General features: G+C 40.7%; 2 protein-coding genes across 2 annotated transcripts in view; both read left to right on the top strand.

The window, feature by feature from the left end:
- Positions 1 to 61,675: 61,675 nt before the first annotated feature.
- cacna1ha (calcium channel, voltage-dependent, T type, alpha 1H subunit a) lies at positions 61,676 to 114,963 on the top strand. The gene is given in 40 exon segments (XM_030736770.1): positions 61,676 to 61,785; positions 62,363 to 62,496; positions 64,024 to 64,121; positions 67,142 to 67,301; positions 69,694 to 70,006; positions 73,875 to 73,967; positions 75,036 to 75,274; positions 76,491 to 77,026; positions 80,091 to 80,257; positions 80,465 to 80,659; positions 87,902 to 88,053; positions 88,532 to 88,717; positions 88,858 to 88,975; positions 90,081 to 90,236; positions 90,856 to 90,943; positions 91,099 to 91,373; positions 92,159 to 92,530; positions 94,445 to 94,548; positions 94,960 to 95,083; positions 95,505 to 95,573; positions 95,701 to 95,885; positions 96,234 to 96,360; positions 96,723 to 96,848; positions 97,166 to 97,255; positions 98,044 to 98,236; positions 101,025 to 101,176; positions 101,573 to 101,682; positions 102,192 to 102,325; positions 102,530 to 102,600; positions 103,793 to 103,871; positions 106,484 to 106,605; positions 107,430 to 107,588; positions 107,799 to 107,939; positions 108,149 to 108,314; positions 111,985 to 112,142; positions 112,261 to 112,507; positions 112,510 to 113,433; positions 113,436 to 113,557; positions 113,560 to 113,589; positions 113,591 to 114,963. Coding segments are annotated over 40 exon segments (7,143 nt in total). The 5' UTR covers positions 61,676 to 61,692; the 3' UTR covers positions 113,726 to 114,963.
- A 16,894-nt stretch (positions 114,964 to 131,857) lies between these two features.
- grin2aa (glutamate receptor, ionotropic, N-methyl D-aspartate 2A, a) overlaps positions 131,858 to 144,179 on the top strand; it is a 163,646-nt gene continuing 151,324 nt past the window's right edge. Inside the window, exons 1-2 of the mRNA XM_030735713.1 lie at positions 131,858 to 131,963; positions 143,598 to 144,098. Coding sequence (XP_030591573.1) covers positions 143,601 to 144,098 — 498 coding nt within the window. The 5' untranslated portion in view covers positions 131,858 to 131,963; positions 143,598 to 143,600. The remainder of the gene's footprint in view (positions 131,964 to 143,597; positions 144,099 to 144,179) is intronic.

Here is a 144,179-nt window from a genome sequence, read left to right as displayed (position 1 = left end):
CATGTTTTCATCTAGTCCTGTGGTAGTGGAAGCTTGAAGGTGTAGTGAATTAAAGGAGGATGGAGTTGGAGAAAGGTAGATAAGCAGCTAGATAAAGGGGCAACCTTATGCCCACACATTTCCTCTCTTTGTCTACTGTGCATTTTGAAGCCAAAAAACTCACTTTGGAACCGCTACATATAAACAGTTTTTTTTCTTAGGTGCCAAGCTGCATGTAAAGATTCATTAATTTGCCATTGTCATTAAAGATTACAGCACTAGAAAGTGGATTTGATGAATCATACCCTATTCAGACTGACACAGTGACGTGGGTCAAACCCACGTTGATGATCTGCTGAATAGGTCAGTGTGCGTCAGCCAGTTGTTCCTCACGACCCTCCTCTTGAGAAGATCTGAGCGTGGCTTTCCAGTGCTCGAAACAGGTTACCTAAAGAAAGCTCAAAATCAGCGCAGGACAGGATCTGGACTTTTATTCCTTAATGTGAGCGAAACTTCAAAAGAGAAAAATCAAAAAAAACTATAGCCAGATATACAATATATACAGATATGCAGGTTTAAGTGAAAACTGTGACCAAAGTAGTGACCAATTGTGACATTTGTAACATTTAAAACTTGTGGGCTTTGTGGACAAATTAAGATATGCTACTGTTTTGGTCTACTTGCTGGTACATTTCTATTTCTCAGACTAAAGATGGGGGTTTTTGAGAAACATAACACTTTCTTGACGCAAAATATTGCGTTGTCCTGTTAAATTAATTGTCTATTAATGTTAAAGATGGATGAGACGGATAACTTTTGCATCCGAGTTCCGCTGTGCTACTGTTCATGTGTTCAGCTGCTGGTGAGGGGAGGGGCCGGGTGCTGTGTGAAGCTGTGTGTCAGTGGGAGGAGCCAAAGACGGCACTGCTGGTATCAGTACTGTTGCACATGAGTATCTAATCTGATTGTCTTTGGTTATTTTTTGACAACCCTGCTCAGTACATATGCTTACAGTACCTACAGTAATGAAAGAAAAAAAAAGTCACATTTTCAGAATTTTGGTATCTAAAGGTACCATAAGTATCAGCGCTGAAGACATCCCTATCTATCACCAGTGTAAGGCACTGTAGGAAATTGCCTTTCTGCAGCATTTCTGCCACATATTTGAAAACTGAAGCTTTGCTTACAACCTAGATCACATAATCAGAAAATCTTTGTCCCTCATGAGCTGACCTTTAAGTGAAAAACTGGTGGCCCATGACTCTACACTACAGTAGATTAAGTCCCTTGTTGATCTTGCTTCAGCTAGGATGATAAGAGGACTTCTGTACAATTGTCCTTGAGAAGAAAACCTAGTAGTCCCTTGAGGGGTAAACTGCCAGTCAGCCACCATCTAATTGATCACGTATCTCTAAGCACCATAAAGCATCTCTTCCAGCTTCCTCATTTCATTTTTGTGGCTTGCACCAAACTCACAGGGAATTTCCCTTGGGAATTAAAATCCCATTTTTATATCATTTCTGCAGGCACTCAAGAATCCAGCCATGAAAAAGTAAGGCACGTGATATTCTCTTACAGAACATGGTAAAGGCTCATAGAAATATTAAAATGGGACTGTCCTACAGCGGGGAAAGCTGCATCTAAAATTTGCTGTTAAATAATTTAAAGGGGATTGAATAGGCCAGACGTGTGTAGGCCATTTTAAAATGGATCTACTGTTGGCCTTTTTTAAGGATAAATTAGAAAAGCTTAGGAGTTCTGGTTGTGTCTTAATCATCTGATGCAAAAAAAAAACAAAGTTTCTATTTGGATATTTTACATTTTGGACATATTTTCACATTTCTTTTGCTACTTTCGTGTATTTTTTAGGTGTCCTGGTTGTACAATACAAGCATGTGCATGAAAATCTTTCACTAAGATGAACAAATGAGGATTTTATTTGAAATCAGAGCCAACTGGAGCAAGTAGACGAGGAACAAAGAAAGTCTCCAAGGATTAAAGCATGTCCGGTTAAACATGTAGACACTTTATGGTTTGGTAGCCTGCTGTCTGACAGATGTTAATGTTGCATTACATTATGTCAGTTGTGTTCACTGCACTGTAGCAGGGATAATACTGCAGTGGCTGCTGAGGCAGACTACTACTACGAAGCAGATGCTCCTATGGTCACCACATGTGCGCTTCACCGCTTGTGTGCTGATCACATGTCCGATTTCTATCTGAGTGCAGATTTTATTTTCAAGATATGTTGTTCAAAGTTGACAGGATGGGCTGTTTGTACCAAGACAGCGAGGCTAATGAATGAGGCACGCACTGTCACATGCTCAGCATTGCATTATAACTGCTCATTTAAGACTGGAATCAGGTTATGCCATGAGAGCTGATCTCACCGGACATCTCTCTGTGTTGTATTCCTGTGTGTCTGCGAGTGTGTGGGTGTGCGCGCAGAACCCACTGTTAGCCGTGCAGAGTTGGTGGTCCACAGTAGGTTATGTAAATATTTTGCGGAGCATAAATGCTCTGCCACTCAGCAGCACAGAGGAATGAACACATTGGGAAAAGTGTGAGTCTGTAAGCAAGGAAAGAAAAGGAGGTTAAAAAAAAAAGTTACATAAATGCATACAAATTTGTAAAAAATCTATTGTTTTTCTACTTCCTTAAAACTACAATCCATAACTTTCAAACGAACCAGCTCTGAATAAAAGTGGATTATATCACATCGCGATTCCTGCACTGTGGCGTAAAATACTGAATCTGTATTGGGATGGTCATTAATCACCTGTGACAGTAAAAACAGGTCAACAATTGCTCACAGTTACCAGAATAGCACTTCAACACAACAGCATTTGTCATTCATGATGTTCATCATATTTGCTCATCACTAGTGATGAACTAGCCTGCTCATGTCCAGAAAAATGCACGCTTAATTGAGCAATTGATTGATTAACTTGACTCGTTTACCGTGGAGTACACTGGAAAGATAAAACTGGCATATTTTTATTGATTTTCTTTTAACTTGACAAAAGATGAAAGTCCAACAGAAGATGAAAATCATCCTAAAATATTTTGGTTTAGGTGTTCATTCTCATGTGCAGCTTCATTGGGTGAAATCTAGGATGTACGTGGTTACAGTGCATGTGTCCAAACTTCCGAGGAGCAACAATAGCCTAAAGAAACCTGGTTAAAATGAATGGAGATAGTTAATTATGCTGTTTATGCTGCTTATCTCAAGGAGGTTTCAAGACTGTTTAACCTCAATGACACTGGCAGAGAAATATTGGCAACAATTTTTGATAATGATACATGCACCATGCAAAAATGGGAAAAAAATCCTATACATCAATTGAAAAGGTTTCTTTCTTTTTTTTTTAATACAAGTGCATTCTTTCCAATCAATAATCAATTATTTAAGTGATAATTAACTGATTAGTTAACCAGCAGTGCGTGTTCCCACTGAGTAGAGACCATCCTAAAAGAAGTCCATCCAGGAGATAATGAAGTATAAACAGTTAAACCTGAAAAACGATCTCAAAGCAAATGAAGGTGCACAGGAATGAAGATTTTGGAGTTGCTGATTAGACAGTGTGAAAGAACAACCTGATTCAGGCTGATTAGATCAAGTTCAAGAGCCCAGGCAAGGTTAATCCATTACAGATGAGTTGATTCATCGTGCTATCAGTCATCCTATACTCTAAAACATATTAAAGGGACCACTTGCACTTCCTTTGTGATATATAATTCTGCACAGAGAGAGACACACACACAGATCAGCTGACTTGTTTGAAGTTTCAGATTGATTTGAGGACTTTAGGTAGGGCGTTAAAAAAAAGAAATGCAGTTAGTGCTCAAGTGGAGATGGTCTCTCTCTTCATTTTAAGTTTTGATGGATGAGACCAGATTTATAAAACTAGACAGGCTTAAAGCTGCTTGAGATTAAATCTGCAGAATGACTTTTAATCAGCTGTCTTCAGGGCAAGAAAGTTGATTTGACTACTTCCGTTTACTCCTGCAGCCCCCCCCCCCCCCCCCCTTCATTATATACATATGTCTATTTATGTCTTTAAGTGACTTCATCTCTGCAGTGTGCAGGATAAAGAGACTTAGCCTCCAAATTAGCAGGCAGTCCTTCTCCCGCTGCCGCTCATACAGGCATCCTGAAGTTTAAGTGTGTGTATGTGAGACGGGCTTCTGTGCATCGCTCTCTCTCTGCCAGTCTCAGAGCTCAACTCGCTGTATTTATATTGAGGAGTGCAATCAGTGTGTGTGCGACTGTGTGTTTGGTGACTCATTATATTTGGCCTGTGCTCATCATAACAGCAGATTGGGGGTCGTGAGGTGCTCATTGCTGCAGAGACAGAGGGATCCTGTCTCTCTGACGTATGAAGTCCTGGCACACCCTGCGCAGTCCTCAAAATGTGCGTGGTTGAGCATCGCTTGTGTTGTGTAGTGGACAAGGCCCACGCATCCAAACGTGTTCAGTGCATGCCAGACATGGCGATAACAAAAGATTGCCACAAAATGTAGTAAAACAAGGCTTTTAAATTATCTTCTGCTATATGTATGTCAAAAAAAGTGTCCATGTACATCACTTTTTTGCAATTGTGTGGGACTATAGTGCAACCTATACACATAAGATCTGCTATACAACATTCCCCTACAAATTTGTTCTCTAATTAGTAGGTTTAAGTATAAAACTTCTATAAACTGTCTTTATAGAGCTAACATAGTGTGGCACATGTATTTTGCTAAAAAAACAGATCTGTAGTCAAAAAAAAAAAGAAAGGAGAGATTAAGCTTTACATGCAGCTTGTTCTCAGTGGAGCTGCTCCTACTGGCACACAGTGGAGCTTGTGAAGCTGTGGCTGGCTGCTGTGATAAAGTTATTATTGGATATGCCAAATCTGATATGTTAACACCTGGGATGCCACAACACCACAAATTTAATAGTCAGTATTTGATTTGATATCACGGTCAAAAAAAAAAAAGAGATTGTCCCATGCATTTTACGAAAACTCCTTTATTAAAAATGAATTTTAAATCACCAACATGGTGACGGCAGACCGTTTATTTAAAATGTAAACACTACATCTTGTTGACAGGCTGAAAAAGGATGGTTGCTGAGTAGCCTACTAACTTTACTAGGAGATATGGTGGCACTTACATTACGTTAGCTTAAGCATTTGCATAACATTAGCCAGTGCTGACATTTAGCCTGTGGAATATGGTTGATTTTCACAACAGCAATGCCAAATGATCCAAATAATATGGTAATGTGTATTTCAGGATAATAATGCAAAGTACTTCCATACCTGACTTTTATAGATGGTATAAAACATGGACATAGCTTCCAGGCCAGAAAAATGAAGTGTCTTTCAAGTGTCTAAAAACCTGCATTCTATTGGAAGGCCACCAGATGGCGATAACTGTGGTTACAAAATGACTTCCGGTCCTATAGGAAGTCTATAGGAAAACGGTTTTCTGTCTTGACCTCTGTACACACTTTCCCGTTGAGTTCATGAGCCTATAAACTCAACAGGAACTTTTGGGGTAAAATTGAATAAAAAAAAGATTTACTTCTGTTTTGTAAATCTTGGTCTTACCATGTTTCGGATTAGAGGATTATTTGTGGTATGAAACCCACACGCTCAGTGACTAACAGGTTGTCAATCACAAGTAATTAGCCAGTGAGCGTGCAGTTTCTCAGTCAGACCCGCCCTTCCTCATCACATTTTGCAACCATGTTGCAACGCTCAACTCAAGACTTCGTAAACCAATGGGTGACGTCACAGTGGATTTGTACAGTCTGTGGTTCCTTATCAGTGAGTCAGGCCAGAGCTATCATGGCAGCTGTTGCCATTTTCCATGTGTAGTTTATCCTGTGCGTGCTTCCTCTTCTTCTTCTTCAGCATGTAAGGATGGACAAGAATACTTGTAGTCATATGCTGCCCCTGTCCATTTCAGAGGAATTGCAGCTCGGTACTTGTGTTTCCTACAGTACTTACAGTAGTGAGAAAACAAACAAAAAAACAAGTACCATCATGTTTTCAGAAGTTTGCTATCAAAAGGTATTGTCAGTATTCTAGTTCACACTCAAAGCCTAACACATCAAACTTGAAAGCTGGTGGAACGTGCTAACACAGACCAGTAAATCTTCCTTTTATTTATGAATTGCTGCAAAGTCTACACTCTACTTATTGACCATCAGTTGCAACAAGACAACACACAACACACTAGTGATTTCATTGATGTGATTTCAATTATTGTATCAATGATACGATGACAGAGCCTACCCTGAATAAAAGTTAAGTAGATGTAAACATTAATTAAGCTAGCAGTCACTGTTTGGTTTGGGAAGTCTGCAGCTGTGAGAATGCAGGGGTGCTTTTCACAGGCAGTCTGTTCTTTCTGCTGCCAAAAATAATAGATCAGCCCCGAAAGGCTGTTGGTGTAGTGCTTTGTTATGAAATTATTACCGGCGATTGAAGACCAGTGAAAATTGTTTGGATGAGAGCATATTGACTAAACAATCAACCAGTTGACCCTGAGACTACAGCCATATAAACAACAAAAAAAAAAGATGGGGAAGGGGAAGTGGAAAATATGACATATTACAAGTTGTACACAGTAGTGTACATATTTACAACTCCATTATTTAAAGGAAATGTATTCATATACATAGGAAGCTCATTGACAGCAAGCTCAAGTAGAGGAAGCTGTTTTTTACTGTCTTTTTTAATCAGTTTTTCCAATTTTCATTTAAATGTAACATTTTAGAGAGTTGTTTTGAGTGAACAGAAGGGTTTGTATAGAACGTCTCAACTATATGAGAGGGCTTTTTAAAAAGTAGTTTCAGTACTACATCCCAGATTTCACATCACTACTCAGTACAGTAAAATGATGTTAAGCCCCACTTGGAGGATAATTTTTGTTTACCAATGCATTACGTAGCCAAATACGGTAAGTAAACAAATGTGAAAGTGTTTGCAGCCCTCCAGGTGTTTATTACTGTGCAAAAACTGCTGCTTTAGCCAAGTTGTAGAGCAGTTTGTTTAGTTATGATAGGGTTGCCTTGCCCTGCACATGCACATATATCCTTTGGTTTTTGTTTTTTTTAGCCTAATGAACTATGCAAGAGTTTCCCAACTGTGATTATTTAGATTGTTTTATGACTACTTGTCATATTTTTCCTCCGTTTTTTCAGACAATTCCTAAAAAAATGGGAATTTTTTTGTGCATATATGAGGCTAATTTTGTCATTAACAGTTCAGGGCCACACTCAAGACAATTTTTAGCTCCAAGGAAAAGGACCTGCTCCAGCTGCTAATTTATCTCACTTAGGATTTGTAAAGACTTGTTATTATTCTAAATACCAGTGCTGTGTTAACATCAACACAATTTACAACCAGTAACAAATTAACGCTGCCGGCAGTGAGTCCAAAATTATTTGCATTAGAATCAACATAGGCCTTTCACTGGTGTGCTTGTTACCAATGAGAATAAGCCTGTTTACAGTGACTGCATGTTTGCCACCATCTTTGCTGATTATGGTTCACAAGTGACTCACAGACATGTTCAAATGGCCAGTGTTTGAACAAACAGTGCTTTGGCTCAAATCTCATGTGCATATTGTAATTGGGGTGGGTGTGGCTCAGGTGGTAGAGCGGGCTGTTCACATATGGTTCCCCGGCCCTCCGCATGGACTCGGGTCCTTTGGTCTGCTGCTTCTCTGCCATGGTGTGTGTTTGTGCGCTGTGCATGTGCATGAGCATGCTTCTAGTGTGTGTTGTCTCAAATAGTAATTATTTTTGGATAGTTAATTTTTGTAGTATATGTGACTTTTTATTGTGTCAATGTGAGTGTGTGTGAGAGCAAATGTGTACTCTGGGTGTTAAGGTGTGTGTGTGTGTGTGTGTGTGTGTTGTGGGCTAACTTCCACTGCAGTAGGATCTTTGTTTATCCTCAGGCTCACTGTTTACAGGCTGCTTCGTAAAATGATCTGGAACTAATAGCGCTGATTTTTATGTGTGTACTGGCTGACTGTGCATGTCCATGTGCATTTGTGTATGTGAGTGCACTGTAAGAATGTGTTGGTTGGCAGTCACACACCATGTGTTTAGGCAGTGACCCTCACCTGCCCCAGGCACAAATCGTCTGTGGAATCAGACGATCTGCACTCCGCTGCACTGCACCATTGTTGTTGTAGCGTTACATTACATCACACTCATTTACCAAGCACTTTTCCAGAATTACTTCTGAAAATAGTTTTAAAAACAAAATCCACTTAGGGTCAGTCTAAGTGGATTTGGTAACTGTCAGAAGGTAAAAAGGTAAAGGAGGGTAATGAACTTCACTGGGATACTCCTAATACTTTGAGACAATCATAGATCAGTTGGTGAATGAACATTTAATATCTTACTCAAAGTCTTGAGCCAGCCCTCGTTTCTTTATATCTTGCTTCCAAGAAACCAGACTGTTGCATAAACACATGATTTGTTCTCGTTTGACAGGCACAAAATAGTATTTTTGCAGCAACATGAAGAGATATTTGCCCCAAATTTGGCGTATCTCAGCATGGTGTGCAGTGTGTTCTCGAAATATTTGAGGAAACCAGACAAGTAGAAGACAAAAGAACATGTCAGTATCTTTAAGAAATAGGAAAAAAATTAAGCCAAGACCTAACTGAGAGATGCATCTGGTCCTTCAGTTGATCCATCTACTGTTCACTAAAGCCTCATCAGAAATGGTCTCAGTGGAAGGGTGGCGTTTCTTAAGGAAATGCGTCTGATTGCAGATGCTCACTTAAATTATAAATCTAAAAAATAGAAAATGTATAACTGTAAAATAAGTAAAGCTAAGCGCACTGTTAGCAGATTATTGAATTAAAATGAAAAGTACCAAAGTTAAAAGAACACTACGTGTCATAAGGAGGAGTTATAATGTTCGATGGCCACAGCTAGGAATGATTTCCTCTGGCGTTTTTGTGATGCATCGTGGTTAAATGAGTTTTTTGCTGAATGTGCTCCTGAGATGGAGAGGCTGTGAAAGATTGTCCAATATTGACTGTAACTTGAAGAGCAAGTTATTCCTGAAACCTCTGTCAGCGTCAAGCTCCACAATCACAATGTTGCTGGCCTTGTGGATCAGATTATTGAGTCTGTTGTTATCTTCTACTCTCAGTCTGCTGCAGCAGCACACCATAGCATAGCAAAATGCAAAGAAATGTGGGCTTACTCAAGATGTGTGTGCATTAGTGTATAATTTTAATACAAAAATCAGCGTAAAACATGTGCAGGGAGATATGAACTGATTAGATGCAAGTGAATAGATTGCTCTTACTTTAGGAGATATAGAGGAGAGGGTACACTGGCCTGCAGTATTCTTTTCTGCTCAGTGTGGTGTTTCACTCAGAGAGCTGTCAGTCAAAGCCCCTGTAGTGGCAATGCCACACTGATTGGGCCTCTGATACCGTGGGTGGGTTTTTTTTTTCAGCAGCTGTTGCCATGGCTGCGCATCATGTTGATGAGTGTACTCAGATCAACTCACTATCCAGAACCTTTCCCGTTACCCTCACCAGGGAAATCCATGCTGAAAATGTGATGCAGTTTCTACTGATCAAAGCTCGCTTTGGATACAAAAGAATGACGGGAAATGACCGTGTGCTTTTGAATGATGCTGAAACAAGGTGGAAAAGAGGGACAAACGAGACAAACAATTTGGGAGATGAGAAAGAGGGACAAGAACGGATGGAAGTTACCAAGCAAGAAGAAAGTCAAGACATGGGAAAAAGAAAACCAAGTGATATAAAACAGACGAGGGAGGTCAGAGACAGAGGACAGGAAGTTAACAACTGAGGCGAGAACAAAGCAGAGAAGGGAAGGATTAAACAGTATAAAGAGAAGAATCAGAACAGCAGGAGGGGTGATGGAAGAGCAGAGCTGAACAATATGAACAGCAACACGACGACAAGTGAAAAGTACAGAAAACTGGTCTTTTAAGTCAATTATATGTGAATGGATTATGTGTGTTAACAAGGTGGGCAGCTCATTAAGCCAATCACAAGTGTGAGCGATGAACATGTGGCCCTCTGCTCCCCGCCTCCGCCCCTCCACTGCCTTGGGCTTTGTATTGTCTTTTTTTCCTGCTCGTTGATGGTTGCTGCAGTGAAGATGCAGTGGAGCTCTCAACCTCAAGACACAACCCCCCACCCCCCACCCCCACCCCCCAACCTCGTGCTGTCTCCCTTCCAAAAAAAAAAAAGAAAAAAGAAGCTGCAGCTGAAAAATAATGCATGCTCCTTCTTTGTTCCTCTTCCATCTCCTCTCATTCTTTTGTTTTCTCTAAAATGTGTGCGAATCCTGACTGCAAATGCATCAAAGCACTTGTAGATTTTTTTTTTTTTTTTTTTGTCACTCTGTTGGAGGCAGGGATCAGTTATGGGTGTTATTTTTAGTGTACTGCAGTCTGAAATATGCATTTTTATGCACACACAATCTGTTTTAGTGCAGAGGGATTATTGTTTATTTATTTATTGTGGAAATTAATTATCTGTCATCATTTCTCTCACAGTGTCAGCATTTGACGTGAACTGACACCCGGGTTGAATTGATCTAAAGGCATGAGTCGTGTGTGTGTGTGTGCGCGTGTGTTTGTGCTGGTGTGTGATATCCTGCTGGCCAAAAGGTTGAAGTGGAGGGGAATAGAGTTCAGTGGATGTGGATTGATCCTGGCTATAAAATAGAAGGTTGAAGGACAGAGAGTCAGCAGGTGTAATCGAAAAACTGAGAGATTCAGAGGGGACACTGGACCTAACACACACCTCGTGTACACACTGTGGGATCCTCTAGAACTGGTTAGATGAGGTTTGCACAGGGATCCCTGGGGTCCTTGGATTGCATTAGGGCTGGGATCATCAGGGACCCTCATAGTCAACCTAAACTCTTTTTCTTCATTCCATCCTCAACTTGGTGCTTAGTATTCAGTTATGTTTTTAGGTCATATTGCCTTGTTGTGCTTGCTATTTAGTAGCTCCACTGCTGTTCCTAATGAGCCTTTTTTCTTTTTTTTTTGTGTGTGTGTGTTTGCATACACGTGTGTGTGTGTGTGTGTGTGTGTGTGTGTGTGTGTGTGTGTGTGTGTGTGTGTGTGTGTGTGTGTGTGTGTGTGTGTGTGTGTGTGTGTGTGTGTGTTCATGCTGCTCTGAGCGGTCTCGCCACAGTCAGTCTCCACATGAATAACACAGCAGCCCTCGTCTTGCTGCTGAACACATTACTGCCTGAAAGATGGTTAGAATGACAGAAACACGCACACGCAGGAAGAAAAGAGCGACGCAGACGCATCATTTGACACTAATGACCTACTTTGCAGGGACAGCTTTTTAATTTCAGACAGCATTGTTGGGAGGCAGCAAAAATTGCCTACACTCATCTCGCACACAGACACGCATTCTCTTTGTGCAGGACACCGATGGTTCGATGTAAAGGGTGAACTCGCGTGCGCATTGGGAAAACGCAGGAGTGCGTGCACAGACGTGTGAGGATGCACATCTGTGCGTACGCGTATGAAAGAGTAATGTGGGGATGGATGAATAAATAAAAGATCTGGGAAACCCATCAGCAACTAGCACTAGGTTGTCATGGCAATGTGGATAGCACAGCACATAGTGCGTGTGTGTGACTGAGTGAGACAGATAGAGATCATATCAGTGTAATGTTTTAGCAAGTACTGTATGTGTAACTTTGTTTCAGCCCAGACCTCCTTGAAATCTAACAAAGAGCAGCTTTGCAGCACTTGATTCTGAGTCTGAAGACACTTTGAAGCAAACAAAAAGAGTAGAAAATAACACTTTTGCATTCAAGCACAATGGCTGAGTGGGGCGGTTTTGCTTCACGTAGAAAAGTTTAATATTTGCCTCTTTTTGCCTCTGTAATACAACTATTATGATGGAGTCTGCACTTCTTGTACTATGTTTTTGCAATTCCTTATAAAGAGCAATAACGATTTCATGCCAAATTTATAGCTACATGCGTCTCACCCATCTTTGCGCGTGTCAGATAAGTGACGCTTTTACAGCAGCAGCACGTTATGGATATAGTCTGACACTCAGTGCATCTCCTTAGAGATCTGAAAACTGCAGCCGCTTCCTTCTGCTCCTCTTCCTCTCTCTGCTCTGCAGTATTTGTGCCCACTTTTGTCTACAAAATGGGCCTTTGTGCATATCTGTGTGCGTGTGTGTGTCTGTGCGTGTATAGATCGACACAGTGTACGCATAGGCGTGTAGATAAGTGTGGTGTGCAAAGCAACCTAGTTTTGCGGCACGATGGTGATTGAAGTTTGATGGTGAAGAAAAGTGCCGGGTGAATTCAAAGTGCATGTGCGGAGTTTAATGAAAGCAACTTCAAACGGCGCAAATGTGTGTGTGTGTGTGGGTAAAAGAGAGCGAGAGAGTGGGAAAGAGAGAGTGGGCGAGAGAGGAAGAGGAAGAAGTCTAGGACAGTGGGATTTTCTCGGCAAAGAGGCTCTCGCTAGAAACTCTACCTGGTTACTAGGCAACAGCATAGCACTGCTGCACATTAGAGCACTGGGGAGGGGAGGTGTCTGTCTACAACATGTGTGTGCGTGTGTGAGTGCTGAGTCAATAGCTGTATTATTTATGAGTATTTTATAGGAAGAGTGTGTGAGTGTGTGTGTGTGTGTGTGTGTGGTGTGAGATAGAAGGAGGGGGAGGGGAAATAAGGGGTAAATTAAGGTTGTGCGTGCATGAGGCTCACATGTGCCATACATCCTATAATTGCAGGAGTTTGCTGTCATCCTCTGTGGCCGATGATAAACTATTACAGCTTGAAAAGCATCTGACTATGCTGTTGTGAGGGGGTGAGGCCGCCTCTCTTTGAAGTATTGGAGATAAGGTGGAGTGATGCAGCACGCAGATGGCTGCATAAAACAAAGGGAGGGAAAAAAGAAAAAAATGGCTTGCTAAGCTGACCCAGCATTCATTCTCAGCCGCCAATAGCTGCTCGTATCTGATTTTCTTTTGGGTGACTTCGTATCCATTCGAGGATGTAACCCACACCGATCTGAACTGACAGTGAACTCGCAAAGAGAGGTGCAGAGCAGGACAAGTTATCACATCTGGTGTGTGTGTGTGTGTGTGTGTGTGTGTGTGTGGGGGGGGGGGGGTCTTTTACCAGTTGTTCATTTTGCTGCATGGTTGATTTGAGGTATCTGACCAAAAATGAGTCATACTAGCATTAATTTTTTTTGTTTGTTTGTTTGTTTTGGCTGAAGCTTTTCCTCTCTGTTTAAAACATTTACTTCAGTTAGGCAGCTGCAGCTCACTGGAGCTCTGCGTTGATATGAACAGTAACTACTCAAACCAAATGCTTTGCAGTCTATTTAATGTTAATCTCTGCTGTCAGTCTCACCCTGAAGCACTGAGCGTAAGGAGGTGGGACTACCTTAGGGAGGTGGGATGTGTTGTAAACCAGGAACTAGACTTCTCAGTGCGTGATTGGTGTATGATTGAAATTAAATCCAATGAACTTTGCTCGCTGTAAGTGATCAATTGTTCTCTGGAGCAAAGTTGGCATTGTTTGGCTTAAATCAAAGAGGGTGCGCACAAGCAGGCACTGGGTCAATGTGGATGAATTAATCTTCCTCTGACAGTTCTAATGATCATTAATTGTGTCATAAAGAAGAGGAAGCCCTATCAAAAGCATTTCTTATTTGCTGTTGTGTGTGTGTGTGTGTGTGTGTGCATATGGGTGCCGTTTAATGTCCATTAGGCTGTAATGATGGAACAGTACTCTCTGTAGCTACATGTAAGCTTGCTAATAGCCCTCTATTATCACAGTTCAAACACAAACACCGAAACTGCACCGCACACACAGAGACGCATGCAGACGCGCGCACGCCTGCTGCCTTTGTTCCAGTTGAAAGGGCATTGTGAAGCAGCTGAACCAGCTGAAGTGCAGGAGGCCTGGTATGTGTTGAACAGCCTGTTTTTAGCTGAAGTGTCTCTATCATGGTGCTGTTATATACTTGTCTGGAGAGGACTCAGCCACACGTCTCAGAACAAAACACAGAACACTGTTACACCGAATATAAATGCAGCAATTAGCAGGAGCCTCATAATGCTACTTCACTGCAAACATGAAAACACAAGGACACTTAGATACAAAAGTAATGGAAGTTGCTCCAAATAATCTGACTGAGCAGCACATTGTTTATGTGAAGATATAACGATAATACCACTTCCGGGAAATGTATTTTTGTTTGTTAAGCCACTCAACACTGACCTATGAATTATTCAATCATAAAAAAACGGCACCTGACTCTAGGGATGAACCAATGTTCACATAACACATAACACACACATAACACACAATCACCAAGGAACTATTAGCTGAAAACTGAGCATGGTGTGCTGCTTGTTCTTCAAGTGGACAAGTGGAGGAGAAAAGAGGAAGTGGCTGACCTAAAAAAAAACTATCTACAGCAGATGAATAATATCTGAAGTAGAGAACTAATTCTGAACTATTCCTGAAGGCTCCGTTTAAGAATAAAGCTGGTCACACTAAATAACTGTGCAGACTCTGTTTTTGCCTTACACCGTATTCTGTATTTCCATTCATACTTGTGCATGTTTCAATAAATCACTGCAGCTATTTCCCATTTTCCCAGTAAAATATATATATAAAAAAAAAACTTTTGCAAAGTACTCTATGCATTCACATGCTCATAAATGTCAACACAGTCTCACTGTAGAATACCTGTTAATGAATTTGTTACACTTCCTGACAGATACTGTTGTGTAGTGGAAAATGAAATAAAGGAAGGAGCTCTATTAATAGAATGTTATTCAGGATTCTATGCAAAACGTCACTTAAGTGAAACCTTGGAACACCTGGTTAGATTTCATTTACATGGTTTTAAAAATGTTGGTCTGCATTTGTACATCTCTAGATGTACTTCAGCTAGAATCACCTTTGCATGTCTCTTTGTCCTTTGCTGTATGTGCAGACCAGAGGTTACTGACACAAATCTAGGGTATGTCTTTGACTATGAAAATATGACTGGAAGCCTAATGGAAATGAAGCCGTTTACAGAAAGTATGGCCATGCTGTGAGACACACCTGTAATGCCTGCATAAAACTTTATACAGCAGCAATCGGCCGCTTCCCTAAGCTTGGTGTACCATTTTATGGAAATTTTATTGACATGCAGACATGACTAAAACCAGGCAGACAATAACACACTGACTTTAAATTAATACGGTGGAAAGAGAGTGGCAGAGCACATCACTTTGAAAGTGACTCACTCATATACGATTTATTCATTCATCCCTTTGCTCATTCACTTTAACCACTTACAGTTAGTGGCCATTAGGATGGAGGTTACAAGCATTTTCTATTAAATATTGTTTCCTGAACTGTTCAGTGATGTGTGCTCAGTGATTTATGCGCGCTAATAGAACATGTGCGACTGACTTTCTGCATCTGTGCTGTTTTCCCGAGTTAAAACTTTCTCGCAGTGTGAGGCAGTGCGTAGAGACACAAGAACAAAATATCTGTAGCTTGCAGACAGCTGATTGGGGAAAAGCAGCATCTGTTTCTCACCCACCATTTAGAGGCGCACTGGACAGACTTGAACTGACAAACTCTCTGAAACAACAATGTTGTCAGTTTAACCTGCAATTAACCCAGCGAGGAGAACCATTCAGTGTTTTACTGTGGAAACTCAACAAATACAGATCCAGTAAAAAAGGCATCAGTTGTTCCTTTATGGTATGACAGTGTGTGTAGTGAATGTCAACGTTTAGAGCACCTCTGTGGGTTTTTGTGAATAACGCGGCCGTCGTAAGCTTAGTCATCATTTATTGTTCTGTGTGTGTCATTGTCCGTCTTTCTGTTAGGATGCCCAATGGTGTTTACGTGTGTATGGCATAGAGCATTGCAGGCAAAGGAGTGCTAACATGAGTCTCTGTGACGGCCCTCCCACGCACTGAGCTCTGATCTGGTTTGATCCGGTTGGCGGCTCTGTGACGGCATGGCTACGGAGTCTGAGCAGACCCTCCTTTGGCTAGCTGAGCACCAGGAGCAGAGATTTGCACTAATGAACATATCAGCGATGAACTGAGGAGTGTTTGTACTGAGGAGTGTTTGTGTGGGTATGTGTGAGAGAGAGGGAGGAAGAATGTGTGCCCGACATAGCGCTGTCTCTCAGGCCAACTCAGGATAGCAATCCTGAAATCTGTACTGGTCTGTTATTCTAAACTACATATTAGTCAGGACCACTGCAGCCAAATGGAATAATTGAATCAGTAGTAACAAGAATTAAGCACAGAACCTTGCAGGCATCATTGACTGCAGACATGACACTGATTAAGTCAGGCATGAAAGAAGGAGCTGGGGTGGAGTTGGGTTGTAAAGCAGCTTGCAGATTCACAGTCATTGTAGGTTGATGAAAATGGCTTCAGTGGCCCACACTATATTTTATTTGCCACAGGGATGCAGAAGGAAGGTAGAAGGGTTGAGCTCGTCTTCATGGCCTGCCTATTAGCCTGAGAGCATAAAGCGCCATCTTAAACTGAAAAGCAAGACAAATGTAGACCCTACCCTCAAAAAGTCTTATCTTCATTGCCCCGAAAGACTGAAGAGAAGCACAGATGCAGACACATCTCTGTGAAAAGAGTTGATGCCAACCACACCAGTGAAAAAAACTAAAGGCAGTGAAATCAGAAAAATCGAGGAAAACCATGTCAGAAATAAAAAAAGATACAATTTGTCATACGATATCAATAGCTCAAAGAGAGTTTTGTCTTTTTGCTCTGATCTACAGATCACCACCCCATCAGCTAATGGAGATTCACGGTGGGTTTTACAGTTTCTGTTAATGAGCGCAGTAGTTACACAAAGAGGGGCGCTATGGGTAACTGTCGGTCACCGAGACTCATAAAGGTGCTGTCATTTGGAAAGCCTGAAATAGCAATGAAACAAATGTAAAGCTGCTATATATACATAAACAAATAGCACACAAGTATCCTGCTACCCCTCCTGCAAAAGCAAACAGCCAAATCTATACAAACTTAGCTGTTTAGCTGTTGTTAGTTTTATGCTAAATACTTCTAATACCTTGGAAGTCCCAGCCTCCTGTGTGTGTGTGTGTGAGAGAGAGTGTGTGTGTGTCTATATCTGTGAATTTTTCCCTAACTGAGTTGAACATGTTTGTGCGACGTTGCATATTATTTCCTAATTTGGTAACTCGCATGGTGAGCTTTGCTGTGTGTCTTTGTGCATAGTGTGTGTGTGTGTGTGTGTGTGTGTGTGTGTGTGTGTGTGTGTGAGAGAAAAGGAGAGTGTGTGCATGTCTCACAAGCGCCTCGTGTTTTTTCTGAATGATTGCTATCAGGTGTAGTGGATTCTGTGAATGCGTATTTGTCAATGCTTTTGAGGGTGTTATTGTTAAGAGGCAGTCGTGCTTCCTATGTTATGGCCGAGAGAGTGAGAGAGAGAGAGAGAGAGAGAGAGAGAAAGGTGAGCAGTAAGAAAGCATGAAGCCATCTGAGCACGAGAAAAATTCAGCCTGTGAGATATCAGCAGGTAGGAGATAAAACACAATATGGTGTTATTTTTAAAACTGAGCCAAGTTGGATTGTGTGTGTGTGTGTGTGTGTGTGTGTGTATATATATATATATTTTTTTTTTTTTTTGAGAGTAGAAGTTGACCCCTACCTTAAGAATACTTCTGCCTTTGTTCAAGTGCGTGAGACTAACCCACTGAGATGGGTAAAAATGGTGTTAACCATGTGAGTAGGGATGTGGCATTAAACAGCTCAGCATAGATAGCTGCTAATTTTACACTTATCCTTGCCTACCTATATTTGTGTCTATACTCATTTGAATTATGAAGAGGAGACTATCATTCAGGGTTTAAACCAGGAGAAAGCAAAGATGAGCAGATGTGTACCCATACAGATGCTACATAGGCCAAAATCATGGGGGGATTGTGGTCAGTGTATTTGGTAACAAGCTATCTTTAGAGCACAATCACTTTTTGCAACACATCATTCACACTGATGTATTGCTCACATGAGGAAAGTGTGAGTGGAGGTAAATGAATTGCTGGAGTTTAGATGTTAGTTTCCATCAGACAAAAGCTGATGATTGAAAATAATCCATACCCACATACATTAAATAATGAATGCTTTCAACTCAGAAGACTGTGCTTTTCCTTAAGGATTAACCAGCCTCAGCTTGAACATCCCCATTCAAAGTTAAACTCTTCATGCTGTTCAAAGGGTGATGAGTGAGCAATGTTGTCAGCTTATCTGACAGCTCAAAATTGTTTTGCTGCTTTGATTTAAAATTGTGTGGACGAAATTGGTCCCCATTTGATGAGTTCTAATAATTTTAGTGATCCTCTGACTTTTTTTCTGCCATATCTTTTCGATGCTCAGGAGGTCACCACCTGGATTTAACTAAGGGGTGAAATCACATGGTTAAAAAAAATAAATAAATAAAAAATCAACCATAGAGCTCACGTTTAATAGAGAAATTAAGAGCATTTTGACACAGTGTAAAGAGAGCTCAAAGACTGGGACTAAACAGCTTTGCAGCCTTAAGAAAACCACTTATCAGTGAGGCTAATCAAAAAAGAGAGGCTTCAATTTGCTATGAAGCAGAAAGATTGGACTCTGAAGGGGGGTGGGAGGGGGCTGGGTGGAAAAAGGTCATGTGGTTTGAGTCCAGCTTTACTTGTGTACAAGCCTGTGGGGGCAGCGATATGATGTGGGGTTGTTTCAGTCGCTCAGCGTAATGTGTCCAAAAAAAATCTTGGATTTACTGGGTAAGACGTTACACAGTAATCTGAGTCTTCCACCATCAATATCGGAGACATTTAATGCAACTCTGCATGGAAGCAAATCAGCTTGTCGAAGCGACGCCACAGTGAATGCATGCTTTTTATCCATCCACAAACTGTCCTATACTTTGGTGAACAGTATTGCCACTGAAATTCAGTGTGTTGTCAGTATAATCATGTTATCAGGCTGATAATGGGATTTAGCTCAAATGTTTATGCTTGATGCTTTCATGCTTAGTGTTGTTGTCTGTTGATTCTATTTTTCCTTATTTGATAGAAATCCATGCATTTCCAGTTCCTTGTGACCATTTTCTGCCTGAATAACTGAAACCCTAATAAACAAAAGCAGCTTAAATAATAATTTTATTATAATGCTGGTAGTTTTTTCTTGGCTCTGGCTAAAACCTCTTGAATCTGTGCTGGCAGTCTTGAGGCTGAAGAACATTTGCAAAAAAAATTACAGACCTGTGGTGAGTGCTCTGATTGATCACTTTAAAGCTGCAATTTCTACTAATAGAACAGTCTGCCACTCAGCAGGAAACGTGGAGAAACTTTCAGTAACCTGCGAACCTGGAAATTAGTTAAAATCCCCAAATCAAAGGCAGTTCTTCTGGAAGAAGAAAAAGAAGCTACTTTCAGCTGCTGCCTTATTCACAAGGGGTCACCACATCAGGTAGCTGCGCATGTTTGATTTGGCAAATTTGTGTGTCCTCCCAGGATCAAACTGGTGATCATTCACTAGGTGTTAGGTGTGTAAACCGCTTCACTGTCTGGAAAGACTTTGAAAAAGGCAGTCAGTGTAAGAGTGGGGGACAGTCATGTGTCTTTCCAAGGGAAACTCTGTTACTTAGTTTCTGCAGAAAGATGTTCCGAAAATAGAAAGTAATGGGAACAAGGGTTACATAACAACACTCTTATCAAACTGCTATAAAAAGTTCATGAAAATTAATTTATATCTCCCAATGGGTGATTTACTTTGATGGGTGGTTAAATGAGGTGGTTACATTCTAATTGGGCCATAATGAAGGTTGTCAGGGTAAACATGGCTAATAGGAGCAGCCTAAAGAAAAAAAGATATCACTGTTGAGAGGAGACTGAAAAAGGAGTTTCAAACAGATAATGGATAAAGGAATGGTGATAACAAAAGGGGGGGAAGTGGAATAGGAAAACTTTATATTGGCCATTGTTAATAAATGGGAAACTTCATATTAACAACTTTTAATATTTAAATTTTATTAACCGTGAAATGATAATCGATAATGTTTACTAACTGGATAATAATTGAACATTATTAGAACATTATCTGGGTTGTTCTAGTAAAGTTCCAACTGAAGTTTATAAATGTTTGTAAATAGTTCATAAATAATGCACAGTCCATCTATTCGGGCTGCACAATTAATCAAATTTTAATCTGGATCGTCATTTTGGCATCCCGCAATTAAATGAACGTGATTAAGCAATATTGAAAATGCATGCTCCACCAACAGAACGCAAAGCAAAAGCAAATCAAGCGCTCCTCAAATCAGCGCCTGCCCACGTGCCTGCATGCGCCAGTCACAGCTGTTCCCTGCACCGCGCGGCTTCAAGTTTCCTCGACGGGTCTGGATGAGTAACCCTGAGTTAAAAGACAGATATACAACAAAAGCAATTGTCTGGCACAGCAGGAGATGAGGAGCTTGTCCTTCGAAGCGGATCGTTGGAGCTAAGAAAAAATGCCGGTTTAGATGAAGTGAGACTGGTCTCACCTTTGCTCCTGTGTTAGTGCTGTGGGACCAGTGCTAAAGGACAGCCTGTGTCTCACTCTGAGTCACTAGTGGCTTTGATATATTGGGGATGAGAACAGGCAGTGATAAACCTTTATTAATAAAACAGCCCTTATCAGCTATTATACAGTACTACATATTCATCGCTCCACTTACTTAACTGCTTATTCAATTCAGGGTCATGTGAGGAGTCAGTCCCAGCTGGCATCAGGTGAGGCGAGGTGTTGCCAGTCTATCACAGGGCTTAATGCTGTATATAATTCCTATATTGTACTTTTTATTTCACAAATAAATAAACAAAAATTGTAACTACCAATCATTTTTGATTATGCTCCCTGGTAACAGTTAAAGATGTATTTACTAAAGTGTTACCAAGAGAATAATAGAAGGTGGTGACTAAGACACAAAAACAGAAGAAAAAAACAAAATGATAAAAAAATAAATGACAGAAGAGGAGAAGGGAGAAGACAGGTGAAAAATGTAGTGAGAAGTAATAGAAGAAGAAAAGGGGGCTGACAAGGAAGCAACAACACAAGGGAAAATGAAGGGAAATGAGATGAAAAAACAAGAGGGCGAGGAGGAAGTGAGGAAAGAAGAGTTGTGTTTCCTGCAGCAGAGGCAGACTGCAATAGAGCAAAAAAGCCAAGAGATGTTTCACTCTGTGGCTTCATCCGCATACAGCTATGAGAAATGCAGGATTTTAAAATAGCTGTTTCTCTTTCTGACTCTGTGTCTCAGCTGTGATGCAAGAACACACACTGCAACTCATATGTTTCTTTTTTTTTTTTTTTTTTTTTTTCATTAGGTGTGGGAACAGCAGGGGGTCTGTGTGTGTCTTTGCTGTCAGTGAATTAGAATAGCTCTCTTTTATTTTTTTTTGCATGTGTGAGTGAGCGAGCCCCCCCCAAAGGCAAAGCTCCAGATGGCCTTAAAACAATGAACAATCTCTCTGACCCTCTTGCTACTCTCTCCAATTCAATTAACAGCTGATCAAGCCAAGTGGGTGAAAATGGTTTAATTCTGGAGGCTTTCAAAATCACCTCAGTAACCGCGTACACATGCTCACACATACATGCACAGACATTTTCATTTGAGTGACGTGCTCACAGACACTCCCAGGCAAACATAAATATAAAAGTGCCAAAAGCTAATGCAACACAGACATATGAAACACACTCAGTGAAGCAGATGGGAGATCAGGGGATAAATACAAAGAAAGCAGATAAAGAAAAGGGCTGAGCAAGAACTGACAGGGACAGGTAGCAGAGTTACCGCTTCCACATGTGTAAGTTAAGTGGATGACCTCGGTAATAATAAAACTAAAAGTAGACTTTTTTTAATCAACACTGGCAAAAATTGATAATGTAGAAGCTTCGTAAAAGCAAGAATGTCTTAAAGACATAAAGCCCTGGATGACCTCTAATTTCCTGCTTCTAAATTCAGATAAAACTGAGGTTATTGTACTCTGCCCTAAAAGTCTTAGAAACATGGTGTCTAACCAAACTTACTCTGGATGGCATTACCCTGGCCTCCAGACCTTCCTGTGAGGAATATTGGAGTCATTTTTGAGCAGGATACTGTATGTCCTTCAATGCACATATTAAACAAATTTGTTGGACTGCTTCCTTGCATTTGTGCAATATTTCTAAAATTAGAAACATTCTGTCTCAGAGTGATGCTGAAAAGCTAATTCATGCATTTATTACTTCTAGGCTGGACTATTGTAATTCATTATTATCAGGCTTCAGCTGATCCAAAATGCTGCAGCTAGAGTACTGACAGGGACTAGAAAGAGTGAGCAGATTTCTCCCATATTGGCTTCTCTTCAGTGGCTCCCTGTTAGATCCAGAATAGAATTTAAAAATCCTTCTTCTTACATACAAGGTCTTGAATAATCAGGCCCCATCTTATCTTAAAGACCTCATAGTACTATATCACCCCAATAGAGCACTTCACTCTCAGACTGCTGGCTTACTTGTGGTTCCTAGGATACTTAAGAGTAGAATGGGAGGCAGAGCCTTCAGCTTTCAGGCCCCTCTTCTGTGGAACCAGCTCCCAGCTTGGATTTGGGAGACAGACACCCTCTCTATTTTTAAAATTAGGCTTAAAACTTTCCTTTTTGATAAAGCTTATAGTTAAGGCTGGATCAGATGATCCTGAACCCTCCCTTAGCTCTGCTGCAGTAGTCCTTGACTGCTGTGGGCGTCCCATGATGCACTGAGTATTTCTTCTTCATTCACCTCTTTTTACTCTGCTTATACCCCACTCTGCATTTAATCGTTTGTTATTAATAATCTCTGGCTCTCTTCCACAGCATGTCTTTTGCCCTGTCTCTCTCCCCTCACACCCAACTGGTCACGGCAGATGACTGCCCCTCCCTGAACCTGATTCTGCCGAAGGTTTCTTCCTGCTAAAAGGGAGTTTTTCCTTCCCACTGTCGCCAAGTGCTTGCTCATAGGGGGTTGGGATTTTCCATGTGTTATTGTAGGGTTACAATATAAAGCACCTTGAGGTGACTGTTTGTTGTGATTTAATGCTACATAAATAAAATTGAATTGAATTGCATTGAATTAAAATTACACTGCCCCAAATAAAGGGAAGGAAACACTAGATCATCACAGTGTAGCACACAGTCAGTTAAACTTCAGGATAAACAGTCTGTCCCTTTAGGAAGCATTGTGAATCCATTTCACTTGTTTTGGTGCAAATGAAAGTGGCAACAGTTGCACTGGAGAGGCAACAACAACACAAACATTTTGGTTGTACAGGTAGTGCTGCTCCTCCAGGATGGCACATCCACATGTTCTGTAACAACACAGTTTGCTGTGTCTCTGAACATACCATCAAGAGTGTGGAGGAGATACCAGGAGAAGGGAGCAGGTTCACACCGAGCACATGTGACAGACGTGAAGGAGTCTGGAGAAGCTGTGGCGAATGTTATACTGCCTGCAACGTCATCTGTGAGGAGAATAGTGCGCCAGTGTTCTCTGACAAAAGACAATCAAGCTGCACAGCACTGGTCTGTGAGAACAGGTCCCACCAAATGATGTCAGGCCCTGATGGCATGCTCATGGAGTCTGTTTGTAACAGTTTGATTAGAAACATGCACATGGGTAGCCTGCTGGAGGTCATTTTGTAGGGCTCAGACTCTCTTGAGACTGTGCTGGGAGACACAGCAAACCATACTGTGTCATCACATATGGATGTGCCATCCTGGAGGAGCTGGTCTACCTGTGCAACCTGAAAGGGCTGCAGGTACCATCTCATGCTGCCAGCAGTGACATGGAGACTAAAAAAGCTAAACTAGAAAGAATCAGTCACGAGGGATAAGGAGTGAGCAGTAGTCTGTGGCCACCACCAGGAAAACTTCCCTTTTTTGGGGGGGGGGGGTTGTCTTATTGTTGCCTCTCCAGTGCACCTGTTGTCACTTTCATATGCACCAAGCAGGTGAAATGGATTCACAGTGGTTTATGCCTCTAACTGAAAAGACTGATATACCTGAAGTTTAACTGACTCTGTATTACGCTGTGATGGTTGAGTGTTCCTTTAATCTTTTGAGCAGTGTAGAATTTATGCCAGCGGTATTGGGCCGGATTGCATTAGAGTTCACAGGTGTACCTAATAAAGTGGCTAGTAACTGCACATGTGAGCATTAGGCCTGTGCATTGTATGTGTGTGTGTGTGTGTGTGTGTGTGTATTCGAGTGAGGGAAGATGCTGATGAGGTTAATGGAATGATAGCCCTCTTACAAGCCCTCTCATTACGAGTAATGGGGGGCCTCTGTAAATTGCTTCTGCCACACACACACACATACACATGCATGCACAGAGACACACACACGTGCGCGCACACACACACAAAGATACAGGAAATGGGCATGGCAGAAAGTTGGATGTGGTGACATTTGGTTTAAGGGAGACGAGCATGATGTAAAGTATAGGCAGAAATGGAGAGAAACACTGTGCGAGAGAAAGACTGGAAAGACAGAGAGTATTAGGGAAAGGCTAGAATAAGCCAATATTTGTAGACTCATTTAAGAGTCTCCCGGCTGGCCTTTAAATCTGTCAGTTCGAGCTGAAATACTGTCAGTGTAGGTTGTGAAATTGGCTCTCTGTGCAGCAATCTCTGCACACCTAATGGTATATTACCTTGGCTTATAAGTGGCCTTTTAATAAAAAAATAAGTTTTGTCCAGTCAGCGTGGCTCACCTCAGATATAATGGCCATGATACACTGTATGATTGCACTTTTATTGTAGTATTCAACAATTCACACTGCTTTGTTTATGGAGTCTTTCAATTTGAGTGCATTTACATTAATTTGCAGTTAAATTCAATGAAGAAATGTATTTCCTTATCTTGTGTTATATATATATATATATATTTTTTTTTTTTTTCAGTTTTTCAAAAGGAGAATTAAAGCTGGTGTTAAGTCTTTTGGAAGCCCAGTATTCATCTCACAAGCACATTTGGAAATGACTCCAGCTATTCTGTCATAACTGAGGACTTTCTGAATTTGATCTCAACATAATAAGAACACAAAATTTAGAACATTATAAAAGACATGACATGAGCAGCATTGGTGTTCACTCAATGGCCGCTTCATTAGTTACACTTGTTCAACTGCTCGTTAACGCAAAATAATGGGGGGAAAAAAATCAGCATAGTATCACAGTATTTTGGATGGTGATATTGTATCGATACAGGGACACAGAATATCAATATTTTATTAAATAAATTAAAATACTCTGGGAATGCTATGAACAAGAGGGCTCATCTCATGGACCACCATCCTGAGATAATGTTAGCCAAGCAAACTTCAATCGGCTCAACCGAAATGGAGTGAAAGGAAGATGAATTCAGAAGGAAAGAAGCAGTGCAGTCATAAATACAGATGAGGGAGCAAAGTCAGGTTAATTACATTAGGAATGAGTTGAGGTTGGGAGAGACATTGGCGAGTGAACATGAGAGAGAGAGGTAATGTGTTTTGAACGAGTGCCGTCATGAGAGACTACCAGTCCGTGCCTCTGTCACACACATGCAGTCATTAATTTAGCACAGGAGCAGCAGGCCATATCTGGTTCTTTTAGTGCCTCAGTAACTCAGAGAGGAGAACATGCTACCCTCCATTATTCAATCAAACCACATTCAATTTCTCCATGTGCACCTCTGTCTACATTTATCTTCCTCTTACGCTACACCCCTCTCCACCCCCTTTCTTTAACCTCTTTTAATGTATTCCGCCTATTGGAGAAGCAGTTATAAACGCTACCAGCTGCGACGATGCCAAGTGTGTTTACATTCTAACTTTTTAAGCAACGGGCACAACAGTAATCTTTGGCACCATAAACACAGTGTGTCCTTTATTCACTCTGCAGGGAGAAAGTGATGCACGTACAGAGAGAGTAGTAAGAGAGGACAGAAAGTGAAAAAGCAATTCACTTTATAAGTGTCCGTGACAGGGACAAAATAAATGTGACATTAAAATTCTTTGTACCACTTCAGCTTTTACACAACCAGGTCTGTGTGCATATCTGCCTATGAGCACGTGAACCAGGGGACTGTGGAAAATGACTCCCTTAATCATGTTCAGCAAAATGTTTTTTCTGTTTTTTATGCAACTCTGCAATGAATGCCACTCCTGTTGGGGAGGTGGTCTGAGGATTCATATGTGTGTTCTGGTTTAGCATAAAGATGTACACACAGTGATGTGATGGGAGTTGATTTATCTCCAAGCCGGAGACAGGTCTGACCTTTAACCTTCACTAGGGGGAGAAAAGGCTGGAGCAAAAAGCATGGCGAGAGGAAAAGGGGAGAAGAAAGGAGGCTGGAGGGTGGCAGAGGAGCTCGGAGGAAAAAAAAATCAGTTGTTTGTGATCGCCTTTTTATATTAAACACCCATGCCGGTGCTTATCTTTACAAATATGCAATCACTTTTATAAAATGTCAGATTATTACTTTAGTTTCTGTAGCTGACTGTATGAATGCCAGTTTTGTGAATCAAGACGCAGGTATGTGCCTACTTAGTGCACAGGCCTGGAGCTGGTGGAGCATGATTTAGTCAGGAAATCACAGCTTGATCATACTTTGACATGCACACAATTTGAACTGGAGATTGCACATAAATCTGACAATAAGATATTCACAACAGCACATATTCTTTTTGAACAGCAAGAGTACCGTTTTAACCATAAACTGTATATAAAAGATGGATGTAGCCCCCTTGGATTATGGACTCCTTAAAGCCTCTGTATTAGCATCATGCTGTTGCCATTGTGTTTTGTTTTGGAATCAGAAATGACTATATTTGGATGATTGAGTGAAGTGGTAAGTTTGGCTTGAGCAAAGTTGGTTTGTACACTATATTGTATGGCTGATTGCACAAACAAAATAGAAATAAGATAGAAATAGAACCACTAGACTTCTTGCCCAGGCTTTTAGCACAAGCTTTAACTGGCATTTATAAATGGCTCAACCACAATCACAGCCCAGAAGCCCACTTCAGTGTCTCAGATAGCTGAGGTGATGCCTAGCAAAGCCAGCAAGATTGCTCTTCCTGCACCCACTGTATAGCTGAAGCAAATGATCCCCAAACCTTTTTTAGACACTGGCGTCTGACTTGTTTTTGGAATTCAGGCTCGAGTGGTCATATGAGGAAACTGCAGTTTTTTAAGCATTTCCACATTTGATGTTTCAGCTCTGGAAGATGCCTCTGGTTGGGAACACTGACTCATGAAGAGGCAGCTGCATCAAGGGTTGTTCTAATGATGTTGAGTTAGGGAGTTTCTTTAAAAGTTTTCATTCATTAGAAGATTTCATCCGTCAAAGTTAAAGCATGCCCAGTTCTGGTTTGTGTTATGCATTTGCCAAGGAGCCCAAGGAGCAAATGACTTGCCAACCTCCAAAAACCCCAAAAAACAAATAACTAAAAATTACTACAGAAACTGAGCAAAAAGTCACAACAAAAGAAAACCCCTAAATAGGAAAAAAAAACAAAAAGCAGTGGAAATATTTTTGATATGTCAGTTAGGAGGTATTGAATGTGTTCCAAGTGAGAACTGGTTGCAAAATGTCAGATCCATCAAATTTGCGTTCCTCTAAGCTTAACCAATGCCGTACTAGATTCAAACTCAGACTTAAAAAATTTGCGTGTCACATTATTTGACCTGTGTTGGCCTTAATTTTTTTCCACACAGACAGTTGAATAAGGATTTCTGTCAGTGTCCATCCCTGCAACAACAAAAAAAAACCCAGACTGTGGAAAAATAAAAATTTAGGAGGAAATGTTTCTCTTCTACAATAAAGAAGGCTCAAAGAGCAGAAGCGATCTTATCCGGTACAGTAGAAGGTTTTGTGACCTTGAAGACCTCTTTTTCTCATGCGCCCTCCCCAGTTGAAACACTTGGTGTCAGGTGTGGTGCACTTTTGTTGCCAAAATAATGAAAAAGCAAAGAGAAGCTGCACCCCAGGAAAAGCTGCTCTTGCTTAAAAACACAAGCGGAGAATTTTCTGTTCACTGAGCTGTCTGATTTAACAGAGGTTAAATAAAAGAGAGTAATTACGTGGATGATGAGTGTTTTTTCGGCTCTGTGTATGTGTGTGTGTGTGTGTGAGTGAGCGAGCATGCATGAGGTGCAAAGTGAGTATTTATATGTATGAAGGCTTTAGGCTAATCCTGTTGTATTCAGCTGGATCAAAGTTGCTTTTAAGCTCTATTTGTTGAAAGCGTGATCCTCCTAATGGAGTAATGTCTTCACCACACACTATGGACACAACTGGAAGCTCATATACGTAAACACACACACACACACACACACACACACACCACACACACACACAACACCACACACACAACACACACACACACACACTAAATGTTTGTAATTTACATGTTTACACAGTTCAGGTGCGTATTTCTGTGCATGTAGCCTCCATACGACCAAAAAGTGAGAAAGAAATTATCTAGCCTTTTGGCTGGAGTGAGATGGTTGTGTTGTGACATGCTTCATTGTATCCACTGCCAATAATCTCTTCTAAACACACACACTTATGCACATACACACATGTACAGCAGGTGGCTGTCAAGTAGGGCCGTAGTGTTCTGTTCAGTCTCCTCAAGCATGTGACAGCTTCTAGACAGCAGGAGAGACATAACGATGGATAAGAGGAGGGAGAACGTGGAGAGCTAAGAAGAAGCGAGCTGCCTGGGAACAGAATAAAAGAAATGAGATGCACAAAAAGGCAGAAGGGAAAAATAGAGAGTCAGAGGATGGTGAGATTCATTGTGTGTTGTCTTGCCTCTGTACGCCATTGCGAGCTTTCACATCCACTTTTGGTGTAGGATTTTTATTCCTCGTCCAGTGCCCCAAATTGTGACAAAACAGCAATATATGTGTGGCAGCACGGAGGAAGAGGCAGATGACACACATAAGGGTGACGGTGTAAGGCTTGAGAGCTCGAAAGCCTTACAACTACCTCAAAAAAAGCCAGACAATGCCACCCTGAGTATAGCACCCAGGGAATCTGTAGTTCAAAAATTGTACCAATTTCAGATGAAGATGTAGTTCAGGTCATAAAATAATTTGTTTATTGACAATCATTAAAAAAAAAAAAAAGAGCTGTGGCTTACTAGTGGGCGAACGGGATGCCTGAGAAAAAAAAGGTTGAAAGAATCACCAACTCACGTGCATCTCGTCTCCTGCACACATGCACACATGTACACAGACATTAAAGTACAACGCAAACCAAAAATACATAAATGACCACCGCACACAGAAGCAGGTCCCACCACAGAAGGCACCCAGCCACCTCCACTTTAGGCTTTCAGCTCCTGAATAAAACAAAACACAACATTATTACTATATCCAAAACATAATACCCATCAACTCCACTGAGTGGTTGACCCCGCTGCAGAACACACTGGTGATCTGCAGCTAGAAAAAGGACCTCCATCCAGTGGGGTTACACACACCAAAAGATACCAAAAAAAAAAAAACTTCAAATAACTAACTCAAACAAACAAAACAGAATAAAAACAATAAAAACAAATCTTTAAAAAATATCTGGAAATTTCTTTTTGTTTTAACTTCTGGAGGAGTTGTTATACTGCTTTTAATAGGCAGCAGTTGCACTCTAATTTGATATTCAAATAGAGTAGGCTACTACTGGACTATACTTATCATAGAGATTTGAGGAGAAAGCTCAGGGTCTTCCTCATTGTGAGAAGTTCAATGTTTTGGGGCCAGAAAGGAGTCTAACTCCTCACAACCACAGGGTGTTTTCTTTAGTAAAGTCTACCTTGTAATTTTTTAGCAGATTCATTTAGAGTCCAGCTGCCAAGACTTAAGCAAACTGGGGTTTTTCACAAGAAGTCATCTCACAGGTCATCTGCTGGAGTTTTGCCTAGCTGACATCCTGACTTTTAAAAGCATGAAAGAATGCTTTTATGGGCCTTGGGACTAAAATCCTTGTTACATCCAAACAAGTCTGATCAAAAAAAAAAATACGTGAATAAAACAAGACAGTCTAACGGTTTGCGCTGGCTTTTTGCTATGACTGTAAACTTGAGGAATTGCTGGCTGTTTGCAGAAGTCACATTATGTGCTCTCATACTGATCCAACTTTCTATTTGGGGGATTTATGTTCAGCTTGGATTGCATTATTTCACTTACCTGCTTCTGAGGTTGTAGGGAGCATGCAAAGACTTAATTTACTAGTTAAAATGGCATGAGGTAGTTTGAAAACAAAAAAAAACCTCTGAAAATGTTTATAAATAATTAATAACCACTTAAGAAGCCTCTTGGGTCATTGGGCATATGGATTCTCAGTGACTGATTACTCTTCTTTTATTAAACTTTTAATTTCCATTTGTGCTTCTCGAACTATTTAATTGGGAAATTAGAAAGTGATTATGCTGTGTATCTGGCACCGTCTCGGACTGTGACGGGAAATTACATCAAGCAGCAGACATATGGGAAGCCTTGAAAGCTCCTGACCCACAGTTAGAGTTCATTACTGAGCCACAGACACGAACATTTAATCTAAGTTAAATAGCAGGTCAGATTATTTTTACAATATATTATTGCTGTCAATTAACCCCAGCATTAACACAATTACTATTGTCTTCCTGTTTGAGTACTATGTGATGCTTTGCTTGTGTCTTTTTCAACTTTCCAAAATGTCGCACTTCTCTGTTCTTTCTCGACCCTTTACCATGAATAGGAAGCACACATAAATGTGTAATATTGAGAAAGCCTATTCTTAGAAAATGAAAAAAAAAGAATATATTTGCTGTACTCTTATTTTTTTCTATTTTGATGTTGTACCAAATAAAAAAAGATAGAGCTTTGGAAAAAAGGTGTTTCTAGCTGCTAAAAAACTGCAACATGCAGGCCGAGCTCTGCGCTACACTGTGAAAAGACTCCTGCAATTGGTGCCTGTCCACCCACACCAGTTAGAGCATTATGGTATGGCTCATTCACACAGATAGAGAGGGTTCAGTATGTATTTTATCTGTTTCTATGGAAACCGTAACTTGAGATGCAGTTAGCTATGAAATCAATGACATTTACCTGGCTCTTAGTCAAGATAATACGGCATGTTTGCATGTGAGCGATCCCCACAGATCATGCCCAGATATGATGCAGTTGATCTGAAGCACACATACACACACTTAACACGCTGTCAGCGTACTTTAGTTAGTGCTAGACAGATTTGGTGCAACAGTGCGGTCTAATGTCTCAGAGCCGGAGCGTTCAACACTGTTTCAGCAGCATACTTTACATTTCAGACATTATTAGGGCCCGAGCACGAACTGTGCGAAGGCCCTATTGTAATTGCTTCGTTTATTATTATTTTTTTTTTTTTTTTTTTTTTTTATTATTATTATTCAGGCAAATGAATTGGCTTTTTGGGGCTTTATCATATTCAAAAACTCATGAAACTTTGCACATGCGTCACACCTGGTGAAAATTTAAGTATTTTAATGGGCTCGGGCAAGGGCGCGCCCAAATGGCTCGCTAGCGCCCCCTAAACTGGAGCCCCACCGCTGTGTTTCACGTACATGAATGAAACTTCATAAACATGTATATCATGTCCAGGCGCACAAAAAATCCTCTTGGAGCCATGCCCTAAACCCAACAGGAAGTCCGCCATTTTGAATTAATTATGCAAATTTGGCGATTTGCAGCCCTCACACTTTTTCTAATAACTCAGAGGTTTTAGACGTTATCATCTTCATATTGGTTTTCTAACCTACACCCCCAGGGGAATCTAAATCTTGAAAATGGTGAGTTTTTGCCAAGGGGGAGGAGTCCTTATGCCCCTTTGAACTTTGATCATTCGCCATGAAATTTTGATTGCCTCTCATTCATACCTACATGATCCAATGTGCATCAAACTTCTCCAGTAGGATGAGGGTGCCCCCTGAACACATACATATGACAATATTTAATATCAGTCGCAGCGCCACCTAGTGGGAACAGGAAATGTCATATTTTACACTTGGAGGTCCAGCTCCAAGGTGGTTTAGCAGAACCATCTCAAATTTCACCTGGAAAGCCTTAAGAAGTTCGACTTACTGTGTTTTCAAAACTGTGACTTTTTGACAAAAGGGCGTGACCCTTATGGGACGGCAAAGTTCGATGATTCGCCATGAACAAAAAATGGCTGTAACTCCAAGCCAACTTGCCCAATCTGGCTCAAACTTCTGTGGTGTGATAAGCATGCTGCCCTGAACACACTCATATGCATAAAGTCCATAAACGGTAGAGCGCCGCCTAGTGGCAGCTCCGAATATCTTAAAATAGCATGTTTTTGATTAGCCCCGAGCTACGTTTTATCTACATGTATGAAAAATGTACAGCTCATGTAACATCCTAAGACGTACAAAAAAGTCTCTTGGACCATACCCCAAACCCTACAGGAAGGCGGCCATCTTCAATTGAAGGTGTCAATTTTTGCGATTTCCACGCCTGCTATTTGAACGAACTTGTCCTAGGGCATTTGACCCAGTGAGACCAAATTTGCTCCACATCATCTAGACAAGGAGCCCATCAAATATTGTGGAAATCTTTACAAAATATTAAATGGCCTTATCACACCAGGCCATTGAAGTTGGCCTTCGTTTTTCTCCTCCCTCACCACCAAAATTGTTTGTGCACTTGTTCGCACATGCTTGTCTGATCAGGCTGAAAATTTAATCACTCATGTACACACCCAGGCTGAATCCATAACTACAGATTCAAGACTGTAGGCGCAATAGCGCCCCCTACAGAAGCAAATGAAAATTTGTATGACCGTCCACAGAATTAGTTTTGCTCTGAAATACATGAAATATCTTTCACCATTCCTTACAAATCCTCATCTAGTTGATAGCCTCCTGCCCTGAACACATTGATATGCATAAAGTCCATAAACGTTAGAGCGCCCCCTACTGGCAGCTTTAAATATCATAATATACCATGTTTTTTAGCTAGCCCCTGAGTTACATTTTATCTACAGCTCTGAAATTTTGCACACTCATGTAAAATCCTAAGACATACAAAAAAGTCTCTTGGAGCCATACTCCAACCCTACAGGAATCCAGCATCTTCAATTGAACGTGTCAATTTTTGCCATTTTCCAGGCCTGCTATTTGAATGAACTCCTCCTAGGGCATTTCACCCAGTGAGACCAAATTGGCTCCACATCATCTAGACAAACAGCCCATCAAAAAAGTCAATCAGACCCATGCCCTATTTGCATGCTGGAGCCGTGACCCACACCCCCAAATATTCCATTGCGTCTATGCCGAGAGCAAAAGATACCTTTTCCTATAAAAGAATTCAACTTCTAGAGACCCATCACGATCACAAAACCTCCGAGTGCGGCACGGGTCGACGAAGCGCCACAGGTCGACGCGCGCGAGTGCGAGGGCCCGATATCACCCGCTTGCGGTTTTAATTTTGTTTGTATTGGTACTGAGGCAGAAATTGCCTTAAATTGAAATTCATGGCAGCTTCCTCCTAGTTTGTATAGTAGAACATTACAAACAAGCAGCAAGAGAAAACTTGTCTCCTCTCACTGCGAGCTGAAATGAGAGAAAAGGCATTTCTTCGACATCTGATTTGTTTTTTTGGGGGGGGGTTGATTTTACGTAAAAATACATTTGCATTCTCTTGTTGTGCAAGTAGGTCGTACACTCAAAAACACGTTGGCAGAGGAATGATCAGAGGTTGCATACCAAGGAGTGAATAAGAAGTACTTTTAATCAATGAGAACGGCCAATCTGGGGAGCTAAAGGTTGCAGGGTGTTGTGAAAATTAAGGCCCATGTGGGGCTTAAAGTGAGCTTGCTAATAACTGAAAGTTAATGGATTAGTTTAAATGTTACTTTAAGTGCAGTGAAGCTGTAGAAGCTTTGAGGAAACTGCACAATTAAATCATCTATGCAAATACTGTGATTGCATAACAAGTGTACTGTATGTTTTGAGTGCAGATGCCCATTTTAAAATCTGAATAGCTGTCAACATATTTGTATGAACTGATCTGGATGCTGTGATTTGGTTTAGGTATGCATTTGCTGCAACTGGTTGCAGGGTGGAGGAGGTGCTCGTTTAGTGTGTCTCAGGAAGATTGAATACATAGCTGCTAATTTGTTTTTGAGGATTGGTTCTAAACCTGAGAATAATAGCTGACATTTTCCAGATGACGTCGATCAGAGCGCTTGTTCACATTATGTACCCTTCAGGGGGATGAGAGGTGGACTGTGTGTGCTTATCGCTTGTGCTGTACAGATGTACATTTGGTTACACAATAACATTGTAGGGACCAACCTACTTTTGGGTCAAAAAAGCAAGTCTGCAGTGCTGTGCAAAAGTGTTGAGCTAGCCCTAATTTCTCTGCATGCTGCTTCAAATGAGCCAGACTTCCCTGTTTTTCAAAGTGATCTTGAAGAGCAGTTCTCCGGCCTTTCTGATGATCTTTCAAAGTTTTTCTTTGTTCATTTGCTTCTTTTTCACTCCTTTATTGGTCCAGTTCCCATACCCGAGCATTTTCACGGGAAATCTTTTTTTTTTAAGCTACTTAACACTGACTTATGAATCATTCAAGCATAAAATGGCATCTAATTCAAAGGATGAAACATAGTCTACACACTTAAAAAAAAAAAATCTGCAGCAGATGGACATTATCTGAAAATATGACTCTTTAGGTTGATCATTCACCAAAGCCTCGTCAAAAATGGTCTCAGTGGAAGGGTGCCTGTCAAGAAGCCATTCTTAAAGAAGGGAAACAGGGAGGAAAGGCTATTTATACCATACCAGGATAGAAAAACATACAATGGAGCACTATTAGTCATGGATCGGCCTCCCTGAGCCCGGACCTCAACATTATTGAAGCAGTGTGGGATCATCTTGACAGAAAACAGAACAAAAGGCAGAAACATCCAAAGAAGAGCTTTGAATGTCCTTCAAGAAGCCTGGAGAACTATTCCTGAAGACTAAATGACAAGAAAGCTGCCTCAGAGAGTTCAGGCTGTGGTGAAGAATAAAGGTGGTCACACACCAAACTTGCTATAATTGTACAAACTCTTTGGTTTTTTTTTTTTGTTTTTTGTCTTATTTCAAGCTATTACCCATTTTCCTAGCAAAATATAAAGAAATGAGGGTTGGGACAAGACTTTTGCACAGAACAATACGTCCCTGTAAACTATTCTTTTTTAAAGGCTTGGTTATAAGTTAGTAGGGGGCAAGACAAGTTTGGGTCAGTGTTAGTATATTAGCAATAGCAGGTAGGGGTGTAATGTCCTCTGAAGTGATGGAAACAGGTCTGTGCGTACGTGTGTTTAGGACAGGAGTGAGAGGAAGGAGAGTGTGGGCATAAGTAATGAATGTAATTGTCACTTTCTATTGCTATACTATGGCCTCACTGCACTCTTCTCCCACGAGAGGAAGCACTACCTACCTCGTTTAGCTCTAAGGTTGGAATGGACGGACCGAGGGAAGGAGGGAGTGAAGTTTGACATTCTGGGAAAAAAAAAGTGTAATGAAGAGAGAAAAAGATGGGTTGAAAAGCAAAGACATTCGGTAGAAATAGAGATGGACAGAGACATGAAAAAGGGAGGAGAGTAAAAAAAAAAACTAAACAGAAACATTGGGATATTAGATTCAGTTAGACTGCACAGGTGTACCTAATAAAGTGGATATTAAGTCTAGGTTTGCTCTGGGAAGTATAGGGCCTTTCTAATACACAGATATAACAGTATTAAGATAGATAATAATCTTCTGCCTGCTCACAGGAAGTGTTTCTGCTCCGGTGATGTAAATATTAAGCACATCTTTCTTACATGGCCTTAAAAAGGCCAAAACTACATTTCAACAGAAATCAGTAATAACCCTTCCATGACTTCTGACTGCAGGTGTGTCACAGATCAGGAGATTCACATGTTACATACAAAGCTGGGAGACTCGGTTATTTCATTTCTTGAGATGTTGAATATAAACAACTCTGTTTATCCAATTTCCAAAGCAGGGATGAGCATTTATCCCAATTTAGAAAAACCAAAACAGGACACATTTTATCCTCTGATGTATTATTATTTTTTTTTAACTTGTCTTCATTGCAGTCCATGTGAGCTCTGTTTCCATGGTAATTTTCAGTAGGCTTATAGTCTGTTTGTTAATGTACAAGATATTAGAGAGTGTGGTGTGCATGTAAGGATGCATGTAAAGCGGGTGCCTCACTGAAAAGCACACAGATTGTCTTTTAGTGCTGTCTGCATTATATTGACACTAGTTAATATTAACCCTTTAACGTTCCGCGGGGCCCGATCAAGGGCCGTCGCGCAGAATTCTTAAATATACAGTCAAATTTCTCCGTCCCTATGTTGTCAAAACACACATACGAAACATTAAAAGAAAGCCACGGTTCTCCTCTTTCTAACCATGTATGCCATTGCCATGTACAAAAAATCACAGCATATACAGCGCAGGGTATTGTAAGCTGATAGCCGAAACTAGTAATTTGACTTTCCTACCTTCGACCCGCTCGTCTGGACTCCAAATCTTCATAATTCTCCACAAATTTGGCATCATTCTGTCCGTAACAGTCCAGTGAATATAATCCAATACATCCATGAGGTCAAAAACACGAGTCGTATCCACAAGGGCACCAAAAACAGAGCCTAAACTTTTCTTGAAAAAACGTAAACACTGTTTGTTGCCTCCTGTTAGCTGTATAGCTGCCGATAGAGCCTCCATTTTGCTCCAAATCGGAAGTTCCCGGGTCTTAGGCTTTGATTGACACCTAACTTGACCAACTGGGACACTGTGACGGCTGTCTGTAGCAAGGAATAGCCAATGAGTGTCACAGACTAGCACAAGCTCCTGCCCACATTCTGATGACAACAGATCCAACCTATCAGCTCACAGAATAAAAATAACGCTACAGACGCTTAGCCAATGAAATTCTGAACACGTGGATGTATAGTTTGAGGGGTCTATGTTCTTTCTGTAAAACAGAGCATCCTTCGAATGACAGATTTGTGGTTTCAGGATTTCTGTGCGCTCATGTAGAAAAGATGTTTTATGTGTGCTATTGCTGTTTGATGGGTTTTTTTTGTTCAAAACATTGCCAAAACACAAAGAAAAGATTATAAAAGGCTATAGTGGCCATGAAAAAACTCCAGTCAAGTGTGTACCATGCCTTTGTAAACCGTGATGACTGACACAGAGAAAAGAACATGTAAAATAATAATGTGCCATGAGTATGTAAATAGTTTTATTTAATATTTTTATTTTAAATATAGTATGTATATAGTATATATAGTAATATTTGTGTGTTTATTAAAATGTTTGTTGACTATAGCACTGGTTTGGACTACTGTTTATAATGCACACGTTTAGTGTACTCTTTATTGCTTTTTATGATAAAATATGATTTAAAACAGGGAGAGTGGCTTTGGCTCTATATTCTAATTCCTCTAAGTGTAAGCTTTCATTAGAGCCCTCATTGATGTCTGTAGGATGAAGGCATTCAGAAGTTATTGCATATTCAGGGTTGTCCAAGTGTCTCCAAAAATGGTCACTCTGAAAAACGCACAACCCATACCTATGGAATAATGCTGTAAAATGCTCAATTTTACAGCTATTGCTTTCAAATTTGAAATGGAATAGCCAAGACCTTATTCTTTGCAATCATGATGTGTTTTAAGTCCATAAGTACCAATTCAAACTGTCTAATCTCTTGTTTTTTTTTGTTTGTTAATCTAGGCGAGAAAAAAAAAATCTTCAAATTTGTCTGTTCAAAAGAGAATAACTTTCCTGATAGTTACACTTAGAGGAAATCTTACTTTTGTATTAAAAAATATAGAATGTTACCTTTCCAAATGCCCAATCTTTTTCACAGTAGTCCCAAGGGTTTAGGAACGCTTTAACTTAAAAAATTTGAGTAAATTCTTAGGCGTTTTTGACACAAAACCCCCGGAATGTTAAAGGGTTAACCCTTACTTCCTGTGAGAACAACCCCCACTCCCCCCCTAAACCCCTGGCCTTTTGCTGAACTGAAGCAGTTGCTGTGATAATCTGCAGTACCTGCCGCAGGTGCATCCCATGTGTCAGCTGTTGCTATGGCTACAGTAAATATGGTTTTCTATTATTGTTTACTGAATCACTCTTGGCCAGCGAAGGCATGAACTGCCCTGAAATCTCAAATCATGTATTTTCCCCAACTGTGTCATTATTCAGAATAAAATGTAGAGATGATGGACGTCAGCGGGAGCTCGTAGTTTAGAGTAGCACATTTGTAGCAGATTGTAATTGAGGTATTAGACGTAACTTTGTGAAGATTTAGCACACACATGATGCAGTGGGGGTCATGTGAGGGTACTGTCAAAAAAAAAAAAAAATAATAATCTGCTAATGTGGTAGACTGGAGGAGAGGCAGATTAAGATACTCATTTCCTTCTGTGTTACATTTACTGTTGTTTTCAGGCTGTGAGAGGAGTTTAGATGTCTATATAAACCTTCCTTTTTTCTTTGGATCAAATCCACCACCAAAGCAGTCTGCTGTCTCTCTCGCTGTCTCTGCTAATAATAAAAAACACATTGAAATATATCCTGCCCACTCTCTCGTGGCTGAGCTGTAAAAACGATGAGGACCTCTGGTCCGGTGTGTAGACACCCTTCCATGGCTCTGTGTCTCCATCTCTGTAGACAGGGTAAAATGTTGAAGGTTATTTAGACAAGTCAGAGTGGAGGGTACATAGTGAATAAGTGAACTATATCATAGGTTACTACTATTGTCAACTACTGGACACTTGTGCTACTTTCTGCTGTCATAAATTTAAAGTGATACAAACATCTATTGTCTGTTTCTGTATGAATGTAAGCCAACAAAACCTCATATCAAGTTACACACCCCTTAATATCTCATTGTTGGCTCTTAGACATGGAACAGCAAACAGTGCATACATCATATAAGCAATTTTAGCAACGAAATAAGCACATAATCTGCTATACTACTTTTTGTAGGCTAACACGTTTTCTGGATCCAGTGGGGGAAATAATGATTTGATCCCCTGCTGAATTTATAAGTTTGCTCACTTCCAAAGAAATGAAACAGTCTCTTATTTTTATGTTAGTTTCATTTTAATGGAGACAGAACATCAACCAAAAATCCAGAAAAAATACACTACATAAAAGTTATAATTGATTTGCATGTCATTGAGTCAAATTAAAAATGAAACTACCATAAAAAATACAGACTGTTCATTTCTACAAATTCTTGCTTTTTAATTGATTTATTAATGAAAACCTGTGGTTGGATATAGCCTGACCTTTTGGATACTGGCCATTGCCATCATGATTTTCTGGAAGCAGATGTGAGCATATTTAGACAATACAATGGAATGCAAACTTTTAGGCTAAGACTAGTTAGTCTGTTCAGTAAAACACTTTCATTAACATATTACAGACCAGATAATTAAAATCTTCCAAAAGGTCCTAATACCACAAACTCAGTCGGGGGGTCTATTTCAGTGACAGTTGAGGATGCCTAATGCGCAGTTCATGGTACCGCAAATGTGTCCATTTGCATACAGATTTCCATATGGACAGCGTGCAGAGAGGGGTTTTCACCTACTGCAAATGTGCTCCCACACAGTCCTCCAAAGCCCCAACTGCATGTTGCTGGACGTAGATGATCTATGCATCAGTCGAATGCTGATTGGTTGAGCGTTCACTACCACATCCAGTGGCTGCAGTGACCACTTGGTTTTCCCCTCAGCTCTTTCTATGTTATAGCTTTCCTCTTCTCAGCAGCTGGATGATGGACCAACAACAATATTAACAAGACTGGCCCACAAAACCGTTCACTGCCTCCATCAACAACAGGTGCTCTCGGGAGGTAGACGGACAGACTGCCCACGGACTGCCTTCTCAGCACCCCATAAACAATAACACAGAAGTGCCTTAAACCTGCATACTGCATATAAACCTGTGGATGCAAAAAGACTTCCAGTCCTATAGAAGTCTATGTGCACATGGCTTTCCAACTCCACCTCTGGAAACACTTATCTGCTGAGTTTGTGGGCTCGGTCACTCATTAGGGGTCTTATTAAATAAAAAAAATAAAGACCATTTTGTAAATCTTGGGATAATGAAATGCATTGAAGACAGCCTCAAATGACCCATTGAGCAAATGCACTTTCTGTCTTTATTTTTGAACTACAGAGGTTGATGCTTGGCCTAAATGTGTGCTATCTTTAAATTATTTTAAAAATATTTTCTGGTTTCATCAAGAGAAAAAAATAGTACCAAGATCAAAGCAGCATTGTACAGTAAGTAAATGAAAGCACAGCAGTCGGAGAGAGCTTCAATCTTACACTTCAGTGCAAACAGTGCTCTCCTGAAGACAGGTCACTGTAGGTCAAAACCAGTGAGTAGTGGAGCCTGGGGGAGAAACTGGAGCGCACTGTTTAACTGCATTAATTGCAAGTAATAAATAACAATTACACACACGACCAGCCATGTGCTCAAGTTTCCTCCTGGGCTCCACTGCCCATGGTCTAAGATTAACATTGGACTGTAATCCAACACCCCTTGGATTGAGGAGCAAACCTTGAACTCTTCAGAAAAAAAAAAAAAAAAAAAGTGTGAGTCTGTGTGCTGAAGGATGAGCTGAAGGAAATGTGGTTCCTATGGTAACACATCCTAAAAATATGGAAACAAATTCATTACTCTTTCACTCGATTTCTGCCCTATGCTACCTCTGAACTCCATTTTGTGCCTCTCCGTCTCCTGGTCCTCCCGCTCTCTGTCTGGCACTCAGTAATCGAGGTGATTTGGTGCAGACTCTTAGGAAGGAAGTAGTTCCCTCTAAGTGCCACAGATTTAGGTTTTTAATGAAAGAGAGCAGAAAAAAAAAAAAAACACATTCACCAATCTGTCGGATTTTGGCGGCCTGTGCGGTGTGTAGGTGTGTGTGTTTGTTTGTTTATATTCATGCATGGTTGGCTGTTCTGGGGATGAGTGCAGTGAGGAGGAGTTATTTTACAGATATGAGGCAATAAGCAGAAAATTTTGCAGCGTGCTTCAACCGTGGTCAGTGTGTATGTGTGTGAGACGTCACTGTGTCAGCAAAGGAGATGTTAAAAGCGCTCTGCCCTGTTCTTTGTTCCCTTCTTTGCAGTTTTCCTGTTCTTTGCAGTGCCTCTTGTTTTCCTCTCAGTCTTTCTGTTAATCCACCTTTTATTCTCTTGTCTTTTCCTCCCCTCTTGGGTCCTTCAGTTCTACTGCAGGGGCGAGGCTCACTGTTCCCCGAATGAAAAACGAGGAGCCAGATAGAAAACTTTTATGGAGGGAAGACAAATGTCATCTTTTAACAGCTCAGGGCTTTTCTTCTACTGGAATAATCCTTTCAGTGTGTGTGCGATAAAAGGAACTTCATTATGCCCGAGGAGCTGTAACTTCTTCATTTTACAGGAGAGTTGAAGCTGGATTGGGGAACACACACACACACACACACACATCAGACTGATTGCTGAGGTATTTTCAATTATGACTCAACTTTAGTACACAGAAAATGTGAGAACAGTTATTCCCACATCGATACATAGCTTGTACTTTTAATGCAGACTAGAGGCCTGGTTGTTGTTGGGCTCAGCGTCTTCGTTAAAATGGCTGTTGAGTGCCTGCCAGAACTCCGTATTGCACCGTCAGACTGAAACTTTGAAGAGCGCTTCTAGTACTTTGTACTTAATTTGTTTAGCTAAATTGTATTAATTGATTTTAGCCAAAACTTGTCACGGAATTAGATTTGCTCTTTATAGCCTCAGCTTATTAAATCGATAGTGTATTGTTATGCAATTTTATGCACTTGTGGCCAATTAACTGTTTCTAAATGTACAAGTCGGTTTGCTACGTTTTAGCTGTTGCAAAATCCTGTTGTATACCACAGAAATCAGAGTGGAATTGCTGCATTGTCTGTTTTAAAAGCTACATAAAATGTTAGTACTCTAAACCTTAATCCCTTATTTCTCTGTTGCTGAAAAAAACAAGAGCTTAGATGAAGAAGATGCTAAACCCTCTAAACCTTAATCCCTTAATTAATGCTTGTGCACCAAAAGTGCACAAGGATTAATAAATAAGATGGAGACACAAAATTACACTACAGTAATAAATGTGCAAAAATTCTCAAAATCTTTGCACCTGCTTCCTTTTAGTGCCTTGAACACTGTATCCTCATCCAGCAGTTTTTTTTTCTGTTTTTTTTTTACTGAAGTAGACTACATACATTACCTCAGCAGGTGCAATTTTTGTGGTGAGTTTTTCAAGCATCTCATTATAACCTTTCATGAGTAGCCACGCTCAGTACTAATTAGGAACATTAGTACTGAGTAATAAACTAGCGGCTTCACACTGTTCTTTACTCACTCTTTTCGCGCTCTGTGCTCATACCCCTTTTACTGGTTATTATTAATCTCTGGCTCTGTTCCCCAGTGTGTCTTTTGTCCCGTTTCCCTCCCACAGCCTTAGCCGGTTGCAGCAGATAGCTGCCCCTCCTTGATCCTGGTTCTCCTTGGTGGTTTCTTCCTGTTGAAAGGGAGTTTTTCCTTCCCACTATTGCTAAGTAGTTGCTCATAGGGGGTTGTTTGATTGTGGTTTCCTCTGTATTGTAGGATCTTTACCTTACATATAAAGTGTTTTTGTGATTTTGGCACTATATAAATAAAACTGAATTGAAATAGTGTAGCGGTCTACACGTTTGCCTAACAAGCAAAGTTCCTGGGTTTGTTTCCAGGAGGAGACACAAATCCCTTTGGGGTTGCCTCAGGAAGGCCAGCCAGTGTAAAAAAAAAAAAAGCCAAATCAAACATGCTGAGCGAAACTGCTATGATGACCCCTTGTGAATAAGGGAGCAGCTGAAAGTAGCTTAAGTACTGAGTAATAAACTAAGCATTTGCGCAGACAGCAAAGTATTTTAATGATTATACTTCATAGATGGAAATTACATAGTTCAGTTACAGCCATTCTGAACTATGGATGCCTGTTTGAGACTCTTACACTAGTATCACTTATAACTATCACACTGATAAAAGGTGCAGATCAACTTTGTCTGTCCTTAAAAGTTGCAACAGTCTGATTTAAGAATAAAATGCAGTAGCATATATTAGCAAAATCTCAGGGTTGATTTCCTGGTTTATGCTTGCTGCATTGGTCTTGTTTCGTGCCTTTATAAGTATCTTCTCTGCCATATGCTCAATCAGACCTCTGTGAATATGTAATTTATATATCATTTTTAGTTCACAGAGTGGTTCCTTTTTTCAACCCTTTTAAGCTTATCAGTATTTCTCAGTTTTTTAAAGCTGTCTCCTTGCCTGCCCCCCACGGTGTCTTCATTTGGCTCCATAACTGAACTTTGGAAACCTGACACTATTGGACTGCAAGATATACATGGATCTGCAGTCCAGCAATTGGGCTGATGTCAGTGATAAATATATTCTTCAAGAAAATAAAAAAATTTTAATGCTCAGCATGAGCTCAGGCTCTCCATGCCATTTCATTTCAAGTCATCCTACATAAAAATTGCTAGTTCGATGGCAAATATGTACCCAATACTAATTTGGTTTTGCTGTGTAATGTTCAGCTGTGATCATCCTCAGCACTAATGCAGCATAGGAACCTGAAGGCAGTCTTATATAACAGTTACCCGACAATGTGCCCGGTCATTTGGGGATGCAGCCAGCTTGTGGATCAGGTGAGCTCACAGAGAAAGCTGCCAAGTTCGCAGCTTCACACATGGCCACACAAGCTCATATAGAGGGTTTGTATGCACATACATATATGCACATACATAGGGATTACTCTGGAAGTCCTCTAAGGAGTGTATGTGGTGTGGCTTTGGACACCTGGTATATTTTTTCTTTGTTAATGGCTCCACATGATGATGTTTCTGCAAAAGATTCATAATAAGGCATATTGTGGTTTTGCCTGTTTTTCTCAGATAGTAGATAGATAGATAGATAGATAGATAGATAGATAGATAGATAGATAGATAGATAGATAGATAGATAGATAGATAGATAGATAGATAGATAGATAGATAGATAGATAGATAGAGATAGATAGATAGATACACCCACATAGAATATTCATATATGAATATTTATCATGTTTGGTTATGAGAGTGGGTGTGTGTACCAAGTGCTCATGACTTGGTTTGTGTCCAGACGCACATATGCTACCAGGCAGGGCAGGGCATATGGCCATCTGTTGGAAGATAGAAATACACCAATAGACTTTGACCTTTTGAGCTGTTTCTGTATAATAGATTGTATGTATAATGGTCATTTGATGCCTAGTGCACATCATTGCAGAAGCTGCTTTTTGTTTGTCTGTTTCTGAGGAGAAACTAAAAGATACACTTGCACACAACCCTGTTTCCAAAAAGGAATTTAAAACCCCACAAAGGAATGACTGAATTTAGAATATCCCGCAGACTATCGAAACAATCTCCTGTCATTTGCAGAGACCCCGTGCTGTCTTTGCCACTGATTGCTGCCTATGCAGGAGGGCATTTCCTTTTTATGTTCTTACAGAACACTAAAACAGAACACAACTTGTGCTATCCCTGAAATTTTAATAGGAAAAAACTACACATTTTGTATATTCATAGTAACCACTGCTGGATTTACTTCTCTTTGCTGGTTCGCATCATTTATATCTGTGATTTAGTTGATGAAAACTAGTTAGTTAGGTTAAAAAAAAAAAAAAGATTGGAGGGGTCGGACCACCTCGTGTGATTCACAGGTGAGAGAAGGTTTACTGATCAGTAGGGTCTTGCTTATCAGCTGTGAAATTGAAAATGTAATTGTAATTCACACCTGCGGTATACCTTATAACTTTTATATTTTTTCTTTATCGCCACTTCCTGTGTGCTGCTCCTTTCTCCCTTTCCCTCGCTGCCAAACAGTAGAGCAGTCAGCATGACTGATCTACAGAAACACACTGAAACAGTGAAAGCAATACTGTGGGCTCAGCACTATAGTCGTCAGAGAGCCAATAGGCTCCCAAACACACACTGTTGTATCTAAAGTAGACAACAGCAGGAGTGTGTTTTCAGTAAATGATGTACTGCCTCCCATATGTAAATATTAATGTGAGAAAGGTTTAGTCAAAGTGTGTTGGTGCCATTATGATAGCAATCATCTTGAAGTTTGACGTAATGGTTAATGATGCATACGTTAGGAGGAGGTTCACTGCATTTGCATTTGTGCTTGTAGAGAGATTAAGGAGAAAATGTAAAGGATTATTGCTGCATTATTTTACATGGACTGGTGATGCAGTTGGCATGCAGAGGCGGGGAGAAAAAAGGGGGAAAAAAGGAGAAGGGAAATGAGCGGGAGGTGTTTTTTTTTTTTTTTTTAACCCTGTTCCCTTGACAGTTTGGAGCGTGAGAGTAGTTTGTGGAGGAGGCGGAGGACAAGGACAGCGAGCGGGAGGGTAGGGATGAGGAAAGGCTGTGAAAGGAGGAGAAAATACAGAGGAACAATTATAGGAAAAAAAATGTAAACATGGAGGCCAAAATGCCAACAAAGGACACAAACACTCCACCTTCCCGTCCTTAACTCTCCTCTTGTGCTTTCTCTCTGCGGACACTTCTCTGGAATCCTCGGACTGCAGTTGGTACTAAGCAACCGGAATCCTGTTGAAACTGTGTCAGAGAGACAGAAAGAGAAAGGCACACACGAAAAAAAAAAGTGTCCCTCCTAATCGCTGTAATCAGTCAGGATGTTTATGTTTGGCAGTTATTTTGCATGTTATAACCATTAAAATACAGCAGATACATCATTTCCATAGGCCTAGGGAAACATGATCCTATTACACAATAAGCAAGGCGTTAATACGTATTCATATCCAAACCTAAAATGTTGTACATTGTAATTTGCAATGTCCATCCCGAGCAGCGCTGCTCATCCCATGAAAACAGTTGCATAATGTCTTCTGAGCTTTGTCAAGTCTCTGAAAGTAACCCTGCCTGACAGCATCGGAGTTCGAATAACAGAGGCAACAGACTCCAGTTTGGGGTTGAGACTCTAAAGTTAGGACGGAGCCCCTGTTTCAGTGCGTGGTCATAGTACAGGCAGGGAGCGTCCTAATAAAGGGAGCTTTGAGTTTAAGGTTAAGGTGCAAAGTAGTTATAGTTGCGGCGTAAGTAGACTCATGGAGAAAGGATGTGAGTCAGTGTAACGTCTTTTGAAGTCATGGATAAACGATACGTGTGTGTGAGCTTGTGGCTCTGCAGGTTTAAGGTCAGCCCCTCTAGATGCATCTGCTCTATTTAGGGCTCTCTCTTTTTTGCCCTCCCTTTTTCCTCTTTGCTATACTGTGACATACACAATACACACACACATGCACACATGCACATGATGGGCCAGATGACATAGAAAAGAGACTCTCACCTTGGGATGTCTTTTGTTCAGGTATGTCAGGATTGTTTCAGTTCAGCAAGTGTGCACACTGCAGCACAGCAGAGGACAAACACTTGTGTTATGTTTCTGTTAGATCGCAGTGGAACTGCGAAGCTCTGTATCTGTCTTTTGTCACAGCACAGACAGCTCTGATTGCTTTAACTGCTTCGGTGTGGACCACAGAGATGTAAAGTTCATCGGGAAAGATTTCACTGTTCAAAAAAAGTGTCACCATCACCATCATCATCATAGAAGATTAAAGCGGCTGTGGAGATTTGTGGGAGATGAAAGCGCACGCAGCCGAGAGACGGAGGGAATCCTGGTGTAACTGCGTCACTGCTGCCTCATCCTCCTCTCAGGGGTGTTAGAGGAGGAGGGACGGAGAAAAGCAGGGATGGTGAGATGAAAGCGAGAACGAGGAGACGAGGAATAGAGGAGTGAGTTCAGGGACAGGCTGATTTATGAGTTTCTGTTTCTGAGTCGTGCCATCTTCAGGGACTCAACTGAGATGAGCCTGTGTGCGGCGTTCACGCCTGCCCGCACGCACACACACACACACACACACACACACACACAGAAAACACGCTCACGCTGTAGACACACGAGACACATGCGGCTCTGCAACTAGTCATTCTGTTGGCAAAATCCTTAAAGTAGTGATCACAGCAGGGGGAGTCTTTTTATGTTGAGGTAATGGTTATGTGTGCGTGTGCGTGTGTGTGTGTTGCGTGAGCAAGCGTGTGTTCTAGGTGGCAATGGTGAAATAAATGAACAATCATCCCAATCAAACAGGGCTTGGGAATCTGGATTGGAAACACTCCACTGCCACGTTGACAGAGGGAGACGGATAACTAGATGCAAAGAGGAGGGAAAGAAGGAGTTAGGGAAGAGTGAAAGTAAAGTGGGTGGAAAAGGGGAAAAATGGCTGATTTTGGTTTGAGCAGGGCTCCACAGCTGAGTTTGAGATGAGCAATAGAGGGTGAAAAAGGAAGAAAGGACAGCAGAGGGGAAGCAGAGCTCATTAACAGTGAACAGAGTGATAAGGAAGGAGGACAAACAGCTTGTGATGGTCAGTCGGTGCGTTGCCAGCAGTTGGAGAAGCTCTGAATCCTGCAGAGCTCTTCAAAGCTGCTAGTTGGTTGAAGTAGTAATAAGTTCCTCTGAGATTTGTTCGCCACTGAATCAGTAAAAGGTAAAAGGTCTAAAAGGGACACTGTGCAAAATCGTTAAATATTGGGTGAGAGTGATGCTTTATTTATATAGTGATGATATTACAAATAGTCTCCGGCAATAAAATGTATTTGAAAGATAAAAGAAACAAATATTTAAGAACATAGTTCCTCACTATTGCTCTTCCTAAACTTTCTTCAGTTTGGAGGTTTTGGGGAGCTCGTTACTAAACTAAGTCTTTAAGGACAAATTTGTGATCAAGGTGGGGAAAGTGGCACACCAGGCATGCCTGGGCTAAATAACCTCTCTCCCTATAAGGGGGGAGAAAAGAACCTGGAAGTGAAAACAGGACAGAGCGCAGAAGGCTGGAAAGCCACAAAGAGTTGGTGCTGCAGAGCACTGGCTCACACATAAGCTGCGTTTTTTTTACTCAACAATAAAGTATTGTGACTGTGCATCTGAGGTGTGACTCGCATTACTGAGGAGAACCCACAGTGGCAGCTGTGCCACAATCAGCAGTTTCTACAATACTCAGAGCAGCGCCAGCAACCATGTCACGTTCAGAGCCACTTAAACCACCTTTCCTTCCCCATTCCCATGCTGAATTTGACTTCAGTAATCCATGTCTACCATGTCTACAAGGCTAAATGCATTGAGATGCTGCCGTGTAATTGGCTGATTAAATATGTGCATTACTGCGCAGTTAAACACGTGTAACTAATGAAGTGGCGAGTGAGTGTATATAAAAAATGGTTTAATGCGGTCTTATAAAGTTGGATAATTGTACACTGAATGCTTTGTTTCATTTTCCACCATATTGAGTAATGTTTTGTCAGAATCCCGTCACCTTATGTTGATCACCTTTATTTAAATGTTTTTTAACAGGGAACAGGGTTAGCAGCAGTTAATCCCAGTGTCACGTGATCGTGTGTAAAAACAAACTAATAAAAAGCTACTGAGGGCTAAATGACCTTACTACCTTTGTAAGTTACAGACTGAGAATTCCAGTGTCTGGGTGTGTAATTACTCTTCAGGTTTCCCTGATTTTCACGCCATGCTTGTGTCCATATCTCAACATGATAAGCGAGTAGTAGTACATGAGACCCGACCCTGTGTTTCCTTCACCCAATTTTTCACCAAACTCCACCCCAGTTTATGAGGATACTCCGATTATGGGTGCATGCTTCTGACTTCTATGTACAGATAATCTTTTCTTTTTCTGTGCCATGCATACTCAATAATCACTTTGGGAAATTATTAACTAATTATTTTAAATAATATAGACATACGTGATTCCATGCTGATACCAAAACCAGTTTTTAAAACAACAATTTGGCAGATACCATTTTTTGTTGTTTGTTATTTAATCTCCACATTTACCTTTGAAGCTCCATCTACTTAGTAAATGTCATGTTGTCTGCCAACTGGTCTATAACAACCAGCAGGGCTGATATCGATCAGTAACAATGTTAGTCCAAAACAATGGTGCATCCAAGCAGCCGTTAAATACAGAGCAGTTATTGAAAGGATGGAGGACGCTCCAACTTGACCTGTTATCCTTTGGAAACACAAATATATACTGACATGCACTTTTTTATACTGACTGCACACATACACGGACACATTGCACACACATTGGCTGCCCTGCTGATCGACCTCAGCCAGTAGTGTGATTAGCCTATTACATGTGATGGAATTGAGTTTGCTTTTCTGTAATGAAAGAGGGATGGGCCAAGGCAGGAAAATGAGGATGAGTGTGTGCAGGAGAATGGATAGCAAAGGTAACGCACATGGAGGAGGACGCTCAGATCACACGAGGAAGGCGAAAGGTTAAGAGGACCGATAGAGGGTGGATAATGTAGTGCGGTAAAGGTGGCAGCTGGAGAAGAGAAGAGAGAAGGGGTGAAGGTTAAAGTCAAGGCAAGGAAGGAGGGAGAAGGGAGGAATGGATATCAGGTTTTTGGGGAGGGGACGAGATGAAGAGAAAAAAGGGGGGAGGGTTAACCTTGTTTTCAGCAGGGAGTGGGGTCAATAGTCCTGGACTCCTACGATATTAAATTTTCTGTAACATCAGCACAAATTTATGTCATGTCAGAAAATTAAATAAACTATGTACATTAGATAAATTAAATGCATAAGGCATAAAAGAGAAAGAGGGAGAGGACAGAGGTTTATGAAGTCAGGTTCAGCCGCACTGATTAAAGAGAAGACAGAAAAGGTATGAGAAGAGCAAATAAAGAAAGATTTGGTCATTTTTTTTTGTCCTTTGTCCTAAACTCCCTGGAACAGCTACTTAAATTGTGATGTTCACCTTTTTGTGGGAGACCAAAAATTTCTGGTTGATTTGTGTTGTCGACTTATGATGTTGAGGTTTACGGTAGTTTCAGATGTGTTGTGGCAGCGCAGTGCTGCGGTGGGCTGAACCAGAGGTGTTGTCTTTGGTGTCAGCTCTCTGGGTTCCACATGTGTAGTAGAAGTGTAACTACTGGGGGAAAAAAAAATGCTTTTAAGCCTAATTTTGTGGCCAAGTCACAACATACTTCAAGTGATTCTACAGTATAAATGCACTTTTGATGTCCTTATTACTGTTGAAATGAAAGTTATGGCTCTCATTTAGATAGGGGCTTCAGATAAATGGCCAATAACTGCCCTGACATATTACCAAGATGGGGCCAAGTGGTGAGACTTGCTTTCTAAAAGTACTTTGCTAAAGACTTGAATACAGCTTCAGAATACAAATCATCCCTGAATTTTTCCTCTTTTCACTGCTTTTCCTTCCAATTTTCAACAGAGTTGAGCTCCATTAGCCCTCAAAGCACTTATGGACTACTTCAGTGTTGCAGACACGACTGTGTTTTTCTCCATCTCGCTCTGTGCGTATAGATGCATAGATTTGCCTTTGTAATCATCCGTCTCTGTGGCGGAGCTAGTGCTATGACTGGTCACTGATCTGACCCTTTTGCATTTATACTAATTACGTCTCATTAAGCTCCCAATTCAGTGGAATGAGGCAAATGAAGCAAAGCAGACAGGTTGAAGTTTATCCATTTGACTGAGAAATTCCACTTGACATGAGAAAACAACAGCCACCGAGCCAAGATGGGAGCCGTAAGGCTCTGTAAATTGTGAACCACCAAACTGTGACCAATGGCGCCTTCACAGACATATTTTAAAATCTGTATTCCCTCAGCCTGCCCGGCTGCAGAAGTAGTAAAAATGCCGAGTAATGGCAGCAAATGTCATTCCATGCCATAGCATTTTATTTCACTGCTTATTGTTCAAATCAAACTTATTTTTCTCATGTGAATGTATTGTTGGACAAAGAAATCTGTGCCTCACTGTGTAGGAAAGGGAATTTTAAGAGCTGTAACCAGAGGGGACAGCCTAAATTTGTAGCTTATCAGAGAACAAAGAGCACTAAGCCACGGAGCAGTGAGGGATAAGTTCTGCTTGTGAGCCGAGAGCTATGGTTCTCTTTAACTCATATGGACAAACAGAGAGCCGAGGGAGGATGGAGGAGAGAAATAGGGTAAGGGGGATGAAATAAAGGAAGCCATAACAGGGAAAAAGAAGACAAAAACATGCCAAATATGGTCTTAATCTTTATGCAGATGAATTTCTGCTCAGATGGGAGACAACTGGGCATCTCTCTGTCTGTACTGCTTCAGCGCTTCTTTACTGAAGTGCAACCTCCTTCCTCCCCTCTGTGCTCTCTGTGGCTTCCTCTTGTATACACTGGCTCCAGCCTGACAGCTCAACTGGAGTGGGCTTGACGTGATGTGTGTGTGTGTGTGTGTGTGTGCGTGTGTGTGTGTGTGTGTGTGTGTGCTGCGGGATCTCTCCTGTGTATTCACACTTGTGTGTATATCCATGTATGCCTAAGAGGTTGTGTAAGAGTATTGTTGTCTTGCAACAGCAGTGGCTCGTGTCCAAATATGTATAGCGTGTCAAAGCTCTATTGAACATGTATGTTGCACTGTGAGCGCTTTCATGTCCACTACAAAAAAAGTAGGAAAAAAAAAAGAGAAAAAAAAAAATGCAGCTTACAAATCATGAACCAAGCTGTGAGTGTAAATGTGTATACAAATACTATGCACTGGTATGTGTGTAAATGTTAACTTGTGAATGTGTGTAAGTGTTATCACAGTCGCTGTAGGTGTGAGACTTTGCTATGACAGAATGTGGTACAAATTTAACAGGCTCTTACAAATGTGTAATGCTGCATTGTGATATCTGTGTCTTGTGTACCTTGGATGGGTTTAATTGTTACATATTTGTAGAACAGATGCTTAAAAATGAGCAGTGAGCCGTACAGGTCGTAAATGGTGTTGATGTGTCATATAGTTTGTAGGGGTGGGGATCGATACAGTATAGTACTGCAATATTTTTTGTGTGGTGATATTGTATCAACACCTAATATCAACATTTTACTAAAGAAATTATAATACTCTTGTAAGACCATGAACAAGAGGGGTCATCCCATTTATCACCATCCTTAGATAACATTAGCCAATCAAAGTTACTTTAAATCAACTCAAGTGAAAAAAAAAATCCAACTCTGGATGCACTCAACTTGGCAAAGCTACCTGCTAATTCAGAGCAAGCTAACAGGACAGGTTGCCTGATATGAGGCAACCATTCTGCAAACGGTTGTAGTCTGACTTGGACTGACTGCAGTCACTCTCAGAGAGATTGCAGAAGGTTTATAAATAATTGCTGTCTAATTTTTAAATGATGACAGACTCCAACATGTTGCCATCAGTCGTAATGAGTCTTTGTCAGTGAGCACAACTCCACTGGCTGCCAGCTGGTTCTATTCTGGGTATATTCCTTTAGAACAGGAAGGTAATAGTTAAATGTGAATTTCTGTCTGTGTAGACGGCAACAGACAAAATTTTATTTTAAGACATAGAAAATTATATATTATCATATCTTATAGTATGTTATTATTATATATTACTGCAACTTATAATATTATTATTATTGCAATACTCAAATGTTAAAAATTGCAATAATAATCTATATCACAATAAATATATCATGATTGAAGTATTATTATAATATCATATCATGGATTGTCTGGTTCTTCCCACCTCTAATACTTTGTTTCTCTTTTTTTAAAATTGCTTTATTTAATATGTGTCCATACATTTAGCTTGATATTGATTTTAGTTTTTAGAAATACAGTATATGAATTCTCTCTCTCCATTTGGAAATAAGCTTTAGTGGCTCAGTAGACCTATAACCCATCATATGGTGCCCACTCGATAATGTGGTTATACTTGAGATACTTGAGGGTGGATAATGTAGAGACATAATGGCGGCTGCTGTGGTGGGGGGAGAACTGGTGAGGATCAGAGAAAGAAAAAGAATGGAAGAAAGCAAAAAAAGGTTTTGAAGAGGAGGCTAGATTTAGAAAAAAATGGGGAGTTGACCTGTTTTCTTATAGTGGATTGAGGTTATATTCCTGCACTGCTGTGGATAAATTCTTAACACTACAACAAAGGTGATTTAAGTGATTTTTTTTTTTTTTTTTTTATATGGCGCAGTTGTTGGTGGCAGACAGTCTGCTGAGTATTTCAGAAACTGCTGATCTGCTGGGATTTTTCCACGCAGCCATCTCTATGGTCTACAGAGAACGGTCCGAAAAAAGAGAACATATCCAATGAGCAGCAGATCTCTGTGTTGGACAATAGAAGATTGGAGAAATGTTGCCTGGTGTGATCGTAATTTCTGCTGTAACATTCAGATGGCAGGGTCAGAATTTGACATAAACAGCATGAAAGCATGGATCCACCCTGATGATGCTAGGATGGAAATATGAACCAAAATCTCTGAGGAATGTTTCCTGCACCTGGTTGACTCTATGCCATGAAAAATCATAATATATAATTTACATTCACCCAAAGTGGTGAGTGAGTGTGGGTCATGGATCCCCGTTATTGCATATATATGGTACTGTAGGTGCTAAACCTCAATAAGCTAATTCTTAGTGGCAGACTTATGAATACACACAATCCTCTGCTTCCAGTGTGACATGACATAGCTCTAATGGGATTTGCCCAAAGTGCCTCACCGTGAATTGACCTTAACAAGTGAGACCAAGAGCATTGTGTGCTCGGTCTGGATCGGAACAGCGAGGGGGAAAAAGCCAACTGCTGAACAACATATTTAACCTTGCTTGTTGCACTGTACAACTTTTGCATTTACTCACGTGTGTGTGTGTGTGTGTGTGTATGTGTGTGTGAAGAAGAAGTCAAACAAAATTTGAAAAGCACCGGTAAGTTTGTTGTTTTCTGTTCACTGCAGTTCAGTGTGTATGCCGAGTTTGCTTTGCGGCAAGAGCCTGGCTTAGCTTTGAAGACTTCCACCTTAATACCTGTGTGTGTCTATGCCTACATATGTACATGCACGGGCGTGCGTGCGTGTGTGTGTGTGCGTGTGTGTGGTGGTGTTGGGGGGGGGCAGAAGAGGGCTCTGGAGGTGTTGACTGTGGAGATTAAAGAGGAATTAGAGAAAGCAGAGCACAAGGAGGCACAGAGGGGCACAAGGGAGAGAGCGAGAGAAAGAAGAAGAGAGAGGAGAGAGCTTTTCTGAATATTCAAATCTTTCCTTTTAATTGTGCTGCAGATTACTGAATCTTTCATCTGTCAAGGAAGGATCGACCTTACACTGCTCGACTTAGTGTGTGTGTGTGTGTGTGTGGGTGTGTGTGCGGGTGGGTGTGAGTTTGAGCCACGCATTGCAACAGACTGACTCGAGGCATTTTCCAGTGTGATTAAAGATGTGTTTTTTAGTTTGTAGTGATACCTGCAACAGCACATTGCAGGTTAACACAATGCTGTTAACATTTTTTTTAACTATTCCCCCAAGGGAGCCACATTATGTTTTACACTGATGTAATTCCTAAGAATCCAATACATTTGTAGACCGGGTGTACAACACAAACAAACAACAGCTATAATGCCACTGCCTGACACTGTTCCCCTTTTTTAGATCCTCTGTACTCCCTCACATTTTAAAAAAAAATGCATCTTCAGAGATTAAGCTGCAGGGTTTATATTCTTTCTGCCTCCCACAGTTGTAATGTTTCCGTTAACTTGAATTTCTAGCTGTTGCGTATCATGGGAATGAGAGCTTAGTACATTGGCATAAACCATATATTTTTTTAGAAATATAGCAGTGCAATTTGACAGTATAATCACGAAATCCAGAGTATATATTCTGAACTCTGCACTGTATTTTCCCTCGACCCCGAACCGGTCGCGGCAGATGCCCCCCCCGAGCCTGGTTCTGCTGGAGGTTTCTTCCTGTTAAAAGGGAGCTTTTTTTTACCCCACTGTCGCCAAGTTCATGCTCATAGAGGGCCATCTGATTGTTGGGTTTTTCTCTCTAATATTGTACGGTCTTCATCTGACTATATAAAGCACCTTAAGGTGACTGCTTTTGTGAGTTGGCACTATATAAATGAAATTGAATTGAAATGAACTTACCCACTATAGGGTGCCATTTCACATTGTGAAGCTAAAAGGCAGTTGCAGCTATTGCATTAAAATATATATTTTTTATTTTTTTAATCCTTGCCCCAAGTTAATGTAGTTAACACGTCAGTCAATTTAACAAATAATTTAAAAGAAAGATGAATTATGGGTATTCAACTGGGCCTGGCCTCCTATTATTTAAGCCCCCTGGGTAAAGCAATTTAAGCATACCTGTGTCCCTACAAGCATGCTACAGTCACACTGCAAAGAGAGTGTCACAGACGAGCTGGTGCAGACTGACTCAGATGATTGCAACGCCTTGGCAAATTTGTCTGTGTGTAGAAATTAGACAGCAGTTCCTTGCAGATTTTCACCATTTTTTTCTGAGAGCGATTGCAGTCAGTCAAAATCACACTGTGATTGTTTGGAGACAGGTTCCCCTCCCAGCAGGTGACCTGTTGCAATCACCTCAGGGTCGAAACTCGTGTAACACCCTCAATCTCTCAGCGACCAGCTACTTGCAGTTGGACTCAGAATGTGAAAAAATTCAGTGCAATTATAACGCAAACATAATTTTTTTTTTTTTCAGTCACAAGGAGGTTGCCATCCTATTTTTACTCTAGTGTGAGTCTTCTATTGAGATGGATATTACAGTCCTGGATACTAATAATTTGAGAAATCTCTATCCCTTCACCCACCTCTTTTTCAGAATATGTATCAGAGCTGCTTCAAACTTGGCAAGTGTATTTCTGGGGAGCAGAGTAGTGCAGGACAGAGTCTGACGTCATGAAATAATTCAATGAGGATGTTTGCGTGGAATTATGCATTCATTATTTCACTGAACTCATTCCCAAACCAAGTTAAACCATCATACCTTAGAGACTAACCCTTACTCAAACCTCAATCAGAACCTAGTGCTGATCTCATTTCCCTTTTTTTTGGTTTCTGGTGACAAATCATGAGCAACTTGTTCATGTTGTTTAGGTCAGAGGTTCTAGAGAAAGCTGAAACCTGTTATACTGGTTTAGCTCAGCTACATTTTGAACAAGCATAATCCCACACTGTATCCTTATCCAGCAACTCGATAAATGCCTGCTGCAAAAACATTGGCTGCACTTTCCCCAATAAATGCAAACAACATTTTAACATTTATGCTTTAATTGATCTGCATAATTAAGCAGACTCATTTAACTTTCCTCATAGTGAGTACTCACTGTCACTAGGGAAAATAAATATGTTGAGCATTTGGCAGAGCTCACCGTGCGTTTGTCAGGTTTCAGCGTAGGTGAGTATTGGTATTGGTAAGACAGGAAATCCTGATGGGTACAGCATAGTCTTGATGATGTGTTGGAGGAAGCAAAGCATAGTCTATTAATGCATGTAACAGTACCACAGATGGCTAATTGTAATGATTTTGCTGTCATAGGAAATTTTAGCTCCCTGTCCAAAAATGTCATATGTAATTGCATAAATAACTGAAGTTGCCTCTTCTATGATACACTCCATTTACAGCTCAGTTGCTTAAAGAAAATTCTTCTTAAACTGATAAGATGCAGGAATTTCCATGTAAATAACATTCATTAATATTTTGCTATGCCTTCTTCTTGGTAGACTGCAGTTACTTAGTATCTTGCAGTGGAAAGTTTAATTTATAGAAAAAATGACCACAAAATAATGAATATGGAGGATGTATTTGAGAAAAGTGTTTTTGCCTATGTGTGTGTGTGTGTGTGTGTGTGTGTGTGTGTGTGTGTCCATCCAAATGGGAAATGTATGGATAGAGAACCAAAATTGTACAATGTATACAAATATATGCAGTGTCAAAGCTATCTGACATAAATATAAAATACTGAGGAAATTATAATGTCTGATATTATTAAATTACAAGTATATAAAAAAAAAAGTTTTGTGTGCATTTTTGCTAGATATTTGCTATTTGCTAATATATTTGTATCACATTACAGTATAACGGCCGATAAATGAAATTTAAAAGGTAAAGAAGAGAAGGGAGAAACACCCTTTAGCTGTGATGTGAGGGTTGAGGTTGCATAGTTTGTCCACCAGAGGGCATTCTGCAACTTCCTATTGGCAATGTGTTCGGAAACTACAAACAACCAGCTGATCTGAGCAGAGTCAGGCAGAATGTAGACAAGTTCAGCGATAAAGTCATGACTTGTCAAGTTGTGAATTACATATATCATAAGTAAGGACTCATAAATATCTACACATAATAATTTTAGTTAAGGAAATCTGTTTATCTATTGTGTGTCTGAAAGAAAAATATATATCACCCGATTTATCAGATTTTTAAGTTACCAAATTTGGTATTTAAAATCTAATGAATAAGCTGATATTGGTATCGGTCTTAAAAAAATCCTGTATCAGTCGGGCTCTCATTTTTGCAGATATTTGGAAACAGAAAAATGGTGATGTGGTTAGCAATGTTGCCTCACAGCAGGACGATTCCTGGTTCTAACCCACTGGCCTGTCAGGGTCTTTCTGTGTGGAGTTTGCATATTCTTCCCATACCTATGCAGGTTCTCTCCAGGTACTCCGGCTACCTCCTACAGCCCAAAGACATGCATTAGAGTTGCGCCGATTGCAAGTTTCCTGGCCAAATCCAATTTCAGACTTTTTTTTCCTAAGTGACCTGCCAATTCATGCCGAATGCAGTTTTCTTTATGAGAATTAGAACCAACACGAACAAAAATAAACTTCTCTTCATTGCAAAATATTATTTTTATAATGAAATAAATTTTCCCCAGCAGTAAATTCTCACTTAAACCAATGAAAACAAAGTGTTCTCCTACTGGAGAGAGGTACAGATAATTAACTGAAAATAAGTTGCTGGACCTTTAACTGACATATTTTTACTTACCAAACAAAAGCCGGTATGGCAGATCTATATAACAAAACAAATGTCAGGTATTTAGATCATTTTTATGTTTAATTGAACCTTTTCTATTTTCCCCATAATTTTACTGCTTCTCTTTTGACTGCTCATACTGAGGCTGCTCGCTTATGGTTGGTTATGAGCTCTGGACAGCTTTAGCCACTTTGCATTTGTTAGCTTCTCTGAAATGGCCATGTTCAGCTGGGTGAAGGTAAATTAAGTGATTTAGGTTTTTTTTGTAATGAATGTTTTGTGATGGTAGTTTACATGGTAGCAAACTGTCTTCACTCACAATGAGGAGCTTGCATGCTAACGACGTTCGAGCGTTGCTGTTATTGTGCACGTGAGAGTTTGCCTGCGCTAGTGTGTGGGTTGCAAGAAAATAGATGGATGAAAAAGGAAAATGAATTAAGCAACCTAGGATGTATGTTTGCACAAACACACAAAATTAGGACATGAGAATGGAAAAAACAAAAGACAAACTTAAATGTACACCAGCACAAATTAAATCCAGGGTATTTTCCTATGATGGTAATAGGTACAGTCGCTTCTATCTCAAAACAACCACAGGACAAAAATAAATAGTTAGAGGTCGAACTTTTTTGCTGATACAAACTTCTGTCTTGGCCTCCGATCACAGCAGTAAGTCCCAAGTGGATCTGTGTTTGTGCATTTGTGTATGCAAAACATAAACATAATGGAATTAGCATATAATATCTGTATCCCTACATTTGTGCGCGCTTTATGGATCTGTCTGTGAGTAATGTAGGAGACAGTGGTCACCATTTGTTTTCTGCTTTAACTCCTTTTCTAATTAGAACAGTACTTCACCTTGGGAATACATCAGCACTGCAGTTCAGTGCGTACACCAGATCACTGAGTGGATGTGTGCCTGAGAAAGTGTGTGGGATGTGTGTTTTGGGGTACAAGCCAACAAAAGTAGAAAAACAGCAGCATCTCTGATGCTCCTCCATCGGGTGTAGTTGTTTTTTTTTCTTTATGATGATGAGACATCTTCTATAAAGAACAGCCCCACTGTGATGTAGTGTTCATATATATATATATATATATATATATATATATATATATATATATGACTTTGCTTGTGTTTTGATAAACTGGTTTGATTTATGATATAAAATCATACTTCCACATGTTGTCAGTGCTAATCAGACAGACTATGAATATGTTCAACTGATGCTGACGCATTATGTGCTCACCAATGTTTGCTCTTACAGTGATAATTCCTTTGCTGTGCACAGATGTAAAATTCACATCCTTTAGACTGAACTGAATGAGAGAAATGATTGGGTTTTGCATCTGACGGACGCCTTCAGATTTAACGTCAATTTTTTTCAGAGATGCAGATCCAGTTTTAATTGCCATCCGTGCCGATGCACTCGAAGCACATCAAAGGCAGAAACTCCATTTTATTTCTGTTTTTGAATAATAGCTCAATATGGAATTATGTGTTAATCATTTATTCCTCACCACACAGACAGAAATTCAAGGGGAAAAAAAATAAACCCATTAGGTGCAACCGTATCCACTTGTTGGTCTATGTTTCCAGCTTTTGCTGGATCATATAATATCAGATATATGTCACTGTGTTTTATGTAGGGATGTCATGTAACCAGAAATTTTGTAGTCAGTACCAGTACCTGTAGAATTACATAATTATTCATATCTATTCTCCTATTCAATGCTAAAAGAAAATGCTTACACCATGTACTTAACCATGAAATCATTTCAAAAGGTTCTGTAAGTATTGGTTCTGGTGACATCCCTTTTTTTATTGGTGGTCAGACTGAAGAATATCATCAGAGGTGGGAAGTAACGAAGTACAAATACTTCGTTACTGTACTTAAGTAGATTTTTCAGGTATCTGTACTTTACTTAAGTATTTATTTTTCTGACTACTTTTTACTTTTACTCCCTACATTTTTATGCAAGTATCTGTACTTTCTACTTCTTACATTTTCAAACAGACTCGTTACTTTTTAACGTCAGAGAGAAGTTTGCATTTCCGGTCAGTGCGCCTTCAAACATCAAACGATCTGAGCCTAAACGGAGGAATAATAACATATAAGAGACAATCGTACTGCGTATCCTTCATCACCGGGGCTTATCTCGTACAAAGGGATTAAATACGCAAACCCATATAATTAATGTATCATTTATAGCGCTATAATCGGGCCGGACCGAGTCCGTAAGTTGCGCTGCGGCACATAAACAGCTTAGCTAGCGCTACTGAAGAGGAGCGAGCATGAAGGGAGTAACGTGTGGCAGGTAAATGCAACGTTTCTAAATGCTCAACAAATATCAGCAAACACACAAAGTGTGTGCAGTTTGTCACACAGTGTGTCTGCTAGCTAAAAGAAGAGCTGCTGTATTTCAGGGAGAGTAAAGAGAGAGAAATTCACTCAGAGATGGAGAAAGAGGACAGGAGAGGAAGAAGAGGTTAGAATTAAAGGTAAGGACTGGAAAATAAACTGAAGTATGCTGACTTTGTGTAATTCAAAGATTGTATGAAAATACTGCAGTTTAGTGTGTAATAAATAGGTTAGTTTGTTGTACTGTATTTACAGTAAAGCTCTGTGTTGGTGCACAGTGTTTGTGTTCATGGTCAGAGTTACAGGTTACATCAGTGCAGCAGAGATAAGTTTGAATCAAAGCTGCTGATGCTGAGATTCATTCACTGAATCCAACATTTCTACAGCCTGTATGCTGTCAGTGTAGGGGATGGAGATCAGCAGAGAGCTGTGAAATACTGGGTTACATCTTTGTGAGTTCAGTTCATCCACACAGAGCAGTAAACCTCAGAGCAGCAGCAGCAGGTCAGCTGATCACAGCCTGCACACCAACATCATTTACTGCAGCTCACAATAGAAAGCTGTGATTCTTCTCCCCATGCAGAGCTGCTACAGCTGATCTTAGGGTTCCTCCACTTTCTGAATCCCACTGTAACGCCTGAGAATCCTCATGTTGGTGTTTAGGTGGAGGCACACTCACCCACTACTATGGAGGACACAGAGAACAGAGCAAATTCCCTTTCACAGTTTGTGTCCTACATAACAGATTCAAGCTGATTGCATTCATTAGAATTAAAATTTAGATTGGAATAACATTTGTATTCTCATGTACTATTTTATATTATTACAATAATATATAATGAGGTTCGGTTAGTTTTACACAAAAATAGCAGGTAGAAACGTCCTCCAAAGAACTACTTTACTTTCTTACTTGAGTACATTTCAGAGCCTGTACTTTTTTACTTTTACTTAAGTAGAGAAGTTGAACCAGTACTTCGACTTTTACTAAAGTATTTTTTAACATAAGTACTTGTACTTCTACTTAAGTACAGAATGTCAGTACTTTTGCCACCTCTGAATATCATACAGTAATACTTCAAATTAGAAATTTAGGAGAGTATTTATTTATGTCATAGATTAAGGGAACTGTATGGTCATTATCAGGAATGTGGGTTTAAGGTACTTCAGCTGCTTTGGCTGTATACAGTCTGTTTTTTTTTTTGCACGATTTGAATTCTCACTGTACGTTTTGACCTTAACTGGCTCTTGCACGTGGTTTGAGCACGTGTCCATGCTGGTGATCCTGCTCAACTGTGTGACTCTGGGGATGTTTCAGCCCTGTGAGGACGTTACCTGCCAGTCAGACTGGTGTCGCATCTTACAGGTCAGTGCTGCACTCTGGGCCTGCTATTGCATGCTAAGCTGGCTGACCTTCACCTCAGACATTCACAGTGTGTACTGATTTATTATTGATTACCTTACTGACACCTTTTTTCAAAATAAGCAGGTGTCACTACAACGTCAAGCAACATTTTTTTTTTAATAAACCACCTCAATCAGCATTTAAGTAATTACACTTATGCAAGTACAGTTCATAAATACATGCTCACAGAAAACGTTATTTTTCACTCCCGTATATTTCTATATAGCTTCACTTTAATGCAGTGCTGATTCCTGGCACCTTGAGGTGTTCTCATTATAGTCAAAGAGGCATTCATTTTTGCTGTAATAAATGTCTAATTAATTGAGACATAACCATAAACATGCCAAGCCCGAGTTGTTCCCTGCTGGGATGAAACTAACTACCTGATAAAAGGATTCTTTTGTCAGAAACCTCCTCTAGCATTTCCACATTTTTTTTTTTCAAAATGCGACTGTTTTGATAAAGACTGAAAAAAGGACACAATCACGTTCCTCTGTTCTTTATTGTTGTCAAACCATGTTTTATCTCTTGCCGCCAGGTGCTGGATGACTGCATCTTTGCTTTCTTTGCGGTGGAAATGGTTATCAAGATGGTGGCTCTGGGAATTTTTGGGTCCAAGTGTTACTTTGACGATAAGTGGAATCAGCTTGACTTTGTCATTGTCATGGCAGGGTTGGTATCCCACTGTGCCTTTTGCTCATCTCCACTAATTGCTCAATTATCTCTATCATCAACAGATTAAATATTAACAATCTGCTTAAAAAAAACAAAACAAACAAAAACAACAAAAACCCACATTTTATTTCTTCCTCCTATACTTTACAAATAAGGCAATCTACATGTGTTGTCCTGGTGAATCTAAGTATGTCTGTGTGTTTATTTACATATCTGTTTGTGTACTTGTCTTCTCAATGTTCTTCCATTGGCCAAATAAATGTGTTCTTTATGTCTGTGCATTTGTATCTGTCTGTTACTGTTTTGCTATCGTCTCCTACACATATCTACTTTCAGTTAAAGCCGACATTGTAAGTAAAATTCTTAATTAGCAACTTACCTTGATTGGCATCTGCTTAAATTGGTTCTTATCTTGAACCTGTAGAAGAGTACATGTTACCCTAGTTTTACTGTCTCCTCATTGGCTACAGTCAGTTTTACAATTTGTATTAAAGTCTCAGTGCCAACTTTTACTTCTCCAAATGGATGAGCACTTGTTAAAGTCCTGTTCTTCCACACAGAGCTGTAGTTCATCTGGTGGTGCCCCACACTCGGTTTGAAATCTAAGGAGACTGATCCCATTAAGCGGTGGCACCAGTCTATGGCATGCACGCCCCTTGTGTTTGTCTTGCATTGATTGTGTAGACTCTTTTAAAAAGCAGCTGACAGCATTTTTATTCCAAGAAGCTTTTAGTAATGTTTATGCTTTACCGTATCTTTCTGTGTCTTTTGTTTTTTATGGGAAGGACTAATCTTGGAAAGGTATTACATAAATAAACTTTACTTTTGTAGTGCCTATATTCAGGGAAGTTTTATTTCACATTAATGAAGGATAGAAACAAATAGGGATACAAAAAAAAATATTGCATTGAATATATATAAAGTAATCTCAAGCAATATAATACAATACAATAATGCAATATCCATCCATTCTCTGCCGCTTATCCAATTTGGGGACACTCTGGATAGGTCGTTAGCCTGTCGCAAGGCTAATAATACAATATATGCAATTAAATGTGTACCTATGTAAGTTGTGAGCTTGTCTATCAATTGGAGACTGCTGACCTTTACCCTGAGCACCAGTCTGTGATGACGGGACACAATCTCCAGAGAAAAACATAAACATGTTTATTACCATCATTATTTCCCTCTGTCTACTTGTTGTCACATTCATTATGTTTGTATTCTGCATCATGGACCATACAATAGAAAAAGTGCTTCTATGCAATTAAATGCCAAATGGACAGTAATTAAATGGGTTGCTTCCATTACAACCTCTATTAGATTATTGGTGCTTTTCTTTTTCTGTTTTTGCTATTTTGTGCTATTTTCTGTGTGTGTGTGTGTGTGTGTGTGTGTGTGTGTGTGTGTGTGTGTGTGTGTGTGTGTGTGTGTGTGTGTGTGTGTGTGGTTACCATTTTGTTTTTATAATGCCTGTGAAGTAACCCCCCCTCATCCCTCTTTCTCTGTGAACCATGTCTTCAGGATGTTGGAGTATTCTCTAGATGGCCACAATGCCAGTCTGTCAGCTATCCGTACCGTCCGAGTACTCAGGCCACTGCGGGCTATCAACAGAGTACCGAGTAAGCCGATTTCTTACATACTGCTTAGGCCATAATTTCAAATATATATTTTTTAAAGCTTTTATGGAATTTTAACAATGATTAATGTGAAGCTGTATATTTCTATCTGCCTGATATTTTTCACTTTGAACTCAGCAAGACAGAGCCGTGTTTTGCTGGGTGTATTCTCAGTACTGCATGGTAAATTGACCTATGATCAAGGTTTTGGCTTCCATCTCAATCTGTGCCAGCCAGTGAGAACTTGAACATAGTTTGTCAATTTCCTAAAAGCTCTGTGAAAGAAATACTGTAACCATGACTTGACAGCTAAAGAGAAACACTAGACAATGGTGTCATAACGAGATTATTAACAGCATACATTAGGCAAGCAGCTAAGACCTGGGCTGCCAGGCACACACACACACACACACACACACACACACACACACACACACACACACACACACACACACACACACACACACACACACACACACACACACACACACAGATATATATATATATATGAAGTTCAGATAAAAGAACATTTTTCCTATGTTCTGTAGTCATTACACATAAAGTGCAATATCCAGTATTTCAAATTATGGGAATATTTCAGTTTGAGTTTCAGTAAATTACTATTCAGACAGTATAAATACTGTTTATCGCTCAGTCTAGTTCAGTACACCCACAGTCATGGGGAGGACTGCTAATTGGACAGCTGTCCAATGATAATGACAATCATCAACACCCTGAACAAGCAGGCTAAACCACAGAAGGTCATTCCTGAAAAGTCTAGCTTTCCACCAAGTGCTGTATTCAAGCAAATTTGTGGCAAGTTAACTAGAATGAAAATCTGTGGTAGGAAGAAATGCTCAAACTTCACAGATGTCAAGAAAATATTTCAAGAACTTAGGAGAGCGTCACAAGGAGTGGACTGGGGCTGGAGTACCAAGAGCCACGCAGACATCTTTAGGAAAGGAGCTACACCTGTCCCATTCCTAATATCAAGCCACTCCTGAACCAGAGACCACGTCTGGCTGTTACTTAGTGATCCAAAGTCTTCTTTTCCAAGCTGTGTGAAGTCCAAGTTTCTAGAGTCTGATGATTATGGGGGGGCATGTCATCTGCTGGTGTTGGTGGTGGTTTCTCCACTGTTTTTACTCCAGTCCAAATTCCACACAGCTGTCTGCTGATTTTAAAACAATTTGTGATTCCATTTGCTATAACAAGCTTTCCTTTTCCACCTAGCACCTGCCCATAGTGCCAAAACTACTACCACATGGTTTGCTGACAGGTTATTACTGTGGCTGATTGGCCAGCTGGCTCAGCTGACCTCAAACCCGGAGCAAATCTGTAGGGATTTTCAAGAGGAAGATTCACCCTTTAGCTAAAAGATGTATGTGAGTTTGAATTTGAATTGATGAATTAACAACCTCACATTAATGAGTGAGTTGCTAGCGTGTGACAAAGGTTCTCCCATGTGGCACACTGTGGCTAGCCCATACACCATCATACAGCGTTGAAGAGTGTGTTTTTCTCTTTGTCACCACACTCTCAGACACTGGGTCAACACATTAACCTTAACCTTATCAGTAAGCTAACAGTAGCTCAGGGAAAAACTTGTTGGAGCTGTGCACAAGGTGAAGTAAAACTTATTATTATTATTGCAACAAGATTTCAGTTGCTCCCTAAAGGTGTGCTGGGAGATGGAGGTAGAGAGAAAGAAGACGGAGGCAGAGAATGTCAGTGATGATGCAATGGGTGATATTACTTAGGGCTCAAAACTCAAGGTCAGTGATCTTGAATTTTCTTGCCCAAAGATATAAACATACCTGAAAGGCCATGCTCATAAGCTTACAGGTCCACACAACTAGATACCCCTGAAGGATGTTGAGCATCAATCCATTTCTTTCATTTATTTTTTTGTCCCTTTCTTTTGGCACTCCACCTCTTCTTTTTGACTTTTTCCCCTCATCACTGCACTTACTGTATTTCCCCAAAAATATAAGCAAGTCAAAACTGTGTGATGATATTTTTACATTTTTGCATTTTAAACATCTAACTTCATTGCCAGAGACATAAAAAAAATACAAAAGAAAGAAGATTACTGAGTGAGTGAACTGGGTCCCAACGAGGTATAAGGGAGCCTTATTTTACAGAGTTACCTGGATGAATGACTACAGTTAGTAATGGAATCACAACCTCTATCTAAATGTGGCTGATTTATATATGAATTTGTTATGTATACTTAATTTTGAGAAGATTAAAAGCAAGAATAATCATATTTTGCTTCTGCTTTTACGCATTTCAATAATAAGTTCATGGACAATTGAGCATGAATGGCTATAAAGTGCTTTGATAATCTTTAGCTCCTGGCACAGATTTAATAGGAACAATGCTATCTTAGTTTCGGCCCATTCTGATAACTGTAAAACTCCCAAACAGAGCATTTGTTTTTTGTTTTCCACTGATGATGACGATAATGGCTTCAGGTACCGTCTTTTTTCACGTTGTTGCACAGCACAAACAGTTTGGTCTTAGGTAAAGGATTTAATTTTAATTATCACTGCAGCTGTAAAAATTGGTGCCACAGAAAGAATAATAATATCATACCACTGCGTATGTGATCAATGTGACAAAGCTGTGATATATGGAGGAGGAGACAGGGGACATTGTGAGGACCTCAGGGACTGGATCCCTGATGCTGCTGACGCTAAGCACATCTGACATGGGAGATGGATGCTGAATGCATGTGGTTAGATAATAGTAGCCACAAGGAAGCTGTGAGTTCAAATCCCAGAGGATGAAATTATGTCAATCTGTCACTTTCAGTATTGTCATCTGTTGTAATTATACCGAGTGCGAGGATGAAGTCGTTGGATCCAAAAACACAAGATTAATAGAGCTTGTCAAGGTGTACTGTAACTACAGGGGCAGTAAAGGCTGGCTCGGGTGGGTTATATATTAAGTCTGTTATGTATGTCGGATGATGTTGGTCAATAATTTGTCATCTTTGCTGTTTGTGTCCCACTCTGTAGGTATGAGGATCTTGGTGACACTGCTGTTGGACACCCTGCCGATGCTGGGAAACGTTCTGCTCCTTTGCTTCTTTGTCTTCTTCATCTTTGGCATTGTGGGAGTCCAGTTGTGGGAGGGACTACTGCGCAATCGCTGCTTCCTAGGAGAGGACATCGGAGCGTAAGGAATTCAGTCTTGTGATACAGGAATATTGGAATCTTTTGGTCATAGTTTGTGTCGCATCCACACTGCATAGTGATGTGAGGATATATCCACACTGTGGCCTTTCAGAGAGAAGCAGAAAGAGAAGTAGAGCAATAAGAATGCAGTATCATTAAGAACAGGTCAATGCTCTAGCTCCTGTACTCCGAAACAAATAAATAAAATGCTCCATCTTTCTAAATGTGGCTAAAAATACAGAATAATCCTGTGTCTCTTGAAAGAAAGGATTAAAATTAGCACATGGGATAACTGAATATAACCAACTCTAAAAAAAAAAAAAGAAACAGAACTTATCAGCACAAGAGAAAATTAAATCAGGAGAGGTTTTTAACTTTGTGGGATGTAGTGATAAAACTACTTTCGACCGCTCCCTTATTCACAAAGGATCGCAACAGCGGGTAACTCCACATATCTGATTTGGCAGACTTTTATGCCGGATGCCTTTCCTTGCATAAACTCTAAAGGGTTTGTGCCTCCTTCTGGGATCAAACCAGGGATCTTTCACTTGTAAGGCAAATGTGTAAACCACCGCACCATAAAATTCCAGAATAAGTGTAAAACTTATCTTGCCCAGTCCAGATCGTAGAAAATGGCAGCCCATAGATACAGAGCTGAAACTAAGAAAAGATGCAGCTTCTGTCGATGTGAGACAGAAAACAGCTCAGCACTGACAGACCCACAGCCAAGAGAGAACACAGTGTTCACTTTGTTATCAAAGACAGGAGGGGGGAAAGGCTGCATTCCCTTCTATACTGCATGTATTATGGGAATACTGGATAAACCTATTCTTTCACGTTTAGCTTTTCTTGTCTTGTGATGTAACGAGATCTGATACAAAAACAGTAGACAAGCTCGCCTCCCTCCAAAATCAAGCGCACATACGCACAAACAGCCAAAATAATGCTCAGTCACCATTTTAGCCGTGGGGAGAGACTTTATGCAAGAGGAAAAATAATAAAAGTTGCTTCATTTTCCGCATCCTCAGAACGCCAAAAGATGCATGAACTAATTGTGCTTTTGATATAATGGCACAAATTGTCCCAGAGTTTACGTTGCTTTGAGTGGATGAGAAAGACACAGCTTAATGTTTTATAGCCAAAGATGCTGTGTGTCCTTTCAGAGAACAATTCTGTCTGAGTTCCAGGACAAAATGAAACACTGCCGTCTGAAATAACACACATGAAACTCACACATTAGATGTCTCCTGTTTTTTTGGGGGGTTTTTTTGTAGCGTCACTTTGTGATTTGTTTTTTCTTTCATTTACTATTTTAAGGCATTTCTTATTATATTATGTGAAAATGTATTTGCTCCCTTCCTGAAGAAATCGTGAAGGGGCAAATACTTTTTTTTCACTGTAGCTTTTGGCCGTTTAAAGTCTGGATATATTTAGAAAATCAGGAATATTTAACATTTAGCCAAGGCAGCATTAGTCAAACAAGCCACAATGGAAAAAAAAAAAAAAGAGAAAGAGATAATGTATTATGGTAATAGTGTGGGAATAAGGCAATACACAGCTGCTATAGGCTTCCACTTCCTGAACTGGTCCTTCCCCGTTAGTGCTTCAGGCATAAAGATCACTTCACACAGTCGCTGTTGTAGAGAGCTCTCCAATTTAAAGAGAGGAGTATAAATAAAATAGGTAATCTGTGGGATTCGCTGAGCACTCTCTACCATGAGTAGGAAACAGCTGTCACCATGGATACCAATAAATGGCTGACTGCAAAAAATGTCTTGTCATAAAATAGGGGATGTTATTTTTTTAAATTAAAGGATTCAAGCTGTTTCTCCCCACTACCCTGCAGCACCAAACCAGGGTTCAGGGTAGCTCCTGATTTGGCGGTCGCTACGTGTAAATGCAGAAACACAGGCAGAGAGTGGATAGACAACTCGTTTAGAGGCCACAAGAGAGCGAGCCTAACTGCAGTCATCTATATGAAACTGGGAGAAAATCCACCCAGCCATCCATTTTTAACCGCTTTCTGACTGGAGCAGCTGGACCCTGTTCAAACTGAATGGAAGTTATTTCAAGAGATCCCACAAAACAACAGTTCAATCTTCATGTAAAAAGAGATTTGTCACTAACTTTGTGTTGAGGATTTTTAGCACGCTGTAGTGGCCACAGTCTTGATTTGATTTTTAGGCCATTAAGCAATTATGAGACAGAAAATTCGTCAATCCCATTATCACACTCTTGAGATGATTTGCTCATTAGAGTGGAAATCTCTAACTGAGATGCTTTGGAAGAAGAGAACACTAACTATGATCTGTAGGGGATTTATGTTGGCCCACATGTGTGTGCTCTCCATGACATCCACACTCACTGATTTGTGTTGTTCTTTTTCTATCCAGAATGTACAACCGGTCTTTAAATCCTTACTACATGTCTGAGGAAGGTGAAGACAGCCCATTCATCTGCTCAGCTCCCCGCGAAAACGGGATGCGGCGCTGCCACGATGTGCCACCCTACACTCAGGACGGGGCCGAGTGCACACTGGCAGCTTCTGACCTGAGTTCAGCTCTGGTTGGATCATCCCTTGCCAGTGTTAACGCCTGTGTTAACTGGAATCAGTACTACAACGTCTGCCGCCCCGGGGAGCTCAACCCTCACAAGGGAGCTGTCAACTTTGACAATATTGGCTATGCTTGGATAGCCATATTCCAGGTAAAGAGGGGCAAATGTGCAGATTTGCTTGCAGAAGCTAAAATTTTAGTTTTCAGTTATTTGTTATATCAGCAGCACAGTAGTAGAACTGGACATGTTATCAAACTGTAAAGTAACCTCACACTAGAAAAAGTCACATAATGCCAAACACCTAACTCTCATCTAACTGTCTCAGGGTTTCATTTCATCCCCCACTTTACTGCACTGTACATAATATACATAAAAATCTTAAGCTTTTATGACAATTCATTATGTTTCATTGATGACATGTTTCCCCCATATGGGGAGACAGTATAAAACACAGGTGTAGCTTTTTTTTAGTAGAAATTTTAAATTCATCCTTAAGCGGAGTCTTAAGCTGTCAGAGGGTATGCATCATGACCTTAAAGCCTCTTCATTTCCACATGCCAGTTTCTAAAAATGTGTCCCTCCTTTCCCCTCTTGCTGGTTCCGGCTCCCCAGAAGACTGTGACAGGCTTTTCCCTATCAGTCTTTGTGCTACACTGTCTGTACTGTTGTGATATGAATTTCAGCCCTTCTAGTAGATATGTGCTGGCTTCACTGATACTGTAGATTTGTCTGTGTGTCTAATGTGCTTTTACTTGCACGACATGACTTTCTTAAATAATGTATTACCTTCACATTACTTCAAAGCTAGTATAAATACTGAACACACACAGACAAATAGACTAATAACAGGCTACTTAATCCTTCTTTGGTACTCACAATTTTTCTTTGTACCTGCGTGTGTGTGGTCTCAGTGCACTTTGGGAGGGTTAAAAGATTCGGCTGATTTTTCTTCTCTTTTAGGATGGTTTAGTAAGCACTTTGAGTCTTAAGTGAGATTAGTTTTTTATTGAGATAAATGATGTGTATATGTCTTATAAACTCACAGTGTAGCCACAAAGCTCCAGTTTTCTTTTCACAGACATGCATTTTTTAATGCATTATAACCGGCAGTGGTATAGAGGCTGATCCAAATGATGACTGGAAACTTTTATGTGTTTGTTACAAAGGTGGAGGGGTGCTGTACCAGGACAAGCAGAAGTTTCAATTGTACTTGCAAAGCATCAAGTCTTTGTGCCACAAAGATTATTCAGGAACCAGAGTGTAAATTTATCTAATAATTATGAACTGAAACTAAACGAGTTCAGATCTCAAAGATGTAACCACAGCATTTACAAGAATATTGTAGCATATTTTTTATGAAATTAACATGCACAGTATTCTCAGTGTCATGTTTTCCTCTTCAAACACAAGTGATCCAAATGAACGTGACAATATAAACGTGCCAGAATGAAATCCCCCTTCCACTTAGCGCTATTTGGCCAACTCTGCCATTTAACTTCAGTGTTTAATATGACATCACTTAAACAGCACAAAATGTTGCCAATTAAAAAGAATACATAAATATTTCACTACAGAAGATTACGACTTGTCAGACTTAAAAAACAGCCGCTCTTTCCAGTTCCTTCAGGGGGATCCCAAGGCATTCCCAGGCCACGTGAGATATGAGGCATCCAGGAGGTGTCCCAACCACCTCCACTGGCTCTTTCTGGCATGTAGGAGTAGCGGCTCTACTCCAAGATCCCTCTTAATGTCTGAGCCCCTTACCTTATCTTTAAGCCTCAGCCCAACAGAGGAAACTCATTTCAGCTGCTTGTATTTGTGACCTGACTTGTTCGGTAATTACCTATACAGTATTTCATGACCATAGGTGAGCACTGGGACATAGATGGACTAGTAGATTGAAAGCTTTGCCTTTCAGCTCAGCTCTCTCTTTACCAGGAGTCTGGTATAACCCCACATTACTGCTGATGCCGCACTAATCCTCCAGTCCAGCTTGTGCTCCGCCTTCCCATCACTTATGAATAAGATTCCAAGATACTCGAACTTCCTTGCTTGAGGCAGCATCTCTCCCCCAACCCAGAGGGAGCATTTGTTTTACTCTGCAAATCTCCGAACAGGGAAGGAAGCAACCCTGCTCATTTTCTAAGCTCAGCAACATATTTTTGTAGTTTGAGAGTTAATAAACATGAAAATGACCAAGCTCTGTGGCATCATGGATCACAAGTTCTAATTTGTGAATGATGTAGTGAATGTAGTGAACCCTGACCTGACGGTCAGATCAGGGTTGATAGGTTTGAGACCCTCCAGGGCTAAAAATAATTTAGCAGAAGAAGAACATATAGACCAGACAAATCGTACCCTGATTATAGGTCAGCAGGAACAGAAAGAGAGCAAAACTAAGAGACACAAGAGAGGAAAAGAAAAGCGATGGCAGAATGAGGAAAGAAATGCAGGAAGAAAGGCTGACACTATGCTGCAAAGAGCTATATTGAATGTTAAATGAGATCTCTAGCTTATGTTATTCCAGAGCCTTATGCCTTCAATATTATACCGCGCAGAGGTAAAACTTAAAAAGTGCAATATTTCAACCCATCCATGTACTTTGAGGGTATATAACTTGCAAAATGTTCATGGTCTGAAGGTAAAATGATGTAATATGCATGTGTAGATTCTCAGTTATCCAGGCCATTGTAGTTTTGACTGCTTGAAAAAAAGGCAACTGGAATTCTCCTTGGTTTGTGAAGACGTTTCACATGCTCTCTGCTCCACATACAAGCCATTCAGATGAATTACAGCACTGGGTACTTTGTTAGCTATGTCTGATTTTAAAGATGACTCAGTAGATGATGAGCTTGGCCCTGGAAGCCACTGGATAATCTGTTTACTTCTGTGTTCTCTCTCAGCTACACAGTGTCATAATAGCTCTCCTTCATGTACATACCAGAGGTCCTTTTTACAAAATGGCTTAACACAGCCCAAGATTTATAGTTGCATTTGCTCAAGAGTTGAACTCCATAATGAACTAGGAATTCTATGGTGAATTGATCATGAAATTATTAGAAAATAATTGTGCTTTTAGTGTTGATGCTGACATTTAAATTCTTAATCAGTTAAATGAATGAGGTAATCAACTGTTAAATGTACAGTTTACAAATTTCCATAAAAGGTCTGCGTAGATGTTCTTGGCTAACTATGTTTAGCACCTGTATACAGTATATTTAGCATTCTCTACCTGTTTCTGGATAAATCAAAGTGCACTTAGAGTTTACAGATATGCATTAGCTTAGAAATGAGCTCTTTGGTTAATCTTCTGCTGAAGAGAGCAGATTAGTCTCCTCTAGGTGTGTGTGTGTGTGTGTGTGTGTACTGTATGTCTACATGTATGTGTATAAGTGCATTATACTCACGTACAATGTCTATACGCATGTGCTCAATTTTTTATTCACACAAAGATATGTGCGCAAGTGTTGGCATGTGAGTCTAGTGTATGTAAATTCATGCTATTGTGCGAGCTCTGGCAGTTTGTGCTGTGATGTTTTAGGCTTTGCTGAGGTTTAAATGTTGAGGTGTGAGTGTATTATCGGCTTGGCTGAGCTGAACTACCGCTTTCAAGTCTCAGCATCTCAACTGCTCATTAGCATAGTGGCTACATGAAAGAATCGCGTCATTCCCCTTGCACGCACGCACGCACACACACACACACGCACACACACACACACACACACACACACACACACACACACACACACACACATCCTTTATAACATATTTTAGGGACACTGCAGACTTTCTTCAGAAGATTTAAAAACATAACTGAAAATGTTCTACAGCTGACTGCTGTATACTTTGGAGTGTGTGTCTGTGGGTACTGGTACACATAATTTTTTGTGTACATGTGTGGGTGAGTTTGCCATATGCTTTTGAAGAAAAAGTAATGGGCAGGGTTATCAAAGAATGTTTGCTTTTTATTGTAACTAAAAGGCTCCCATGCCCACTGTCTTTTTGTCTCTATCACCAGGTCATCACACTGGAAGGATGGGTAGACATCATGTACTATGTCATGGATGCTCACTCCTTCTACAATTTTATATATTTTATACTGCTCATTATTGTAAGTATCATTTGCTTTTTGTTAATAACCTCTTACTATAACCTGTTGTTTTGCTAGAGCTCAAAAAGAAAGCCTTAAAACAGCAACAAGGAGGCAATAATGAAATTAAAAATCTCATATAAATGGAACACCATTGGTCATTTATGAAACTGACTCATCCAAATAAATCTGAACTTCTGCACCTTTCTAAAGCAGGGTTGGCTTTTTGTTAGGGAGCCATCCATAGACACAGTTTTCCCTAGTTTGGGATTCTCAGTCATCCCAGTCGACTGAGAAGCAAGTCAGTCTTCAGATCGATTCTACTCATTTACTCTGATGCAGAATATGAAATGAGAAGTCACCTCATTGGAGGATAATTTTGCTAAGTAATTAAAAAAACAGGTCAGATTTGTGTTTATAGTGTTGGACCAAACAGGCTGCATATTAATTATGCATAAGCTATAATAATGCTTGTTGATAAAACTTTTGTTACATTGTGTAGCGCCTCTCTAGTGTGTGTGGCTATAGTGAGAGGTGGCTAACCTGAGTTCTTTCAAATATTCAAAGATCCTGGGGTTTCTCTGTTAAATTTAGCAGAATGTCCCTTTAGACAAACAGGTATTTAGCTTAAAAATAATGGTCTCATTTACCTTCAAATCACTTATTAAACATAACAGGGATTAACTAGTACACTTATAATATCAAAACAGCTTATGCAAATAAAATACACAAAAGTTTTACGTCTTTTTCTTATTAAACAAAATCAAATATCAAACCTCTTTGCTGTTTGATGCTTTTTTATTTCAGCATGTATCACCATGAACATATTTTAACAGGGTTACAATTGTTAACAATGTGAAGAGGCATAAAGTCAACAGTGAGGCAAATATTTAAAAATAATAATAATAAACACTGTCTTGATACTTTATCCAAACATCAAGCTGAAAGATTTCATGTCACTATTTTATCACTTTTATGCCGCAGGACTTGACACACTCAAACTTCTCGTCTCATTTTAAGCTGTATTGTTGTAGTTTCATCACATACTGAGGCTCGCTCTTTACAGATGGTCTTTACCTTCTCGAACAGGTGGGCTCATTCTTCATGATCAACTTGTGCCTCGTGGTCATCGCCACCCAGTTCTCCGAGACAAAGCAAAGGGAGAATGCGCTGATGAGGGAGCAGCGTGCTCGCTACATGTCAAACGACTCCACCCTTGCCAGTTACAGCGAGCCAGGCTCGTGCTATGAAGAGATGCTACGCTACATTAGTCACCTTTACCGCAAGTTAACACGCAGGCTCCAGAGGATATACTCTGGCTGGCACAGGTACATAATAGGCCTTTTTTTTTGGGGGGGGGGGGGGGGGGGGGTACGTATGTACATATCTGGGAATGTCCAGTCAAGTAGCAATAACTGTGTTGGACTTGAACTTGCTGACTTGTTACTTAGCGTGTAGAATGATTGTCATGGTCCTGGGATGGTGGCCCAGTGTTTCGTGCCCTCTTGGTTCGGTTTCAGTTTTTTCATTAATTATGTTTATTAGTTCTCTTTTGTATTCCTCAGTTTATTTCTAGTCCCTTGTGTTTCCCCGTGTCAAGTCTGCATGTACCTTGACTAGTCACTTCCTGTTTTATTTTGACAGTCTTGTGTTCCCTGTGCTTTGTGTTTAGTGTTGCTTCCCCTGTTATTAGTTTCATTTGCTTCACCTGCTGTGCTCTGCTGTTTCCTCTTGCCCTGATTACCTAATGTGTATTTAAGCCCCCAGTTTTCTACTGTTCATTGTCGTGTTGTTGTCTATGACTCCTGCTGCTGTGTGTGTCCGTGTCCCTGTGTTTGGTTTCATGTATTTAGCGCTGGCATCCATCCATCCATCCATCCATCCATCCATCCATCCATCCCAGTGTAGCCCTGTTCTTTTGTCCTTCCACAATAAACACCTTTTTAGTTAAGTTCTGCCTGTGAGTCCTGTGTTTTGGGGTCTTCCTGCTCCTGCCACACACTGACATGACAATGATAGCTTGGAAATTTGTTGGACAATGCAACTGACAGTTTGCTCTAAAGCAACCATGTGCCAAATGGTCATGGAATACATTTTTCTCTAGTGAGGGCTGCCAACCAGCCTCTAAGCCTGTGTGTCAGGGGCTTGATATGGACCTACCAGAACACATGTTTAATTGGATTTTACAAGTTAATCATTTTCCAAACTTGAGACAGTTGAATTAGCAAACTAAAATTACAAAAACATCTTCACTGCCCAACTCTCCCCTTTTAAAGAAAAAAGAACCTCTTGTCCAGTAGCCAATATACTAATCCTACCCCTTCCTCTTATGTTTTGTTGTTAATGTTTAATAATTTTGTGAGCTTTGGCAGTTGTATAGCTCACAGAATTACATTATGCCTGCCAGAAATATATTAGAAATGCATTCTGATGCAAACACAAACAGAAATCTATCCAGAACACATATTGCTATTTATTAGGCTGTGAGTCAAACCTTTTCTAGCCATCCTTGATTATTATTCATGTCTCTTGTTTTTTGAACAGTAAACGGCGTAAAAAGGTGAATCCCAATGGCAGTGGGGGAGGCAGTAATGGTGGCGGTAATGGACACGGCCACGGTTCCAGCAGGGGTTGCAGAGGGTCAGGCCCGGGTAATGCATTGTGGTTGAGGCCAATCCATAACCTTTTACAAGACCATCAGCATCAGCACTGTCGCCTCAGCAATGGTGGGCAGCACGCCATCGGCGTGGCAGCTGCTGAGCACATGGACAGAGAAGGATGTATTAAAGGCGGGGAGGAACTGGAGATGAAGCCGCTTCCTGTTCGGAGGGGAAGTGAAAATGGAAACAGCGATAATCCAACTGTTGTCACCCAGCGCTTGGGGTCATTACTGGGGCGACTGAATGGGGGGATGAACTATCCGACCATTCTGCCATCTTTTGTGTGCAGCTATAGCAGTAAGACGCCACCCCCTCACTCAAAGCAGTGCGGCTCCTGTCCGGAGCAGCATCCACCAAACCACCCAGCTTCCGAGCATGCGGAGACGCTGAACAAGCTTTACCAGCTCATGGGACAGCACAGTAAGAAAACAAGCGCCACACACAGACACATGGATGGATCTCATGATTGTAGAATTCAGAAAAACATGAATGCAGATTCTGCATCCAGAGGTATTCTAGACTTTACTGCTCACCATGGTTTTTCTGGTCAGAAAGATAAGAGGATGAGTCAGCTTAAGGAAGAAGCCACTTTGATAGTGTTTAAACCTCAACCACATATCAAGGCAAAAAGCTCCACTGTCAGTGACAGATGGCTGAGCTGATCCAATACCAAGCTGTCCAATGTCCATCAACTTTTTGCTAAATTCGCTACTTCTCAGTCATTTATATTTTAAATCCTCTGAAACGCTATACAAATACTCTACGGGTAAGGCTCTACAAATCAGGGCAGACAGATTTTTGATTTTTGGCTTTTTTAATTTTTGAGAAATACTGTACATTGATGTTTAAACCCTTTAATCCCTACTCCTCCCTTGTTCCTGGGTCGACTCTTTTGAAACTTGGTATGAGTATTCAATGTGCAAATTTCTGCGAAATGTGGCAGACTTTTTTTTTATTTTCAGTGTTTTCAAATTTTTTTGTTTAATTTTTAAAAATTTTGAAAAAAACAGTATATTCATGGTTAACTTCACTGTCTCTCTTATTGATTGGCTGAATCTTCTGAAACTTACTGTGATGCAGATAAATTTTTGATTTTTATAATTTTTTATATTTTTTTAAGTTTTGAAATTTTCAAGAAATACTTTAGATTGGCATTTAACTTCACTGTTGGAATGAGTATTCATCAGGCAAAGGTCTAGAGAATGTTGTTTACTTTTTTATTTATTTATTTTTTACAAATTTTCAAAAATTTGTAAAAAAAAAAAAAAGCAAGCAGCATCTCCGTGATGGCTGACTTACAGCCAAATTACTTTCCCTTCCAATATATCACATATTGTACACTTTTGACAGCGGAGCTCCAGAGGCCAACAGGTCTCCTGTCTTTTTGCTATTTGTAATTTACTGTCCTTTGATTCTCCTTCGCAGCCTGTACTCGATGCTTTAGGTTTCCCTCAGGATCCATTATAGTTTCGTCATCACCCTCACTTTCATTCAGTGCTCCTTCTTTTAGCGAGTCTCAGTGTCCCATTCCTAAGCTTGACCTGAAATAGCCTGTGGCTGCTTCTGCGGTGTGTGTGTGTGTGTGTGTGTGTGCATGTGTCTCAAGAAGCACTTAAAGTCCTGACAGGAAATCCATGTCTCAAGTGTTAAAGTCATCAGCTCAGAGAAGTGGATAAAGGGGCAGGGCTGACAGAATCAACACGCTGTGTGGGGAACAGTTAGAGGAGGAAAAGTATGCAGTGTTAAGTAATGTAAACAAAAATGCAGGTGTGTTATGGTGTTCTGCAAAAGAAAAGTGGCAGAGGGAAGAAGAAAATATGGAGTTTATTAATGTATTCATAAAGTATGAAAGATTTAAGGTCCACATTGAGAGGCTGAGAGAAAGCTGCCAAGAGAAAAATAAATTAGAACACTAAAAAGAAAGCGAACAGAACAGGGTGAGAATGGATAAAGAAGGGTCAGATTGTGGGGAGAGCAGTAAGGCAGGAGCTGTGCAAAGATGGTGTGAAAGACATTTGTGTTGTGTCATTATGGGTGAGACTAACAGTAACCACAAGTAAATCATGTCAAGAAGCCTGAATCTTTAGGAGAGTGAGTGTCATATTTCTCAAAAAAAAACCTCACCTACAATTCTACTCTGTGGTAAAGATCACATATTTAGTCATTTGGATCTGTTCTGTTTGCTTTCAGCACTGACTCACTGTCTCCTAAACCTTATAAGGTATGGCTTTAGAGTCTGAATCATGTTTTTGGTTCCTCCTTTACACTTTTAGAGGACCATGTACTTGGGAATATTTTCAGCTCTGTAGCTCTCTCTGCTTTCACTGTAATTGTAATCTTATCTAGCCTAATGCAGCATAATGTGAAGTGGGGATGGGATCACTCTGAACAAGCTTTTCCCCAGACGAAGATTTTGTCCTCTGAAGGAATTTGCAAGAATAATTTGTGACAATGCAAACAGTATGTCAAGAACTGGAGATTTAAGATGATAAATGACAGTGAAATACAACGCTAGCTCTCACAAGCTTTGTTTTAATAGCTCGGGGTATAGATGGTGCTGTAAACAAATTTATGTGCAGTTGAAGCTGCTTTTGAAGAGCCGACTATTCCAGAAGCTTTGCTTGTGTTGGTTTTCAGCTGTGCTTTGCTTTGTAGTTTCTCTGTACTGATTTTAAAAGGCTCTAGTCAGAGAACAGAAGGTGAGAAGAGGCAGCTGGGATCTCGAACTGTGGGCGAGCTTGCGGTACTCACTGCGGAAACTAATGTGTGTTGGCCCTGTAGTGAAAAAGGACAGCCCTTCAGCACTATATGCAAAATTTCACTTACCTTCAGGTCTTTTACCAGTATTATTATATCACCATGTCTCACTGTCTCTCTGGTCTTATGTTGTGCTCATAAAAAAAAAAAAAAGAGCAGATAAATGTGTATAAACACTCATTTTTACTCCACTCCAGCTGTTCCACTTTTACAGGATTTTTCAGACCGATACCGACATTTGTTGATGTAATTTTTTTCTTTCAGACACACAAACCATAAACAGATTTCACTAAAATGTTTTATCTGTAGCTGCTTATTTACTCGCTTGTAAGACCCTGCTTAGACTGGCTGGTTGTTTTTGGTATTCCAAACATGCGTGTTGCTAACAGGGATGTTGCAGAGTGCCCTCTGGTGGACAGACAATGCAATGCTAGCATTCATAACATGGTTGTAAGGTGTTTCTCTCGTGCCTTTTTTATTTTTTAAATTGAATTTTTTTGGCAGGTATAAATACTGATAGATCAGGAAATAGCTAATATCCGCCAATACATATGCGTGTGTGTTTGTTTATCTTTTTTTTTTTTTTTTTTTTGCAAACTATAATAGCACTGAGAAGCTGTAGTGTAAAATTAACAAAACAAAACATGTTTGCACTGTTCAGAAAAGCCAATCAGATAGGATATCCGTCAGCAATGACTGACCATCATCACTGATTCCCCCCTTTCAGGTCGCCAGAGGCTGCTCTACCAGCTGGCGGGTGAGGTGCCTAGCCCTGTGCTCTTGGAGCTACTCAGCTGCCCTCTGTGTGCCAGCAGCCTGGAGACCTTGGAGCTGGAACTAGGAGACCTAGAGGGAGGCAAGGGAGAGGCAGATGGACTACATGACTTCCCCCAGGTCAGAGTGGGTGGTGGTTGTGGTGGACTAATGATGATTTTAAACCTTGATGATTAATTTACATATAATGATGCTGAAAATAAATACATTTTTTTTTTAGTCTTCAAACCTAACATGTAGTCATTTTTAAGGATTATTTTGCATAGTGTCTAAAACTACAACAAATACAAAGCACAAGACTTATTGTGTCCAAACTCTTGCATCCAGGGGGCAGATGTGAGAGGACTGAGGGGTCGGAGCAGACGCCGTGGGCTTGTTGAACATGAAAATGGAGTGGTTCGTGCCTGGAGAGACCTCAGGGAAAAACTAAAGAGGATTGTGGAAAGTAAATACTTCAACCGTGGAATCATGATTGCTATCCTTGTCAATACTCTCAGCATGGGAATAGAGTACCACGAGCAGGTAAGACGCAGAGGAGAGGGTGTCAGGCTGATTTCGTTTCTCTGGGAAGATGATACAAATCAGTGGTTTAAAGCTAAGAGGTCTTTCCATGACGGGAGTTTAGTGAAAATGAGTGGCAAGTGTGCGTTAAAAAAAAAAAAGTGGCTTATAAGAGTCTGAATGAGAGGAAATGAGAGTTGGAGATGGAGGCAGAGTGGAGAGGGCTGAGGGCCTGAAGGAACTAAGGGGAAGGAGTGGAGTGGAAGGAGTAGCACCCACTCTCTTCCTCTTTCTCACACATAAATTACACATCGAGGCACTGTCACACACTCCAGACTGACAATATGTTTCTACTTTATCCTCTGTGGCCAACATCTGGAAAGATTTAGATCAAATAATACCGCTGCCCTTTCCCTTCTTCCAGTGTCACATGGACACATTTATGTAGTATTTTACATACACATAAGAACCGTTCCACTTCCCAGTAGGCCCGGAAATGGATCAGAATTCAAAGAAGAGATTCTGGTGCATGCACAAAGCTCATTCCCTTCTTTCCTCCCTCTCCGTTTCTCCGTGCCTCACTCTCTAGGGGGATGTGTGTATGCATGTGAGTGTGTTTCTATCTTTGTGGTATAAACATAAGGAGCAACTAGAAGAGCCATGGCCTTTTTAGGGCATTAACACACACACACACACACACATGCACACGAAGTGAAGTGTTAAGTACGAGTTCCTCCTCCCATCGGTAGTCATCATCCCACATATGCTACACCTCGCCAACTTTTTGAGACTATGAGTGTAGCCGTGTGTGCACGGTGAGGTGTATGAATGTGGGAGGCGTAGTGTAGAGTTTGTATGTGTGTAGAGAGACACGGGAAAAGAGAACAAGGGAGACGATCAATGCTTGTTTTGGCTGTGTTTAGATTTCAGTTTAGAAATAGGCCGAACGTAAAATTGAGATGTAAACTGACGTGTACATACAGTTGTTTTCCACGTGGAATGTGGAACGTGGATCGCATCAGATGAGATGCTGAACTGATCTTTACCCTCATAAATTACATTAAAAAATGACGTTCATATAAAGGGCAATTAGCTGGCCCTGACTGAAACATAGAAATGTGGCTCTTTGTTATTTAATCAAAGGCAGTTTAACAACAACAAATGCAACTTGATCTCTCTTGTAACAGCATGGATGATAAACCACTGACATTTGCCTGCAGGCTGATCTTTACCATTTTCTTAAGATTTTTTATGCTGAAAGCGTTTACCCACCTATTTAATTCTGATAGAGACAGCAGTTTCTGGTTTCTTTGCTAGATGTGTGATAGATTTCTATGTGTGTTAAATGTTCATGTATGTTTAATAATAAAATAATAAAAAATGTTCATTTTTATTTAATTCGTATTAATCCTGTTGCTAATTAACGCTCACTGGTGCAGCCTGTAAATTAAAATACGTTATATGCATATACTGCATAATCGAATCCACGTGATTAAATTTAGATTTTTACAGGGCTGTATTGGTTATTATAATCAAGGTTTTTCCTGTGCACTGCTTTGCTTAAAGAGGCTGTGCATGCTTGTAGGTCTGCAAGTCTCTATCTTTGTTTTGCCTTTTTTCCCTCCTGTTCTAAGGGCAAGGTCATATGCAGAGCGGCATTCAAAATTCTATACTCGAAATGCCTCCTTGTTGGTACTGAGAGCATTTGATTTTGATCAATGACCTCATCTATCAAATGTAATGGTGGAAGCAGGAAACAATGTCTAAAGCAGTAGTCCTGAATGCTAATTTGGGACCATAAAACAAATTGACAGATGCTTAAAAGCTTGTTAGGCCTGGGAAACCTCTCAGCTTCTGATGATCATAGCAGCACAGAGTCGATCGTTGCATGAGGCTGATGACTCAAAGGCACCTTTATGGAAGTTATTAATATGAGAAAGAGTGTTTCTTTTAACTTTCCCAATCCAGTCATTTTTGTTCCACCTACCCCACAACTAATGCATTTCCCTGAAGGTCATGTGCAGGTATCAGAATTTAGTCTTGCTCAGGTAGCTTTTCTACCAGACAAAATCAGCAAAATGCATATTATGCATATGAGGGCAGCACAGTGGTTAGCACTGTTGCCTCACAGCAAGAAGGTCCTGGGTTTAAATCCACCATTTGGCCAGGGCCTTTCTGTGTGGCGTTTTCATGTTTCCCCCATGTCTGCGTGGGTGTTCCGCCTCCCTCCCATAGTCCAAAGACATGCAGTTAGAATAGTGTATACAAATAATAATGAAGATGATGAATATTGCACTTGGTGAATGAATATTGCACTAGTGAATGAATACTGGATATTACCAATAGACTCAAGAACAGTTTCTTCGCCAGAGCAATCACCACCCTGAACTCACACACTCACCCACTGTAACTGTGCAATATTATATTATTCATACTGAACAATATCTGACATTCCTATATTGTGTAATATCCAGTATTCATTCACTAGTGCAATATTCATCATCTTCATTATTATATGTATACACATATTTACTTTTCTTACAATGTACAGATGCACCAATGTATGTATATATTTTTATACATTCTATTTTTTGCATATTTTACACATTGTTTATTTCTGTATATCTCTTGATTATATTGATCATACTAGATTATAATATTTTTATAATATTTTTATTTTAGAGAGTTTGATTTTCTGTTACATGGCACTGAACAGGAGTGGCCCTCCAATCTCATTGTACATCCTGTATAATGACAATAAAGGCATTCTATTCTATTCTATTCTATTCTATTCTATTCAATATAGGAGTGATAGATATTGTTCAGTATGAATAATCTAATATTGCACAGAGATGTGGGTGTTGCACAGTTACAGTGGGTGAGTGTGTGAGTTCAGGGTGGTGATTGCTCTGGCGAAGAAACTGTTCTTGAGTCTGTTTGTTCTGGCTTTGATGCACCTGTAGCGCCTGCCAGAAGGCAGCAGGTCAAACAGGTCAAAGCCAGGGTGTGAGCTGTCCTTGATGATGTTCCTGGCTCTGCTGATGCAGCGGGAGGTGTAGATGTCCATCAGGGAGGGGAGAGGGCAGCCAACGATTCTTTGTGCTGTCTTGACTACCCTCTGAAGCCTGACCCTGTCTGCCTCAGTGCAGCTGCCGTACCATACTGTGATACAGTACGTCAGCAGGCTCTCAATGGATGAGCGGTAGAAGGTCAGCAGCAGGTCTGAGTCCAAGTTGTTCTTCCTGAGGACCCTCAGGAAGTGAAGTCGCTGCTGAGCCTTCTTGATAACAGCTGTGATGTTATCTGACCAAGAGAGATCAGCAGAGATGAGGACACCAAGAAACCTGAAGGTGTGGACCCTCTCCACACGCTCGCCGTTGATGTAGAGGGGAGCTGGGTCAGTCCTGTGCTTCCTGAAGTTAGTGGGGTTAGTGGGGTTAGGTTGATGAATGTGAATCTGAATGCAAATGGTTGTTTGTCTCTGTGTTAGCCCTGTGACAGACTGGCGACCTGCCCAGCATGTACCCTGCCTCTCGCCCTATGGCAGCTGGGATAGGCTCCAGTCACCCTGTAACCCTGAATTGGATAAGTGGAAGAAAATGGATGCATGGATGTATACTTTAAAATAAAGGCATTTTACACAGTATAGATCAGGGGTGTCAAACTCAAGCACAGGACGGGCTAAAATTGAAGACACAGTATAAGTCGCGGGCCAGACAGGATTAGCCTTTATTGAACAGTCTAAAACTGAAAATAAATGTAATCAGCAGTATGAATTTGAATGGCCAGAATACAGCAACTTTTTCCTCAACAGATTAAATAAAATATAAAATTATATTTTTCTTCAAAAATAACATCAGGGAAAATGAGAATATTTCAAGCTGATGAAAATCTGCAGTTTTTTCAGATAAAAACTGTGATGTGAATTTCTGCATTTCAAAGTGGGAAAAACACTGCGTATACTACGCAGTGTATCCAGTTTCTCAGCAAAAACTGCAGCTGCAAACACAGGTGCAGACCTAGTCTGTTTTTTTATTTATCTATTTTTTTTATGGCAATCACGTGTAATCACGCAGTCCCGTCCCTGAAGCTGCAGGCTTAATAGATTAAGATGCTTCATTACGTTGCTGAGAAAGGCCGACTGCCGGTGATATAAACCTTTGTCTCTTATAAAGTTCACTGTCTGTGTTACGGACCTTATGACGCGTTCTGTCTTCAGGACTTTGCTGCGCAGCGTTTCCTGCTGTGTGATGCAGTGATGCACTGTCAGCTCACCTGTGCAGGTCTCCCGCTGCATCTTCTCTCGCATCCGTCCCATCAATCTGCTCTTTTCCCCGCATATCACAGGCCGGGAAAAGAGATACACGGGTTTAGTGATTCGGTCCTTTGCCTCCCACCAGTTTGGAAAATCCCCGTTTTCCACTTTTCGTTTGGCCATTTTGGGGGTCAGACTAGCTTAAATGTCATTGTAAAAAGTGCTGAACGATGTTTTTATCCGCTGATCACTGATCAATGTGTCACTGGCAATTCTGGAAATTGGGTTAGTGCGAATATAATTATATCTGGCCTGCGGGCCTTGAGTTTGACACTATAGAGCAGGGGTCCTCACATCCAGGCCTCGAGGGCCGGTGTCCTGCAGGTTTTAGATGTGTCCCTGATCCAACACACCTGAATCAAATGGCTGAATTACCTCCTCAGTATGCAGTCAAGTTCTCCAGAGTCCTGCTAATGACTTCTATATTTGACTCAGGTGTGTTGAAGCAGAGATCTGAGTTCACCCCAGACCAGTTCACCCCAGACCAAAGGCTACAACAGGGGCTTGAGTCTAGACTCAAGCCCCTGTTGTAGCATTTGGCCTATGGGTGGCCCATTCAATCAGGTGAGCTGTAGCAGCTCTGTACCCTTGAGCTGCTTTGTTTTAATTTATCTCACCATGTCAACCACACTGCACTGTCCTTTTTCAACATACTGTAAAGTGATATGTAAAGTTTAATTTATTGTTATAGACTGCATTAAAAAACATCTATAAAATGCTCTTTCAGTTCTCTAGTGTAAAGACAAAAGGCCACAGAGGTGATTAAAAAGCCATTAGTCCAGTTTTTAATAATAATACATGTGTGTCTAGAATTATGTTTGCCTAAGACAAAAGGTGGCTGAAAGTTTTATTGAAACCTTTTTCATGTGCTGGCTAGTCAGTGAATGATTTTTTTGGTATAACAACCATAAAAGTGACTCTCTTGTCTGTCCAGCCTGTCTTTAAAAAAACAAAAAGCAAATTGTCATTTTTTTCTCTCACGACACAAAACACAAACAGCTGTACACTTGTCTCTTGACATTACTTCTGTTTTCTTTATTTCTTTTTTTCCCCAGCCACAGGCTGATTTTGTTTTCAAGCCCCCTAAATGCCCCAATTAACTCAGAAGCTCATCAGCAAAGAATAGATTGCATGGCAAAAGAAACATGCTGTGTGCTTTCTTACACAGCCTGGTTCTTACTCCACATTAATCAACCCGGTTCATATTGATAATAAGGTTACAAATATAGCAGCTTTAGCAGCAAACATTTAAAATACTGTCAAGCTAGTACTATATAACACAAGTACTATCAGTGGGCTGGCCTGATATTGACAGAGATGTACCATACATACAGTTTTCTGCAGTTGATGAGGTCAGCAAAAATCATGCATTATAATCGGTGCAAATGTGGGGCAGGCCTCAGTGGTGGGTGATGGAGCCACTGAAGGTGGAGCATGGGCAACCAGGGGGAAAAAATTTGGCCTGAAGTCTCTTAGGGAAGCTTTCCAGTAATTGTTTCAAGCAGTCTTCAGGAATAGTTCTCCAGGCTTCATGACGGAACATCCCAACGCTTTTCTTTGGATGTTGGCTGCCTTTTGTTCTGTTCAGTAATTTGGTATCAAGATGATCCCAAACTGCTTCAGAAATGTTGAGCTCCAGGCTATTTGGCTGTGTGAAGTTTGCGTGTTATCCTTGGGGCAAGTTTCCTCGCACAGTCCAGTGGCATGTTTGTTCGGTTAGTTAGTGGTTCTAATTTGGCTGTAGGTGCAGATGTGAAAGTGTGTGTTTGTCTGTCTCTCCATGTCAGCCTTGTGATACACTGGTAACCTGCCTAGGTCATATCCTGCCTCTTGCCCCAAGACAGCTGTGAGAGGCTCAAGCCGCAAAATATGCTCAATGACCTCTAAAAACATTTTTGTAGAATGTTGATAAACTAAATAACCCAGGATGTTGATAAACCACCATCTGCAGTGGTGGTGCTATATATATTAGTCATGCCAGTGATAGTTATAAAGTTGGTCTGTCTGCCTTGGGCCTGGAGGGGGGTTGGGTCTACTGCTTGTTGAGTCCCACATGTAAAGAATCGCAAGCGGTTTTAATAAGTCTCCCGTCTGTGGCATGAGAACAAAAATCTATCACAAGCTAAAGAGCTTCACAAACTGTGAGGGAGAGTAGAGAGGATTTATGGTTTCAGTCATCTGGGGATCATAAATATTCATTACGTGTGAATTTTGGGATCACACAATGCTTGTTAGCAAAGAATCATGATACTTTAAAAAAGAGGAAGTAAAACTAAATGTAATAAAAGGACGGTGGTTGGAGGGCTATTTTTAGGAGCATTTAGAGGATGATGTGAGACTGTGGTGCAGTGTAGAAAGTCCACATTCATGTACATACATGTACACAGCAGACACCCGGTAGACTCACAGACAAACAACAAAGCCCAGTGTATGAACTCAGGTGTAACATGTGATGGTGGTCTCTTATTTATTTATTTTTGCAATACAGAAAAAAAAAAAAGTTAGCATTTTTTAAAAATGATTTCTGCATGTTTGGATCACCGAGCCAGCTGCCAGCCAAAGAAAATTTCCAGGTGTGGTACTGTAAAATTTACCAGATAATAAAAATGCAGAACTTTTAGCAAGACTTCATGTTTTATGAGAGGGCGTCGGTTAAATCTTTGCTGGATCACTGAGTGTAATGTAGTAAGTGAAGTAGATATAGGAGTTATAGATTGGCGCAGTTGGTCCCATTTGATTGATTGGGCCTGACTGCAGCTCTGACATTGACGTACAATTTCTCAGCTCAGGGCACAAAGACTAGAAAGGGTTTTACAGCTTTAGGTAATTGAGTGGCGTTATTAACTAACTTGTTTCTTCTTTCTTTTCTTTTCCTTCCTGCTCTGTCTTCCGTGCCCTCCTCCCTCTTTTTCCTTTCTTTTGCATTCCTTTTCTTTTGCTCCATCCAGCCCAAGGAACTGACAGATGTGTTAGAGATCAGTAACATTGTTTTCACCAGTATGTTTGTCCTGGAGATGGGCTTCATGCTGCTGGCTTTCGGCTTGTTTGGATACATCAGGAACCCATACAACATCTTTGACAGCATCATTGTTATCATCAGGTAATATTTCTGCATGCTGCTTTATCGCCATCAAAAATGCATGCCATCATGTAAATTTAAGCAAAATGAAAACGCAGAGAGACCAAAACCATGGCTCTAATCTGTAGCAGGCAACTGCTGAGTAGCAGCTGGAGGTTTAGCATGTGCTTATTTGCTCGACAACTTGAGGTTTCAATTGTCAGGTTCACTGCCGCACCATCTATTCTGTAGCTAAGATTGTCACAGTCATAATGGATCAAACTTTGCTGGCTGCCTCAGCAGACTCCTTATTCTATCAGGAGTTGAGGTTTGCAGTGTGGCTATCATTTACAGTAGCTTTGGACCTTTCAAAGTGTGAGATTATGTTGCGATGTAATTGTGTTTATATTATACTTATTATTTTGTTTCACAAACAGCATGATATAAAGTGCAGGTAGCATCAATGCATGGACACTAATGTTGTCCAGTAGTTTAAGACTTTGTTGTTGGTTGTTCTCAGTGTGTGGGAGATAATTGGTCAAGCAGATGGTGGGCTGTCAGTCTTGCGAACATTTCGTCTGCTGCGAGTTCTGAAGCTGGTTCGTTTCCTCCCCGCCCTGAGGAGACAACTTGTAGTGCTGATGAAGACCATGGACAATGTGGCCACCTTTTGCATGCTGCTCATGCTTTTCATCTTTACCTTCAGGTACAGACTAACCAGCAAAACACAACTTTGCCAGCCCGTCTTTTTTCGGGCTTCTTTCTTAAGATTAAGTGCAATATTGTAGTTACAATACAATTTCATACATCCAAATTAATATATCTGTGTTCTGTTTTTCTCTGCAGTATACTGGGCATGCATCTCTTTGGGTGTAAATTCAGTTTTCGGACAGAGAATGGAGACACCATCCCTGACCGAAAGAACTTTGATAGTCTACTCTGGGCCATTGTCACTGTGTTCCAGGTTAGTTTCTGACTTACACTGTAAAGCACTTGTAAGTTTTGCTTACCTAGAAATTGACTTTTGTTCTGATCAGTCACATTACATGTGTTATTGGTGGCAGGTAAAGAGATGTGTGCATCAATTTCAATTTACAGGTTTAATTAGACTTTATGGATTTTATTTAGTGCTTATTCCAGCATAAGAAATGTAACTGTCTATCAGTCTCTTCTGTGCTGTTGCTTCTTATCTGAAAAGCAGTTATGTTGTGCTTTCCCACTAAAACGAGATCTCAGACATTCTTAGTGCTTAGTGTACATCATACAGTATTTTTATTAGAAACACACTGGGTAGTGAGTTCATTTGTATTTTTACCCAAATGTCAACTGTGTGTGTTATTTGGCTGTCCCAAACCAAACCAAATGTCAAAGTCAGCCTGGGGTGTGTGTGTGTGTGTGTGTGTTTATGTGTGTATATTGGCACATGTATGTTTATGCCAAGCTTCTTCTCTTCTCAGTCAAATGCTGTGGAAATTTTTCTTCCAGAATCTCTCTTTCTATCACTTCTATTTTTTGCTCTCCCTCCCTGCGGAGATGTTGTTCAATCGCACACATGGATTGTCCTCTTTTCTGTATTGGATGCCTCAGCAGAAGAGGAGAACACAGAAAGCAGCGCACTGTCTCACTTTAGTGCTGAAGAAGCAATTTGCCCTGAACTATCATGCACTACTTTTCTGGAGAGTGGTTACGCTACACACAAATGTGTGCATGGCATATATGTGTGGAACATCTGGAAAACATACATTCATACACATAGCACGGTGAAATGGGAGGGCAGAGATCGAGTTTGCAGACATGCAAACACACGTGCAGACTCACACATTTTGCATGTTAAACGTATAGAAACAGCAGTATATGAAACGGAAGTGTTGCACTAGTAAAAACAGCTGAGCACAGTTTTTTCTTTTTCTTTTTAATCATTTTTGCCAATATCTGAGGCTTATACCTCTTATCCTCCATTTTTAGTTAGCATCTCCAAGCTTCAAATTCCCTCTGTGCTCCATTTGTATTTCATCTTCAGTCCTTTCTTATTAATGCTTAAATCTCCACGTGTTGTATTCATTCCATAGATTCTTACCCAGGAAGACTGGAATGTGGTGTTATATAACGGCATGGCTTCTACCTCTCCATGGGCGGCTCTCTACTTTGTTGCTCTTATGACATTTGGCAACTATGTGCTCTTCAATTTACTAGTGGCCATCTTGGTTGAAGGTTTCCAAGCTGAGGTGAGAATGACTGTGTTGGTTTTTGCATGCAGTGAAAGCTTCGGTAGTTTTGGATTTATTGATGTATTTGCTGTCACTGTTTTCCAGTATGCAACTTGGGGGCTATGAGTGAAACTAAATCCTTTTTTAATTTTCAGCACTAGTAATAATGCACTCATGTTTGTGCATATAATGTTCACAAAAGACAAAAATCATATTCCTCTTTATTGACTCCATATTTCCTTTATTTTAGTCATACATTCTTCAAAGATTTGACACGTGTAATTACACAGGAAAGTAGGTTTATTCTGATTATGACTCTAATGTCAGCAGAGTTAAAAATTAAGGTCTAATTCCCCCCACTCCCCCAATTGCTGCATGTAAGTATGGGTTAGGGTCAGGACACTAAAGCCTTCAAAGAAGATGAGAAGAAAAGAGCCCGTCCCTATCAGTCCCTTATGTTCCAACCATCTGTGTCCAATGTATCTTCAGCCACAGAAGTACCTTTGGAGCGATTTAACGTGCTTATTGAAAGTATTAGCATGTGCAGTTTTTTTTCCCATGATGATAAAGTCAAAACAAAATGGGAAAGAAATACAGAAATATCATTATTATCGTGTATATAATGTGCGTGTTGCAGGGTGATGCTAATCGGTCAGAGTCAGATGATGACAAGAAATCAGACAACTTTGATGAGGATGAGAAGATAGAACAACTCAGAGATGCTGGTAGGTGAAGTGAAAGTACAAGTCAGTTCTTTGTGTTTTGATTATACAATAATTGATTGAGTGGTCAAAACTGTATCGAAAGCAGCTTGAGGAATAAATGAGCAATATGACGGAATATAATATACAATAGTATTGTATATAACTCTCCTCCACAGAGCTAAAGATCTCACTGATGATGACAGGTAATGGTCACATTGACCCTCGTGGCTCGATGGCTCCTCCCATAATCATGCGCACAGCAGCAACACCCATGCCTACTCCTAAGAGCTCTCTTGGACCTGAGTCCATCCTAGGGGATGAGCTCATGTACAGAGAGGGGATACCTCAGTATAGCCAAGTAGGACTGGGTTTTTCAGAGCCAAGTGCTGGTCATGCAGAGTCCCGACGTGGAAGCTCAGCATCAATGGACCCCTTTGACCCACCGTCTCTGGTAAGTTATTTGTCAGTGTCGTGCACAGTACATATTTAAGAAATTGTGTAAATCTTCATATGCACACATCCAGTGGTTTCAAATGGAAGACCAGATGAGGTGGCACTAGCACTGATCACAAGCATCAAATGTTTCAGTTCACAGAAATCAATCAGATCCAATCATATCACAATTAATACTATAAGTGACATTAATTCCATTCATTCTTATCTGAGTGAGACAATAGCTATCATTTAGTCATGCTTTGTTGTATGAGTTGTTGAACTGATTAAACAATATTATATCATTATCACTGGCGTATCCACATATGTAGAAGGGAGCGGTGGTTTGGGAAGGTACCAGATAAGCTCCCAACAAAGGCTCTGAAGGTGGCATGCTCACCACATTTACAGCTGCAATTCACGTAATTAGGAGGGCAGTGTGACACAGGGAGAGTATTCCAAAACTGGAAAATACTTTGCACACAGAGAGCCAATAATAACCTTGTGTTATATCAGGGGGAACAAAAACTATTTGTAACTAAAGTATTTGGTTAAGTTGATTTAAGAACCATCATGGAAATTATATTAAATTAAAAAAGCCCTTTGTTTGAGAGACTCATCAGAAATTTTACTGTGGAAGAAACATTTTGTTTGAAATTTTAAATGAATCTACTCTCAGTATATCTGTAGATGATGCAAGTTTTGCTAACGTTTCCCCCAAATTGCAAGTTAGCCTTCAAGAATCTGCTTTAACCGACATTCACGATCACACACTACACTTGTCCCCATTTTCTGTCTCATCAGAGCCTGTCAAGTCCCGGGCGGCGTTCTCCTCTTCCTCCCCGTGGTTCTGGCAGCTCATGGGGAAGCCGCCGCTCCAGCTGGAACAGCCTGGGAAGGGCACCAAGCCTCAAAAGGCGAGACACCAGTGGAGAGCGGGAGAGCTTGTTGTCTGGGGAAGGTGGAGAGGATGATGATACCAGGGACGACAAAGTGGAGCCTGGGGGAAACAACAGACTAAAGCCGGGGTCTCTGGAGCTGCTGCAGGCGTCTACTCTCTGCCCTTCCGTAATAGCAGACTATGGTGACTGCAACGGGAGGACTGTGACCTACACCCCAAACATAAACTCTGACCCTAAAGAAGACTCCTCCCCCGAGGACGACTTAGACGATGATGTGAGTAACATTTAGCAATCTACAGCAAGGTTTTGCGGCAGTTCTTAAAGGTCCCCACCGTGAGGGTTGTTTCATTTACTCTGTGGCTTGTTTTACAATTATGTACACATGCCTTTTCATGGATTTTGAGCCTGTGTGGTTTTGAATTCTTATGCAAATTCCTAATCTGTGCCCTCTGTGACTCTGTGCCCTCTGTGTTTACATATTTTATTTAATTTTCTACTCTCAATCTTTCTCTCCTCTTCCAATTCCCCCCTTGCCCTTTTCTTTCTCTGACGTTTATATATAAATTAGAGTGTGCGTTCTGTGTTCACACTGCAAAGCCTGGAGGGATAGTAATTGTCATGCCTTAATTGATTAGTTTAGGCACTAATTGTTTTCTCAGTGGGTACAAAACAGCTTGTGTACATACAGTCAGCACGCTTATATATTTGTGCGTGAAAAAGCTGGAGAGGGTTTGTACCTCCCCGGTGGTTTTGGATGACCTCTTACGCGACAGTGTTCACGGTTTTATTGGCTCCAAATTGAGTTCATAACGCCATGAAATCCACTGAAACCAAAGGCCTCTCCCTGGGCGCAGTGGATAAGTGAGGCTTAATACAGACAGTATATTGATACACGGGTGTGTGTTTGCATAGACACTTGCAAGGGTATGCGACGCATGTGTGCACACACAGAAGGACACGCCCAGATTCACACATACTCACATAACTGGCAGCCTGCCAAATAAGCAGTTTCTGAGAGGCCTGACTTTGGGTTGTTTTTAATTAGAATCCTGAAGTACAGAAGCTGCGCACCAAAGCTTTCTTCTGTTTGGTTTATTACAAACTTTAATGAGTTTCAAAACACTTTCTATTGAGCTTGTGGACTAGCTAAGTTGGAGGTCTACCTGTTTTGGTCCAATTATCTCCATCTACTTATGCAATGAAATACATGTTTACTATGCCCCCGTAGATTTAAGTGCAGAATGGCTAACATCAGCAACACCGTGGAAACTCTGTTTAAAACCATGCATTGCTTTTCTCTAAAGGAGTTTGTGGTGTAATTGTCGATGGGGCACACAGAGTAGATTCTTTGTAATGTCATTTTTCTTCCACCAATAAACACTTCGTATTTTTTGATGGTGACATTTTGCAGCATTCACGTGAATAAAAAGCTCTTTCACTTACACACTTTCTCCACCTTCAAGGACTTTTCTGCGTGATTTTATGTTCAGGCTGTTCTTCCGTTGGGCTTTAAGAAGTACATGCAAAACAACAAGTAATAAGATTTTATTGCTCAGATTCTACAGATTACATGCATAACGTGTGGGGCAGTCATTTATTTTTGGAGAGGAATGCAGCCATCCTTTAGTGGGTTTGCTTCTTATCTACAACAGACAATCTCAGCATTCATTAAAAATGTAACAGTTGGATTAACATGTACAGTATAGAAAAATATGAAAAAGTACATCTGTCAGAATACTGAACCATTCAAATTTGCAAGACAAACAATTGTTTAGGTTTTTACTGGTTGAGAATTACTGCATTTAGCTTTGAGTGTTCCAAAACTTTTCAAATGATCAGTCATTTTGTAAGCAAATATGTGAATCTTTCTTGGATTTACAAACTTATATTATAGTATACATGTAAGTATGCTGCTTAATTAAGCAATGAGGAATTAGATTGATGGATAAAAATATTCTTTGGAGCCCTAATGGATAAGCCATGAGAATTCAGTTTGGACTGGCTAACTTCTTTGCTTTTTTGTTTTTTTAATGAGTGGGAACTACAGGTGAAGCAGTGATAACTATTTTACCATTTCACAAAGTGACATAGATGCATATGATAACTATAGTTGGTTTGTTAATAAATGACAGAAGTAGGTTTGTTGTTAGTGTTAATGACACAGATGTGTGACCTCTGTTGCCTGCAGGGTTCTTTTTGCTACTGGACCCAGAGAGAGCTCCGTAACATGAAGCCTCGCTGGTGCAAAGAGCACGAAGACTGGACACTGTACCTGTTCTCCCCAGAGAATCCGTAAGATATTCACACACACTCACACACACACATGCACACATGTACACGTGCACACACACGCAGAGTAGTCTTTTCATCACATCAGAGGGTACCGACTTGCATTGATTTCCTGGAGATTCACCCTAATGATTTATATTTTAATCATTAGTTTTTGTCCCCAAAGTGTGATTGCATTGGCAGATATTTGTCTCACCAACATGAGATTTTACATACACACATGGATCCATATGAAACAATCAGTCTGTTACATTATCACCCTCTCCCATCAATTTTTCTACTTACTCACTGCCCTGTTCCTCTCTGGTTCTTCTTTTCTTCTTTGTCTTTAACTACCTCTGTCTCATATATTTTTTTTTACTGCATTGTCATTGCTAATTATTAGTTTTGTGCATGCGCGTGTTTGTTTTTCAGGTTTCGTATGTGGTGCCAGAGAGTGATCTCTCACAGACTTTTTGACCACATAGTTCTGGTTTTCATCTTTCTCAACTGTATCACCATTGCTCTGGAAAGACCTGATATAAAAACTGAGAGCACGGTGAGACACACACACACACACACACACACACACACACACACACACACACACACACACACACGCACATACATACGTGCAACCAACATTTACCAGGTGTCTACACACATTCCAGAGTTGTTCTGTTAGTTTCTGTCTCTTATAAATGATACAATCCCTATTTAAGTAAGAGAAACAGGCAAGAGTTCTTCTGTTGATGCTACGATGCTGTTTATTTCTGTCATTGTTACCTGTAGAAAATTCTTGCTTGGGGTTAGCATACACTCAGCTTGCACTTTAATCTTTTTACTGGGGTCATTCATTCCATTTTACATACATGTCATGGTAAAAAGAAATTACACCCTTTTTTTTTAATTCTAGGCTTTAATATCTGGATATAATACATGGTATGTGGGTTGAAATCTAATGTGACTCTCCTCTTCAGGAGCGACTGTTTCTGAGTGTGTCCAACTACATTTTCACTGTGATCTTCCTAGCAGAGATGACCATTAAGGTAAGCATCACTTTTTTTTTTTTTCATTTCTTTCCTTTAAATTGACCTTTTTCTTTTTTATTCTAGATCAAAAATGTTGTAGTTCGTGCCTTATGTGCAGCTTAATTTGTATTTTAATAATTCCCAGGTTGTAGCTCTTGGTTTCTGCTTTGGGAAGCAGAGCTACCTCCAGTCCAGTTGGAACATTCTGGATGGTGTGTTGGTGTTTGTGTCTCTGGTCGACATTTTGGTTTCTCTGGCCTATATTGGTGGAAACAGGATCCTGGGAATTCTGAGAGTGCTTCGCCTGCTACGAACACTTCGCCCACTGAGGTGCTTACTGGATTTTCTGTTAACCTTTGGGGGGGGTTATAGGGTAGTGGTTTACACATTTGCCTAACAAGCAAAAGATCCATACTTTCATCCCAGGAGAAAACACAAATTACTTTGGGGTCGTGTCAGGAAGGGAATCTAAAAATCTGACAAATCAAATGTGCAGTGCTGCCTGCTGTGGTGAATAAAGGAGCAGCTGAAAGTAACTTTTCTATGTGGATGTACATGTGGTGCATACATGTATGCAGGTACTACACATGCCACAACTTATTTGGGTTCTTTTAGGTTTTTTTTTTCCATGCATTTTCTGGTACTGGGGTTAAATGTGTTTTGGTTTGTGTGTTCCAGGGTGATCAGTCGAGCCCCAGGATTAAAGCTTGTTGTGGAGACTCTCATCACCTCTCTTAGACCTATTGGGAACATTGTCTTGATTTGCTGCGCCTTCTTCATTATCTTTGGAATCTTGGGGGTCCAGGTAATGACTCTTTCACAGCACAGACATGCCTTATCTTTTGTTCCTTAAATGTCACTAATTTTATGTAGCTGCAGATATGATGGTAACTTCAATATCCAATGAACCATTAGCTTCTTTTTAGTGTTTTTGAAACAATGATATTTAGGTGAAATGTGAAAAAGGAACAACGTGAGCTGGTATTATCCAAGCACTGAGGAAAACTTGATAAACTTCATGATAATAATGCATTCTGCAAAACTTTCCTTTTTTTCTCACATTACAAGCCAAATACTTGAAAGGCTGCAGGCTCTGGTGTAATTATGATAACATGTAAATGCCAAATAGCCCCTGACATCTCTCTCTCTCTCTGTTTCACTCTCTAGCTGTTCAAAGGGAAGTTCTACCACTGTGAAGGTCCGGACACAAGAAACATAACCAACAAATCAGACTGTGAGCAGGCCAACTACCGCTGGATACGAAAAAAGTACAACTTTGACAACCTGATCCAGGTAACGATCAATAGACTGCGGGGGAGATTTGGTGAGAAAGATGGGAAATAAAAGTAGAGTCACCTCGCTCTATCTTAAAAAAAGAATTATAAATTAAATTACATTTAAAAAAAATTCTCACCACTGGTCAGTCCTATGACACATTTCATAATATATTAAAAATAGCATAAAATCATCTTTTAAGTCTGTGCATGCACGTTTTGCTCTCACAGCTTCTATTTATCACAGAGAAAGAGAGTTGCAGTACATGCTGGCATCATTGTTCATAACAAAACTGATAATGTGTGTATTGACTCATTGTATGTTTGTGTTTCCAGGCTCTAATGTCTTTATTTGTGCTGTCGTGTAAAGATGGCTGGGTCACCATCATGTACGATGGGCTAGATGCAGTGGGAGTGGACCAACAGGTAATGGTGTGAGAAATTGCTACTCTGTCCTGCAGGAATATGATAATGGTCAGAATGCTTGTGAATTACTCTGTATCAGGTGGACATGTATTGTAAACTACTGAACTCTATTGATGATTTGCTCCTCCTCCCCTCTCTTAGAACAAAAAAATTACATAAAACCCAAATAATTCAATATCCATTATATATTTAGTCCAAGCTTGTTTGTTTATGTTAATCTTACAAACAGATCAATAAAAAAAAGTATTTTTTGAGTGTTGGGAGCATCCACACTGGAAGCAATTCCCTTTGAAGCTGACAGTCCAGGATCTGGTGTCCCCAGAAAATTCTCTAACTGATATCCTGGACTCTAATTGGTAGTTTGGTAGTCATTTCAATTGCTCAACTTGAAGTTGAGAAGTTTATCGTGGGTCCCGCCTGCTTCGTGTTGCTTGTTGCCGAATCTCATTCAGTTTCTATGACCTCTGCTCGTGACGTCGCTGCAGATTGCTTCCAGTGTGGACACAGCTTTAAGTAACAAAGAGGAAACTCCTGTTACTTAAAGCTTAGAGTTGGAGCTTCAAAATGTGCACATTTTGTAAAATTTTCCAGGTAGAAGATTTTCCCCAATTTAAATGTTTCTACATGTTGTAAGTGATAAGATACTGACAGTCTGGTGCTGGTGTCTCATCCATTTTTCTGAGAATGAGCACAAGAGCTAAATATGGCTGATTTTGTGCATAAGCAATACGCATTAAAAAAAAAAACTGAAAAAGTAAATCTTCTCTGCTGTCTCCTGCTTTCCTCAGCCTAAAAGGAACAACAATCCTTGGATGCTACTCTACTTTATCTCCTTCCTGCTTATCGTCAGCTTCTTCGTCCTTAATATGTTTGTTGGGGTCGTGGTGGAGAACTTCCACAAGTGCCGACAGGACCAGGAAGAGGAGGAGGCACGCTTACGGGAAGAGAAGAGGCTGAAAATGAAAGAGAAAAAGCGCAGGAGTAAGGAGAATGGAGGGGCTGGTCGGTAGTCTATTTTTCTGAGCACTGCCTGCTTTCAGAGCTTGAAAAAAGAGAACGGGAATGAGAAAGAGAAAACAACAGGAATATGTGTACATATAACAGAGTTAAAGATCAAAAGAGGGAGAATTTACAAGACTGTCTAGCTCACGCAAACAGTGATGGATCACTGACAGAGAGCGTGGACTACATCAGTCTGATGCATGTAAATGCATGACTGCAGCCCTACCCCAACCCATCCCTAACACTGCATGAAAAACCTAATCAGCTGTATTAACTTAAAACTTTGTATGCTCACTCTTTAATTCATGGAACTGCCACCAGTTTAGTATAAAAGTAGTAACAGTTTTTAAATTGCTTTAATATGCCTCAGGTACCAAATCTAAACATCACAAACCTGTAATAAGCTGAATTTTGCTTTCAATTATGAATGCATTGCTTTAAAAAAAAAAAAAAAAAAAAAAAAGCACCTTTAGAGCACTTTCTGCATGTGGAAATAATCAGCGGCTGCTTTTCTCATAATTTATTAGCAAAATTTTCACTGGTGAAATACCAGTAAACCCCTCCCTCCTTCTGATTGCATGTGCAAAACTGACCCTGAAAAAAGGATATTTCCTGTAAACGTGCTTTGACTGGCAGACTCAGAAACATAGCAGACATTTTGGCTGCTATACCTGTAAACACCTTGGGTAATCAAGCTGTATATGTTGAGTTATGTAGATAATTTATTTATTTTTTTTTTTGAAAATACGAGCACATCCTGGTGGAAACATCAGAAACACAATGCCTATCGCAAACATGATTCAAAGTACAGTACAGTCACAGTACAGAGGAGCAGGACTTTATTGTGATTGAGAGAAATTCATAGAAGCATATGGTCTTATATTCATCTACATAATCATAGAATTATATTCTAAGGCAGTATATGGTGTGAGCAGAACACAGCTCTTTTCATGTTGTATTAGCACCATGTCTCACTGGTCTAAAACTGCTAAAACTCTAGATAAATGTAATGCAAGTTACTTGAATGTCTCAGAGCTGCAGTATATGCCTATTTATAGGGATTGGTCTAATCAATCTAAAACCTAATGTAGTTTTAGACTACTGAGATTTTTTTTTCCTGTAGTGATGCCATTTAAGAGGAAAGTGACTCCAGTGTTTGTTCAACAGTACATCCATATTCTCAATCTAAAAGATGAAGGAATCATACAGGAAATGTGAATCAATTCATTTTAAAATATTGAGATCAATAGAAAAAGCTTAGATTATCACTCAAGCAGTACAAGCTCAGAAAGAACTAACGCCTGAATGATCTTGTTTGTAAAGAACGATGCTGTTGAACATACCCTGGACAGCCCTTCTAAGTCCTAGAGGTTAAAAAAAATGGCATGAAAGCATGCGGTAGATGCATAGGGCAGGGCATGGTGTACGTGGGAGTATGTCAAAGGCATTCGCATACACATTCAATATCATTATAATGGACATGTGAGTACACAGTCACAGTGGAGAACAAGCACGTATAAATGCCCAGAGTCTCATCTTAAAAGAACGTGTAGTCACCATAGTAAAACTGTGTAAATGCACACAAAAGCCAACAATGCCATGCAGCAAAGATGTACACTATCTCTCAGTTTGGATGAACTTCTTCTGTTATTATATTTCTCTGCAGTACACGATGTAGATCTACACTATGTATGTTTTTGTGACTAGCGTTAGTCGAATTGAACACAGCAAGTTTTACACTTGCAGAAATGCTAACTGCAACATTTGACCACAAGTTTTACTGTAGCTCTAACATTTTGCAGGCGTTTCTGACCGCTGACCTAATACTAAATGTGCGAACATGATAATTTAACATGCACAAACATCATAGAGCACTGGAAACATTAGTTAGATTGCATTGCCACGGTTCCTCAGTTTGACTGAAAATTGTTTTTTTGCTTCCTCCCCTTCCACGCAATTTCTTTTATTTTTAAGAGTGCAACATGCATGGGACTCGTTGAGCATTACGTAAACAATTATGGTCAGAAGATTCCATACGCTCATCATGGATATGAATGTCATGGTAATTTTGGGCTTTTAATGATTTCTTTAAACTGTACTTTTTCCCAGGCTGGAATGATTGCGCAGCATACATCTTTAATGACTAAAAAAAACAAACAAACAAGAATTGGATTTTCAAGGAAATCATTTCAAGCCCAAAACCACAATGACATTGATACCCATGATGAGTGGATACAAACTTCTGACCACAACTGTACATGTGCTATTAGTGCAAATTTACATACAGAAGTACCTGAAACAGAAAATAATACTAAATCTGTGATCCCTTTAATGAATGCATGCCATAAATATCTTAGACTTTTTGTTACTCTCATGTCCTCCCTTATTTGAACGAGCCACACAAGCAGTACCATGCACACACTTGAAGGAACAGGGACAATGGGAGCACCACCGCTGTGAGTAAGTTTACAATTAGATAATCAGTGGGGCGCCTGGTCGGCTCAAGGGCCTCTCTGATGTGACATGCGTACCAAAAATAGCAGAGTCCTGTTAAGGCACAAGCATATTTTGTTAAATAAAAGTATCAAATGGAACAGCAGTGGTGGTTGTCTTCTCTTTGCCCCTCTACCTTCCGGTGCACATGACTACACACAATAATAATTTCAAATTCAGAGCACAGTTTCTCACAATTGTGCTCACTGTGTGTGTGTGTGTCTCTTACTCTGTCTTGCATATGTTTGTTTGTTCCTGTGTTTTTCTGATCCAGAGGCCAAACTAAGGCCATACTATGCCGACTACTCTCCCCTGCGTCTGTCCATCCACACACTGTGTACCAGCCACCACCTGGACCTCTTCATCACTTTCATTATCTGCATCAATGTCTTCACCATGAGCATAGAGCACTACAATCAGCCACAGGTAATGTGTGCCCTGACAAGCTCGTTAACGTGGAAAAGTTGGGTCAAATTTTTGTGGTCATAACTTAGATGTCAATGCAGGAAGATATTTTTACTTTGCCTTGTTTAAAATACCCTTTTATCTGCATTTTGTGTCATGTAATAATAGATATTCAAAGGAATATAGAAAGATGCAACAATCGGCGGACAAATGCACAGACAACTTTTACTCTTAGATGTTATTTATTGTCAAGTATAATTTGTTTAGTGTTTCTAAAAAATCTGCAAAACAATTGTGCCGCTGTATTATATGCATTTTTTGCATTATTTGCTGAATTATGAAGGGCCCTCTGTGAAAGGTGTTTTCAATTAATCCCTGTGCTTCTCTTTACATTGGCGTCTCTCTCTGTGTACTCAGTATTTAGGAGAGGTTTTGAAGTACTGTAACTACGTGTTCACCTGCATCTTCATCATTGAGGCCCTGCTCAAACTTGTGGCATTTGGCATACACAGGTTCATCAGAGAGAGGTAAAACTGTGAGATGAATGCAAATTTTTCTTTAATCTCTATACCAGTGTTTCCCAATAAATTATATGTAGTGTTGTATGTATATGTTGTATAAAATAGTTACAAAGATAACTCCCTGAATTTATGCAACCCTGCCTCCTTGTTTTCAAGACACTGGGTGGTCAGGGTATTTATCTGTCTCCGAGTGCCCGGGTGGAGTCCTATCATGGTTTACCTCAGTGTTCTCCCTACCAAAGAGATTAGCGGGTGGGATACCCATCAATCTAAACAACCTCCTCACTGTTTACCATCAGCAGCCAGGCAGCAGCAGCATTTCATCTTCTTTTCCACCTGCTCTTCTTTTCACCGAACTTGCAATAACTTTTAAAGACTAAGAAGGAATTTGTATTACTTTGTGGTTGCAATCACCCCCTGATATTAGTATGAGGATGAAAGAGAAGCACTGAATTTTGTTTCTTCTCTCTCTTTTCTTTTGTGCTTGACTGACATGATGAACAATATATGTTCAGGTGGAATCAGCTGGATGTAGCTATAGTGGCATTGTCCATCATGGGCATCGCCCTGGAGGAGCTGAAAATGAAAGGCACCCTACCAATAAATCCTACCATCATCAGGATCATGAGAGTACTCAGGATAGCACGAGGTACACACACACACACAACCACACACACACACACAAACCAGTCTATTCTTGTTTATGTCTTATACACTTGCAATAGTTTTGAAGTTTCACCCTGTCAAGCTATCTTATATATTCTTGGAGTCGAAAGGAGAGTTTAAATCAAAGAGTTTCCGACTATCCTTTTAGCACTATTGTCGTATCGACTGTTCCCGTGTCTCTCTGCAGTGCTGAAGCTTCTAAAGATGGCCACAGGGATGAGAGCGCTGTTGGATACTGTCATGCAAGCACTGCCGCAGGTAAACACGGACTCTGTAATGTCTCAACCATAAAAGAGCGGTTTTGTTTTTTGTTTTATTTATGAAAACAGGGTCAGAATGGCAATTTTTTTTTTTCCAAATAGACAGCACTCAAAGATTTATGCTTGTTGATGAATATTTAATTCGAGGCATATCCATCCACATTATAAAAATTCATATTCTGACCCTCAAGCATTTTTGTTTCTTCAGGTTTTTGCTGGTGTATCACATTTGGTTTTCTTATTAAATGTGCCTTATAATAAATGCCACAGAGATTACACACACACACACACACACACACACACACACACACACACACACACACACACACACACACACACACACACACACACACATATATATAGTAAAATAGATACCCATGCACATTTTTGTCACTGATCCTGTAATTTTTAGAGTCAAACGGTTCCTCCTTTGTGTTCCTATTTGTGCGTTTGCTATCTTGTCATTGCACCACATTTTAAGTATGTCAGCAGATGTCGTGGATGTATCTCCCTCTTATTGCATAGCTCAAATCTTAGAGGCAAATAGCAGCTGCACCAAAGATTATGATGTGCGCGCAGTGACAGGCTCCATTGTTCAGCTATTTTCTAAATGTCAAGTATTTGGATATAACCATCCCGGGGCACAGAGTGCACAGGGAAAGATTTTTAGAAACTGGAAAAGGAGATGGCATGATGCAGATGTAGTCATAGGAGGTGCTTCACATTCATTCAAGTGCTCATCAACAGACTTCTCAGTGTAACAAGTAAAAAAAGGCTTTTACATATTGTTGTAATTGTTGTTGTTGTAATTGTGAGGTGTACTCTGTAAAATGTCCTGCGGGCAGTTTATCAGTTAAGTCTTCCTGTGTGAAAGTAAAACTGTTTTCAGGTCACAGGGTAAGTAAATGCAGATTATTGGATCAAATATGAACTGGTTTTCTGAGGCACAGAGACAAGGCTTTGAGTACAACTGCCAGCATCCAAGTACATTGTATAAGACTCATTTTCAGCCTAGCATTTACATTATACTATGAATTTCCATTTCTAATACAATGGTAAATATATGTCAAATCAAATAACTATAATAAAATAGAAATGCCTCCTTAAGCAAATAATATTCACACTATAGTGTTTGGTGTGCAGAAAGAATCTACCATGTTTTTCTGTTTGTTTGTTTTTCGTCCTTCCAGGTGGGAAATCTTGGTCTTCTCTTCATGCTGCTCTTCTTCATCTATGCTGCTCTGGGAGTGGAGCTCTTTGGCAAACTGGGTCAGTCACCAGCAAAAAAAACATGCACACACACACACACACACACACACACACACACACCACACACACACACACACACACACGCTGGTCTATACACTTCAGCAGAAAAGGTTTTTTTTAATTCACGCATCACTACCGCAGTCAAGACTTATTGCAAAATTCCCCTCACTCTTTACCCCCATCTGTCTCCCTCTGCCTCGCTCACCCTCACATCAGAGTCCCGTTTTCACATTTGCATGATTACATTTATTTACATTATTGCTTCTTCAGTGGGCTGGCTCTGTCCAGCGCATTTTCTCTGTTTGTGTGGGAAGAAGCTTAGAAAAAAAAAAGGGGGGGGGGAGACTTCTGGGAAGATAAAATGAAAACAACTTTCTGATAAAGAGTTTGCTTTCTGTGAAATATTATGATCCTCTGCTACACATTGGGAGTACGAGATGATGTCTGCTTTTGCAGATTTATGAAACACAACCCGTCTTCAGCTTTTGCAAAGCTTTTTATATTGCCAGGCTTCTTTCTAAAATGTTTGGATGTGCCAGATGCCCTTCGTTCGGTCTGTGCCGCACTTAAAATGCTGATTAATGTCTGGAAATGTGGAATATATTTTGTTTGACAGTGTCTGCCATTGATGCGTTATAGTTTTCTGGTAGTTTTTACTGATAACTTATTGATATTTAATGTCCAGAAAGCAAGCTCCTGTTTAGGATGCATTTTTTATTTTAATTTGATTATAATTTTAAATGAATTTTAATAATTTAAGTTGTTTGGGATTAGTTGGACCTTATAAGAATAATAACAAAACATCTGTGAACACAGTATGTCCTCTTATGGGCACAGTGGGATTATTTTACAACATAACACAATAAAGTCAACATTGCTTAGTATAGTATAAAGCATGTTATTTTGCAGAATGAAGTGTAAGGTGTAGAAAAGCTAAATTATAATGTCTGCCTATGAGGTCCCATAGTTTCAGGAGGTTAAATTAAATATTTATGGTATGCTTTTTTTCAGCTTTTTATTTAAAGTATTTCTCATAAAAGGTTTTCAGCGGTTCTGTCGGGGAATACAAAGCAGCTACATGTCCCTTACTTGAATGAGCTTTTGGGGGTTTAGTGTGGGCATACATGGCATTTTATAAATGGCTTTCACCATGATGTGGAAGTTAAACTGGCCAACAATAACAGGCATGCGTACATTGGCATACTCTGCCCAAGACTGTGTGGATAGGATGAGGGCACAGGGGATTGAACAAGTGTTTAAATGTTAATACATTTCTGGCTTCATGTCATTTCAATGCCGGGTGTTTTCAACATAGTTCATAATTAACAGATTCCAGAGTGGATTTGAATCTATATTTAATTACTCATCTACTGATCTACACCTGGATGAATCCTGACTTCCAATGAGGAGGAATTAAAGGAGAACCTGAGAAAGGCAAAGCAAAGATGGAAGAGTAGAGAAGAGACGACAGCACACACAGCAAGTGTAAAGAAAGCATAAAAGAAGAAGCTCTAGAGTTTCGTTCTCCCTGTGGTTTCCCCTTAGTGTCCCTCCCTTGTCTTGTGTCTGTCTTCCCCGTGTTGTCAGCCTGTATTCAAGTAGGTGTCTGTTTAGATTCCCTCTGTCAGGTTTCCATGTGTTAAGTCTGCGTGTATGTTAGGGTTGGTCACTTCCTGTTTTATTTTGACAGTCTCGTGTTCCTAGTGTTTTGTGTTTAGTTTTGCTTCCCTTGGTGTATTTTTTGTCTGCTTTTAATAAAGCAAAGTAAAAATATAGTTCTCGGCTTCGTGTCCTGCATTGAGGTCCTCTCTGCCCTGCCTGCCTCAGCAGCTGTGACATTTCCCCTTAAAATGACTGATTTATAAAGTAAAAAAACTATTTCTTTAATGTCCAAAATTGTTGCTTTAGTGCTAATGATGTAGACATTTTAAACGAGTACGCATGAATTACTGCAGTACAAAAAAAAAAAAGAAAGATTAGATGTCTGACATTTGACTGAAGTGTGCAGGACTGAATACCTTTGAACTGGATATCTGGAAAATGAAAACCAGCTTTATCCAATTTCTCAAGAATCGCTGACTCACGTCTGCCATTTGTTAGAAACACACTGAGTGCTTCAGTCTTGCATCAGTATAGCTTGATTTCATTACATATTACGTAAACCTGCCCTATCCATTTCCTCTGTGCTACGCTCTCACATTGTTAAATCCTCTTATTTGTCTCCTGGTGACTGATGCTTAGAATAACAAACAAGGTGCATAATACTCCAAGGACTGTTTTATGCCTCTCAAGCATCCTGTTAATGTGACCTCAGGTTTGAGGCGAGGGACGATATCCTTCTGGTGGTTATTCTCCTTCTGTAAACAAGGCCCTGAGGGCTTTCTGTTAAATTGACCCTGAGACTTTTCTCTGTCCTCTAGAAGACAGTTCTCATCAGCTCTCCTGTGCAGTGTCCACAGGGAAACAGCACTTAGAACTGCTTTACTCTGCTTTGCTATAACTCAGGAAGTAGAACTTTTTGCATTCTACTCTGGCGTGTATTTCATTCTTATTTTCACCACCATGTTTATCGCACAGCTTAATTAATGTCTTCTTATATTTGTCTTGATTAGAGTGCAGTGATAGCAACCCATGTGAGGGTCTGGGTCGTCACGCAACCTTTCGAAATTTTGGGATGGCCTTCCTCACACTGTTTCGAGTGTCCACAGGAGACAATTGGAATGGGATTATGAAAGTATGAACACACACACACACACACACGCTCGTACACATACCACATGCGCTAATAAATGATGACTAGATTATCTCATAACCACAGAGAGAGAGCAGCGACCTCGAAAAGTAATTATGGTATGATAAAGTAGCTTAGAGGAGACCAATGTCAAAACTTTCACATTTTGTTTTTTACTTTATTAAAAATGTGATGCATTGCCTAACATTTCTAAATGATACAAAAATATGATCATAAAAAAATGAGGTCAATGTTTAGAACTTTTGCTTTTGTTGTTAATTGCATTTTTTTTTTTTTTTAAGGAATAGAATTTGATTATTAGTCTTAGTGTGAGATGGGCATCCCTCTTGAATTCCAGTAGAGGGCAGTGTCTCACACTTTCTATGGTTAACCTTAAAGTAGCTGTCTGTCTTTGCACAGACAGTTTGCTGTTGTGTCCAAGTTATATGCATGTCTGTCAGTTTGGCTGTATTTTGAGTCGATTCCAGAAGAAATTGGGACATGATTTCGTGCAGGGTGAGGAAGACTTTTGCTTTGTAGGAGAGTCCGGGTTGTTTAATAATGTATCATTTTTATGCTGATTATGAGCTACTTTACACTGTGTCTCCATGTGTGCTTAAATTCCCCCATGTTCTTTGCTTCCTGAAGTCATGAGTCAGTAAATGTGTGAAATTGCGGTGCTTACAAAAGTCTTTGCAGCTGTGCACGCCCAGCTGTGGCGACTGGTGACTGTGATTCTGTGTCTGTGCTAAACTCTCTGTTTATTTTGTTCTTTTTCTCTGTTCTCCGTCCTTTTTTCTATCTTGAATCTTGCTGTATCGTTCCAGGACACATTAAGAGAGTGTCATTCAAGTGACCGCCACTGTTTACCATATCTGCCCTGGGTGTCTCCAATTTACTTTGTCACCTTTGTGCTCATGGCCCAGTTTGTTCTGGTCAATGTGGTGGTTGCTGTTTTGATGAAACATCTAGAGGAAAGCAACAAGGTACTGTAACTACAAAAAATATAAATGAAATGACCATAAATGAGGAGCACTCTACACATTCAGTAATGTGTGAACAAAGACAAATGTGCACATTCTAAAATATACATTAAATGTATACCCATGTGTTCAGTATCTCTTCATACAGTCATTTTGGACTTGACAAATTGGATTTTAAATGTATAGATATGAAGTAGATATATATATTTGCAGGATGCTAAAGAGGATGCAGAGATGGATGCAGAGATTGCCTTGGAAATGGATAGAGAGAGGGATCGCAGATTAAGCACAAATTCCAACAACAGCTCAGTGGGAGGCACGTATGTTGGGCCGTGCCCAAATTCACCTGAAGAGGTAGGAAGACAATAACCTGCTTATTAGCGGAGGCAGCAGTATCAACAGTGTGCACCTAAAACTGTAACTTTGATTTATATAGAGTTGATATATAATTCAGACTGTGTTCAGCTTATGTGTTTGTCAGCCATCAGAATTCTTTTTTTTGTAAAACCTTTAGATATATGTGGTCGGTCTTAACACTGAGTGGTCTCTGTCTCCCCCTGTAGGAGGATGAGATGCAGTACAATGGCCAGAACCTGCTGTCGTCGAAGATCTCTGTGTCCAGGATGCATTCTCTGCCAAATGACAGTTATATGTTTAGACCTGTGCGGCCCGCCAGTGCCCCCTACCCTTTAGACGAGGTAGATCTGAGTCCCCAACACCAGCATTCAGGTAACTTGTACGTTAAATATAAAAATATTGATTGTGAGGGTAGCATCACGTTATTGTGGAGTTTTGGTATTTTATTTCACCTGTGTGTTAAACAGCCACAGAAGCAGCTACTAAACCTGTTTGCAAAACTTCACATGGACCGAAACTGTTCCATGATGCATGCATCTTGCAAGCATTTAGATTATAAGATCAACTGTGCAATTCATTAATCTAATTAAAATGAAGGACTGAGTTTTAATTAATATTACTATGTGGTTTCATATGGATACAGAGTCATTTCAATAAAGCACACAGATGGAGACTTTGTTGAACATTATGCATTTAAATACACTTTTGACTTCTCATATAGAAAGTTAACCTGATACCTGCTTACATAATATTATCAGTGTTTTTTTTTTTTCCTTTAGTTTCAGCTTCTATGTATAATAAAGTCAGAACAGAGAAAAAATGCTCAGAACACGTCTCTAAGCACTAACAAGAACTGTTTCATCTGCAGTCAGAATCTAATGGCATGTTGTGGCCAGGCTGTGGACAGGCCCAGCTCTGTCCTAAGGTACTTACTGTAGTGGATGAGTCGATACATGTGAATATCTGCAACCTTCACACAGGCTCATCTGCTCAGCTGTGAAATGGCTGAATACTAAACTAGAATGGTGGTTGTCTTCATGGTCAAGCTGCAAAGTCAGAAAACTGCATATGTTAAAATAAAGTAATCGTCACTTCTGCTGTCCTTTGCTTTTTGTTTACAGCTCTTATTTCCCCCCAAAAAAGGTTGGGATGCTGTGTGAAATGTAGATAAAAGCAAAATCTAACGATATGTGCATAAACCCTATATGTGATCAAAAATAGCACACAGATAACACGTAGAGGCATTTTGTTCTCTCCCGGTACTCCAGCTTGTTTCCGCAGACCATGCATCTGAGGTTAATCGGTGAATCTAATTTGGCTGTAGCTGTGAATGGTGTCTGTGAAAGATTGGCCACAGTATACCCTACTTTTCGCTCTAATGACAGCTAAGATGAGGCCCAAGTCCCCACCCCCCACAAACAACCTGAAGGGGTTCCTCCAGGTGTCCAGACAGGGACCACCCAACTTCTTATTTGTGCATCTGTGAAGGTCTCATTAATTCTGATGCATACATACTTTGTTTTTAGGGAGGAACTTGATTATTTCAGCAAGATCATTTCTGAATGAATACGGCAGAGAAGAAGAAACGGGCTAGCCTGCAGTTCTGATCCGTTACAGTACACACCAGGGTTATTATAGTTAACGAAAACCAATGAAATAACGAAAACTGAAATTGAAAAAACATTGTCGTTAACTGAAATAAAAAAAAACTAAAATTAAAAGGAAAAAACCATAACTAACTAAAACTGTATTGTGAGTTTAAAAAACTAACTCAAACTAACTAAAATTGTAGATAAAATGACCTTTCTTTTCTTGTTTGTCATTTATTTAAAAGCCTTGTGGATTGATCATTTTCAGCACTCCGAGTTTAAGCTGGGAGCGCCGTCGGGCAGCTGTGGTGTGCGTGCGCGCGCTCACCGCGCTGGTCCTTAAAGTAATGGCAGCGGTCTGCCGGGACAGCGGCGGGAGCGCAGCAGAGTCCCATATGGAGTTTTTTTGAGTCCGATAATACAGACAGAAGCGTGTCTTGTTGTGATGATGATGAAAAAATGTATGGAACACGTCTCAGTGAGGAAAAAAAAACACCAACATCAAAGTCCACCTGAGAAGTGCGCACAAGGCAGCTACGGAAACCGCTCTGAACCGACGTAATCTGGGGTTCACCTCGGAGAAATGTGACTACTCCTCGCTGCCGCAGCCGCAACGTTGTGATGAACCTGTTCCGTCCTTGTGCGTTTCCAGGCACTTATCAGTGAGAATAACAATAGGAACAATCAATATAAGGACTCACAAATGTCAGCAAATTCTGGGGGAGACTGCTTAAAAACTGTCGGAACGGACGCGAGGGAATGAAGAAAGTGAAAAAACAGGAACAAATATGTTTGCAGCCAAAAAAAACTGAGCACAAAGAGCGAGGACCAAAAGAAGTCCCAGCGGCACCGCGTAAAAAACACCAGCACACAACCGTAAGGTAAGAAAAACACACAATCCAGCTACACAAGCAGATGGGACATGAGGTCGGCCACATATGAGCATCTAACCAAGCTAGAATTGTAGAATTTATTGAGGTTTGGGAGTTCGTGTTTTTCTGTTTCTCCCGTTGATGTTCATGTGTGTCCTTAATATTGCACCACATTTAGCACGTAGTGCTTCTGTCTTGTGAACAGCTCTTTAAACGGTATCTTTGTTGAGTTTTTATTACTCTTGTACCTTGAATCTTGCACCTGAACAAAGTATGAAAAACTAAAACTAATACTGAAACTAACAAAACGAAACTAAAACTAAGCAATAAACCCAATATAAAAAACGAATATAAACGAGCAAAACCACTCTGAAAACCAATTAAAACTAACTGAATTAAAGAAAAAAAGTAAAAACTAACTAAAACTAAACGATAATGTGAAATCCAAAACTATTATAACCCTGGTACACACTGAAAACATTCACGTCACTGTAAAACAAAAGTTATGATAAAAGAGGCCCTGAAATGTTGAGCACGTGAAATCTTCTCGAAACTGCAGTAACTGGTCTCATATTTACCTTTTACACAGCGTCCAGCATTTGTTAAAGAAATGGGGTTTTAGATTGCATATTGTCAGATGACTTTACAGCATGAACTGAAACTATTAACTTGAAATTAACTTGTTTTGATCTAATAACTTTTAATGTTTTAGTTTGATTACATCTGCACACCCAGGTTCACTGAGCCTGTGTGTGGGAGCCGTTCTCTGCAGCAGGTTCCAGACAGTCCCCCCCCCCCCCCCCCCCCCCCCCCACCCCCCCCCCCCCCCCCCCCCCCCCCCCCCCCCCCCCCCCGTTCGCTGAGCCTGTGTGTGCAGATTGCCTGAGAGCCTGGCTGCACAGTTTCACGGCACAGATTGAACATCTGATAGATATGCTTTCTCCTGCCCTTGACACATGACTCATTAGAGTGCTATATGCTGTCAAGACTCTTAATTGTCCTTGGCATGACTCAATACAGACAAATGAAACTGTTACTGTAACCAGGATCTAATGTGTACATCCAGCAGGCTGGCCTTAATCGAGCATTTCCCTGAAAAATCAGCTCAGTGCTGCTGCTCAGCATACAGTATAATGTCTGTTTTGATTGGCAACCTACTGTATGTGCTAATGATTTTTTTTCTTTATCCAGGACACACTTTATTTTGATAGCACATTTCACTGCATTCAAAAGCAGGTTTTCAGCCCTGAGAACGTAAGTGGTTCAAGGCTGTTTCCAGGCTTCAAATTTGAAGCCGTTATTTAAGACCAAAGCTTTCAGATAAACTTTTAATTGAATGGCTCTTTGTGAGATCCAAATGTTCTATCACGATAAAGTGTTCGCAGTGTTATACTTTTGTAATGACTCTTCAAATATAATGCTTTAATATGATCTCAAAATAGAAAATAGTATGTTTGTTTATGCCCAGCCGTGCACGTGTTTTCTCCAGAAATGCATGTGTTTATATCATTTTTGTGTATATGTCATGCTCCGTCCTGTTTGATACAATGACATATGCACTTTACACTTGTCTTCCTGCAGTCTCAGTGATGTCGGTCCACTCCCAGCCCTGTGAGAGCCGCTCTCTGCTCCAGGTTCCAGACATTTCCCCTGTTCACCCTCGGTTACCTCCCTCCCTGCCTCTTCCCCGCATCGCCCCACCAACACCCAGCGCCTCACCACGGGCCCTGCATAGGCAGGTGAGAGACCCCATGTCAGCTGCTTCATACACCTTTAATTACACACACACACACACACACACACACATTTCTTGTCCAACAGCTGTTTATACTCATGGAGGCTGCTTTTCTGTTACAGGTGGCAGTTAAAGTAGTTTCTGTGGAGTCTCAGGGTTTTGAGCAACAGGAGAGGCCCAGCTCAGTCCATCTGCCACCCTTCTCCCTTCACCGCTACACCCCCTTATACCTCCTCCTCATCATCATCACCTCTGCCTCCTCCTCCCTCCTCTCCCTCTGCCCTTTCACTCCCACTTGCTCCCCCTCCCCCTTCCCTCGCTCTCCTCCATCTCCTCTCCCTCCTTTGCTATCTTCCCCCTCTACTCTCCCTCCCCACCATCTTCACCCTCACTACTTCTCCCTCCACCTCCCTCGCCCCGCGCCCCCTTGCGCCCTGCGAGCCTTCGGAGACCAAGGCCACCCTCTGCCATCTCCCTCTCTGACCCGGCCGATGAGGAGGTGTATCACATCACCAGCTCGGCCCACCACAGGTGGAGAGACGGGGAGGGAGGAGGGCAGGAGAGCAGGGGTAAAGTTGGCCGTAGCCACTCCCTCTCCCCATACACCTTGCCATCCGCTCTCCACTCCTACTCCTCCACCTCCTCCCCTCTTCCTCCTCCGCTACCACCGTCCTCATCAAGGAGCGCACTCAGTCTACTTGGGGCTGGATTGAAAGACCGTGACTTCAGGAAAGGCTTTAGCATTGACAACCAGGGCTTCCTGGACAAACCGCCATCATTGAATGCTGGATACGCTGATGACCAGCGGCGCCACTCTATTGAGGTCTGCCTTCCACGAGCTGTAATAGCCAATGATAATGAACACTTTACACAGGAGGCCCACCGGCTGGATAAAGGTGGTCAGGCATTTCCTGTGAGGGTCCAGTCAGTCGGAAGCAACCACAGAAAGAAGAAGATGAGTCCTCCCTGTATATCCATCCACCCACCCTCAGAGAGGGAGAACACCCAAACTGCCTCGCCCCCAAAATTGTCTGATTGCAGCACAATGCTGAGACGCAGGACACCATCCTATGACTTGACACCACACACACAGTCGAATACATACACCCAAGACGTGTCGTCAGACATACACACAAACACTCAGACGCAGTCTCCGATGCGCAGACCACTAACACCTATCCACGTTCCACTGCAAGCAAACTCACCACCTCACACACTGACACACTCACGACCGTCTACCCCGACACACACTCAGACATACACGCCTCCGCATGCATCAACACCCACATACCCGCACATCCCATCAGCCCAAACATCTTCATTCCAGCCCTCATGCACCTCTTGTCTCAAGCCACTATGCCTTTCTCACAGACACACCCCATCTCCCCCGCTGCGGGGCACTCCTCCTCTCTGGAGAATACATCCCCCTCCCTCAGTTCACCTTTGACCAACCCACAGTCCAGATACATGAGCGGCCTGTCTGCTGGCATATCTGACACTGATACAGCCACCTGCTCTTCCCCTTTCGACAGCAGACTGGGAAGCGGTGCGGGATTCAGTGCAAAGAATAGGAGGACTGCCCAATAAACAGAATTGTTTGATTCAGAAGGCGAATTTGGTTGAAAATCTCTGAAGCTGGAGCAGCAGGGCCTCGCTGACCCTCAGCAGAGACGGGTGCTGAGGAGAAAATGAGAGGTAGAAGTTTACTGGGAGAGGGTTTTTTTGTTTTCTTTTCTTTGTTTTCTTGTTAAGATGAATAATGAAAAGACATTGATTACTCTTTCCAGAGAGACGCTGGTACAGACTTGAATGATAGACAGTGGATCCATTTTTTCTTAAACCCAGCTTGAAAGACAGCAGATCCACTGAGGCTGTACCAGTCAAACAGTACTCACTGTACATGGCGTGTTGGGGACTAATACAAACAACACACCAGGACTAAAGCCACCTAAATCCGTAGCCAAAGTTTTTTTCACACACTGTCTCACCCACGCGAGCCAATCAGGAAGCAGCGTCTGGCTGATAACCTCCGACCTTTAGGGGAAGGGGTTTGTGAAATGCGAGCGTTTGGGGGGAATTGTGGGATATGCAACTTCAGGTTTTCTACAGAAGTTCTGCTTGCCCCTCCTCTGCTCCTCGATCACATTGATCAGAGCAGAACTCTGTATGAGTGTGTGTGTGTCTGTGCACGTGTGTGCGAGCGACTGCGTTTTCTTATGTGTGAGTACTGTCACATCTGTTGTCGTGAAAGTCGTCCATGTTGTTCTTACGCCTGTAACGACAGAGAGGAGGAGCAGGGCAGAGCTGTAGTGTATGTTTCTTTGTGTATCTGTGCAGTGTAAATAAAGGAAAATACAGTATTTGGTGAGGTTAAAATAGCTCTATCCATATGCACATATTTTTATAGAGATCTAAATGTTTTTTGCACACAAATTTGAATTTGAATTTGCTTGTTTTTTTTCTTCTGTTGTCCTCTTGTGAATGTATGTCTCTTTTCAAAACCGAGGGAGTAGTGAAGGAGCGCAGCCCTCCTCTCAGCCTGCTCGCTGAGGTCGAGGAGAGGGATTTTATTTTTCTATTTTGAAAAAGAGATCGAAGAGAACAGGGGTGTGACGTGTTTCTGTAGCTTTGTCTCAGATTTCTGTGTATCTGGTGTCTAAATAGGTTTCAGTCTGAAGAGGCTGGCTCAGTGATGCAAGCTAACATGAACTTAGATGCATTTGCATAAGAGCAGTGTATATGTTTGAGTAAAATGTGGTGATTATTAATGGGTAGACCTGTGCCCTATCCCCACATTTAAATTTTAGTTTGGCCTTTATTTGAAGTGGGCCGTATCCCTGCAGGGGAGTTTAAAAATCCAGAAATGTCAGTATATAAAAAAAAAAAAAAAAAGCATTTTGATTTCTTTGTTTTGATGAATTCAATGAAATGAATTATGGCATCACTGAGCCTCTCTTCTACTGCTGTTTTCAAGCTGGATCAGCTTTGACACCTGTGTTTCTGTACATCTAAAGACAACCAAACTAATTAACTTACTAAATATGTGTAGCCAGAGTGCAATAATAATATATACTTGTGGAAAATATAGTATCATCCACATTACATAAAACAGCCACACTCTTGTATTCATACTGTAGAACTGCTATTCATGCTATAAACCCATTTTTATATGGTGATTGAGAACAGTTCTCTCTCCAGTGTTCATGCTTCTTTAGGTACTCGTGCCCTGAGTGTGGCTGTGCTGGTATGGGTGTGGCTGGAAGCAGCGTTAGGTACTGTAGATTTCTCCAAAAAGCTCAGGCCCACCCACTGATGGCGTTGCTGGAAGCAGAAGAGGGATATGCATCTCTGCTGAGGACTCAACAAGCCATTTATCATTCCACTTTTGTTTTTTTGTCCTCACTGACCCCTGACGCCACAACTTCACATCACTTCACACACACCCGTTTCCCCACGTGTCGCGCATGCCCTACGGTTTGAATGGCGAACACTGATGAGCGTTTTCCATCCAGGAGCTGAATGTTTTCTTACTTCTATTCTGGCACAGCACAATATGTGTTTTGATTCTCTTTTGTGCACAGTGTGGTTTTGGCACGCACGCACACACACACACACACACACACATAAAAGAAGCATGCTTGTAAGCTTCATAGTACAAATTTCCTTTTCCAAGGCAGCTGGGTTGGATGGCGTTTTTAGTTTTTTTGGAATTAGTACATAACATGCACAAATCCTCCGTAATCTGAGTGAAAACCAAAGTGCTTTGATGCCGTACCGTAATCTCTTAAGGCTGTGTTCTTTGTATTCAGAAAACAATTAAAATCTAGAGTATTTATGATTGATTACCTCGGTGACAAGGGTTCTCTGTAGGTTGGTCGAAATTCTGAAGCAGCTGATCCCAAACATGTTCTGTGAAATTGCCTCCAGTCTGTTTTGAAAGGGTACTAAATAATTAAAGCAAAGAGATGATTTTACATTTATCAGATGCATAAAGTTACTTTGAAGATATCAGAGTTTGCTGACACTTGCAGAAACCTTTGTAAACACAGGAATGAAATCATTGATTATGATCAGTTAATAAATCTCCTTCTACATTCTCATTTGCTTTTCCTTTACCAAGCAGTATGAATGTAGACCGACAAATTGTGGGATTTTGGTGTTAAACACCTTTAAGACACCTTTGAACACAGAGCCTCCTTAAAGCTACATTTGATATCTGTATGATCGGGTGGAAGTGACACACAAACACACACACATACACACCAACAGTATGTAAGTAAACGCTCCTTCCTTCATGAATGACGTTGCAGTCGGAGCGCTTTCCTGCACGCAGCACAGTTACTCATTTCCTTGCTTGAAATCACTTATTTATACAGCGTGTGCTTGAACACACGGCTTCGTCTCATTTCCTGCACAGACTGTCAGCAATGGGAGGTTTTAAGGTTTCTCTGAAGACGTCCTCTTTCTGTCTCACTCTGATCTGACTCAGTGCAGACGGCCCCCCCGATCTAAATCGCATTGCCACATTAATCAACACAGTTTGGTAGAGTGACTGCATAATTGTTCTTACGATTTACAGATCTTTGGATCTGGAGTAATTTAAATCCTGTTTTGAGGAAACAGTTTTGACTATTGCATGTTCTGGTTTAAGAAGAAGAAAAAAAAAAAACTTTGGAAAGAATCATCTGGATGTTTTAGAGATTTTGATATTTGCATTTTCAGATGTTTCCCATTTGTAGATTGACTACCTAATTGCACTGGGCTCTTATTAATTGGTATCTGATAAAAAATACTGATTAAATGACCCTATTCTTTATTGTCCAATGCAGTACTGGGTGGTTATTTATTGTATGAGAACAGAGCTCCTCTTTATACGGTTTTATATAGAGAAATGGAAACCTGGTTGGTTCTGTTTTGCCAAGAACCAACATTATTTAATGCTGACATGAACTTTTTTCCACTTTTCCTCCAGATAATCTAAACATAGTAGAACACTGGTGATGGTGAAAATATTTATCTGATGTATATTTTATGTAGGAGTAGCCTCAGCCCTGATGCTCTGTAAAGGACTGATCAGCATAGTAATACGTTTTCTTGGTTGATATTGAGCTGGTCCAGTGAAGGCGATCATGCTGCTGATACAGCTGAAACTAGTGTGCAGCAGAAGGTTCAAACTGTGATAGAACTTTGATGAATCACAAGCCTTGTTTCCTTCCTTCCTTCCTTCTTTCTTTCCTTCATAACCCTTCAGTGACTGGCCCAAGCACCCCCATCCCCAGACCCCCTCAAGCCTTACAAGAAGGGGAGGAGGTGCATGTGTACTGTCTGTCAGAGGAGAGTTAGTGTGTTTGCAATAATATCCCCCCCCATTGCTCCTCAAACAGAGGGAAAAGGGAGGGGACGGGATGGTGTTTAAAGGCTCGACACGCAGTTGGACTCTGTTGTATTGTTGATAATTAATGTGTGATGACCAACCATTGTCCTGAAGGATGTTTTCCTGTCAATTAAAAAAAGGTTTTTTTTTTGTTTTGTTTTTTATTCCTGACACAGTCTGCTTAGTTTATTCTGTTCATTGTGCTTATTTGCCCTTTAATAAATAATTCCTACTGTGTGGGTATCAGAGCTTGACCGATAAATAATCCAGACACAAGTTTTAGCTCATATTAAATTTATTGGCTTTGGTAATGGAAACACAAAAAAGAAGAAATTGTCTGACAAGTTGTTGCATTAACATCTTCTTGGCACCAAAAAAACATCTGTTCTGCCCTCAGCAAGGATGGAGTGTAAAATAAATAAAAAATGCAGCAGTCAGAAACAAATTATAAGGCTATGATGGACTGACGACCCCTCCTCCCGCCCTATCACACCTGGGATGGGCTCCGCTCTGAATTTGATAATATTTAAGAAATTTTCCATACCACATGCGATCATCCGCTATAAAACAGTATATATTTGGCAGAGAGGCTACTAGATATTATCACAATATATCTAGATATAGATAATATCATCTCTGGATGGATGGCTCAATGGAAAGTATACAGTACTGTGCAAAAGTCTTGAACCACCCCTTATTTCTTTATATTTTGCTTATAAGGAGCCAGAATTCCTAATGATTTTATAAGTGATCTTGATCTTTCAAAGTTTGAACATTGGTTGCTTTTTAAGTGATTTTTAGTACAGTCCTTATACATGACCATTTTCAGCAATGTTTTTTGTTTGTTTTTTGTTGTTGAGGTTTTTTGTTAAGCTGTTCTTAAGGAAAGGAAACAGAGAAAAGGCCAAACTGCACAAGAACTGGACTGAAAATCAGTGGTAACAGGTCTGATGGAGTGATGAATCCAAATTTGAAAGTATGTCAGTATGTACTGAGGAGGTCAGGAGAGAGGTACAGTAGTGAGTGTCTACAGCCATCTGCAAAACACAGCATCTGATTGGCTGTGAATTTGTTTCCCAGCTTTACAATAATCACAAAAACACTGACAATGCAGTAAAAGCAAACACTCCCCTCCAAGTATTAGAATTGTGAGGCCAATCCCTTTATTTTTTCTGTAGACTGAAAACATTTGGGCTTGACATTAAAAGATGATTATGAGACAAAGATCAATGTCTGAGCTTTATTTCCAGGCATTTACATCTGGATCTGATACACAGTTCAGAAGATAGCACCTTTGCTCGGTGAATGGACCAAAAGGCAGCCAACGTCCAAAGACGATCTTTGGACATCCTTCAAGAAACTTGGAGCACGATTCCTGAAGACTACCTAAAGAAAAGAGAAGAAAGCTGCCTAAGAGTTCAGACTATGTTGAAGAATAAAGGTGGTCACACCAATTTATGACTTTCAAGCCTGTTAATACTGTACAAACTCTGTTTTTGTCTCATATACTTTATTTCCATGCATGTTTGCACATGTTTCAATCAATTGCTGCACCTATTATCCATTTTACTAGCAAAATATTAAAAACACGAGGGGTGGCTCAAGACTTTTGCACAGTACTGTAAAGGTTAATGTTAAATATAGTCTCAGGTAATCTTAAAGGGAATCGGTAAGTGTTAAATTCACATTTTTTAAGATTGTGATGTAATGTTCAGCAAGACACAAAACAGAATAGGTCTGATGGGTGAGAAGAGTTAACATGTTGCAAAAAAAAAGACAATTTACTCTTAGTTTATGTGATTTTTGGATGACTTACTTTTTTTTTTTTTAAAAAGTAGCCTTTAAGATATACATGTTATTCCTAAAAGTATTCACTCACCACTCTAAATACTGAATTCAGGTGATCCAGCACTTCCATGGTCACAGGTGTATAAACCAGGAGAACGGTACTTGTCTGTACTGCATTGTGCCAAATGGAAAGTCTAGTGGAGGGGGGGGGGGGGGGGGGGGGGGGGGGGTTATGGTGTGGGGTTGAAGAGTTGAAGCTGTTATAGCTGCGAAGGGTGGCTGACATCAATGTTGAACCTTATGGAATAAGAATGGGATGCTACTCAAGTTCATATGCGTGTGAAGGCAGAGGAGTGAATACTTTTGGCAATATAGTGTATTTATGAAGGTCAAAATAGTACAGATATTTGGTAAAAAGTTGAAACATAATGTCTAGTGGTGTAAAAAAAAAAAAAAGCTTAAGCTTTGCACCAAAGCTTATGTTTACAAACAGTTCAGAACATCACCTGTAATTACACATTCTTTTTTTAGGTTCCTAAGTCTTTTAATGCTTAATAATATTTTTACATATGGACTCCAACAACAGCAAATCTTTTAATCCAAACCCAAAACTCATCTGTCAACACATATTAAACATGTGCTACACCACACAGCGTGGTTGCTGTGCAGAAAGTTCAATTTATTACTATTTCACAGATTATAAATAAAATCTTACTCAACTGCAGTGAGTGACATTCTGAGTTCTACGGGCTGCATCCCTCTGTAGTGAAGTCTCACAACCACTAGATGGCACTGTTTGATTGTCAAATCTGAGAATCTTAATACAAGGATGAGTCAAAACATTAAAACCACGTCCCTAATAATTTGTTGCTCAACAAGTCCATAAATACCAGTGAATTATAGTTTATGATGTATGACAGTAACAGAGGGTTTTCAGCTGTCCTTATTAGGAGACAAATAGAAGTGCAAATGATAGAGTGTAGATGGTCTATCAAAACCACAATGAGACATGGTTAGAATATTTAAGTGCCAGGGTGCTTTGCCTTCTGTGGAGTTGGACATCTGCACCAAAACACTGCATCTGCACCTAGAATGAATTATCTGAAACTGCTGCAAAATGCATTAAAACTGTCAGCATGTTAATGTCTTTTAAACTGAGATGCCCTGATTCGGGAGAGATTTGGCAACCTGATATATTTACGCATTCCTCTCACATAGCTTTGCTGCAACATTTTGCCTTCGTATTCCTTCAAGATACCACTGGATGGTGCTGCAGAACATGAACCGTCAGTGAGAAAAATGTGAGGAGTAACCTCTGAGCTGCAAGAGTGTGTGCATGTGTGTGTGTGTGTGTGTGTGTGTGCGTCTGTGCGTGTGTGTGTGTGTGTGTGTGTGTGTGTGTTTGTTAGTGAAGCAGTGCCAGTTGTAATATGTTCTTGTAAGAAGTAAAGGTCAGGATGACAGATTCACAAAAAAAATGTAAAAAATCAAAAGCCTCCCACCCTCTTTCCCAGACTCAAACAGCAGTGCCTGCTAACAGCTCGTCTTTTAGAGTGCCACTTATATTTATTTTGATTATTTATTTAAACCTTTGTGTGGTAATGGATTTACTGCTGAAGATTCCATTTTAATTTACTGCCTGTTTGCAATAAAATCAATCTTGGGCTTTTTTTTTTGTTGTTGTTCATTTCAGCCAGCTCTGCCTTTTGATGTGTTAACAGACTGATTCTGGGTTTGGATGCAGCTCTGCATCCCCACGATTGAAATTAACCAGTTTAAGCTGCATTCAAAGACTCGCTTTGCCTGCGACCATTAAAGGAGCATCTCTCTTTCGGGCTTATGCAGTCTTTGAAGCATGTTTAAAATGGCAGCCTTGCAGATAGGCTTGCATCTGTCTCTATATGTCCCTGCACTTACCTGCTCTTCAAACAAGTCAGTCACCTGGCACTAGTCTGCTGTCAGCCAGCCAGGTTTCTATCTTTGAAGCATCCACTGTATGCTTTTAATTGGATGTCTACATTTGGTTGTTCAGCAAAAGAAGCGTGGTCATACCACTCTTCAAAAAAGTTCCCTCCTTCAGCACCTGCTTATTTTCAGTGTGAGGCAGATCTGTCAGGTGGTGAGATGACAGTTCTGTCTGTTGAGATAGCAGTAATATATGCACAAAAGAAGTGTGGCATCCAGGATGCAGTTAGCTCAGCTGGGTTCAAATCCAGTACGAAACTTGCTGAAGTTTTCTTTGAGCAAGATGCTGATAAGCGATGTGGTGCTGTGTACCTACTGATGACCTCTGACATCCAGCTGAACAAGGGTAGTAAATAAAAAAAAAAAATCATATAATATTTGTAGGATGAAAAGAAAAGGACAGCTGCAGTGTGCTGCAAACCTCAGCGTGAATGTCTTTCTACTCTACATCAGTCACATTAAATTTACTTTGCAGCTCACACATAATCAGAATAGACAGTTTTTTTATGGAAAATTGATGGACTGCTGTGTTTCATTCTGCTTCACTCTAGTTACCTCCAGCTCAACTTTGTACACTGAATTTGGTACCACTGTCGCAAATGTACATTTATGCTTAACCTTTTAACAGTCTTCACGACACATAACATGAATTTAAAATCCTTCTCCTTACATACAAAATCTTGAATAAACAGGCCCCATCATATCTGAAAGACCTCATAGTACCTTCTTATTCTAACAGAGATCTCCGCTCTCAGACTGATGGCTTACTTATGATTCCCAGAGTTTCCAAAAATAAAACGGGTGGCAGCGCCTTAATCTTTCTCCCTCCCCTCACCCCCAACCAGTCACGGCAGATGGCTGCTCCTCCCTGAGCCTGGTTCTGCTGGATGTTTTTTCCTATTAAAATGGAGTTTTTCCTTCCCACTGTCACCAAGCGCTTGCTCACAGGTGGAGTTGTCTGATTGTGGGGGTTCTTTCTAATACTGTGGTGTTTTTTCCCTTTTATAAAGTGCCTTGAGGTGACTTTTGTTATAAATTGGTGGTATATAATTAAAACAGAATTCCACTGAACTGAACTGAACAATAGTCTCAACTCAACAGTTTTCTAAGGCTCTTGTGCTTTGAAGTAGAAGACATCATAAATCACTGTGAACAACAGCTTAATCATCAAATTACTATGCAGGCTCTGAGGCTCGGGAAGATCATTTCTGGTCCAACAAGTCTTTGCTGACACATCAAACCAGAAATTATACAGTTAGATCCCTCTATTGTTGGGCACTGAAAAAATAAGTTCATTTACCTGCTTATCAAAATATATTCAGTTTAAAGTTGAATGATGAATATGGACTTAAGGTGCAGCCTCTCAGCTTTAATGTGACAGGCTGAACAGAAACACTTCCCCAGCCTCAGGCACTCAAATGTAACTTGAGGCAACTGTTTGTTGTGATTTGGCACTGTAAATAAAACTGAATTGAGCTGACTGGACATAAATAAAATATCAATTTGTCAAGAATACTTTGCAGGCAGTGACTATATTAAATTTTGCTCATCACCACTTTTCCAGCCCTTTTTACCCGAAGCTGTCTTCAGGTCTTTGCTCTTGTGTCTTTCTGCGTTTAGTTTTGTCCTCAGGAAGTGAAATGCGCTCCAATCTGGTGATTTACTCACCCACTGATGAGAACTTTGCATTTGGCTGAATTTGAGCACAAAGATTTTTCCCTTTAGAATTTATCTGGCTGCTTCTGTCTTCAGTCCCATTCTCAGTGACACTCACAGCTCAGTGCCGTGCATGCCCAAGCATCACACCGCCTGCACTTACAGGCATTGTACTGGCTTCTTTTTTTTAACATTATTATTCATCATATTATTTTAAAAAATACACGATTGTACAAAAATGGTTGCAAAGCTTCAAAGATTAATGCAACATATTTGTTCAGTCGTTTTAATAAAAAGTTAAATCTAAATCCCATGTTAAAACTTGAATACACTTTGGTACAAAGATAAAAATGAAAATTGTGTCCAAGAATATGTGGACCTAACTGTATTTAATCCCAGCCTACTGCCAAGATTCAGACATAGTGAATTCCATCAGACCCACATGACCAATTTCAGAATAACATTAAACATTAAAAAGAGAGAGAAGCAAGAAGCCACTTACCAGAAGAACACTTGGCTTAATGCTCCCCTGGGAAATCACGGTTATGGTCACTGCAATTGTTTCATCGTGATCATGATTAAATGATTATGTCTCTTTTTTCCATCTTTGTGGGTCCAGTATTTTACAAATGTTACTCAACATTAACACACCTTGTCGATTACACTCATAGTCTATCTTAAGGGTGAGTAATATTTTTCTCATTCTCTATGGTCTGCATTCATGTATTTCATTCATTATTAGTAGTATACTGAATGTGTGCAAAAGTCTTGAGCCACCCCTTATTTTGCTTGGAAAATGGAAAAAGATACATAGTGAAACATGTGTAAATATACATGGAAATACAGTATGTAAGGCAAAAAAAAAGTCCATCAATTCAATATTTGGTGTGACCAACACAGGCTGAACTCTCTTAGGCAAGGTTTCTTGTAGGTTCTTTAAGTAGTGTTCAGAAATAGTAGAAAATCAAAATCTAACGGTACTTTTCTGTGCTCACGATTCATTTTATTTCCAGATCCCAACACCACTGGCTGAAATGCAGCCCCACACTATCACAGAGACTCGTGTTTTACAGATGGCTGCAGACACTCACTGTTTCACCTCTCTCCTGATCTCCTCTGTACATATCCACAATGATTTGAACCAAAAATTTCAAACGCAGATGCATCATTCCCTAAAATCTGTTGCCACTGATTTTCAGTCCAGTTCTTGCATAATGTGGCATACCTCAGCCTTTTCTTCCTGTTTCCCTTCCTTAAGAATGGCTTCTTGACAGCCACCCTTCAGCTGAGACATTTCTGATGAGGCTTCGCTGAACAGCAGATGGATCAACTCAAAGAGTCAGATGCATCGCTCAGATCCTGTGTCAGGTCTTTGCTGGAATTATTCTTATTTCTTAAGAACATGGCTTTCAGATACTGTTCATTTGCTGTAGATAGTTTTTAGGCCTTTTACTTGTTTTTCCCCCTGTCCACTTATCCAGTTTCCTCAAATGTTATAAGGACACACAGCATGCAGAGATATGCCAAGTTTTCAGCTAATAGTTCTCCACTACTTTTTTTGTCTGTCCAACTGAGTTATCTTTGGTATTTTTCATAGATTGAACTAAAGAACTAAAGAAATGGAAAGAAATGTTGTGATTTTGCGAGAGGCTGCTCGTAACAAACTGCCTGGAGATACAATTTTAAATAGCTTCTTTGCTAAGTGATCTGTTATGTGTGGATGCAACACTAGTTCATTCTTTGAGTCAGGTGCTTTTTTTATGCATGAGGGATTCACAGGTCAGTGGTAAGCCCTAAAAGTGCTTAGATGTACTTCTACAACTTTGCCTCGTTTAGTTTGTGCAGCTCTATGAATATAGAAATCCCTGCCCGACCTAACTCTCCCTCTGTATCTGTGAGTCCCACTCACTCAGTTGTCTTGCTATACAGAGGGAGACGACACCAGTCCGCACTGCAAAGTTTGTGTTTTCTTAGAGAGAGGAAGACCTCTCCTCACTTACAAGACTGCTCCTAAACACAAAGAGGGCGCTGTTGCAATGGGTTGTGGAAGAGGCCACTCCACAGCACTTGGAGCATATCAGTAAATGTGTCGGTGCTACCTGTTAAAAACTAAAACTGTCACCACAAATAAAGCAGTTAGACATTAACACGTATGAAGCTTCTGTTATAATGAATCATTCTTCTTTCTCTCCTCTGCTTCATGTGTGTTTGCTTCACCATGAGTCACACAGAGCAGAGGAGACCCAAACATGGTGAAACAGAGAGCAGAGCAGGTTTTTTTTTAAAAAACCATGACTGATTTAATATGTGACTATTTTGATAGAATTTGAAGTAGGGCTTCATACTGTAAACTTGATAATACACAGAGCCCCTCCTCTATAAAGTGATGAGAGCTCTGGCTTAATATCACTGTGCTCATGCTATCATTGTGTGCCAGTAAGAAATCTAGAAGTTGGCAAGAGAAGAAGTCACTTTATCCGGAAGGAATATCAAACATAGACAACAGTTATATATGATAAGTACGCCCTCTGATAGGATAAGCTTAAAAGATTGCCATCCATGCTGTAAGAGGTGTGATCATCTCTTTTTCTTGATATCACTATCTGTGTGTTATCCTTTCCCTCTGAATAATTTATGCATTAGGAAGGTCTCACCTGTATTTAGACTGTTAATGTTACACTGCAGTTTTTTCTTAACAAGGCTAAGAGCTATACATAAACTAAACCTACTGTAGTTCATAGTATAGCAACATAATGGTTGACTCACTTCCCATGGCAGGAAATTCTACTTTGATAAGAAAAAATACAGCAAACCACTGGGCTCGATGGCAAGGAGAGGCTGTATGAGCTCCACATGTTCATAGTTCATGGTGAATGCTGGGGTGAAAGAAAAGAGGCAAGATTTGTGGTATTTCACAATGCAGCCAGTGGAAAGGTAACAATTAAGGATGAAGTCATGCTGCTCAGGAAAGTGGAATCATTTCTGTTCTCATCACATTATCCCATTGGCGGCTAATGAGGCTTAAAGGTACTTTGTCAGGAAATGCCGAGGAAATGGTGTAGGTTGATGCTGCTGAGCACCTGAAAGTCTTGTATTACTGACTGCCACACAAAATAAGAATAACAGTCGTTTCACTTCAGCAAGTGCATGACAATGAGATTCCTAACAAACTCCAAGTGGCTGCAAATTATTGTTTTCAGACTCAATTTTAGAAGTTCATTTCTAAAGTCTGCATATCATTTCAGGAGGACATTAAGTTTTTAATGTCTCAAAATGTGAAAGCCTTGTCAACCGTCTCCATTGTTTTGGCTTTTTTAATGTGCTATCATTCATTAATATGACAAGTTGTTGTTTGTTTATTAGCGGAATAGGTTTTTCAAAGGGAATTAAATTATCGGGATGAGGCCATAATGAACGTGCATCTGTTGTTAAAAACCCCCAAACAAAACAGAAAAGACCCAAATGTTGTATCCCAATCAAAAGTTAAGAGTTTTCTCTTTCTGTCTTTCCTAAAAGGAAAAACATCAATTCACAAATGTTTCTTTTTTCTATGCTTTTATCAAGTACTTGTGTGTCTTCTTATGAATTCTGTAAATTTGTGCTGCTCACTCTTTTTTTCTTTAATCACTAAAAATCATCATTTCTGTGTCCACACTCTTTCTGTGCCTGCCTGTGTTTTCTTTGGGTGCTCCCCTTTCCTCCCACAGATTCATTGCTTATTCTAAATTAGCCTCAGCTGCAGAGCGAGTGTGGTTGTCTCTCGCTGTGTTAGCTCTGTGACTGACTGGCGACCTGTCCAGCGTGTACCAGCGTGTAGCTCTCAAATAGGACACACACCACTGTCCCCTTGGCTTACAAACTTGTGACTTGTGACCACTCACTCTTTAAAAGAGGACCTTTTCTCTCGGTGGCCAATATTTCTGCAGCTGATGCATCAAGACAACAATAGCCAAAGTGCACCGTGTACACATCTGCACATTCACAGCACCATCTCACAGAAGTGCAATGTTAAAGACACTGGGATGGGAACAGGGTGGAAGGAACAAGTGAAGCCAATCAAGCAAATGAAAACACAACACGTGAGGAAAGCGAACCTTCAAAATAAAACAGGGAGGAACTGGAAATAGAAACATGAAACACACTCAGACTAACACACACAGCAAGGAATGGAAAACACAGGGAAAGAACAGAAGAACTCAAGGATACAGCAGTGACAATAATTTTATTTGGGACAGATAAATGTGCACATTGTGGGTGTGCACATATATGTGTGCACGTCTGTGTACTGTAATTTTACAAATTTGTGTGTATGTGTGTTGGGGGTGGGGGGGCTATAGAGAAATGAAAAATTGATTTTTATTATCAGACCACTGCATCTAGAAAACCGGTGGATCCACTGAATTGTACTCTCAATAAAATGATCAAGAACCATAAGGGAGACTAATTGATCTCCATACAGTATGGTTTGTTGCAGCAGTGTGTGTGTGTGCGTGTGTGTGCGTGTGTGTGTGTGTGTGTGTGTGTGTGTGTGTGTGTGTGTGTGTGTGTGCGTGTGTGTGTGTGTGTGTGTGTGTGTTTGAGAGAGAGAGCGAGAGAGAGAGAGCACGTATGTGTGTTTGCTGGAGAAAGATACTGTAGCGTCCGTTTCCCTGCGTGTCTGCCTCCTATTTGTGGTTGTGTTACCATCTTTATGTGTGTGCGCGTGCACATGTGTGTTGTACACCCCTCGAGGCAGTTCTGTCTCCCAGACAGCTGTTTGGTGACCTGGTAACACTCCTCCTCTCCCTCCCTCAGCGTGTCACACACACACACACACACACACACACACACACACACACACACACACACACACACACACACACAGTCACGCAGGCAGGGACAGATACCCTCCCACACACATGGCAGGACAGCATGTCTGCCACCATTGGTATCCCCAAGCCATTGCACACAGACACTCAAACACAGTCACAGTCAGACACCTTCAGTCCCACCCACTGAACACTTCCTGATCACCCAACATTGTTCATTCACCACTAAAGCACATGTCAGACGTTCTCAGCTAATGATTTTTGATGGTTAGGACTAAAAGTTCATGATGTAGTTTAAAAATTTGGATAACATTTTGTTTATATTAATAGCGTTTTACTAGCAGTCATAGCTGGGCGATAAAGCCGTGAATGAGCGCCTGAACGAATGCCAGATTGCTGCTTTCTGCAAGTCACAGAAATTATTAAACAACCTCCAAAATCCCCAATCCAACATCAGAAAGGTGTGAGGATAAAGAGCCTCAGAGAAGCTATTTAAACATCCTGCAAGCACTTACAACAGAGTCTGTGTATATGTAACACTTTCTGCTACCAAGGGTAGAGGGACCTTTACGAAATCAACCTCGAGCTACGTTCCTAAGATAGAGCATAATTTTGATAAATAATGCATGCATGGAAATTTGTCAGCCCTCTCTCTTCTGTGAATTTTCTCCAAAGCTTGTGACGATGTTCCCCGCGCAATCCCGAGGGACTTTGCTACAGAAATTATGAAAGCTAAATTAGCATTTTTGGCATTTAGTCAACCTTACTACTGGACTCCAATCAGGACGTGCCTGCCTCCTATTCCTAACCATGATATTCAAGTACAAGAAGGTGCAGCCAGACTGCCTGGAAATGATCCAATATGAAGGCATCGCAGCGCCATCTGACATTGTGCTTCTGGCTTCAGTGGACCATGGTTACTGATTGGCACAGGAGCAGCTTGCAGCAGTGTTACACAGTCAAACTGGTAAAGCAGATTCATTTAAGGCGCAAACATCAGCATGTCCAGCTACACTTATGAGGGGTTTAACTGAGTTTTAAGGCTTCTTTTTTTTTTTTTGACCTGTGATCTTTACAAAATAGATGCAGATAGGTTGTGCACTCTGGCATTTTGCTGAAGATAAAGAGAATAAAAGCGAATAAAGTGAATTCATTTAAATGGAATAAAAAAGTACTAGGTCACCTTTAAAACTTTATAAGCCAAACTTTCTCATGTCAGTATAAATAAAAATGAATAAATAACAAACTAATGTAGCACAGTAATTCACTCAATGCACAGTTATAAAAATAAAGCTTTTTAAAAACTCTGAACTGGCATGTTTTCCCATGAAATCACAGCGATCCACGTGTCCTTACATAGTCGACTCTCCATCTGACTGACAAAATCTGCATCATGTGTCGCCTCCAGCAAATAACTGTAAATTACAAACAGGTCACTTGTCAGATGTGGGCTATTGGATCTCCATTTATGTGTCAAATCAATGCTGAAAGTGGATAAAGCTGATTATCTGATGAGGCAGAGCAGCACACTTCAAAGATGTGATAAAGTCGATAATAAATAGAAGGTCATGCTACAAAAATTGGTATTATTTTTGTTCCTGCAGCGAGGGAATATACAGATGGGTGAGAAACTATAACGTGCTGCCAACAGCTTAAATGTACCTTCGCGCTGATTCTCCAAGTCTCTGGAACTCGACTGGAGGGAAGAAAAACTGTTTTAATAATGTATGCGCAACAGGGGTTTTATCCTGAACCAACCTGTGTTTTTATCAGAGCTTTGAGCATGTTTTCCACTCACTGTGAAGCTGTTTGCTTTGGACTTCGCATGCCTCTCACTCTCTCCTCCTTTTACCAATGTGAGATACATCATTGCCTCAGTGTTTTGAGCTTAATGTTAGAAAATCTGTTGTACAAAAATATGTTCACATGGTCCATTTGAAAAACTTAGGAAATCCAAATTGTGCTTACTTTCACACAGAATTGCACTGCCACGCCCCCACCTCCCTCCAACACGCATGCGCACACGCACACACCTATACAATTTGAACTTGATGTCTTGTGTTTGTTGTAGCTGATAGCATTTACATTGTGATGAGTGTTAAAAACCCTGTAATATTTTAATACGAGGTTATCACTGGCTGTTCCTGCATAATTTGATCTGAAGTCTCTGAGTGCCTTGAGTTGCTTTCACTCACTGGGATCTTACTGTTGCTGTAAACCTAGTTGTAATAAAATTATAGCTATAATTAAGTGTTAATAATCTACATTCACCAGACACTTTATTAAGCACACCTTCCTAGGACTGGGTCGGACCCCCTTTTGCCTTCAGAATTGCATTAGTTCTTCATGGCACACATTCAACAAAGTGCTGGAAACATTCCTCAGAGGTTCTGGTCCATATTGACATGATAGCGTCACACAGTTGCTGCATGTTTGTCAGCTCCACATCCATGATGCAAATCTCCTGTTCCAAAAGGTGCTCTAAGGGATTGTGATCTGGTGACTGTAAACCAGTTTGAGATGATCTGAGCTTTGTGACATGGTGTGTTATTAAAAGATGGTCACACTGTGGTCATAAAGGGATGGACATAGTCAGCACCAATAGTCAGGCAGATTTTGTTTTGATGCCTGGTTGGTACTTAAGGGGCCCAAAGTGTGCCAAGAAAATATTTCCCACACCGTTACACCACCAGCAGCCTGAACTGTTGATATAAGACAGGATGGATCCATGCTTTCATGTTGTTTATGCCAAATTCTGACCCTATCATCTGAATGTCGCAGCATAAATCGAAACTCATCAGACGAGACAATGTTTTTCCAGTCACCGCGTTTTTGTTGTGCCTGTGCAAATTATAGCTTCAGTTTCCTGATTGTCACTGACAAGAGTGACACCTAGTGTGGTCTTCTGCTGCTGTAACCCATCTGCTTCAAGGTCCGATGTGTTGTGTATGCAGAGATGTTTTTCTGCATACCTTGGTTGTAACAGTAGATGGGCTCTAACGTCAGCAATGAGCCAGAATTTCAATAGGCAACCACGCAGAAAACTTTGGTGGGAATCCGCAGGTAGGTTAGTCCACGTGTTACAGCAAAAAGAATTCACGGTTCACCTCTGAAGATTTCAGCCTTTTGTTTTTCAGGTATCTGCACTAAAACAAATGCATTCTGTTTTACAATAATACTTTTACTTAAGCACGTGACGTGCATGTGTCAACATTTTTAATTTATCCATAGTAGCGTAAAGCGAACCAACTGACATTCATGCGCCAACTGTTAGCATTATATTTTCCCTTTGCACTGTAGGACTATTTATCTGCTCTGTTGTGCTCTAGTTTTCCGGATGGACTGATTCTATAAAAATCCCCAAAGACGTGACTGGAGGGGCGAGATGCTGTCAAAAAGAAGATTACTCTTGACAAAAATAAGAATTGAAATGGGGAAATGGTAAATTTGCTGTCTCGCTCATTTGTGATAGAGACCAACTCTGTTGCCTGATGGAGCTTTAGCGCAGAGAGCAGGGGAGAGAGAGAGAGGGAGAGCGACAGACCGACGGACCGCCAGTCCGTCCATCTATCCAGCTGCCCCTGCCTCTGCAGAAGCGCGCAGGCACACACACTGACAAAACGCCAGCACGCTCTCTCGTGCTCTCTCTCTCTCTCTCTCTCTGACACACACACGCGCGCGCGCGAACACGTGAACGGCAAGAAACGTTGGGAGAGGGTCCCATGCGCGATTTGCAGGCTGCCGGAGCCTCTACTGTACTAGTCAATGTGCATGTGCGTCTATGTGTGCGTCCGGCGGCTGCATCCTTCCTCCTCTGCGCTCCTCTCCTCCCGGGACAGGAATAACGGGGTACAGGGAGCTCTAATCATACCGAGGCAGGTTGAGCCCCCACAATGCGCGGGGCCAGCGGAGATTGCAGTGGAGAATCAGCAGTATACGCGCACACACAATGAAGATTGGATTACAATGATTTTGTTCGCAGCGGCGCGCTTGTGAAGTGCTAAACGGGGGATTTCATTCAGTTTTTTTTTTTTTTTCCTTTTCTTTCCCTTTTTTTTGGACTCGGTGGGAATAATTTATTGCCAGAGATTCGGTGATTTTTTTTTCTTTTTCTCTCTCTGTTGTGCAGTGTTTGTGAGACCATCAGTGGCTGCATGGTTTCTCGGAGGAAAGAGGGGACTGTTGCAATGTCATCTCACACCACTGTTTTGGAGATTTGTGGAAGGGAGATGCTGTAAGTACTTTGCCGTATCTGTTATTGCTCTCCGCCTGTGGGTTTTGATGATCATAAACCGTCTCCCTCTCTCTCCCCCCCCACCCCCGTTTCTCCCTTCATCAGCGAGTGCCGTGGCGCCTTTTGCCCACAAGCGTCCCTTATCCAAAGTGCGGCACCACACCACAGGGAGCACGGCGCTCTAAAACAAGATAAACTTGGATTAAAACGATTAAAGGCAGTCAGTATGCACGCATAAAACAAACTCTGCACTCCAAGCTCTCACGTCAAGTGCTGTAATTACCTATTAATTTATACTGGCGCAGTGAGCGGAGCGCAGGCAGCTTCAAAGCGCATAGAGCACGCTCCTTTTACTTAAATCCATGTACACACCTAGTGTTATAATCTGACAGCTTGACTAAAATATATATATGTAAAAGAAATCTGCTTCTTTGGGTCTTGCTCGTGCACCCATCTTCTCCATTTTATCAAAGTGTAACCACAAACACAGCGAACCAAAGCATGCTTTACCCGAAAAAAAGATTAAAAAATAAACTGAAGGATGAGTATTCTTTGCGGCAATTTTATCCAGCGGTTGGACAACACGTTGCGGGGTTTTGGTCACCCCAGTGGTTGGCACAACTTCCAGTTCCTCTCCATCCCATATCAGGATGAACAATCAGTGTTGCATCAGGGGGGTCTGTAAGAACATGCCGCTTAATTTTTTTTTTAAAGTTGTAATCCGATTTTGTATATAAATATCGCGTCTATTCCACAGCTAAAATGTGACATAAAGCGAACACGAGATTTGCCCTAAAAAATAAATAAATAAATAAATCTTTCACTGTAAGAGCGTCTTGGCAAAGAGTGGAGGACTCGGGCCCACGTTTTACCAGTAGGGGTCGCACTTGTATTGGCTTCACTGAACCTAATGGGGAGCTCCAAATGAATTTACATCTATTCGCCCCCCCCCCCCCCCCCCCCCCCACCCCCAGTGCGCGCTCTCTCTCTCTCTCTCTCTCTCTCTCCTGTTCTCTAAGTCACGTTGTTAAAGCGCAGTTCTTCCATCACGGAAAAGCTCTGTCTCTCCTCTTCTCTTTCCCTCTCTTCTTGGACGTAAAGGCGTCAGCTGCTGCCCACGGAAGGGCACTCCATTTTTATGACATCAAAAGCATCACACGTATTAAACCACTACTTCCATCCAGGTAGATTCAGGCCTTACAGTACACGTATGAAGGATTTTCCCTCTTATGCCCTACATTCATGCAGGAGCGAAAACGTGAATGTTGGCTTGTGTGTATGCGTCCAAACAGCTTCAGAGTATTGTTGCATGCCAAACAGAATCCACAGAAGAGACATGAGAGAAGGGAATCAGAAGAAATGTGGAGTGTGAGAAGATGAAAGAGTGGGAGAGTGAGATTTTCTGTGTGTGTGTGTGTGTGTGTGTGTGTGTGTGTGTGTGTGTGTGTGTGTGTGTGTGTGTGTGTGTGTGTGTGTGTGTGTGTGTGTGTGTGTGTGTAAGGGAGAGTGGGAGATAGCTGTGATTGATTTTTAATGGCCTTTTATTTACATATAGATGAAGACAGAATTAACAGAAGGCAGCATTAGAGTGATTCAGTTAGAGGATACCTCTGACAACTTTAAAGGGTTACAAGTCAAGCAGAGAACAGATTTTTCCCGCACAGCAGTGACAGTGTGCCTCAAATTCATCGGTATTTTTCACGGATGAATAACATCTGAAATCACCTCTGACTCTGGCCTTCAGGGATGGTTTAGGAGAAAAGATTACTTACTTACTGAGCGAAGCCAGAAACACCACAAGATTCAGAAGATTCAGATCTTTTTTGTGATGCCACGAAGCAAGATCAAGTAACATATTAACCTGCTTATAAATCCAAATCCAAATCCCCGTCTTCTGGAAATGTTTTACTTGTCATGCCAGCGCAGCAAATTGAAATTGCAATTGAAGAAGGGAGAGACAGTCTTCTAACATGGGATTACTGCATGCTCATTACCAGAAAGCAGAAAGTGACTGATGCAATTAGCGCTAAAAGAGCTGAAAATAAATAAGTGAGGTGCCAAAATATAGTATGAATTCAGCGTCATCTTCCAGTGGTGGTGGTGGTGGGGGGGGTTAGGTGTGTATTGGGCATCAGGTGCATGCATGGAGAACAAAGAAACAGAGAAAGTGAGCAAATGTGTTCACATCCCTTAAAAGACAGAGCACAAGCGATCTCACTTCTTCCTTTCTCATTCTCTCTTTTTCCCTCTCTCTCTCTCTCTCATACACACAGTGGGTTTGCAGGGAGCTAAAGAGGTATGTGCAGTGGGCAGACAACATGGTGAAGCCTGAGTGGTAACAGACGATTACTTCCACTGGGCTTCTCACGGGCGCTCATGCACATGTCAGGGCACACAGAGCAGATGGCTGGGGCCTGAGAGAGACTGAATGGCTGGGAAAAAATGGACAGAGGAATGAGGTGACAAAGAAGAGGAATGTGAGGCAAATATGGAGAATTGTACATAGGTGCTCTAGTGAAGTAGGCGGAACCATGCCTAACAAAAGGCAAATTACATCAGCAAGCTTCTCAGAAATTTGCTGCACCTTAGCTTAAACCCCAAAGCGCCCCTGATTACATTGCTGTGGTTATTTGTCAATTAGCGCAACCTCTGGAACCATTAAAGATATCACTCAAATGTTAATCCCATTAAGAGTAAAGTGATCTGGCAGTGTAACCTGAAATCTTGTAAACTAATTTGGAAACAACACAGACTGGCACTGGCATTTTTAATTTTTTTTTTATTTAGAGCTTGTATAGCCACTGTGACATCGCCTGTAATCTGAAGAATCCGTTTTTTGGACCCAGAAGTTATCATATGTAGACAAGAAGGTGTACTAGGAGTGCTAAGCTATCAGCTAATGCTAGCAAGTGTCTTGGACAGTCTGTAGAACAGACTTTTTTTTTTTTTTTTTTTTGGGGGGGGGGGGTCTAAATCACTATGGTCAATTTAGACCATAGCTGTACCATAAGTGTGATGTGATGCAACAGTGCTAACCACTGCGCTCCCTGTGAAATTTATCCATGGAGGCCAAAACTGTTGATTGTACCAGGCTGTAAACATGCTTTTTAATGCTATAACATTGGGCATTTTAACATGTGAGTGTAAGGGGAATTAATTTCTATATTCAAGTGGCCACAAGAGGAAATGCAGATTTTCTGTGTTGGCTCCAGTTTCCATCTTGAAAGGCCGGTCCTTGTTCTCTGTAGGTGGCACCTTTTCCTCATCTACTTACCCAAAATATCTACCATCACACTAATCATTAGTTCTTACAGCTATTAAAAAAGAAACAAAAAGTTACATGTGGTAAATGTAATGCTCTTTGCGCATTCAGCAGAGGCTTCTTTATGGTACAAGTGCTAGAGAGAAGCTAAAATCCATTGTGCCTGTGTGGGTTCTCTCCAGGTACTCCAGCTTCCTCCCACAGTACAAAGACATGCTTATTCATTTAATTGGTGATTCTAAATTGGCCACAGGTGTGAATGTGAGTGTGAAAGGTTGTCTGTCTCTCTGTGGTAGCCCTGTGACAGGCTGACAGTCCGTCCAGGGTGAGTCTATTGCTCTGTGACAGCTGGGATAGGCTCTAGCCCCACCCTGAACTGAATAATAATCATAATAATTAGTGTAGTTTTATATACCCCACGAGTAAACAACGAATGAAAAATAGCTTTACAACAGTCTTATACTGGAAAAAAATACTATCCAGTCTGTCTTCACATGCTTAGTTTGTATGCAAAGGAAATCCATCCATCCATCCATTTTCTTCCGCTTATCCGGGGCCGGGTCGCGGGGGCAGAAGCCTAAGCAGAGAAGCCCAAGCTTCCCTCTCCCCAGCCACCTCCTCCAGCTCATCCGGAGGGACCCCAAGGCGTTCCCAGGCCAGCCGAGATACATAATCTCTCCAGCGTGTCCTGGGTCTACCACGGGGCCTCTTCCCGGTGGGACATGCCCGGAACACCTCACCCAGGAGGCGGCCAGGAGGCATCCTAATCAGATGCCCGAGCCACCTCAACTGGCTCCTTTCGATGTGGAGGAGCAGCGGCTCTACTCTGAGCCCCTCCCGGATGGCCGCACTCCTCACCTTATCTCTAAGGGAGAGGCCAGCCACCCTTCGAAGGAAACTCATTTCTGCCGCTTGTATTCGCGATCTTATTCTTTCGGTCACTACCCAAAGCTCGTGACCATAGGTGAGGGTAGGAACGTAGATCGACCGGTAAATCGAGAGCTTCGCTTTTACGCTAAGCTCCCTCTTCACCACGACGGACCGGTGCAGCGTCCGCATCACTGCAGAAGCAGCCCCAATCCGCCTGTCGATCTCCCGTTCCCTTCGCCCATCACTCGTGAACAAGACCCCGAGATACTTAAACTCCTCCACTTGAGGCAAGAACTCGTTCCTGAGCCGGAGATGGCACTCCACCCTTTTCCGGCTGAGGACCATGGCCTCAGACTTAGAGGTGCTGATGCAAAGGAAAGTAGACCTCTAACTTCAGCAGCACATTGGTATTCACACAGTTTCCTTTTCTTGGTGTCTGTTTTCTTCAAATGGCAGAATCTCATTTTAGAATGAATCTCTTGAAATAGAAAAGGACACAAGGATAGAGAATCTGGGGAATGAAATTAGTTGAAAAACAATAGGAATAAGTTGGGGGGGGGGTGACGGCAGAGAGTGGGAAGATTAACAAAAGGGAAACAAAACAGAATTATTTTGGTATTAAGTTATTGTTGAATTATTTTTTGTGTTATTGGGCATAGTGAGACAGTTATGGAGTGGGGGCAGGAAGAGAAACAATAGAGAAGCCTTTCGTTATGCTCAGTGGTGGACTTAAGGAAGATCAGGAAAAAACAGAGAGTGTTAGAGTATCAGGCATCAGGGAGCAGATTCCCAATGCAGCCATAGTTTACTAAGACTGAAAAGCCAGTAAATAAGCTGTAGATAAAATATTAAGATGGGAGGAGGTAGGATTTTTATATACTGGTGCAGAGACACAGAGCTTTGTCCTCATTAAAAACAGCTTCAACAGCAAATAGGAGTCTTAAAACGGTCTTACGCTATAACAAATATAAGTTCATGTCATTTGATTCCAGCAGGTAGGCTATCTCAGCATCCAAACTGTGCAACATCAGCTCTCAAAGCATGTTTCTCCCATCTCTTCTTTTTATATTTTCATTTATATAAATGCAAACATATTATATATATTTGGGCAAACAGCTAACATCTGCTGATATATTGACCCCTATCAATATATTGGTCGGGCTCTAGAGAAAAATGGAGAGTAATAGTTTTGAGAATACGCAGAATGCCTCAAGTCAGTTCAGTTTGGTACCAAACGGTTGAGATGGCGGAAAGATGCAGTAAGAAAGATGAAAGGAAGGAAAGACGGATAAGTGAAGAGATGAAGCTGTGATGAATGAAGTCATGGATGAGCCAGTGTGGGATGGGATAAAAAGCATGCAATATTTGGGACAGTCTTTTACAAACCAGAAAGTGTGCATACATACCCACACACCCATCCCCTGGGTTGTGGCATAGTAAGAACCACCAACTACTCTCAGTATCAACCACTCTGTCCGTGGTTGATACTGAGAGTGACTCTGTAAATAAATCATATATATGTGTTTAAACTATGTTAATCTAACTTTAATACAAGTTAAATACAGCAGAAAGAACAAATGTGACCACAGCGGTACATGCAATTATATTAACCATTATGTAAAGACAATGCAGCTGAATTATTGATGCATGTGAAACCTAGTTGTGTGTGGATCGGAAATGTGGGGTATGTGACCGTGAAACGCTAGGGAATTGCGGCCACGGTTTAGCGAGAGAGGTTTTATTGCTGACGTGTCTGCGCGGCGCGTGTTCTGTGATTGAATGCGTGGAACAGGAAATGAAATGATACCTATAAAAGTACCTCACTTTCTTACTGACGGATCAACTAGAATGAAGAATTGAAATGAATATGTGCATGAGCAGGGAGTATCTGTTTTGTGCCTTGTGTTAGGGAGGAAATAGGAGTCTATGTGTGCGTCTGCGTGCATGTGTGAATACTAGCCAGTAGTGTGGATGCGCCTGCCAAACATCATTTGCGGTTGCGGTGCCAAGAAACGGTAGCCTTTGTGTGACGACAAACTGGCCAATACGATTTGGCTGGGCATGCTCTCTCTCCCTCTCACTTTCTTTCTGTATTTCTCTTTTATTATACTACTTTTTTCTCTCTCTATTGCTTTTGCTTCCTCTATTTTTTGTCCTTTTCTGTTTTTACTGCTATTCTCGTCTTCCCAAAATATCCCTGTAATGCTGCAGAGTTGTGACAAGAAAAAAAACAAAACCAAAAAAAACAAAAAAACAAAAACACACACCTCTCTTTTGTTTGTCAGATTTCCACACCACCAATTGGAACTGAAAGATAATGTACTCATCCATGGACTCACCTGTTTCTATAAATACCACATTACACCAAATTGGTGCCATTTTGACCCTTCTTATGAAAATGATTTTTGCCAAGTCCCTTTGCTGTGTCTACCCACAGCAAAGGCTGCATGTGCACTCTTTCTCTAATTCATTTTTCATGGAGGATGCTGCATCTTATGAAATAGTCTAATAGCTTGGTGTGTGTGTGTATATATATATATATATATATATATATATATATATATTTGTGCAACATCTTGATAGAGAAGAAGAGAAAAGAAATAATGACTCTCATATATGTACAACACGTGCACGGTACACATGGAAGCATTTATAGGACGGTAATATTTGATTTCAGAGCATGTGTACCTCAGCTCCTCTGCAGACACTTTCCTGACTGTGTGGGCTTCATAAGGCCTCTGTAACTCACACCGAACAGCGTTATGCCAAACAGTGAAAAGTACGACAAGATGGTCTCACAATTGTGGATACAGTCCTTTAGCTGGAATGGCAGGAAAGTTCACTTGAGAAAGACCATAAATATAATCTGCCACATGGGTAATGTTATGCAAGCAAAATGAAAAGCAAGTTTTTGTTCAAGGGATCAAATTGGCTGCAGTGATGTTTGAGTAGTCTTGCTTTAATTTGGTAGCTGGTTTGGCACTGGCTCACAGTAAAAATGACTTTGTGGTTGTATTGTCTCTCAGCTGAAACACATCCAAGTGAAGTAGGACAGAGACAATCACTCAAAGTAATGTATGTATGATGCAGTTAGTACCTGAATTCAAACAAAAGCCAGTTCTATAAAATTCAATTATTTTGCGAGCTGCCAGGAGAAGCCTCCATGTAATCCTGCAGCTTTTTCGCAAGGGAATATGACGACTTCTCGACAGAGACACTAGGAATCCATTAGGCGTCAGCGCTCTCTCTGCAGTGAATGGACTGAGATTTGGATGATTCATCCTCTGGTCTCTTCTCACAGTGTTTCTGCTTAGTTGGGCGGTGTGGGGGGTGGGGGGGGGTGCTCCTCTGCTTGTTTTAAAAGCACAGGATGACACAGTGAGCCCACATGCATTATTCAGCTCACATTAGAGCCTTCCTTTGGAGTCTCAATTTCATTACAAAATCACAAGGTATGACAAATCCTAGCCTACAGAAAGTAATCTGAAACTATCATTATACTTTGAAATAGACAGCGGAAAACAAGCTTTCTATATTTTTCAAGTAGTCAGGGTTGAACAGTCATAAAAAAAAAAGCCACAAAATTAAATGCATTTCATTGCATTACCGTGAAATGCATAATGAAGTTAAAATGCATGAAAAAAAAAAAGTTTATGACAAATGCCACTGAAAAGGCAGCTGAAGAGGCAGCTGACAGACAAACTTTTCTGAAATAGATTGCTAAGAAATGTGACAAAGAAACACGAATCACTGTTCTGCTGTCTGTCCATGAAACGCTTTGCAAAGGTTGACACCACGTTGATTGCTTGCTATGTTTTACACAGTGCTATGGTATTTTGTCATTAATGTTAATAGTAAAAGTGTTTTGCACAAACTAAGTTTCTCATGAACTCATGAAGCTGTATTGCCTCTGACAATAACACACTAAACAACAGCTCTTGTGAATCAGTTATGCACCGGTGGTCTCTGCACCGATGCAAAAACGTAAGGCCCTGTCAGTGAATCCATAAATTGTCAACAATTCACATGGATGCATTGTGCGACCATATGTTTCATGCCTTTCTGGGTTTGCTCATGCTCTACTGTTCAGCACACCTGCTCATAAGTCTTACATTGCCTGATGATGTTTTACGCTCGCTGAGCACTGGCTTTTCAAGGAGGCCATGAGTGCGCTCGCTGTAAGGGGAGGGGTTGTGTAGGTTATTATTGCTTTGAGACGATGTTGCCACTTTGCTTTTCTGTTTGATTGGTGCCGACTAACTGTGATCACCTTCTAACCTGTTATCCATGCTGAAGCACACACACACAAACATTTGTTTTAAGTGAGGAGCCCTCATTTGCCATGCCTCTGCCCCTCTGTCCGAAGCATGCAGTGCTACTTCAAGAACACAAGAGAACACTGTCTAGCATCCCATGCTATCTGCAGCACTCATCCTTCTGTATTAGTCTGCTTTTTTCTCAGCCTTTATGTAATTTGCTTCACACTTACCTCTGGGGTACAGACTAATCTCTTTCTGCGTGTATCTGACAGCTGTGTCAGCACGATGAACACTGGATCATTTGTAATACTCATTCACATCATAGTTTCCTGATGGCTTAGAAAAGATTTGTATGCGATTTCTTACCGTACAACTTGAGTACGCTTGAGCCATGTAATGACAGCCTTTTGAAGACAGTTGAACCTGTTGGTTTCATACACTGTTTAACCTTTATAGATTTTTTCAGTGTACTGGTCACTGGACCACATCTTACAGATGAGGAGAGAGAAAATGTCCAAAATACACATTTAGTTGCTCTTATTAAAACACTTTTCTAACAGATATTTATGTAGGTTTGTGTATATTTATTGAGATATTTGCATATTTAAAATAGCATTGATAAATCTGGGTACTACGGCTTCCCCCCACAGTCCAAATACATGCTTCTTAAGTTTATTTGTTATTCTAAATTTACCATGGGTATGAATGTGACCATCGATGTCTGTCTGTATATGTTCAGTTCAATTCAATTCACATTTAGGTGCTCATATTGGATTGTCTCAGGGGCATCTCTGCACAGCCTGCACCTGGAGTCTTGCCTATAGTGTGGTAGACCCCAGTCTCTATTGATCTCGTGCTTAGAGCTTGTTCCTGTGCTGCCATGATTAGTAACTTTGTGCTGTCTTTCAGTCCAGCTTTGCCCTTTGCCCTGTTCAGCTTAATTGAATTTATATATCACAAATCACAACAACAGTCACCTCGAGGTGCTTTATTTTGTAAGGTAAAGATCCACAATATTAGAGAGAAACCCCAATGATCACACAACACTCTATGAGCAGGCACTTGGCGACAGTGGGAAGGAAAAAGTCCCTTTTAACCAGAAGCAACCTCTGGCAGAACCAGGCTCAGGGAGGGGCAGCCATCTTCCATGACCAGTTGAGAGTGAAGGGAGGGAGACAGGACCCACTAGGGGAGAGTATAATAATTACTAATGATTAAATATAGAAGCGGTGTATAACACACACACAGAGTGAAAAGAGGTGAGTGAAGAAGAAACACTCATCATGGGAAGCCCCCCAGCAGCTTATTTCAGCATAACTACAGTACATTAAGTGTGAGTGCAGGGTCACCTGATCCAGCCCTAACTATAAGCTTTATAAAAAGGAATTTTAAGCCTAATCTTAAAAATAAAGAGGGTGTCTGCCTCCTAAATTCAAAATGGGACCTGGTTCCACAGAAGAGGGGCCTGAGAGCTGAAGGCTCTGCTTCCCATTCTACTTTTAGAAACTCTGGGAAGCACAAGTAAGCCAGCAGTCTGAGAGCGAAGTGCTCTGTTAGGGTAATAAGTTACTACAAGATCTTTAAGACATGATGGGGCCTTGTATGTGTGGAGGAGGATTTTAAATTAGATTCTGAGTTTAACAGGGAGCCAATGAAGAGAAGCCAATATGGGAGAAATATGCTCTCTCGTTCTAGTCCCTGTTAGTACTCTCACTGCAGCATTTTGGCTCAGCTGAAGGCTTTTTAGGGAAACTTTAAAATAACCTGATAATAATGAAGTAGTTCAGCCTAAAAGTAATACATTCTTAGGCTAGCATTTCAGCATCACTCAGTGTTGGCCCTGTGATTGACTGGCACCCTGTCTAGGGTGTACCTAGCCTCTCATCCAGTATTAGCTGGGTTCGACAAATGGAAGAAAAATAGATAGCTGGTTCACAGTTAACAAACTGCAGAAACACCGTTGGCTTCTTTGTTAATGATGTCAATAAATTTGGAACGGACTCTGAGAAAAAGCTAAGTAAACACATGGTATTTTTGGCGGCTCACTTATTTCCCAAGGGGCCACTATAGTGGATGGATGCACATGCTTGATTTGGCACAGATTTTACACTGGATGCCCATCTTGACACAACCTTCTCATTTATCCAAGCTTGGGACCGAAACTAGGAGTATACTAGTTGGGTTTGTCTCCTCTCATAAATGAACCATATAAGGCACATGTGTTAACCACTATACTACAATTTAAGTAAATGTAAACATTAAATAAGTTGGGCCAAGCAGTTTCCATTAAGGTGGGTGTGTCCAGTATTTTGAAAATACCTAGTTGTTGACTGGTAGCCTCTTCCTCTTGTTGCCAAAAATGAGAGATTAATCATGAAAGGCTTTTGATGTCATTCTTTTCTTCACCAGAAATTGTCTGCCTAGTAAAAAAGTGCTCAGATGAGCGCACTGTGACAAAACAATTGATCATCTGACCCTAAGACTACAGCACTGATATTTTTTTGGAGCAGATATCATGTTTACTACAATTATTGTTTGAGCAGCACTAAACTAAAAGTTTTACTTGAATATGTTGGTAAAATTGTACAACTGGAGCACTCACATTGTTTGTCCTCGAGTCATAATGTTGATGTGCCAAAGAGTACCTTTGGCTGCCATTTCCTATTGTACAGTAGATAAAGTTAAACGGAATAATATGAAACCCAAACTACCCCCTTATACACATGGACATGAACATATTTTTACTCATCTGTTCTGCACAACATTGCAACAAGTGCAAGTGGAAGTATCCATAAGACAGTTTTGCCTATTATTGTCATTCCTTGTAATCTGTAAGTTGAAAGGCAGTCATTGCTGATTGAGAAATGTTAGATTATTACACTGTAAAAATATATTTTTGCCTTTTCTGAATGCCGAACAGCTTGCTCCTGAATCATCTGATTCTCGCAGTCGTGACAATAAAGTTTAGACTTGTTAGTCATCTTCTTTTTCTCTCACCCCTCCACAACTTCCTCACAAGGCCATCTCCCACCTTGCAAGGTCCCTGTTTAACAAAGTTACTAAGGAGAAATGAAATGAAAAAGAAAGTTACTACCTGAATGTGTGGGCTTTAAGAGCTGTGCATTAACAATTTATCTGTGCTTTTTCTCTCCATCATCCACACCTCTCTCTCTCTCTCCAATCCCATTCACTCTTTGATCTGTCTTCATCTGTCTCTTTTCCCCTCATCTTCCTTCCATGTAGGGGATGAAGTGGTTTGGCAGTATGTCCCTCAGCAGCAAAAGGAGTAAGAGGAGGAGCAGAAGGAGCAGCAATCGCAGCTGTAGTAGCAGCAGTAATAGCGTGCTGCTCTCCCTGGCTCTCTTGGTGGTGTTGACCATGATAGCCGATCCCGTGGCAGCTCAAAAGCAGCGAACTGGTGGCTCAGAAAAAGTGCCAGTCCTGAACATTGCTGTGATCCTTGGGCGCACACGCTACATCTCAGACCGGGACATCCGAGCACTCTGGAGCAAAGAAGACCCCATTGATGTCAACGTGGTCACACTGCTGGTCAATGAGACTGATCCAAAAAGCATCATCACCCACATGTGCGACTTGATGTCTGGAACCAAGATCCACGGCGTGGTGTTTGGTGATGGCACTGACCAAGAGGCCATCGCCCAGATTTTGGATTTTATTTCCTCGCAGACGCTCATACCAATCCTCGGCATTCACGGAGGGTCATCCATGATCATGGCTGATAAGGTATGAAAAAGTAAACTGATGGATGAATGTAAGGATGGGCAGTGAGTGAACAGACAAAGGATGTTGTTGATGAATGGATGA

This window comes from Archocentrus centrarchus, chromosome 8, assembly GCF_007364275.1.
Source record: "Archocentrus centrarchus isolate MPI-CPG fArcCen1 chromosome 8, fArcCen1, whole genome shotgun sequence".
NCBI classification, from domain to species: Eukaryota; Metazoa; Chordata; class Actinopteri; order Cichliformes; family Cichlidae; genus Archocentrus; species Archocentrus centrarchus.
The sequence above is the reverse complement of the archived record's forward strand: the minus strand, read 5'-3'. Positions and strand labels throughout refer to the sequence as shown.